The sequence below is a fragment of the Cryptomeria japonica genome, chromosome 1 (genome assembly GCF_030272615.1).
Source record: "Cryptomeria japonica chromosome 1, Sugi_1.0, whole genome shotgun sequence".
Classification (NCBI taxonomy): Eukaryota; Viridiplantae; Streptophyta; class Pinopsida; order Cupressales; family Cupressaceae; genus Cryptomeria; species Cryptomeria japonica.
The window spans coordinates 2,696,052-2,840,230 of NC_081405.1; the positions used below are offsets into that span (position 1 = coordinate 2,696,052).

Consider the following 144,179-nt stretch of genomic DNA (forward strand, 5'->3'; position numbering starts at 1 on the left):
TATATCCGTCTCCTCACCGATACCTATCTGGAATCCATCGGTCCCTTTTTATGTCGAAGAAACCCTGGGCTTCGGTGACTTCCTTTAGTTTTCCATCGAAATGCTTTTTCCTTCGATATCACTATGCTCCTTTGATGAATGGGTTTGTTGTCTCATCGAAGCCTCTTTTATCCTCTCTTTGTCGTCTTCCACCAATAAAGTTGTATCGATGAAACCATGTGTATCAGAGACATGCCTTTTAGTCTCCTTGAAACTCATATTCTCATCGAAATCTTTTTGTTGTCCGTCGGGTTTCATGTCGAAGAGACTTTGGACTTCGGTGACTTCTTTTGTCCTCCCATCGAAACTCATATCCTTATCGATATCATTCATCGATGTAGTTTTCTTCTGTTTTATCAATATCACTTTTTCGATGAGAATGCTTCTTTCGGTGAATCTTCTTTATCTTACATCAATGATATTGTTTCTTCGAAAGCCTTTTCTCATCGGTGGGGGCCACCTATGCTTTCTTCGATACATTTTGTTGGTGGGACCTGTTGTTCTCAAATTCTGATCCCCTTCTTATCCCCTTTGATGAGAAAGAATAACTATGTATGTGAATGGAGAAATCAAGGAACAAGAACCTTAGAGCAGCATATGACAAGGTTTTAATAACCTTCTACACTTCAAACTTATCCAAAGTTCAGGTGGGTATACCTTATGTGAATACTTTCACACTTTTAAACAAAATCCACAGTAACCATTGTCCAAAAACCAGTAGATCTTATCGCCTTAAACAAAAAACTCAAAAAAATATAGGAAAACTTAGGCTCATTTTCAGTGTTGATCCTCAAGAGATTTAGAAAAGAAAACACTAACAGATACCAGTGCCTTATCCAGGCTACATAGTCATCTATTTTAAACAAGAACTTCATAATTAAACATATCCATACATCTCAATCACTTTGGCTTCTACCAACTCCATACATGCCTTACATGTATAAGAATCCTCCCTTGTTATTCTAAACAGTGTTCATCAAATTCAAAGTTCCCAACAAATAACCTACCGATAAAGATATTTCTTGCGTATTTAATTCCCCTCCTGAAGATGAAAGCTAAGAAACATATCTATAAAGATTGCATTACAATCCCTATTCAATTGAAATAACCCTAAATTACCCAAATGAAACCAGTAAAATATTTGAAAGCATACCAGAAGACAACACAAATTTTAGGCTCAAAGTTAATGGTCTGTATATTTATATTCAATTTGGAAAATCTTACAAAACTTAGATAGTTTTCTATGAAACACTAGAAAAAACGCAGATAAATTTCTGCAGAGTTTCTTTACAAATTCTTGTGATCATTTTTCCTTTGTCATGGTATCCATTTATAACATTATGGATGCATACAATCTTTAGACATCCCTAAGGAAAATTAGTTACAACCATAGCTTCTTTCAAGAAGCAGTTACAAGTCTTTTTCTGTCTCAATGGCCTTTTCCATTGGTAACTCCTCTGCAACATCTTCTAACTGTCCCGAAGCATCTTCCAACTATTCTGGAGCATCTTCCTCTTGCACCGCATACATTTTGGTCCACTCTTGGAACACATCATCAGTAGGCCATGAGTAGCCAACAATATTTTTCTCTAACTTAAGTAACCTTTTCCAAGAGTTTCTTATTTTCCTCACCTCCGATTCCAAAAAAGCGTAATGTGATTTTATCTTTTCTATCTCCTCAATTGTTTTAACAAATAGAGAGGTGTCATCTTTGTTAACAATTTCATTTACCCTCAAAGACAAATTAGCTCCCAACTCATCAAGCCATACCTGTTTGTCCTTCAACTGATTTTGGCTGACAAACCCCCTAGGAAATAATTCAAATTTATGCTCAGTATATTCTTTCCTGTACAAGTTAGCTTTCCTCTCTACATTGGCTCTTCCTTCTACTAACTTGGTCAAACCTTTTGCCAACTCACATGTGGATTTGATAGTAACATTAGATCCTGCTTCATCATAGGATGCACACATAAGTTCTAAATCCACTTCTCTTGGCATCCACTTATTCAAAATAGGCTCTAAAATAGCCTTGTCCTCATTTAACTCACACAGAGTGTCTAAAATTCTTTTCATATTAGTGTGCACAGTGGGGGCCTCTACTGTATCAGCAAAACTCAAAATGGTGGCCTTTACCTTCTCTTCATACTTACTTGCAAACAAGGTGTAGGATTTTGCCAAGATCAAGGGCACAATGAAAAGCATAAAAAGAGAGACAATAGAATGATAAGAACAAACTGTATTCTCATCAATATGCAAATGATCAACTGGATTAACCAATACAATTAATATAGGCTTGCTTATATAGGCAAGGCCATATGGATGTATGAGAACACAATTATGACATGTGGCTCAATGAGAAACAAGGGTAGGTAAGAAATACTAGGGGTAGGTAGGAGAAATAATATAATATTCCACAAGAGGTGGATGACCCACCGAATGTGGAGTGTAACAGAAAAATAAGACCATAAAAGGTGGAATTTCTCCTACAAGCTCTATTCCTATGTGCACACTTCCCAAAGTGTCTCAAATCCAAACTATGAAGAGATGCATTATCCTAAGTTAACTTAAGTAAAGTGTAATAATATCCAAAATGAATATTTATTTACACCAACACCCCCCCTTAAGTGCAACTTAGGGGAATGAAGACTCAAGTCAATAATGCAAGATGGGTCCCAACTACTAGGCCATGATAGGTACCCATGTACAATATACAAATGCAAGAAAAACTATGCAATGCAATCTCTCACAAACGGAGAAAGGGAGAAAACCCAGTGGGAAAAAACTCCCCCCAAAAAGAGAGATGAAAGTACAAAAGACTCTCAAAGAAGAAGGACAAAACCTCAAAGAGGAAAAAGTCCCCCCCATAAGAGAGGAAGGAGAAGTCAGCTGACCGCCCCTAATGACACATCCCGCACCCCCAAGAGAGCTCACAACTGCTGGAACTTGCTCTCGGTGAAAGGTTTGGTGAATATGTCAGCAACCTGCTTTGCAGTAGGACAATATTGCAAATCAGTGACCTGCTCTTGAATGAGCTCTTAGATATAGTGCATATGAATCTCGATGTGTTTGGTCCGCTGGTGTTGGACTGGGTTCTTTGAGATTGCAATAGCACTCTGGTTTTCGCAATGTAGAACTGTCGGCCATGGAGTGGTGAATCCAAACTCTGTGAGAATGTGCTGGAGCCAAATGGTCTCAGTCGCTGCATTAACAATGCCTCGATACTCAACCTTAGTCGAAGAGAGAGCAATAGCATGTTGCTTCTTGCTCTGCCAACAAATGGGGCCTGAACCAAGGTGAAAACTGTAACTGGAAGTAGACTTACGATCATCAAGATCGCCAGCCCAATCGGAGTCTGTGTAACCAACCAAGCGAAGTCTTGTGCCTGCTACATAGTGAATCCCATAGTGATGTGTACCCTAGATGTAATGAAGGATGCGCTTGGCGGCTTTCCAATGAAGCTCATGTGGTTCCTAGATGAAGTGGGAAACCATGCCAACTGCAAATGAAATATCAGGGCGTGTATGAGTCAAGTAGATGAGACTACCCACAAGCTGAAGATACAAAGTGGCATCAACTGGTGGAGAAGAACACTGAGCCTCAAGCTTGACTCCTGAAAGAAAGGGAGTTGGTGTAGGCTTACAATCAACCATATGAAAGCGTGCAACTAGATCAAGAGCATACTTGGGCTGTGATAGTGTAATCCCAGAAGGTGACTGTGAAATCTCTATCCCGAGAAAGTAGTGCAAAAGACCCAAGTCAGTCATAGCAAATATGTCATGCAAAGCAGATTTGACCCTGCTAATGATGGATGTAGTACTGCCTGTAATGATCAAGTCATCAACATAGAGCACAATATCAAGTGAGAGTCATCCTGTCGCAAAATGTAGACATTCGGATCAAAATGACACCTGGTGAACCCTGCGGAGAGAAGAAAGGAATCCATCTTGGCATACCAAGCCCTAGGGGCCTGCTTAAGGCCATAGAGAGATTTCCTTAGTCTGCAAACCAAAGAAGTATCCTAGATGAAACCCTGTGGCTGCTCCATAGAAATCTCCTCATCAAGATCACCATGAAGAAAAGCACTCTTCACATCCATCTGATGTACAACCCAACCATGAGTTGCAGCAATAGCAAGTGTCAAGTGAATGGAGGTCATCTTGGCTACGGGTGCAAAGGTCTCAGTATAGTCAAAACCTACAACCTGAGAGAAACCTTTCGCAACAAGCTGAGCCTTATACTTATCCACACTACCATCCGCTGCAAACTTGGTCTGATAGATCCACTTACATCGAACCATCTTTCTCCCCTTAGGGAGATGGACTAAATCCCATGTGTTGTTCCTCATGAAGGAACTATACTCTTCCTCCATAGCTTGGTCCCACTCAGGAACCCCTGATGCTTCCCTAAATGTCTGTGGATCAGAAGCGGTAGCAATGAATGCATGTGGTAGATCCTGATGCTGTGATTGAGTTCTCCGTGTATCTGAAGGATCCCCAACAAGAGAACCCGTGGACTCAAGTGTCTGTTGAGCCCAATGAGGTCTAGGTGGAGGTGGAGAACGAGGCTCCTCAACTGCAAGTGGACCCTGCAAGTCGAAGTTGAAGGAGTCTCATCATCTGAATCACTAGCATCACTATCCACAATGGAGGAAGGTGGAGGAGGTAGAGAGGCTAAGCTAGGAGAGCTTTCCTCAAAGTGAACACTCCTCTCAATGAACACCTCATGTGTCTCAGGATCCATCAATCTATATGCCTTAACACCCTTAGGATATCCAACAAATATGCAAGGTCGACTCTACGGTTCCAATGCCTTGCGTTTCTATGGAGGTATGCGAGCCTATGCTGGACACCCAAAGACTCTGAAATGTCTCACAATAGGTTTCCTACCAGCCCAAGCCTCAAAAAGAGTAATACCTTGCAAAGCTTTGTGAGGAACCTGATTCTGGATGTGTGTGGCACAACTGATAGCCTCTACCCAAAAAGCGGGATCAAGAGAACGTGCATGTATCATACAGCTAGCCATTTCTTTGAGAGTTCGATTCTTGTGTTCTGCAACTCCGTTCTGCTGTGGAGTGTATGCGACAGAATGCTGAAGATCAATCCCCTCAAATGTACAAAAATCCTCAAGTCTTTTGTTCACATATTCCCTTCCATTATCTGTACAAAGAATCTTGACCACTTTCCCGGATTGCTTCTCCACACGAGTCTTGAAGTCTTGAAATATATCAAATACTTCACTCTTATGAATAAGAAAATAGACCCAAGTGAAGCGGGAGTAGTCATGAATGAAGGTGAGGACATAGCGGGCGTTGCTAAATGAAGGTGTTGGAAATGGACCTGCTACATCGTTGTGAACAAGTTGAAGAACTTCCAAAGCTCTCCAAGATTTCCCCTTATCAAACTTCTCCTCGGGATGCTTGCCCATGGAACAACTTGAACATACACCCTCTGAAAAACTGATTCGAGGTAGACCTGTGACCATGTCTTTAGTGTTGAGCTACTGAAGATAGCGGTAGTTGAGGTGACCAAACCGCTCATGCCATAGCTTACTTTCTAAATTTGAATGAGTAAGCAAGGCCCTAGAAGGTGAACTTGGCACAAAGTGGGAGAATGAATAAAGCCTTGAGTTGTCATTGACTTGTCCCACTGCTACCAAGGCATCATCATCAAGTTCCTTTACCACAACTGAATCTGGTGTAAACTCAATCTTTTTCCCATTTCCATAGTGAGTGATTTGGTAGATAGAGAGAAGGTTGGTAGACAAGTTAGGAACATAGAGAACATTCTCAAATGTTCCATCATCCATGTCAACTGAACCTTTCCCTTCAACCTCTACTTGTGTATCATCACCTATGTAAATGTGAGGTACTTTAGATGGCTCCAATGAAGAAAACTACTCCTTTGTAGAAACCATGTGATATGAAGCACCCGAGTCAAGTATCCATTGCTGTGAAGAGCCTGTTGTAGCCACAAATGCTTGCCCTTTTCCCTTTGAATGTGAGGAAGAGGAAGGAGATGAATCCTTCTTTGTGTAGGCGGATGGAAAGTTGATGTTGTTTTTCTTAAGAAGATTAGTTAACTCATCAACTTGCTTTGCGTGGCATCGATGCTCATCATGACCATACTTCTTGCAATATGCACAAGTTGGTTTATCCTTTTTAGGTGGTGTCCCCTTCTTGGAAGAGGATGAAAAATCGCCTTGTGATGGAGAGGATGATTGTCCTTTTTCCTGTTGTGGCTTAGACTTGGATTGCTTCTTCTTCTTGTTGGAATCTTTGCCTTGACTTCCTTGATTCCCTTGATTAGCCACCAAAGCCTTGGACTTTGAAGACTTGAGAAGTCCCATGTTCAATAACTTAGATTGTTCCAATATCAACATTTCTGTGAAAGCATCAAATGAAGGCATAACATAGGAACTCCCTACTATCAAACGATGAGTTTGGAAGCTAGACACAAATGCTGCATATTCTGGTGCAAGCTTGTCCAACAAGTTGAATATCAACTGAGCATCCTTTTTGTCAATTCCACAATCCTTAAGCTTTACTCTTAGCTCATTTTCTTTGGTGACATAATCTTGGATTGTAACAAAACCCTTGGGATCCAATTTGGTGAGCTCATTGTCAATCTTATAACCTCTGATTTCATCAACTTGACCATACAATTTCTGAAACATATCTCAAGCATCTTTGATTGTAGTACACTTTTCAATATGAAAGATGAGATCATCTGATACATACTTGCGCAAAGTTCCAAGAGCCATGCAATTCTTAGTGAGCCATTCTAATTGAGAATTAGGATCAGCCTTAGGATCAAGTGGTGCTACTATTGTTCCATCTATGTAATGCATGAGACCCTTTTCCATTAATGTACTCCATACTTTAATTTTCCATGATGCATAATTATGTGGAGTTAAAGGTGGAAATTTATGAGGACTCATTGCAACAAAAATGAAAGAGCACAAAGAGAGGCACAATCACACAAGACACCCCCTCAAATTCACTCAATCAAAGAACCCCCCCAAAAGTGATGATTTGACACTTTATACTTAGTGCATATACAATGGGCCACTTGCAAAAAATGGCAAAGTGGGCTTCTGATTTCAATTTTACAACTACCTTGATAAGGCCAAAAGAGACTCAAACTAATAATGCAAGAGATCTAAACTAAGATCCAAGTACTTTACAAGTACCTAATAGGCCAAAGAAGACAAATATCTTAAAGTAAACCTTCCACTTAAAATCTCTGAAATCTGATCATAGATTATGAAAGTAGACAAAAAAACATGCACTTTAAAAAAAAACGGCACTTGAAAAGGAGGTCGTATGAGCTCAAACGAGGCCATTGAAGTTGCAGAATTGAGGATTAGACAGGTACAGCTGAGAGAATCCACAAATTCCGAAAAACTTGTGCACCAAAATCAGAAAATAAGCACACCACTGTGAAGATCATGAAATTTTAGCCCATTTCAAAAAAAATTGCACCAAAAAAGGAGCAAAAATGAGCAAGATATGGCCTTTCAAAGTTGAATTGCAAAACTGAAAAGCTCAATGAAGAGGGGGTCAAAAAATTTCAAAAATCTGCTGATGTGGCGCTGATGTCAGCAAATGATGGGCTTAAATTTGACGCCCGTTTGGCCATCAAAAAAACTTCACCTCCCCCTGCATGGCATCCGTACTGTACAGATAGGCTAATGTGGCTCTATGTTGATTATGCATACGGATGTTGACCGCGGGCCTGTGGCCGCCTACCACGTGGCGGGCGCGGGTCCACCAGTTTAAATAGCGGTCGGGGCTGGTGGTGTTGCCGGCGGCGAGGTTGGGACGTTCCGGCAGCGCTGCAGAGCTAGGCGACGCGGGAGCTGGGCGGTGCGGGAGCTGGGCGGCGTGGGCGCTACAGACGGCACAGGCGGCAAGCGAAGTGGGGCGGTCGGCGGTGAGGAGAGGTGCCGACGGTGGGGAGTTGAGTGGCTGGTTGGAGGGAGGTCTACCGACGGCAGGGCTCGGTTGGCGAGCAGACCGTCGGCTGCACTGACGGGTTGGCGGCGGTGACAGTTTGTTGCGCGGTACGGCGGCAACGGGTCAACCTACAAAGCCTGCAACAACGCAGGGTACGGAGAGCAGAGGGCGGGGGTCTGCGGACCCCCCAAAAACAATATTTTCTTTTTTTTTTTCTTTTTTTTTTTTTGATCGCCTTTTTCGAATTTTTTGTTTTTCAGAATTTTTTTTTTTTTTTTCGAAAAATAATTTTTTTTTTATAATTTTTTTTTGAAATCCGTACAATAATAGCCAAAACAGGCAAAAAAATTTTCTCACCAAAATAGGTCGACTTTATAGACGAAATTCATGGAAACAGCCTCTCGGATTTAACGGTGATGTCCAAATCGTTGTACGACGCCCCCAAAAAATGAAGATCCCCAAATCCGAAAATTGAAGCCTCCAAAATGTCTCCAAAAAGCTAATCAATGAAGCCCTATAGGCTCTGATACCATGTAGGATTTTGCCAAGATCAAGGGCACAATGAAAAGCATAAAAAGAGAGACAATAGAATGATAAGAACAAACTGCATTCTCATCAATATGCAAATGATCAACTGCATTAACCAATACAATGAATATAGGCCTGCTTATATAGGCAAGGCCATATGGATGTATGAGCACACAATTATGACATGTGGCTCAATGAGAAACAAGGGTAGATAAGAAATACTTGGGGTAGGTAGGAGAAATAATATAATATTCCACAAGAAGTGGATGACCCACCGAATGTGGAGTGTAACAGCAAAATAAGACCATAAAAGGTGGAATTTCTCCTACAAGCTCTATTCCTATGTGCACACTTCCTTAAGTGTCTCAAATCCAAACTATGAAGAGATGCATTATCCTAAGTTAAATTAAGTAAAGTGTAATAATATCCAAAATGAATATTTATTTACACCAACACAAGGCTTGAGCTTGTTTCATTTTTTCCAACTCATGTTGAAAAGTCTCAACTGGTTGAAAACCAGAAGGCATAGGAGAAGGGGGGAATTCTATAATAGGACTTGTAGGTGGAGGTCTTGCTGGAGAAGAAGAGATCGCCAAGGTAGAGGACTCACCTCCTTGGTGTTGTCCTACCAACTGACTCTAAAGTCTAGCAATAATAGTATCCGTGTTGGCTACCTCCTTTTTGGCTTCATTATAAGCCTTTAAAATTGTCTCCAACTTGACTTGGAGATCAGCTTTTTCCTTTGCTTGTTTCTCTACTACTGCCACATTAAACTTTGTAGTTTCTAAGACTGTACTGGCAGCTTCTACCACCCCTGTATCCTGGACTCTTTTTACTATCATACCTCCTAGAAGATTAGATCCCTAGGTATCTTTCCTTCTTCTACTTTCATCCCTCTTGAGGGACCACATGACCAGAGAAGCATTATATTTGCTAAATGTCACTCCCTTCATTGGCTTGGTTTCTTTTCTAATTGCTTCAAGAACCAATGCATCTACTATATCCCATTCAGGGAGGATTGGAACACCAACCTTTGACACCGTCTCTCTTCCAGCTTCAGGAGTGATAGCTTTGAATTCAGCCATCATTTCTTGTTTAACCTCTTCTTCCACTGAATTTGTATCTTTGTGAGGCTTCTCACTCATTCTCTTTTCACATCTAGCCTTGAATTGTTCAATGTTTTGTTTCCATACAAATTGCATGAAAGCCCCTGTTGTGACAAAATTGTTGTCAGCTAGAAACTCTTCACTAGCTTGTTTGACAGTGAGGTCTAATTTCTTTCCCTTTAGCTCACCATTAGTTATATTCATTTTAGCACTAGGTGGCTCTTCCGACATTCCCTCTTGGGTCTCATCATAGGTGTATGCAATTTCACCGAGACTCCCTAACTGTAGCAATTGTTTGGCCACTGCTTGCTCATCTCCTATGTGAATAGGGGATTGAGATGGAGAGTATTGAGGCTCATCAGTTTCAACTTCCTTCCCTACTCTTTGCCTTTTACGGGAATCTTGAATATCAATGACATCTTCAATGGCCCTTTTTCCTCTTGAAGTGGAAGGCTCACTTGTCACTGGCATCATCACAGTATATTTAGATTTTTTATGCATCATATAATTACCAGGTGGGATAGCTTTAGCAAAGGCAGGCTTAGCTAAGAACAATTTAGCCCTATCAGGATCATTTTGCATTAGAGCCTCCCTGTTTTCTTTCAGGGTTTGCATTAGGTCTTCAAAATAAAGAATTAAGAATTTAACCTTCTCTTGAAAAGGGGTAAAACTAGAAAGAGGGTCATAGCTAGAATTCAATTGATGAATAAAATCAAGTCCTCTTTTGTATGCAACCCACTTCTCCTTTCTTAATTCCTACTCGTCTAAGCTGAATTCATTTCTAATTAAATCTTTAGGAAATTGAAATTGGTGAGGCCTAATTTTACATACTACCCTCTTTCTGAACATGCCATTGAAGAAATCCTCAGGGTCTGCACACCTTGAAACTGCAGTTGACAACATATATGGCTTAAAGAATTCTTCAAAGTATTTCCAGCCACCTTTGGTAATTACAAAATGATGGGCCATGGTAATAGTTGGGAAAATGGTCCCTTTACCCCTATTGGTCAGCTCGGCCTCTTGTACTCCTCCAATCTGTCTCAACACTTCTGCAATCCCTATCTTCAATGGGGCTTGATAGGGCAGTAGATAGGGGGTTCCTTAGAAGCCATATACTCTGAAAACATAGGTTACAAATACATGTCTCCCCGGTTGTGAACAATCTTGATATCTTCTACAAACTCTTTAGGCCTAAGGAATTCCAAAAGAGCCTTAGGAATCCTAGGGTTTTCTGCACATAAAAGAACTCTAATCTTAGATGCAAAGCATCTATCAAACTTCAGAAAACTAGCATCCTCTCTATCCCAAGATAGAACAGTGCTCCAAAGTTGCACAGGCATCTCCTCTGTATCTTTAACCTTGACCAAATCCATATCTTTTGTAAAATAATCAGCACCTTTGAACAAAAACATGTGCATTAAAAGGGAGTACCATCCAAATGGCCTATCCACCTTACAATTTTTAATCCCTATAAGGCCTGCATGAATAGCATCAGTGAGGTATGGGGCAAAATCAAATGTTATTGCCAGGGAAGGGTTTAGAATTTGGGCAATCATCAACATATAATGGGTTGGCATATGTTTCTCCGCATCTTCTCCAAAGATCTGACACAGTGTCCAATACATACCCTTAGCTCTTAAAGTAAACAAATTCAGGGAAAATGGTTCCATTGTGCTGGGGCCTACAACTCTTAACCCTCCTATTTTAACAAAGAATTATCTCAATGGGCCACTCCTAAGATGATCTCTTTGTGCATTGTAGACTTGAGCTAATGCTTCAAAATAAATAGGCTCAAGATAATTTGAAGCTTCACTAAGCTTGAAAACATTTCTAAACTCATCATCTTTGATTTCAACTAGAGCTGATCCCTTTATATTTCTGATACATCTGGCAGTAGGGTCATAATTCTGTGTGATCAGGGTCAACAAATCTACATCCATGAACACACCAGGGACCACAAGCTTCCCCACATCCCATTCCCAGATGCTATTCAAAGGGGCGGGGGCATGTCTTTGACCAAAACCAACTTTAAAAAGACTTAGACTTGATATCCCTATTTCGGGGTCCCTTAACCAATTTCCTTTGTCATATAGGCCATCCCCAATTTTTAAACGAGGGTTTTTTGGTACTAACTCTTTGGCCCTAGCCCCGACATTAGTTGACATGGTTAACTGCTCTAGAAAGTCATCACATATGTTTCTGTCCTGATAGTTCACCTTTCTTGTCAATTCCCGTCTGGGTGCCATTTTGAAAGTATGCAACTATGCCAATTATCAATCAAAGCAGTTCTTTAATAGAACAAAACCACAATTCAACAATTTTCAAGCAATGGGTAAGCAAAGAACAAGAAAACCTGATTTCGGCTTGAAGAATTCTGCTCTGCACCAACTTTCTCTGCAACAACTTCTTTGAAATGATACCTTCATTCAATTGATGCGAGAGTATATATGGCAATTGGGCTTCTTAACTACGATATTAACACCACATGCTTTGGTCGTCCCTTCAGAATTGAATTCATGAAAGAATTAAAAAATTTGGCTCCAATGGGTCAAAACTATCCTGAGTATTTTTTCTTTTCGCTCTTTTGCTATTTTGCAGAGCATAAAACCCTTGCATGTTCATCTAGCGAAGTCACGCCAACCGTTCGATCAGATAGAACTTGCACTGCTTTTACCTTTTGACTTTTCCTCATCTGGCAACGGGCTAAAATTCCCTTCGCTATTTTGCGAATGGTAACCATCGTGCAATTTAACCCAGCAAAACCGTGCTAGTCGTCCGATCAAATAGAACTTGATTGGTCTTTATCATGTCCCGACCTAACAGTTTACCTCACTAACCATGCACCAAGCGGTTAAGGCTAACAGTCTTCGCTGTTTCACGAATGGTAACTGCCCTACTCCTTCAAGCTGTGAAATAGCGCCCACCATTGGATCCTCCTCGAGATACCCGCTCTTTAACAACTTTAATCTGGTAGATGTGGGCCCTCTAATTCAGCGCTATCCACCCTAGCATTCGATCTCCTAAGAAACAGACGTGCAAATTCTTAATTGCCGAAAAACTTCTGTGGGATCCACTTCTAAACTGCCACCTATGCCTGACAGGTCACCTCTTTGTTGGCAATATGATTCAATTTGTCTGTTGGGCCCACCACATGGTCGCCATGTTTATTCTTTGATTTACTTAACCTCGAGGCCACGTGTGACTTTCTGATTTGCCACCTAAACCACTTGGACCGCTAACTGGACTACCATGTCATTTCGCTACTTCACGAAGGCTAAATCTCGAGCACCTTTTGGCCATGAATCAACGCGGGTCGTTGATCATTCTCTGAACCAACCACTCTTTACTCTTTGGAAAACCTGCCTGCTTCTGGGACCCGACACTTTTCGCTATTTCGCGGAGGGTAAAACTCAATCATCTTCATCCCACAAAACCACGCGATCTGTCTGATCAAAAGAGAAATGATCAGTCTTTAACTTTAGCTTTACTACCGCATGGACCCACTTTCCTTTTCGCCATTTCACGATAGGTAACTCGCGATCATCTTCATCCCATGAAATAATGTGGGCCGTTAGATCTTAGGGACTCGCACTGCTTTTATTCCTTCTATTGACCACCTCGCCCAGGCCTACCATCTATTCACTGCTTAGCAATAGGTAAACCACGAGCATCTCCCAGCTACGAATCAACGCGGGCCATTGGATCAACAAAGAGTTGCTTGACACTTACAGGGCCCGATAAACATTAGAAAAAAGGCAAAGTAATAGGCATATAAAATTTAAAATATTTAAGGGACCTCATCGAAACATATATGATATCCATTGGGTCTTATGTCGAAGAAACATTAGTAAGAGTTGTCTCCTCATCAAAACATATCTGATATCCATCGAGTCTTATGTCGAATAAACCTTGGGCTTCACTGTCCTCCTTTATTTTTCCATCGAAATACTTCTTTCATCGATATCACTATGCCCCATCGATGAATGAGTCTATTATCTCACCAAAGCTTTTCTTTATTTTCCCTTATCATTCTTCACCGATAAAGTTACATCGGCAAAACCACGCATATCGAGAACATGTCTTTTAACCTCCTCGAAACCTATATCCTCATCGATATCTTTCATCGATATAGATTCCTTTTGTCTGATCGATATTATTCTTTCGATGAAAACGCTCCTTTCGGTGGGTCCTTTTTATGTTGCACTGATAGTATTATTTCCTCGAGAACTTTTCCCGTCGATGAAGACCCTCTCTGCTTTCTTCGATATCTTTTTTCGATGAAGTTATTATCTTCGGTGAGTCCTTTTTGGAATTCATTGGCGTTTCCTTCCTTCGATGACTCTTTTATATCAATGAGACATCGTTGGGTCTCATCGATCCGAATTCTAAAGGTATCAATGAGACCCAGCGGTGTCTCATCGATATAAAAGAGCCATCGAAGGAAGGAAATGCCGACATCGATAATAATTTTTTTTTTTTGATAAAAATTATCATCATCGGAATTACGATGACTACCAAGCTTTCGACCGACGATGTAATCGGCGGACATACAACGTCAGCAGAGTCCATTGGATTTTCGTATTTCCGATGGGTATGGCATCGTCGACCAATCCGACGCTGAGTTTTCGACAGTTGATTTTGTCGGCACTCTGACGAAAATTCATCGCAAATCCGACAAACGGCCGTCGAAAATCAGCTCTGAATGTACTAGTGTATTCACTCTCGCGGTTGAACTCTTTTCTATCACATGACTTCTTCTCTACCGGATCTCAGTTCTCTCTGTCTGAATCCTATACGTCTTAGCTTCTGCCTTGCTGGATCTCTTCTGACACTCACTCTGCTCTCCTTCACTCTCTGATGTTATCTTACCGGTTCAATCTCTACCGGTTTAATAGATTGTTATGCTCTGTAACAGTTTACCGATTACCTTAAGCCTAGCCGGTTAAACCCCTCCTATCAATTCTTCATATAACACTCATTCACTTAAATATTTTTTCTATCAACACTCAGACTGATCAAATATCACCTGGAAGAATCATACTTTCTCATCACTCATCAATAATCCTTGATCTGCACATTTATACTCATTCTTTCCCGCCAAAACGAAAATTCAAACTTTATGCGCCTAGGGTTTTCTTCACCGACTCAACCCATATCATATCAAATCAGATTTGATTTCTTGGATTGAAAACCTACAACAAATCAAACATCAATGCCATTTTTTATCCTTCCAATACATATTTACTATATTTTGCAAACTGGACCCTGTTTATCGATCATGAATTTGTTGATCACAATAAATGATCTAGCCGTTTCCTTCTCCAAATCAACAAGACGATCATATATCCTGCTTCGATCATGATATCAAAAAATTAAATCTCTTCCTTTCGATTTTCTTTAAGCCACAATCCTCTGCAATCGATCTGTGATTTCCGCAATCTTCATTTAATACGGAGCTAGTCGACAACTACCTCGTTGATGCACCATTTACCTACCATTGCATGTTTGGCACCTGGAGTCCACGTGACATCTCTGTAAACATCCATCTCACTTGATTGTGTCGATTCAAACTCAGTCATCGACCAAACATGCTACTAGTATACACTAACCAGTTAACCTTCATATCATGTACTTCTCTGTCCTGACGGTTAGGACATGTAAACATACTATCGGTGACAGTCCTCAACCATTTTGCCAAAGTGGCTAACACTTCACATCCTTTGATCTTCTTATTTGGGTCCTTCAATTTGTCTTTTTGATTAATTACCAGTTGACATCAACATGCCAACAATCTCCAATACTCCTTCTTGCATACCGGTAACATCAACTTGTATACCAGTTGACATCCCATACCGGTTGACATCAATGACAACATAATGCCAACAGTACACACAAACCTATGTGGTTATGATAGGGAGGACCCTAGATTGCTTGAGTTAGCTTGACTCACACCAAGGCCTTTTTCCTAGCCTAACCTGGGAGTGCTCCTCTCTATTCCCCTAATCCACTCTAGGCCCTCACTATCGAGGTTTGTTACTCTACTCTTAGTGAATTCACTTTCATAAATCCACCGACTCACTATTCCACTGAATCTAACCAGACACCTTGCAGGGTTTTCTCTATCATTAGCTATACCCTCGATTTCTCCTAAGTCATTTTACTCTCAAGCTTGGATCTTTTCTCTTATTGATCCCATCTTCTCCTAGTCGGAAGCTAACAGCCTAGACTGCGGTCTACCCTGCAAGTGATTCCTCTTGTTCACTGATACCTCGGGCTATCATCAAGCTCGCCTAGGGTCAGTTTGTTGAAATGACCAATGCCATTCCCTGGTCTACTACAAGTAGAACTCTACTATACATGGCTGGCTCTTCTTGACAACCTCCAATGGTCGTGTGGATCACATGATGGAGAATCAAGACATAGCCATGTTTATACTACTTGTCACCAACAGAAAATAAGAACATAAAGACAACGTTATCTACAGAGCTGAGCTTGGTATGACTTCAAAACTGGAACTCACAAAACACAGAAAAGAAACATCTACTCTATCTACACTAGCATTTAAAGATTTAAACCATTATGTACAGTTTACAAAGTCAAATTGAACTTTGAGAAAAGAAACCAGAAAATAGTTTTCAAATTGCTATTCAAAAAATGTGCTTTGTTCCACCTATCCAACCTCCCTCTAACCCTTTTACAAAATTCCCATTGGGTCTTTTATAGCCTCCTAAACATGTCTTGAATCTTTTTTTAACAGATGAGATTCAACTCAACATCATTTGGTTTCTAACTGTAACTGATTTTGGATTTCATCGGGTCATCGGGATAGCGTCAAAACATTCACTCCGATGACCAATGACAGTTTACAAAGTGCGCACCTTCTTATCGAGTTATCGACATAGCGTCAAAACACTCCCACCGATATCTAATGGCACGCTCCCAATAGTATGCTTTCCCATCGGGTCATCAAGTTAGCATCAAACATGTCTTGCCGATACCTGATGGCTCCACTCCAAACTTGCTCCACTCGCTCCACTTCGATGGCAACCTCATCGGCTCATCGGGGTAGGTGGAAAACACTTCCACCGATAGCCGATGGTTCTACTTTGACTTGCTCCAACCGTTGGCGACTTCATCGGGCTATCGGGGTAGGTAGAAAATAGTCTCATCGATAGCCGATGGGTCCACTTTGGTCTTACGCATACTCATCGGGGCATCGGGATAGGGTAAAACCAGTTGTTCTAATGACCAATGGTTGCACTCCACATGCTGGTGGTGTCATTGGGGTAAGTATAGCCGATACATTAAATTTTCAAAAGAAGTCAAAATGCACTCCAAGCTCCAAACAGACAACCTAATGGACTAGAACCAGTCCTTATGCCAAAATTGCCAAAATTGAAAAGGGTCTTTGCTCACCCTTAGGTGCTCCTGCACCAGGTTAATCCACAACAAGGAGTTTATAAGTTGAGAGGTATTCCATGCTCTTACTTGATGATCATTATAGAATGACTTGGGTTGTATTTCTAAGAGATAAGTCAAAGGCATTAGAAAAGTTTAAGATATTCAAAGCTAGAGTTGAGAATGAAGTTGATAGAAGAATTAAATGTTTGAGATTTGACAAAGGAGGTGATTTTATTTATGATGAATTTGATACTTTCTATGAGAAATATGGAATTAGAAGACATTTATCTGCTCATAGGGCATCTCAGCAAAATGGTGTAGTGGAAAGGATGGACAAGCTTATTCAAGAGGTGGCAAGAACTATGATAAAAGAAGCAAATATATTGGAAGTTTACTGGAGAGAAGCAATACATATCACAGTTTATACCCTGAACAAAGTTATGTTTTGGAAGAAATATGGGAAGACATCATATGAGTTATGGCATGGAAGGATTCCATCAGTAAAGTACTTCAAAGTTTTTGGAAGTAGATGCTATATCCAGAGAGATGAAGGAAATATTAGAAAGTTTGATAGCAAAGTTAATGAAGGTATATTTCTTGGATATTCTACAAACAACAAAGCTTATAAATGTTACAATAAGAGATTGAATAAAATTGTTGAAAGTGCAAATGTGAAGGTTGATGAATACTTTTGAAAAGAAATTGGTATTTGAAGCAATCACTGGTGAGGAGGGACCTCAAAGAGATCAATCTGGACTGATCAACAATAGTAAACACAATGGAAATACACAAATATGATGGAGGCAATGCAAAACATATAGTTTTATTGCATGAAATTTGATTACACCCAGCCAGTTACAACCGGGTTACAACATACTTGCACACAGGCCTGGTAGAATAGGTCACAACTCGGACCTTGAATCGAAAGATTTATCTTCTAGGCACAACCTATCTATCTGATACTCTGATTGGTTCTAATTGATTACATTCTAAAGAATGATTATAAATAAACAAGACCTAACGTGCAAAATAAACAAGGTCGACCTCCGCCAAGAGATTCCTCCGGAAAATCCAAAGGATGAAACGTAAACCACGAGAAAAGGTCGACCACACACCAAGGAAAATTGAAATCAAAATCCAAGGATCCGCAAGCTTCAGAATGGGTTTCGGTAGATCACCAGAACAGGTCTCAGGTAGTCGATAACAAAGGAACAACTGGTAACAAGAAACTGTCATGGAAACTGGTAGTGATACCTTGCCGGAAAGTGATCCAAATGCAATGCGGTCTGAAAGCAAGAAAGATGATCAAGTCTTCAAGTAGAATCCAACTCCATAGGATTCGGTGAGCCAAAAATGGGACACACAGAAAGGAAAACTAAAACAAAAAATAGAAAACAGAATAGAAAGGAAAAATGTTTTTGGTTGATACAAGATTGTTGTGAACTAGGGATGCTCCTGCATCAGACATCCAAGTTAAATGAAAAAGTGAGCCTCTCACTTTCCTAGGGTCAGAGGGAAACCAAGGTGGTCTACCTTTGCCTGAGAAATCCAAGATGAATCTTCAACTAGTCTTCCCTTCCACTTCACAATATATTATTTGTACTAATTGTTTTGGGTACTACGCCCAATCCTACTATCCAAAATCTCTTCAATCTGATCCGGTTCCTTCCGAGGCAATTGTTTCTCAAGGTCTACAACACTGTCCTCACTGAATTCTGGTTCATGGTACTCATGAAGATCTACAATGTTGAATATAGGTGAAATACTTAGACTATCTGATAGCTCCACTTCATATGCATTTCCAGAACTGAACTTCCTCAAAATATTACAGGGTCCAAACTTCTTCATCTGCAACTTATTATAAGTTCCAACTAGGAATCTCTCTTTTCTCAGATATACCATTACTTCATCACCAACTTAAAATTCCTTATTTATCCTCTTCTCATCTGCCTTCTCCTTATATTTTTTGTTCATGTCTTTCAAATGTTGTTTAACCTAAATATGCAATGCTGCCATGTGATCTGCAAAATCTTCTGCTTCTGACCTCTTCTAGTCTTCACTGCTAACATCCCTCAATTATGATATTCCTTTAAGATGCACTCCAGTAGCAATCTCAAAAGGTATTTTTTCTGATACTTCTATTCACTGAATTGTTGTAGGCAAACTCTTCTTATGCAAGGATCAAATCCCAACTTCCTATTTTATCTCCCACTAAACATCTCAACAAATTTTCCAAACTCCGGTTAACAACTTTTGTATGTCCATCAGTCTGTGGATGAAAAGTATAACTGAACTTCAAATCTATCTTCATCTTCTTCCAAAGTGATCTCCAAAAATAGCCAACAAACTTAGTGTCTTTGTCTGAAACTATGCTCTTAGGTAATCCATGCAATCTCACCACTTCCTTGAATAATAGGATTGCTACATGTAATGCATCTGATTTCTTCTTACAAGGTATGAAATGAGCCATCTTTGAAAATCTATCCACTACCACAAATATAGAATCATTCCCTCTCAATGTCTTAGGCAATCCAAGTACAAAATTGATGCTTATATCCTCCCAAGGTCTTACCAGTACTGTCAATACAATCCCACATTCTGACTACTACCTTTTGCAACTTGACAAACTCTACAACTATGCACATATCTCTTAATATCCTTATGAATCTGGGGATAAAAGTAGTTCTCACTCACCAATGCAACTATTTTATCAATGCCAAAATGTCCATCTAGTCCTCCACTGTGTTTCTCTTTTATTAGGTTCCCTCTCATGGAACTCTTAGGTATGCACAACCAAACTCCCCTGAATAACATCCCATCCTAAATGAAGTAATCCAACTATTTTCTCCTATCAGCCATAATCGGTTCTCTACATGCTTTCCAAGGTTTTGTAAAATCCAGGTCTTCATCATACAAGGTCTTCAAATCTTCAAAACCTAATATTGTCACTCTCATCCGTGTCAGCAAATTCCTCCTCCTACTCAATGCATCAACAACTTTGTTAGATTTCCCCCTTCTATGCTTCAACACAAAGGTGTAACTTTGCAAGAATTCTACCCATCTCATATGTCTTTGATTCAACTTACTCTAGTTGTTCAAATACTGCAAATCTTGATGATTTGTATACAACACAAACTCTTTAGGCAACAAGTAGTGTCTCCATTTCTTCAAGGCTTGAATTATGGCATAAAATTCCTGATCATACAATGAATATCTCTTCTGGGCATCATTCAATTTCTCACTGAAATAGGCTACTGATCTCCCTTCTTGACTCAATACTGCTCCTATTGTTGTTCCACTTGCGTCACAATCCACTTGAAATACTTTATTGAAATCTGGTAAAGCTAACACAGGCTGTGCAATCACTTTCTGCTTCAACAATTCAAAACATTTTTTTGCTCTGGTGGTCCACTTGAATTCCTTCCGATCTCCTCTCATGGTCTCAGTCATAGGGTTACAAACTAAACTAAAATTTATGATAAACTTCCAGTAAAAACTAGCCAATCCATGAAATGATCTTACCTCCCCAATGCTTTTTGATGTAGGCCACTCAACAATGGCTTTCACTTTCTCAGGGTCCATCTTCAAACCATCCTCAGATATCACAAATCCTAAATAAACAAACTCATCCATCATGAAAGTACACTTCTTGATATTGATCAACAACTTTTCTTCTTTCAAACTCTACAAAACTTGTCTTAACTACAACAAATGCTCCTCTTTTGTTTTACTAAAAATCAGAATGTCATCCAAATACACAATAACAAACTTACTTAAGATTTTTTTCAATACCTCATTCATTAGCCTCATGAAAGTACTCGGTGCATTACTCAATCCAAAAGGCATCACCAACCATTCATATAGTCCTTCATTTGTCTTAAATATTGTCTTCCACTGATCACCTTCTCTGGTCCTGATCTGATGATATCCACTCTTCAAATCTATCTTTGTAAAGTATTTTGCTCCACTCAAATAGTTCATTATGTCATCCATCCTAGGCAAAGGAAACTGGTATTCAATGTGATGTTGTTTATATCTCTTGAATCGGTACACATCCTCCATTCTCCATTCTTTCTAGGTGTTAATACTATTGGTACTGCACAAGGGCTCAGACTCTTCTCGATCAAACCTTTCTTCAACAACTCCTGCACTTGTCTATTTAGTTCTTCATTCTTCGCCGGTGTCAACCGGTGTGTAGCTTTGTTAGGCAAACTAGCTCTGGGAACCAAGTCCATGGAATGACTAATACTTCTAACAGGTAGAAATCCATCAGGTAAATTATTTGAAATGATATCCTCATATTCTATTAGCAAATCTCTTATCTCTTCTGGGTACTCTTCTTCCAGTTCCAGTCTCTCAGTCTTCTTAGGAATTAAGGTAAAACATATATTCTCATGTCTTAGTCCATCCATGAATTTCCTTCCATCTACTAAATAGATTATGTCATTTGTACATACTTCATTCTTCAAAGTTTCCTCCAAAGGTAACAAGGTTTGCTTCATCCCATTGGCCACAATAGTGTATGTATTCTTCCTCCTATCATGTATTGCCTGTCTATCAAACTGCCAAGGTCTACCCAACAAAACATGATAAATATCCATAGACATAATATCACATAAAACTTCATCATGATAATTCCCAATTTTCAATTTCACCAAAAACTATTCACTTACTAACAACTTATGTTCTTCCCGAATCCATGCTATCTGATAAGGCTTAGGATGTTTCAATCTCTCCAATTTGAACTTATTCACCATCTCTTCTAAAACAAGATTATCTGAACTACCACTATCAATAACAACTTTACAACACTTACCAAATACCTTACATCTAGTTTTGAACAGATTCTTCCTCTGCAAGGGTTCTTCATCTCATCCGGTATGACACAAAGCTCTCCTCATCATCAACAGTTCTCCATCTTTCGGTTTATTGTCTGATTCGGTGGGGTTTTCTTCCACCACTGCTACTCTTTCGATAGCCTCTGTCTTCTTACACTCAAATGCACAATGTCCTTCTCCTCCACACTTAAAGCAAGTTCCTCTAAATGTCCTCTTATCTTGCCTTCCAAAGTTCTCATTCTGGTAACCATCCAGTTCTCTCCTCCGGTAGAAATTTCTATCATCCTTTCAGTATGAATTACCTTCTTTGTTCACTTCCTTGTCCTTGTTATGATCTGTACTGGTTCCTCTTCCTCTGGTATATCCTCTTCCTCCATGAAATCTTCCTCTAGTAAAACTTCCACCTCTATCTCTCTATCTGTGTTGATGTCTTTTATTCAATTTCTCTTTAGCCTTTAGTGCATACTAGTAAGCCTCTTCAACACTCTCCAATTTGATCATGCTGAGTTCATCTTGTATAGACATCCACAATCCATTCAAATATCTTGCAATTTGTTCATCTTCATCATCAACATGTCTGGATCTGATGTTCAACTTGTAAAATGTTTTGGTGTACTCCTTCACACTAGATTCCTTTTGTCTTAGATTTTGCAACTTTCAGAACAAATCCACTTGATAATTCGCCGACAAAAAATTTGATTTCAACTTAGCAATCATCTGATCCCATGTCTTAATCTTTTCTTTACCTCTTCTTTGTCTATCAACTTGCAAATGCTGCTACCAAAGAGATGCATGACCTTTCAACCGGGTACAGGCATATTTCACCTTCCTCTCTTCTACAGTGTTTTCAAAATCAAAATACTTCTCCATCTCCGAGATCCAATCCATCAATTCATCTGAATCTAACTTCCCATCATATTCCGATGGGGTAAAATGAGGTTTAGTGTTTGTCCTACTCAAAACCCTTAAAAACCTTTCTTCATCTGGATCAACTACCGATAGGTTTACTTCTTCTCCTTCATCTTCACTTACATTTTCAATACGTCGGCCTCTTCTTTGGGATGTCTCCACGACTTCTAACCAGGATGCTATTCCTCACAACATCTCTATCACAGCAAGGTCTACATTCACACGCGCTCCACCATTCCTAGTTCCTCTTCGCGCCATCGATTCACACTAGTCCTCTACAATTGCAAGTCTGATCTACAATCCGCCACCCTACAAGAAAAATTCAAGACACGCAACCCTCGGAATGAAACTTTGTTCTAATACCACTTGAAGCAATCACCGGTGAGGAGGGACCTCAAAGAGATCAATCTGGACCGGTCAACAATAGTAAACACAACAAAAACACACATATATGATGGAGGCAATGCAGGATAGATAGTTTTATTGCATGAAATTTGATTACACCCAACCGGTAACAACCGGGTTACAACATACCGGCACACAGGCCTGGTAGAATAGGTCACAATCGGGTCCTTGAATTGAAAGATCTATCTTCTAGGAATATTCTATCTATCTGATACTTTGATTGATTCTAATTTATTACATTCTAAAGAATGATTACAAATATATATATATGTATATATATATATATATTGATCCAACGGATCCAGTCGGCCCAAAAGGGATCAAAACCCGAAGAGAAAGATGTAACGTGCAAAATAACTCCACCAAGGGATTCCTCCAGAAAATCCAAAGGATGAAACACAGATCGCAGGAAAAGGTCGGCCACGCGCCAAGGAACATTGAAATCGACACCCAAGGCTCTGTAAGCTTCAGAATGGGTTCTGGTAGATCACCAGAATAGGTCTCAGGTAACTGGTAACAAAGGAACAACTGGCAACAAGAAACTGTCATGGAAATTGATAGCGATATCTTGCTGGAAAGTGATCTAAATGCAATGTAGTCTGAAAGGAAGAAAGATGATCAATTCTTCAAGTAGAATCCAACTCCATAGGATCTGGTGAGCCAAAACCGAGACATACAGAAAAAAAAAATAGAAAGGAAAAATGTTTTTGGTTGATGCAAGATTGCTTTGAACCGAGGATGCTCCTGCATCAATATTCAAGCAAGATATGAATCTGATGAAGAAGAGAAGAAGAATAGAGAAGAAGACAAGCAAAAAGAAACTCAGGTTGCTCTGGAAATTGTACCTAAAACCCCTAGGTATGGACAGAAAAATCATTCTGAAAATCAAATTATAGGACACAAGAACAAAGGTGTTATAACAAGAAGCAAAGCTGCTGAAGAATAAGTTCTTCTGTGTTTACTTTTTGAAACTAAACCTAATATAGTTGAAGAATATTTCAGAGATAAAAATTGGATGAAGGCTATGAAGGAAGAGTTGGATCAGATTGAGAAGAATCGGACTTGGGAACTAGTCCCCAGACTGATAGATAAGAATGTTATTGGAATAAAATGGGTGTTCCAAAATAACCTAGATGAAGATGGTGATGTTATAAGAAACAAATCAAGACTGGTATGCAAAGGATACACATAGGTTGAAAGAATTGATTTTGAAGAGACATATTCTCTTGTTGCTAGAATGGAAGCTATTAGGATGTTTTTAGCTTTTGCAACATATAAATATTTCAAAGTCTATCAAATAGATGTGAAGTGAACATTTTTAAATGAATAGCTAAAAGAAGAAGTCTACATTGAGAAACCAGAAGGATTCAAGTTGTTAGATGATCTAGATATTGTTTGTAGATTTAAGAAGGAACTGTATGGATTGAAGCAAGATGCTAGAGGTTGGTATGGAAGTTTAGACAAGTATTTACTGAATCAAGGTTTTCAAAAAGGGTTTGTTGATAGCAATCTTTACTTCAAAGTTGAATCAAATAAGCTCCTAATTGTTATTGTATATGTGGATGACATAATGTTTGGAGGAAATGATGACACGTGCAAGAAGTTTTCTAGTGATATGCAAACAAAATTTGAAATGTCTATGATTGGTGAGTTAATTTTCTTTCTTGGATTGCAAGTGAATTAAAACAATAAAGGTATTTTCATTTCCCAATCAAAGTATGTTAGAGAATTGTTGAAGAAGTTCAGATTAGAGAATTCTAAACCGGTATGTAATCCTATGACTACCAGGTGCAAGTTGACTAATGACGATAAATATCCTAAGACTAATGTAAGCAAGTACAAATCAATGATCAAAGGATTGTTATACATGATGTTGGTATGTTTGGCATAGCTGATGAAGATGAGATGATGGTGGATGACTGTATCGGTAGAGGAAGATGACATGATTAGTTGTTTATATTGTCATTGATGGCAACCAGGTTCAAGTTAGTTTTTGGTGATTGACTTGTTGGCTAAGTGACTTGGTCTACCAGAGTAAGAGTTTGACAGTTTGACAGAGTTTACCGACAAGACTGTGAATTAGGACCTTAACTGGTAAAGCAGATAAGTTTTGATGGAATTAGGTGATTGGCGATGTTTGGTGACTTGTGGTTTGATACATAAGCTTTTATGATGGATTTGAGTATGTAACCAGAACCACATCCTATGATGGTTATTGGAAGGCATGTTTTGAATTTCTGATGAAGTTTTGCTAGGGTTTAAGGACCGGTAAAGAATTCTCTTAACCGGTAATGATTTTTTGTTTGGCGGTAATCTACATCAAGTTCAAGTGTTGATGATAATGCGACACAAACCATGTGATGATTTTGAAAGATGTTTTGGCATGTTTGGAGAACGAATTTCTGGGGAATGTGCAAAATGCTTATCTAAATGTGCTAAGGGTTTGACTTTGTACTAGATCGACTTGTTGTGATGATTTATGATCATTCAACAACCAATATTGATTTGTAATTGATTGTAATGATCCCTATGATGATCTAAAATGAGTTATAAAAATTTGTGATGATCTATGTAGTAAGTCTTAGGGTTTTGATGCAGACCTAGTTGTAAAAGTTATTTATGTCGACGAGGTTGATGTTTTGGAGTGTTGGTGATTTTAAGAAGTGTGAGAAGTTGAACCAGTGTGTGCGATAAGATCTGCCTGAGAGATGCAAACTTAGAACTTAATTGGATCTGATCAAGCAAGCAGTAGAATGCTATACACATATCATTCACTATTGTTCTCTAACAATTACAATAGCTAAAATCCCTTAACCGGGTAGGTCCTAACATGACTCACATTGTAAAATCCCCTAACAGGGTGACTCAATATCTGAGTTCTAAATCCTCTTGTGAGGTTGATCCTAATAGATCAAAGCTTCTAATAGGACTAAGGTAAATCCCTTAACCGGGTGACTCCTAATAGGGTCTGCTCCTAACAGGGCATCATTGTAAGCTTCTAACTGGGCTTGGTTCCTAACAGGGTGCATTCTGGAAGATTGCAAAATATTTGTGGGTACCAATTCCCACTGTGGTTTTTCCCTATTTGGGTTTCCACGTGAAAAACATGGTGTTCACGTGTGGTATGCTTTTCTTGTGATGTTCATGTTTTATTTCTGATAACCGATAAAGACAGTTTATGTTTGTTTATTAGAGATCTTAAAGTGGTTACCGGTAATGATGATTATATAATTGATGAAGCATTATGATCAGTTAATAAGTTGGTAGCTGTGTTTGTTGATCTGATATTGAGTTGATGGCTGATCTGATTAATAAGTTTGCATAAGAGGAATGATTATCTAGATCTGATAAGGAAATCTAATATGAACATTTGGTTTAAGTGTTGAATGTTTTTAGATTTGAGATAAGTTTATTTTGGTGTTGAAAGTTTCAGTTTTTGTTAATACTAATTCACCCCCCTCTCAATATTAACCGGATCCTCTAGGTTTATCACATGATTGCTACCAAACTAGATATCATGTATGTTGTTTGTCTTGTAGCTAGATTTCAACAAGAAATGAAAGAGTCACATGTTGTTGCAGTAAAGAGGATTTTCAGATATTTGAAAGGAACATAAGAGTTTGGACTATGGTATCTCAGAGGATCAAATTTCACATTGAAAGTTTATATTGTTGTAGATTGGGGAGAAAGTGTTGATGATAGAAAGAGTAGTGGTGGAGGAGCATTCTTCCTTGGCCTCTAGTTAGTTGCATAGTTAAGTAAGAAGTAGGATTATGTATCTTTATCAACCACAAAATATTAGTACATTGCAACCACATCATGTTGCACTCAGGTACTTTGGATGAAACAGACATTGAAGGATATTGGTGTGATGATTGATGAACCAATCTCAATCATGTGTGATAATGCAAGTGCAATAAATATCTCTAAGAACCTGATAATGCATTCCAGTATAAAGCATATCTCTATTCGGTATCATTTTTTAAGGGAGAAGGTGCTTGACAATGAAGTGAAACATGCATATGTACCTACAAAAGAGGAGGTTGTAGATATCTTTATGAAGGTTTTGTGCACATATACTTTTAAGTGTCTCCGACATGAGTTAGGGGTAACACCCCTTCCTAGTTTGAACTAAGTGTATTTGGTAGTGCATTAGTCTAAGGAACTTTATGCATATCTTAGTTTGGGATAATGTTTTGGTGCTTCCTCTTAGGGGGAGTTGTGTGGTTCCTGAGTTGAGTTGATGCTCAATTTTTTCTTTGATGTCAAAGGGGGAGAAGTTAGAGAGATTGGAGAGTTTGTGTTTGTCATTGATGAATGTTGTCATCAATGACAAAGAGGGAGATTGTTACAAAAGTGAAGTTGTTGATGTGTTAGTATGGTTGTCATTGATATCAACATATTGATTCTATGATTGGGTGATCGTATAGATTTGTGTCACACTTTAGGCTAACAATGCCTATTCCGACCGATTTGACACCATTCGATAGCCACGTTGCGCTGTCGTGGCAAGGGGTTTCCGACCGAAAACCCCTTGCCCTATATAGGTGCCGAAATCCGCCCAAGCCACTCATTTTGTATTGAGCGGCTTGGAGTTAAGCAATAGGGTGCAAAAAGTCTCAGAGATTTGGTCGGAAGAGTTTCAGCGGTAAGTACCTTTTTTTAATTTTTTTTTAAATGTATTTATTTTAACATATTAATTTATATGTTTTTTTTTAAAATCGTTTTTAATAGAAAATAATTTTTTTTATGTTTTTTATTTTTTTTATTTTTTTTGTATATATTCTATCATATTAGTTTAGAATATTAGAAAATAAATACACACATACATATGTAAATACATACACAAACATACACATACATACGTACATACATACATACAAACCTACATACATACGTACACATACATACATACACCTACATACACCTACATACACATACATACAAACCTACATACAAACATACACAAACATACATACGTACCTACATACATGTACATACATAGATATAAAATAATTATATGTACACCTTAGGACATACACATACATACCTATGTCTACATGCATGCATACACACATACATGTACATACACATACATAAATACATACGTGCATACATACATAAATACACATAAAATAATTATATACGCCTTAGGACATACATACACCTCAAGACAATCCCTCGGGACCACACGCGACCCCTCATAGCATGTCCTGAGGTGTATGTATGTATGTATGAGTATGTATACATCTTAAGGAGTATATAATTATTTTATATGACCCCTTATGATCACTAAAGGCCCCTTGCTACACATGTGCACCCCTTAGGACCTATTATGACCACATAAGACCAAATGGTGTCGCAAGGGGCCATATGTGGTCCTAAGGGGTCACACATGTGTGACCCCTTAGGACCACTTAAGGCCCCTTGCGACACATGTGCACCCCTTAGGACCTATTAGGACCACATAGGACCAAATGGTGTCGCAAGGGGTCATATGTGATCCTAAGGGGTCACGCATGTGTTCTAGCACATGTGTAACCCCTTAGGACCACTTAAGGCCCCTTGTGACACATGTCCACCCCTTAGGACCTATTAGGACCACAAAAGACCAAATGTTGTCACAAGGGGTCATATGTGGTCCTAAGGGGTCACACATGTGTTAAAACACACGCATGACCCCTTAGGACCACTTAAGGCCCCTTGCGACACATGTGCACCCCTTAGGACCTATTAGGACCACATAGGACCAAATATTGTCGCAAGGGGTCATATGTGGTCCTAAGGGGTCACGCATGTGTTCTAACACATGCGTGACCCCTTAGGACCACTTAAGCCCCCTTGCGACACATGTCCACCCCTTAGGACCTATTAGGACCACAAAAGACCAAATGTTGTCGCAAGGGGTCATATGTGGTCCTAAGGGGTCACACATGTGTTCTAACACATGCGTGACCCCTTAGGACCACTTAAGGCCCCTTGTGACACATGTCCACCCCTGAGGACCTATTAGGACCACAAAAGACCAAATGTTGCCGCAAGGGGTCATATGTGGTCCTAAGGGGTCACACATGTGTTAGAACACATGTGTGACCCCTTAGGACCACTTAAGGCCCTTTGCAACACATGTGTACCCCTTAGGACCTATTAGGACCACAAAAGACCAAATGTTGTCGCAAGGGGTCATATGTGGTCCTAAGGGGTCACACATGTGTTCTAACACATGCGTGACCCCTTAGGACCACTTAAGGCCCCTTGCGACACATGTGCACCCCTTAGGACCTATTAGGACCACAAAAAACCAAATGTTGTTGCAAGGGGTCATATGTAGTCCTAAGGGGTCACACATGTGTTAGAACACATGTGACCCCTTAGGACCACTTAAGGCCCCTTGCGACACATGTGCGCCCCTTAGGACCTATTAGGACCACATAGGACCAAATGATGTCGCAAGGGGTCATATGTGGTCCTAAGGGGTCACACATGTGTTCTAACACATGTGTGACCCCTTAGGACCACTTAAGGCCCCTTGAGACACGTGTACCCCTTAGGACCTATTAGGACCACACAGGACCAAATATTGTCGCAAGGGGTCATATGTGGTTCTAAGGGGTCACACATGTGTTCTAACACATACGTGATCCCTTAGGACCACTTAAGGCCCCTTGCGACACATGTGCACCCCTTAGGACCTATTAGGACCACAAAAGACCATATGTTATCACAAGGGGTCATATGTGGTCCTAAGGGGTCACCCATGTGTTCTAACACATGCGTGACCCCTTAGGACCACTTAAGGCCCCTTGCGACACATGTGCACCCCTTAGGACCTATTAGGACCACATAGGACCAAATGATGTCCTAAGGGGTCACACATGTGTTAGAACAAGCTCATTAGCTTCCCATAAGAGAGCAATTGGAGAAAAGTAGAGGAAATTGTTAAAGGGTGATAAATACATAGAGAGTATGCAATACAAACAAATAATGTCTGGAGTGTGTGATGTGGTCTCTAATTTATGTCTGGAGGGACTAATTGGTTTTGGAGTTGGACGGGGAAACATATTGGGCCATGCTTGGAGGAAATCATTGTGTTCATGCAAGGGCCACCTTTTTTCTATTATGAGAATGATGATTTTGCACCGAAGGATATTTGGAAGACAATTTTTGGAAATTTCTATGGTGTGGAACCAGAGTTGGTGGACTCGAAGTACACTTTTCAGTGTCTTAACGACCAAGAGGCTATGTACACAATCTCCCAATAGAAGGGTGATTTTGAAAGCATAATTCTCTGGTCTTCTAGAAGTTGAAAAGTACTTTGACAAGTCCACCAACTCTGGTTCAACACCATATAAATTTTTAAATATTGTCTTCCAAATATCCTTTGGTGCAAAAGCATCATTCTCATAATAGAAAAAAGGTGGCCCTTGCATGAACACATTGATTTCTCCATGTGTGGCCCAATAGGTTTCCCCGTCCAACTCCAAAACTAGTTAGTCGGGCTCCGAACATAAATTAGAGACCACATCACACACTCGAGACATTGTTTGTTTGTATTGCATACTCTCTATACATGTATTTATCACCCTTTAACAATTTCCTCTGCTTTTCTCCAATTGCTCTCTTCTAGGCAGCTAATGAGCTTGTTTCCACATCATTCAAGATAATGCAGACCTGCTTGGTTTCTTTTACAAAATTTACTTGCACCCCAAGTATGACCTATTAGGACCACATAAGACCAAATTAGGACCTATTAATTAATTTGTACATATGTGCAAAATTGTGAATTAATTGTAAATTCATTTTACTGAATTGTAAATTAATTTGACTTAACTTGGGGTCATAATTTGATTTAATTTGACTAATTTTCAAATTAATTATTGTATATGCAAATATATGTAATTGTCAATTAGACATATATATTGAAACTTAAAATTAAATTTATAGTTGTTTAAATTTCTTTTGTGCATAGATCTCTAGTAATTTATCTTAAATACCCACTTAAATCCCCTTAAGACCACTTAGAACACCTTAGGACAACATAATTAGATGAATCCAAACAACATAATTAAATGAAACAATATATGTGTAAATATAAATGAAATGAATGTACATAGATGAATAAAACGAATCCATGCATGTGTAAAAATATAAAAGAATCAATCCCCTTAAGGCCATTTAAAACACCTTAGGACAACATAGTTAGATGAATCCAAACAACATAATTAAATGAAACAATATATGTGTAAATATAAATGAAATGAATGTACATAGATTAATAAAACGAATCCATGCATGTGTAAATATATAAAAGAATCAATGACGCAAATATCCCCTTAAATGCCCTTAAGACCACTTAAAACACCTTAGGTCAACATAATTAGATGAATCCAAACAACCTAATTAAATGAAAAAATATGTGTAAATATATATGAAATGAATACATAGATGAATAAAACATGTAAAATCAACGTATAAAACCTAAAATAAATGCATCAACAAAACTAAATTTCCACAAGTTATCCAAATTGCTACACATATCTAGAAATATCTAAATATATATATGAGTTTATCAAAATACTTGACCTATCTAATATATTTTACTTGTTCAAACATGACAAGTGAACTTAAAGCTCATGGTACATATAATCTGGATCCTCCCTATCTTTTATAATTTCTAAATTTTTTTCATGATCTTCAATAGGCAACCTCCACTTTTGGTTGCCACGTCCTCTTTTTGGCAATGTCTCCAACTGCAATCTTGTCACTATTACTAAGTGATTGTAGTGTAGAAATTTTTGGCCAGGCATATAATTAATGAATGTTACACCATTTGTATCTATCTTTATTTGTTGATAATAGGTGCCTTCAACAACAACTGAACCAGTGGGATATTGTTGCCCATCATCATCACTGACTGATTGCAATAACTTGCGTTTTGGTTGTGTACATCTCAGTAGATAATATTCTACACTTTCAGTATTGTCAGGATTAGCAATCACTGCAAAAATATCAACTGTGAAAATAGACCGTGCATGTATATATATTATAAGCAATATTAGTTCTTTACACATTTTTAAATTAATGAAGAATTTAAAAATTTGTACATGTACATATATGTAATTAACAAACTATGCATGCACGCACCTGTAACAACTAAATCAGAAACACGTTCATAATCAACTAAATATAGAGGATCATGAATATCAATAATGTCACTATCTTCGTAAGGAGGCATTGTGATAAAATATTTCATATCCCATTGAAAAACATATCCATTAGCAATATTTTGACAATGAGTATCCCTGTTGTTCGCAATGCAATCAACACAAAAGCATGATTTTCCTCTTGCAAGAATAACACTAGGCTTGCTAAATCTCGTAGTCATGACTTGATGAAAACTTCTAATACCATTAATTGATTGACAATTATAAGGATTTGATCGATCAACATCTGATAATACATACAAAAATTATTTGGTCAATTTTAGTTCATTTTACACACACACACACATATATATACACTTGAATTTTAAAAATAATTCAAGAGCACCAAGAATGTTATATATATATATATATATATATATATATATATATATATATATATATATATATATATATATACCTTTAACTTCCCAAAAATAATGCTTGTTGTAAGTTGTATCACGACCAGCAAAATGATTTTTGCACCATTCAATAATATCATTAGAATTACGTATGGTGTTACCTGTACAAAATCTCTTTCTTTAGAAAACTTAGACAACCCACATGTATGTTGTGTGTCTATATATATATATATATATATGAAGATAATTTACCTGCAAGTTCATGTTGGCAAAGTGCACGCTTCACACATGCTCATGCTCCATCATGCTCTCCTTTTCCATGTCCACTCTTAAAGAAGTTCCACAAAAACTTTATGCTGTGTCGAGCATGTTGTAGAGATAACCAGTTAAAAGCTTTTGCAGACTTAAATTGCCCTAACATGAATAACATATATATTAAAACTCTTGACCTATTATATACAATCAAATCATATATATATAACTTAATTAATCAATTTCAAATCTAATGTACTTACCGACACATCCACCTGACCAAATCCAATATTGTGTACATTCTATCCCATGATCTTTAATATCTTCAAAAAACATTCCAAAACAATGTGCTACATAGCTCCTATCATGACACACATCATCACTAATATAGAAATGGACCTCCTTGATGATAATGCGTTCATTTTCAGTACTCTCTATACCATCCACATGAAATTGTGCATGTCTATAGTAAACTTGTACATATATTGCAACTTGATCAGAATGATAATATTGACTTTGAATTTCTATGTGAGGACTAAATGTATAGTTCACAGAGAAATCTACAACTGAAAGAATACAACCCGGTGGAAAACAATTCTTTGAATCATGAAACTGTTTAGCCTGCCATCTTGCACCATGACAATGTTGGATATGTGGATATATCATATTACGAAATCTATCTATAAACTAAATGTAGGGCAATTCACTCTCTTTCAACATAATTTTTTTGGATTCAATTCCTGACTTACTTTGGTATGTCTCATATTCAAATCTCTTCCATATAACTAGTGCATGAATATCAATATTCTCAGTTTGCAACACAAACTTACTCAAAAATCCACAATCATTGCATTCACCTTTTATACATTGTATTTTGAACTCATTGAAATATTCTAATTTATCACATAAAATAGACTTCACAAATTGTGTTGTACTTGTAGGAATGACTAGATTTGGATTAATTGTTGCCATGAACTTCTTATATGATTGCAAGTGTAGATGAAAATCAACATGATTTGACAACAAAAAGTTTCACGTACCTTATTTATGCATACAAAGCAAGGACGAAATCTCTCAAACACCCTTTGGAAAATCTTTACATCTAAAAATTATTGCTTGAATGCTTCAAACAATTCACTTTGTGTTGTATCTAAGAAATGTTTTGGATGTGTAATCTTTTTACCATCTTCATATATCATCTGTATAGTATCCCTTCTATTGGAAGAAACATGAGATTGGTTGGTTCAATAATCAATGACCTGTCTTTTTACATCTTCATAAATTCTATCTTTTCTAGGAACCCTACATATATTTACCCAATTCTTTTAGATGTTTTCATCCAACATATTTCTCTTCCTAATGTATCTTTGAACAGTTCTTCTAGATACATTCATTAATTGAGAAATTGCATTAACTTATTTTTTATGAGTCAATTCCTTACTAGTAATCATAGTCATCAATGCTCTACGTGCAACACTTAAATCAACACCTCAACTTGTGTTCTCAATACAATTCAATGCTTCTTGTACATTTTTAATTATAGTTTCTTTTACTAATGTATCACTAGAACTTTTCTTATTACTAACACCCAACAAGTCCAAAATAGGTTTCATTTCCCTTTTCCTAAATAACTTAGTGAATAATTGTGCTCTTCCCACTATTGACTTATTTTTAAAATAATCATCCCACAAATTCTTACAATGCAATTTTAATGTGCTTTCAGGTATCATATCTTTAGATGGAATTTCATTGAAAAGACTATCTTCATCCATTTCCATCAAATTTTTCATACCAGAAAAAAAAAATTCATCTCGTACCTGAGTAGATGTTTCTTGAAAATCATCAGGTTCATCTTGAACAACAACAGATTGTTGTTGACTACGTTTTGTATGACCTTTCATCTTATCGTCCTTTTTACAATCATACAACCTTGATCTAGTCCTCTTATTCCCCATTGCAAAAAATATTTAGATCTTCAAAATTTTGTGCTTTGAACCTAAAAACAACACATGCAAATATGCATATCTTCAAAATTTAGTGCTTTGAACTAAAAAGGTTATATATCTAATAACTTTGCGTCGGTTCTTAACAAAAAAATGTAATTAGTGAAATGTATAAATAATTTTGCATTCTTAAACTTAACATGTGTAAATTTCATCCATTTAGATCATTTGACTTGAAGTCCAATTTTTATAATTTAGAAAATGAAAAAATAAGGCTCAAGAAATTTAGGAGCATTGATAAAAAGTAAGAAATTTTAAGTATACTTCAATTAAATACATTTGACTATATGCAATGTACATATGAACGTGTTTTAATAACATTAATTGCTTGAAATCACTTAGCTAATATATATAGATAATTTGAGTTAAGTATTAGGAAATAAAATATAATATAATTTTCAGTACTAAATAGTGTTGGATATATGGCCAAGAAATGGTTATCGTCGTATCATAGTGACTAAAGAATATGGTTAATCAAAAAAATATTTAATTTCCATAAAAACATCTAATACTGTAAATTAAGCATGATTGAAAAATTAATTTCAAATAACCTACTTGGAAAGGGTAGATGCCTTCCGAAAAAAAATCAAAATCTTTGCCCCTTTACAAAATTAGAAATATTCGCCCCTTTATAATCTTCCTACTCGCTCCAAAATGCCACTTTATTTGAACAAAAAAAGGATTGTTTGCAAAAATAACTCTTATTATTTTCGCACTTGATTGATTTGTTTTTTTTAATGCAAAAAATAATTCTTTTTTATATGTGGTTCAAGCATCCGGTCGCGTCGGCCCTCATAGTTTCGGTGAAAACTATTTTTGAATTGTTCCGGCTGGAATCCTTTCAATCGAAACGTTTCCGGCCGGAAAGGCTTATGTGGAATGCCAAGTGGCAGCCACATCAACAAAAATGATGATTTTCTCAAACTTGTCACTTCAGCAACAAAAAATCAATAGATAAATTAAACTTATTAAAAAAATTAAAAATACTACAACTAGGTATTCTTTTGTTCGATATGAGTCTGCTTTGAAAAACAAATATATCAAATCACTTCAAAAAAAATTGAAAAAAATATGGTTCACTAGAAGAGAGAGTCTTCTCCAAAAGAGTATTTTTAGTTTTTGGATTATCATAAATTGAATAGACAAATTGTGGTGGGAGACAAAAACTGTCAAACTCTGGTGTATTCGACTTCCAAATGCTATTACTAAGAAAATATACATCAATTTTTTATTTTTTTTTCATGCACTATATAAATATGTGATCTATAACTGATATCAAAATGAGAAAAAAAAAAGTTGATTTACAATTACTTTTGAGGTGGGAACCAAACCCCCCATTTTTTAGCATTTTTTAGCAATAAAAAAATGGACTTTAAAGCTAAAAAAAACATATAAATTATTGACCAAAAAATTTCAAAAAATAGTAGACTTAAAACTTCAACAAATGTTACACATTTCAATAGTTTACATCATCTTCAAATTCAAAATGCAAATGACACTTTTATGGCTACGAAATTGAACAGTTATTGTTGTGTTAGCCTTTTCCTTCGTAAAAGTGTGACACAGGTTTGTACTTTTACCCATATAGCCATGCGATAAGGCAGATAAATTTGGTAAGTAGTAGATTGTCCCCTACAAAGGAAAATAAGAGAGAAAGATCAAGAAAGGCTTGGCCCCCATGTGGGTGATCTTGGAAGAGAAAAAGATCGAGTGGTTTGGCGCCCACCTAGGCAAACATGAAAAACAACCAATAAAAGATACCGATGCAAAAGCTAAAAGGATAAATGTAGATAGATGGCCCCCCTTAGAATGACATGCACCAAAGGCATGACATTCTAAGGAGAAGAGTAGTTTTGGCATGTCAACATAGCAAGATGTTTCTGTGGAATGTCACCATTAGAGAGTGACACATAAATGTCCACAACATCAACAATGAAATGAAAGAGGATAGGGGGATCCGATAATCTGGCATCAGAACCCATAACAGTGACAAAAGACATGTAACACAACTATGAGATGGGTATATCGTAATAGCGCCAAATTTCTCAAATTTGAAGAAGAGCACATGAAGACAAAGGGAAAAAAAAAATTAAAAATGGGTCAACATGGAAGAAGACAAAGGATGCCCCCAACACTTTTTGCATCATTCCCGTGTTAGGTCCCAGAGACAATTGAGAGGGGGGGGGGGGGGTGAATCAGTTGTCAAATAAATTCAAACCAAAAACTAAGTAACCAACTTGATACTTAATACCAGTAAACCAGTTAAGTATGCCGATAGATAGTGTTAACAGTAAATTATTATACCGGTAAGGATTAATGCATGAAACATAAACGTAAAGTCATCCACAACACATAACACCAATATTTGTACGTGGAAACCCTGTAAGGGGAAAAACCATGGTGGGAAACCTTACCCACAATCAGATGATACTACTGTAGATAGTAAGTGTACATAAATGGAGTCTGTACATGCAGAAAGGCCAACAACCTAGAGCTCACTGCTCAATCACAAAATGGGAGTCACACTGACTACAGTTGGATGGATAAATCAAATAAGAATGTACTGCACAAAATAGCATCTTCATATGTTGGATTCAGTACCGGTGTAATGCTGATATGCTTATACAAAAACCTAGCTTCACCTTCAAATGATGTCTTCGTGTATACCTCTGCTTAATCTCGCATATACCTTCACTCAATTCTTTTTTGCATTCCACACTTGATCTTGCAAATAAGATCTTAAATTTATACCATACCCTAAGACCAATTTTAGTAGGTCGGCTCTACAAGATATTACAATAAAAATATTTTACATACAATATAATATTTGATGCAATAATTGATTAAATATGCCGGCTTAATGCATTTACATCAATAATAAATCATCTCCATACCGTGCCATGTTGATCTGGAAAAGATAAACCTGCCGGTGTAACCCTAGATAACCCTGGACCTATTTGCCGGTAAAAGAAAATATGCAAATATGAATATACCAATGATCAATTCTTCAAAACAAAGTCTCCACACGATGTCTTCGACATTATCAAGTGTCTTCCATATCATTCCAGGTACCGGTGAACATTATATCCTGCCGGTGAACCATATACCAGTAACTGTGCAATAGTTACTTGCTTGCCGGTGAATGTTGCTGGATCTCCAAAGTGCTTGTTTTCAGTAGGTGTTGACATCAATGACAAAACCATACCAAAATACCAACATCCTGAATGTTGAAAAGAAAGATACAACAGATAAAAGATGTAGATAGACAAATAGAGGAATGTGTACGACATAAAATCCCCTGTATCTGAGCACCTACGAGGTAACTCAGGTCCTTCACGAGAGCACAACAGATAAATACAATCAACCTCCTGTATCCAAGTACCTATGAAGTAACCTAGGTCCTTCAAGAGGGAACAAACAGATAAAGCAAGTACGAGGGAACACAATCACACACACATGTAAGCAGATGTAGAGAAAATTTAAAAATCTTAAAGATCATCCCTTAGGAGGGGATCGTCTCGCAAGAGATCATCGTCTTCCCAATCTAGATCATAAGGAGAAGGGGGACGAGCTCAGAGAGGTACTATCACAAGGGCTGCACCAAGTGCCTCACCAGCAGCGAGAGCAAGGGACGAAGCAACAACGACGTCTTCGTCTACAAGCTTGGAGGAGGCAAGGTTCAACGATTGCATGAAGATCGCAGACAAGGTTAGGATGTCCTCCAAGGAGTCGAACATGCAAGCCTCCGTGGAGGAAGTAGGTGACTCACTCGGAGAGGATGAAATGAAAACAAGACTATCGTCCTCTGGAAGAGGGGTAGTGACAAACTCAGGAGAAGGAGGGGCCTTCTTGGTCATGCATATAGATACTGGTATGGAGATAGGCAAAGGAAGGGATGAGGAGCATACCTGCAAGGATTTGTGTTGTCAAAACTCCGGGACGAGGCCCTGCTCAAACTTGCATTTACACGAGACATGAGTGTTGGGTCTCCTATCGACCATAATAGGTTGAAGGACCCCAAGAAAGATCGGATGCTGAAGTCGCGGCAAAACAGAGAGGGTAGACAAAGATGCACTAGGCACCACCTGCGTGTGCAACATATTAAGAGGATAAGACATGGGAGGCATGTCCAACAAAGAAGTGATAAGAGATGGCTCCAAGGAGGGAGCAAATAAAACCTTCACCTGCTTAAGGGGAGGTTCATCGATAAACCCTTAAGCAGCGAGAAGAAAAACCAAAGCAGATCCAGAAATAGGAACGTCGGACGAAACAAGAGCTGAGGTGACAAAACCAGGTGTTGAGAACGCCCCAGTGGATCGCAAAGAGACATCACACTCTCGAGCTCAGGCCCATCGAAAGCGTTTACGCTTGCGTGCATGTTTATTTCGATGGAGGTGAGGACCACCAATTGAAGCTTGAGAGGATTCATGAGCATCATGATCCATAGGAGAGGCCTTTGAGACAGTGTCAGGGATAGGAGAAGGCCCAATCAATGAAGCAAGAGGTGCATCCGAAATAGGCACAATATTCACAGCAACGGGCGCCTGACCCCGCTTCACTGGAGGAGTGATAAGGTGAACAAAGTGTGCTGACACAGGCTATGAAACAAGAGAAAGTGGAGACGAAGGAACATGGGAAGACTGCTTCTGTTTCTCATAATGAGAGGCTTGAGGGATATTGGCCATGATCGGGAGCTCGAAGGGAGGGTGGGCTGTGGATTTTGATAGCATGGGTGCCTTTCCCTTGGCTACGCTAGGTGCAATCGTAGGGACAACAGACACCGTTTGAGGCTATGCGGTTGTAGGTGGACGCAAAGGTCTGTTTGAGGGAGAAGGTTTAGCCTTGGTCCTCGATGATGAGGATATATGAGGCAGTACCCGCTCCAAGACCAAAATCAATGGAGGAGGGGTCGATGTAGGAGGCGACAACGAAACACTAGGCTGAACAAATTTAGAGGTTGACTCCCCTGTCTTATACTGATAGTAAGCGCGATACATCGAATCATCGTGGGGAAGCATGGGCCCCACTAGAGCAGGTCAAAAGTGGTCCAATGAAAATCCCCACAGGCAATCAAGGGTCGGTATCCAGTATCCTGGATGACATGCATCGTGCCCTCGTGGGGGAACCTAAGACATTTGTGAACAACCTAAAGGATTGCCTCTATAGAAATTAGCCAAGGAATGCTGAGCTTAACCTAGAAGAGGTCTGATTCGGGAATGATCATGAACACAGAGGACACTACCTTAGGCCCTATAAAGACCATCAAAGGGATACTACCCATCATGCATCCTCGAAGTTGCACGACACTCGTCATACGCTGGCCTATGCCAACCATTCACAAAGAGAGTTTCCTCTGTGATAACGTCAACTCTGCTCGATGGGTCAACCATCACACCTGTGATAGTTTGACCGTTTAGCTTGGCAGGGACATAAAGAGGAGCAGACTCTCTGCAATGCGAGGCATCCAGAGGGGTAAATGACAAGGATAGATTAGATACCTTCCCCGTCCGGGCCAGGGGTGAGCTAATGGGGGTGATGGTGACCATGTCATATATGGACCATCATCCAAAGAAGCATCGGATGTAGAGATAAAGTTTGTCGAGTGCGAAGGGAAAGGATTGATATAAATCTACAAGTTGTTGGTTTTATCAACAAACTTGTTTGATTTGTGCTTTCGTGTATCCACCTTGATTGCACCATTGTCGATGTGGTCTTGGACAATGTGCCAGAGACAATAACACCGCTCAGTGTCATGGCTAGGAACACAGTGATAATGAAATTTTTTTGATTCATCCTACCAACGAGGGTAGGGTCGACTATCATACAATGGTTTAATGTTTAGAAGGGCGGTAAGGTTGTCTTTCAACAACCACTGCATTATGCTTAAGTAAGAGTCATTCAACTTAGTGAAGACTCTATTTTGCTGCGGGGCTTGTGTAGTAGCCATCAAAGGAATAGCAACAACATTAGCGACGACTTTATTCTTCTGGGACCCTTCCGTTGATGTGCCTGCAAAGGACCCACCATGAGGGTTTGAAGTGGCATCTCTGAACTGTGACACAATGTGCTGGTAATCCGTAAGAGTAGAGCACGTGTTTGGAAAGTTCTGATATCAGTTAAGGGATAGTTTCTCCCTCAATGTCGGCTGCAAATTGCCAATGAACATTCTATGCAGGTCGCTATCTAGCAAGGGAAAGGGGATCCTAGTGGAGATTTCCTGGTACCTTGAGATGAAATTTGTGATCTTCACATTAGGCTTCTGTTTACAATGAACAAGGTCAACAATAGTGACCTTGCTACCAATGTTTGCCTAAAATCGCTTGAGAAACAGACCCATAAGATGATCGAAGGTACACATGGAATGATTAAGAAGAGAGCTATACCATTCTAACACTGTCCCCTTAAGGGAACACGTGAATAGCTTGAGCAAAACAAAGTCCAGACTATGGTAGTCACTACACATAGTCATGAAGGAATCTATATGCACATTCAGGTCCCTATCACAATTGAACCTATCAAATTTCAAAGACTCAACAATTGTAGGAAGGATAGTATTTAGAATGGTGACATCTAGGGGGCTCTTCCTGTAATATGCAGGAAGAGACGACTGACCAGAAGAAGACGCTAAGTTAATGAAATGCAACTGCAACTGACCCATGTTCTAAAAAATGGTGTTCAGGACAAGATTAGAAGGTGGAGGAGGCAGAGGTGGATCACCACCTCCACCAATACCTCCAACAGAAACCAAGATACCTACAGATGTAGTGCTAGTGCTGATCAATGATACCTAAGCAACAATAGAAGCAGAGGTTTAACTACTAGCCATACCCGTATAACCCAATGGAGTAGATGAGGCATTAACACTAGGTATGGTAGAATCAACCATAGGCACATTCAGCTCCGAAATACCAACACTAATTTGAGAAATAGAGGCATCATATTGACCAACCTAAGGGGGGGTATCTACCAAGGGCACATGGTTCTTAACAATCATGGATAATACCCTCAACATCTCTAGGCCTCTCCTATTTGAGATCAACATGTCTCTCAGAGTACTCACGATATTCCCGCCCTGGGGAAGGACATTCTCTCGATTTAGGAAACCCTCTAAGTCTCTCAGATTCTTCTCCAACATGTCAATTTTCTCAAAATCGATAGTGACAAGAGAATCATGATCGACGACAGGAGGGGAAGATGGTGAAAAATTCGCTGGAGAATTGTTTTGGGAACTAGTAGCTGAGGAACCACCCATGAAAGAGATCCTAAGAGTTTAGGAAGCGAGAAACTCGTTTGGGTCAGGAAGATGTTCTTTGTTCATCATGCCGGGAAGAAGAGGACTATAACGATCAGGGGGAAAACTCCTCCTGGAAGACCTCCTAACCACAACTCCTATTGTAGTTTGAGTCGTAAAGCTCATAGACAAGCTAAACGACGTTCAGGACCACACTACAGGGACACAAAAAAGTTGGAATGATAAAATTGGTTTAAGTTAAATGTAAATCCGAAAAGGAAGAGCATAAATTAAACTAAATGCAAATGCTTGTGTTTTTGTTTTATCTTTTATTTTTATTTTTTTTCTCTTTTTAGATTTTGGAAATTTAAATGCTCATGTAATAATTTGAACGAAAAGTAAAGATGCAAACAAAATTTATTTCACATCGGGTTCACCAAAATGTGATGGAGTAAATTTGCTACCCCAAGAATGATGGATCCTTGAGAACAAACTTTCTCTCCAATACCTCCTCGAACTGGCGCTAAGATGAGCCAGGGGATAACAAAATTAAAATGAGCGTTAGAAAGTCAAGAGGACTCTCTGGATGGCTCCGCTAAGCCTCTGTACCTGGGACGAGCGCGCAGAGCTAGGACACCAGCGCGGCACGCTGTCGTCCTGTACGAACAGAGTGTAGAATCCAAACAGAAAGCTCCGGACACACTGAAAGAACTAAATGTTTGGAAGAAAGTACCCAAATAACAGATAACGTGAGGATATGACTTAAAATGACAAAGTGGGAGAAAGAAAGGAAAACTCACAGAGAGTCCATACTATGAAGCCTCCCGCAAAATGAATTCTTCCTCGCAACAATGTACCTACACACATGCAAGAGAAAAAATGTTGGGGGTTGTGATTTGGAGCCTACCTAAGTTAGACCCTTGTTTCAATGTTTCCACCTCCACGGACAACCCAAGATAGCCACGAGAACGAAAGAGAGATCAAGAAGGAATGCAACAAGAGATTGGAATAACGATATTGGAAGATGAAAAAGAGAGGTTAGGAGAAGTCCCCTTCTACGATGCTTGTTGGAGTGTTTTAATCACTGTAACAATGGTGGTGTTTGCAGAATGTTGTCTAAATGGTCTCCAAGAGCTCAATCTGTAGAAAGATCACAAACTTGCCAAAAGAAATCCCTTCAAAATGCCTTCAAAGTGGAAGATAAAGGCCTGGGAAGGAATTCAAACATCGGTGGGTGCATGTAGAGGCATTACGATTTTTCTGGGCGCAGGCGTAATGCTCAAACAACCACCTACAGATTGTCAAATTCGTGGGATGCTAGTGCGCCTTTCAGACATCTCCGCGCCGCGCCTTGGTCCTCAAAGGTGACGGGTTGGCGGAGTTGGTAATGCTTTTGTTCAGAGCTGACAAGGATAATTCGAGTGGACAAAAGGATAAGGTGGCGAAGCCCGACCTCTGATGACATGGAGGAAGACGCTATTTGTCACATTAATCGCAAGGGGTCATATTTTTGATATTACAATTAGAAAAGACTACGTACAAACCTGCATCTATTAACTTGTTCATAGATAAAAAAATTCATGCTATTTGAGGGATATGCAAAACACCATTAATCCTTTTTATTCTACCATTAGGAAATCTTGATTCTAACTGTACCACATCCAATAATATTTAGATAAGAATAATCACCCAAGTTCCCCTTATATTCATCAAATTCTTCGTATTTATAAAATCAATATCTATTAGAGGTCATATGAAAAGATGCACCCGAGTTAATTAACCATGCATCAATACCTACAACTCCAATGGATGAATCACCATCTTCCTTCTTGAACTCAATTAAAATCAAATTTCTTCTTTCTTCTTATTTTCTTGTTTGCAAACTCTTTACAAAAGTGTCTAAGATTACTACAATTCTAGAAAATAATTGTCGACTTTTCAGGGCGTTTGGGTCTCCTCTTTAATTTGGATTTATCAAAATTTTTGTTCTTCTTGCCTTTTTCCTTAGGCCTTCCATGAACATTTAGGGCCTCCTTGGTACGAGGTATACCTTCCTCTTTATCTCTTAAAAAAAATTATCCTCCACATCTCCAGTCTTCAATATAATAGTAATATTGTTGATATCCATAACAAGAAAATCCCACAAATCATGCAATAAATAGAGCAAGATTTGACATTTCTCCTCCTCATCCATTTTGACACCCACTTATTTCAATTGAGTCACCAACATATTGAATGCTTCCATGTAGTCTATAATTTGTCCACTTTGTTGCATTCTCAAGAAATACTATTTTCTCCTTAAGAATATCTTGTTCACTAAGAAATTGGCTTGATACATCTCACCATTTTTTTTCCATAGCTTCTTTGTAGAGGACTCTTCATGGAAATTGATTAAAATAGAGTATGCCAAACACAATCTATTAGACCCTTGGCTTTATTATCCATGCCATCCTATTAAGCATCCAAAGTAGGATCCATGGGCTTGAAAACATTCTCATCAATAGCATCCCACAAATCTCAATCTATTAACAAATTCTCCATCTTCAACTTCAACATTTCAAAATTATTTCTAAAAGAATTCTCCAACTCTATTCTCCCTAATGAACTTTCCATCCAAAAAATTCCTACAACAAGATCACAAAGTATCTTCTAACAAACTCCCACTCATATATCTAGATTAGTTAAAATAACTCAACTATACACAACTGAAACCAAAGGTGATCAAACTCTGATACCACTTGAAAAAAAGAAGTTAAGGTAGTAGATCAAATTCCTACACTAACCTTGAGAGGAAGATAATACAATTTTGTTTAGATCTTTATAATAGTTACAAGACAAATAACATACATATCACAACACAATGATTTATGTGGGGAAAATCATTTTGAGAGAAAAAACCCACACTCCAAAAATGATCCAATATATTATTTAGAAATAAATAAAAAATTAAAATATACTTTTGGCATAAATTTATCACAAGATTACCACCAACAAAGATCTAGAGGGAGATCAACAACTATTAGAACATCACAATACACAACTGTAATACAATTCCCTCATAAATAGAGTTGCTTTCTAGGACAAGCAAAACATACATAATATCCACTATGAGATCTATAACCTAATGATAAATAGTCAAGATTTATAATGATACATTATACATAAAATGTGACTTTTGAGGGTCTTGCCCTCAAATCTCAATTAGGGCACGTGGCTCCTCGGAACCTCACAAGGGGGGTACCCTCCCTTGCAACCCTATGTGCTCATTTATCAATAGTAAACCTTTTATAATCACAAGTTTGAGACAACATTTTCCTAACAAGATCCAACATCTCCCTGGTAAAAATCTATTTAAAAAAGGAATTCAAACCTTCAAAGATATTTGGGATCCTAATAGTATTAGTTGGCAGACTCAAGGCAAAACCTTAAAGATGAGTACAACTTTTCCTCTTCTAATAAACGTATGATTTTATATTTATTGTAAATTGTCCCCCTAGCCTTTACTATCTTATTTCCGTCCATATTCGTGATCATTTTTGCAAAGACTAACATTGGTCAAGCTCCCACAACCTCTATGTTTCCTCACCATATTGACCTATAGGCAACTCATCCCATCTATTGCTACCTCCCCCCTTTTAAACTCTCTTGGGAGCTGCAAATTTAGTTAAGCTAATGGAATAGACTAAGCCAAAAAATTTGGAAGTCAAGGTTGATCCTCAATTCCAACACTTAACTTAGAAAATCCTCCACATTAAGCTCCTTGTTGACAATCACCTCACCTTTCTTCATCCCCCACCATCTTACTTGTTGTGCTTTAAGTATGAGTCCATTAAGCATGATTTTGGTCTTGCCATCGCTCTTAAAAATCTTTGGCTTACTCTCTTCTCCTTTTTCTTGCTCTCTTCCCTTTCAAGTGGTCTAGGAAATTGGCTCTTTTGGGTGCCTCCAATAAGATCAACCTTACTTCCAATAGTGGCTAACAAGTCATCTTCAAGTGCATTTGGAAATTCACGTGTCTTGCTATGTTCTCCAATACTATTTATCCTACCTCATTTGAGCTTCTAATGGTCTGATCTAGTTTGCGCCTTACTTGGTTAGCTATTTTTCTTGCCAGTTTTAAAATAGCTCCAATTCTAACTTGTCAGTTACTATAAATATAAGCTCTTAATTCAACTTTAGGCTATGGAGGGGTTTCATGCCAACACAATGCCTTCTTAGAAAACCCAGTTGTCACTCCTACCATTATGATTCATCCACATTGGTTGTTGGGGACACTTTCCATCTTTGCAATATTTAATTTGTTCCATATCTCTTCTTGTTGCAAAGTTATTGATGATGGACATCACAACTGCATTCTCTATGGCACAACTTGTTACTATTGGTTGAACTCTATCTTTTTAACTAACTTGTGGAGTTTTCAATTGATTGTTGATTGATTGTTGTTCTTGCTATGCAACACAATAATCAATGAATATATTTGATCTTTATTGTTGTTATGAAATTATATAATCTATGGTTTTTCTACCACACAACTATATAATTTATTTTTATTGCTAGTATACAATTATGTGATTTTTATTGCTGCTGTACAACTCTTAATGTAAACATTTTATAATTGAACTTCTTTTTTCCAATTAAAAAAACTCTTAATAAATGATTTAAGATCCAATAATCTTCCCACACCTAAAAAAAAACACAAAAAACTATTACATATATTTTAATTTTTCATTCATATTATATTCATAAAAAATAAAATCTTGATTCCAAATGTTTTAATGAGCCATATACATCATCTATTTTTTAATTATAAACCTTTTAAAAATACTTCTCCTCATCGGGAAACATTTGTGACGCCGATGCACACAATTTTTTTACGTGTATCGGGACCCGTGAGCACCAACTGGTCAAATTTCATCCAAATTATTCGACCTGATTCATTCGGGAAACAACAATTTACAATCATGTGTGCATTTTAAAAAGTAATTATTAATGATTCATGATTAATGTTGTAGCGGGCTCAAACGCACCTACGCACCTACGCACCTAACCCATCAATACCATCGGACATCACCATCACGTTACTGCTGCACTTCACTGGAATTATCACATTATTGAGGAGTCGGTATATTCCGTCCACTAATCCATTTCCATCTAACCTTCAGATGCAGTTTGGAGTGGGAAGGTGAACATAGCTACTTTTCTATTCTTCGCAACGGTTGATCAACTTATTATTCCACGAGTGGTACGGAGTCTATATTGGGATTGTGCTGCAACTGGTTTATGCCACTTCATTCCACAACTGGTACTGAGTCTGGATTCGGATTAATTATTACAAGAATAATCTTGTTTGAAGAAGAAAGGATAATAAAAAGCTGAAGATTCTTAGTCAAAATTTATTCATTCATTATTGATATTTAAGTTCTTTGTTGCTTTTCGGACTTGGGTTTGTGGACACTTACTTTGGTCAGAAATATATGAGATTTTATTAAATGTTGGAATTCGTTTTCTAAGCTATGAAGAATGTATATCTGTTAAAAGCATGGTAGTTTTGATTATAAGAAATACATTGGAATTCTATTTATGTTGAAATTCATCGTGTAAGCTTGGTAGGTGTTTTTGCAGGAGAGAGTTTTAACTCTTTGGTGACACACTTGTGCAATGGATGGTCAAGCAGTGAAGTGTGTGAGAGAGGTGGGACTAGATGACATAATCCATGCAGGCTTACCACCCCACAGGGCAGAGGTTTTTTACAGGCAACTTCAAGCAGCCATTGCAGACATTGGGGGGTCACCAACCTCGCTGTGGCAGAGAGTTTCAAAGGAGCTTTTGACACCTTATTACCCGCATACTCTGCACCAGCTCATGTATTATTCCATTTATAAAGATTGGGACACTACCAAGAATGGACCACCCCTTTATTGGTTCCCTACCCAGTAAGTTCCTCTTATTTTTAAATCAAAATGCTCAGAAATTTTATTGCAGGCAGGAATTTGGAGGTAATTAAATTCTTAATATACTGCAAGTAAAATTTTCGTTAATATATGATGCGTCTAGTTCTCGTTGACATGCCATTTCGTAGTTCTTTTTTTGGCCGTCTACTTTAGAGTGGGAAGAGCTTAATTTTAAGAAAGAGTAAATTCTGTTTGGATCGTCCGACTGGTGTCTTTTTAAGTCCATTTTCCATGTCTTTAGAGACATGTTTGAAAACCTTTTTCACCACTAGCTAGATTAGTCAAAACCAATCGAACTATACACTCAATTCATTGGGGATATTGGATCACGATGTATGATCTAATGATTCCAAAGTAGGCATGGCTTGGTCTCTGACCCATGTCTTCTCTGGCAGGGAACCTTTGTTAATAAATGTTAGTCAACTGCCTTAACTGCATGGCCAGATAAAAATTTCATCTCGGAAGTTGGTTGGTGAGCTTCCCTTTTAATAAAGCAATGTGCGCTTTTTCTTGGGAAAGCTATTCTGGAAGGTTTTTTCCAGCAATTGTCAGGTCGCTATGTAAATAATGCTTGGCTTTGCTTGGATTGTGATGGTTGTAATGTTTGATAGCACAAGTGTTTGGGGTTTCTCCAATTAGTTTGTCTGAGGTTCTTCGGTTGAGAAGCCATAAATGAAGTGGTCTGTTTCATCAAAATAGATTGTGTCCTATGCTTCTCTCTGGCCATAGTTCATGGCCACAATCCATCCCATCTCTTTTAGTACATTCTCAAAGAAAATAATAAACAGGGATTTATATCCGACATATTCATCAAATGTATATTAATTGTCAGTGGGTTTGCTTGAAAAATGTGTACAAACATAAATACATCCACTTTGTGATACAAACAAGACCGACATATAGGCTGAATAGACAGCCTCTTACACCTTTCTGTCTGTTTCAATTAGCTGGGGAGGAAACATCATAACTTCTACTATCCTACTTCTATACATCTCTCAATCCTCAATTGAGGAAGATATTACAACATTGCACTACTACACTTCCCTGTCCCTCTTCTGTACCTATTCTCTTCTCTCTTTCTTTTCCTTTTTCAAGTACTTGTTTTCTTCTCTGTTTATGGCCTTATGGTTTTCATTTCAAATAAAGCATCGCAAAGGCTTCCAATCTCCAAAAGATTGTTGCTCTTGGCCCCTACCTTTAAAGCCTCCCCTTCCTTTGAAGTTGCCCCTCACATTCTTGCCTTCTTATGACTCTTTACTCACAGTAGGTTCAAAAGAAACCTCTTTCCCTTTACTTTGATTTCCATCACCCCTTTTACTCACCATTTTGTTTTTCTGGTTTAGTTTCTCCTCTACCTTTAAGGAATAATTATAAGCCTCTTCTACAGCAAGTTTTTTCACCAACGCCAGTTCATCTTGAAGTTGAAACTTTAGTCCATTTACATATCAGGTTGCTGCCTGTCCTTCACCCTCCTGTCTATCCATCCAAATTTGAAGCCTTATAATCTGTTCCGTATAAGCCTGCACTGATTGGTGTCTTTGTTTTAAGTTCTAAACTTCTTTAAGCAATTTTTGCTGATAATCAGAGGGCAAGAATTGAGTTCTTAGATGTTTCAGCATCTTAGACAAGAGTCTAATTTTTTCTTTTCCTTGTCTTCATCTTGAATTCTACACATTCTCCCACCATCGAGCTGCATGTGACTTCAATTTGGCTACAGCAATTTTCACTCTTTTTGGACCATCCTCATCATAGTCCTCCATTTTGAAGTCCTCCTCCAACTCCTAGATACAGTCTAGAAATACATCAGGTGTAAGCTTTTCTTCAAAATTGGAAATTTCAACCTTTACCTTGGAAGTTTGGCTTGTCAAGACTTCAAAAAACCTCTCCAAAGGGTTGAAAACCCTAGCAGCCTCCTTTGAGGGCCTTCGCAGTTGATGCGGGACCATCACAGACTGCTTTGATATCAAAACTGATGCAAACAAGACCTACATGTGGGCTGAATAGACAGCCTCTCACACCTCTCTATCTGTTTTAATCAGTTAGAGATGAGCCATCATAACTTCTCATATCCTCCTTCTATACATCTTTCAATCCTCAACAGAGGAGGAAGATATTACAATGCTGCACTGCTGCATTCCCCTGCTCCTCTTATGTATCTGTTCTATCCTCTGTTTCTTTTCATGCATATTTGGTTGATTAAATACAAGATGCCAGCTCCCAGGCAGATACCATCGCTGTGGATATCATTACCCCCACTCTCCTTGAAAACACGTCAGCAGTGAAGTTCATATCTGCCAGCCAGGAATCAGTATTCCATGTCCTAGTAATCAGAGATGCCTATCAACATATAGGGCATTGCTGCTGAAATAGAGATTGAAAGGGACATCCATCCATTAATAATAGAAAATTCCAGAGTAGTTGCCAATCAAAAGACAGCCTCTAGGAATAGATAGGTTCAGTTATGGAAGCAACAGTTAACTGGCAGCCCATATATATAATAATAATAATAAAAAATCCAGGTTGAAGTAAAAATGCCCCAAAATTGCAGGAAGAAACATTCTCTCACCTCTCCGATTTAAAGGTGAATTGGTTTACATCACTTTTGGCATCATAGCTTTGATGCTTCACAACTGCTTTTATTCTGGGAAATGTAATTGCAACTGGAAGGCTTCAAACTAATTATGTGAAGATTGTCTCATAATTTACAACTAAATGAGATGCCAATTTGGCATGTGACACCACTTTTGGAGGCTCACATAGGGATTCTTTCCATTTACCTCGTATATTATTCAAATGTGCACCTCTTCATGTTTTGACCCTTTGATACTACTTGTGATAAGTAAAGCTTCACTTTTTCCTGTAAGCTCAAAGTAGGAAAATTAAGGTGTCAGAAGCGGGATAAGTTATATGTTGCCACCTTTTAGATTTTATTTTCTATATGGTTAGCCTCTTTCCACGTGGGTGAGCTTTGATGATATTGAAATCCCTCAATGGTCCTTTGTTCTTCCATTAAAGGATTCCTGATAAATGATGAAACACGAAGTGAAGTGACGGTTACTCTGATGCTTTTGGTAGTATCATTCATAAAAGACATTAGAGTAATAAGCATATTTTGTGATGCCGACTTAATCACACCTCTGCATTAGTTGATTAATGCCAAGTAATTTATCCATTGAAATTTGATATGCATCATGATATCTTTTTAGTATTTTTTATGTTTTGACCGTGACAGTGATTTATGTTCCCAAATCTGGAAACTAATGATAAAAATTGCAGCAAAAACTGAAAATTATTAAACAGAAAACTGAGATTTATTAATTTTTTCTTTTTTAAAACTGAATCTAAAATTTCTGAAAATATGAATTAAATATGAAAAGAAATCAGTAAGGAGTTTATTTGCTTATTATTTAAGTCATAAAAAAAGATAGGCAAAAATTTCCTCAGAAAGAATGGGTTCCAAATCAAGCCCAGTAAAAGTATAGTCTGAGTGTTGTATTTGGCCACAAACACTCAATTCACAAACCATTCACACACAATTATTCCAAGAGCTTCAAGAAATCGAAAACTCTAGGGCTAGAAGTCATTTATAACTTATTTCTTCCATGTTGGATTATAGATTCTTGTAACCTCCTCACAATTATGTAATTCTATGTAACTCACTATGCTATTTAAGGCTCTTTGTAACTACCTTGCCACTTTTGTCTCTTACCCACCCTTGTGGATTTTTTGACTTTTTCAGATCAATGAAAAAAGGGATGGCTACCCCTCCCTGTTATCCAAAGTAGACCGGACATGTTAGTGAAATCAGTTGACACCTCTGTTGGTGCTAAAAAATGCAGCTTCATTTCCTAGAACCAACTCCCACTCAGAAGGCCAGGGTTGTCATCATGTGGGTGAAAACAGTTCATCAACAGAACAATGAAAGGTTTAAGGCCAACTCTACAACAGTGGGTTATCTCTCCTACTCTTCGAGCTTACCTTAGATTCGGGAGGGTGTTCCTAGGGGTATGCCTTATAGGCATTAAGATCAAACAAAATGGACAACCAAAGAAACTACAACCAAACCTGAGTGTAATCTTAATCCCAAATATTGTCAACTAACTCCTATACAACTGATATGATCCTGCACACAACTTGCAAGAAATGGAATCAATTAACAACTCGCTAAAGATGGTTTCCCTGGTTATATCGCTAGGTTACAATTGCACAAAAACTTCTCCTACACCTATATTACTGTTTTATGTTTTGTTTTGAAAGCTTTGAGATTGGTCAGATGGATGAAAGAAAATAAAGAAGACTTGATTGGAGCTCACAAGCCATCAAATCACAAACATTACATAGAGGGCATATTTAGTAATTCAAATTGAACTGCATGAATCCATATTTAGTAAAGAAATGACTACTACAAAGCTTGATACATTAGAATGCTATCACATTATCAAATGTTCATTAGATTCATGTCAGAAAGTGTGACAAGAGAAAACCTTTACAACCATCAAAGATTTCCCAAGAAAAATACAAAAATAGCAATGGAGACATCCTCTGTACAATATCTGTAGCATTTTATCCTGCAACTGTTTCAGCACTTTACTGCCATCTTGCAATTGGACATGGCATGACTGAAACCCTAGACTAATGCCTGCACCAACATAGCATCCAGCTGCCATCAGAAGAACCAACCTTTTCAAAACGATACTCAAAACCAAATAAATACCATAGGATGCCAAACCCTAAAACTACAACCTTGTAGTGCCTCAATTTTGTAATGTCCCCTTAAGCACTATTAGTTTGGAGAGAGTAATATCCCCTTCCTAATCAGTTCAGTATGGTGGACCATTGGCCTATTCAATTGGTTCCCATAAGCTAATGAGTTAGGGTTAGGGAACTTTTGGAGACAATTTATCAAACAGGTTGGCAGTATCAAATGATTATTTGAACTCTGGAGTGATTTTGGTCGCGTTCTCCAATACTTACTAGTTTTAGTTAGTTAGTTTTGGGCACTAACTGAACCAGTTGTCAGGTTACTAATTTTAGTATAGTCGATGGGTTCAGTTTTGGGTGTTATTTCGATATTTGATATAGTTTAGTGGTTTTAAATAAAATAATGATAAGTTATTAATTTAAAAAGTTAAATTAAAGATTCAACTTTATTGTTATTTTAATTTATCAAATGAAAAGGACTATATGGCGGCCATTTATGAAGTGAATATGTTTTTATTTAATGAATGGGGCCTTTTGAGACTTGGATGCCACATTGGGGAAATAAGAGAAATTTTTAATTAAATCAAAAGGCAAAAGCTAAAGGGGGCATATCCTTTTGGAGTGCTATAAAAGCACATTCGAAGAGCTCATTTGATATTTTGATAAACTTCTTTTCTAGAAGAGTTTTTCTTCTTAAGGGTTTGTGAGGACGAAATATACAATCTCCCCTTTTATTAAATGCCCTAGTTTTGCCCTAAAATCAAATTTCCAAGGAAGTAAGAGATGGAATAGAATTACGTACCAACTTGGATCACCCGAATTGAGGTCTTGCAAACATGTTAGATAATCATTGAAAACATAATTAAACAAATCTTTGTTAGAAATAGTAAGCAAAACATAGATCTTGTTACTAGGGTTTAGGATCATTAACTTGATTATAAGATAGACATAACTTAATGATGCATCTCAAGTCTCAACCATAGGGAGGCTAAGATAAAAGCTATGTTAGGGTGCCTGAATGTTCCTCTACCCTAGGTCCAAGAGCAAATATTCAATCCCTCTTGGTCTCATGGGACCATTCGGTCACCACCATGAGGTGGTGTACCTAGTGAGGATTCTTGTAGCCGTTTCCCTCACCATCCTTCCTTTATCTTCCCCCCTATGATCTGAATTCCTTAATCTTAAGGCCAATCATGATAGGGAAGTCAGGACGATTACAGTAGGGTGTCCCGAGAATCAGCAGTCCAAGGGCAACACTCCTTGTGCCCCCTTGACCTCAGGGGAACATTTGGTCACCACCATGAGGCGGCATACTTAGGAGAGGACTTCATCACTGTTTCCGCTCCGTGTATCCCCTTATTCCTTAACCATGACTGATAGCATTAATCAGACACATAAAGATATGCAATACTGTCCTTATTTACCATATAAAAGAATGTATGATACAAATATATATGTATAGGAGAGTATATGAACATTTTCCTATATTGTCTCAAAGAAGGTAATTTTGACTAAACATTCATATCATTAGCCATTGTCATTCCCATGCCAAATTGCAGGTAATACTGTTCTTGTATCCTGAGTTGGACTGCTGATGTCTGAACCTGATATCTTTTTGCTTGATGATCTGGAATGATTAGTTGATCTGCTTAATATCTTATGACTGATCTGCTCTTTATGAGCAGTGGTGCTAATCGAATTGTTTTCCTTCCTTGATCATCAGTCTACTAATTACTGATTGCAGATCTGTAAATTTGCTCTGATTTCCTTATCAATGATCCCATTCTTGTGGCTGATTGCCCCTTTGGAGTGATTCATCTGCTGTTTAATATAACCCCTCATTCTGATGGATGATTGTGTCTTTTCCTATGGACATCACCCTTGCAAAGAGTGGCGACCCTAATAAGGCTGACATGATCGCACCTTATCAAAGATTAATAGGCACACACATTACTAAAAAAATCCTGAACTTCCTGATTTTATTCGCTGCCCAGTTAACCTGTACATGGATTGCTGTATACAGGTTTAGGAATCATTGCTGCTCTGCCATAACTTAATGTGTCTTTTTTTTTGTTTTCTTTCCTCTCTAAATCGTCCTAGGCTTTAGCCAATTTATGCCTTTGTTTGGGGTATGAGTCGGCCCTTAAATATTTTATCTCAAGGCTGGGTCTTCCCTAGTTTAAACTTCAATATTGTTTGTCTTATCCAAACCCTAGGTTGGCTTCTTGAAGAATTTAATCTAGGTCGGCCTCCTTTTGTCAGTTGATGGCCTAAAATCATTTCTTAGTTATTATTATCATATTTCTTTCTGGTCAGGGTTAGTGCTATTTTATGTATTTATAAAACCCAATCCTTAAAATATCCGCTCTTGGGCCTAGGGTAGAGGAGCATTTAGGCACTCTAACATAGCCTTTATCTTAGCCTTACTATGGTTGAGATCCATCATTAAGTTATGTCTATCATATAATCAAGTTAATGTTCCTAAACCCTAGTAACAAGATCTATGTTTTGCTTACTATTTCTAACAAAGATTTGTTTAATTATGTTTTCAATGATTATCTAACATGTTTGTAGGGCCTCAATTTGGGTGATCTAAGTTGGTAGGGAACCCTATTCCATCTCTTAATTCCTTGAAAATTTGATTTTAGGGCAAAACTAGGGCATTTAATAAAGAGGCACATTATAGACCACACCCCTTCATCCTAATTAGTTCAGCCTAAGGAATCAACTAGAGCTAATAAATGAAAATATTAAGGTTAAGCATGTACAAATGCTTAACCTTATTACACTTGGGAAGATGAATATTAAGGCCATAACAATCTGCTTTGTAATAAGAAGAATAATTAGATCTGCTACTTGCTTCTCATTTTGTTCAGCTGGGCATAACAAAATATTGTTTACATTTGCGAATCCAAAAACGTAGTGAGGAACAAAACTATCTCTGTGCAGTTACCTAGCTCCACAATATTTTTTAACCTTCTTGCACAAAAATACCAATGTTTACTTCAACACATAAGAAATATCAATCTGACACCATTTCTATTAATTGCACTTTCTTCAATTTTGAATAATGAAACATATACACTTTCATTTGGGCATCAAATTGAATAGAAGAATAAAATGCTCTACTCTAAAGATGAACAAGCAAAGTATGATGTCTTAGTGCAAATAATTTGGTTCCCGAATTGTAGTTTTTTGCCTTTCCACAAATGTCCAAAATTGACTATTTGACAATTACAGGATGTACCTCACTAAATCTAGGCAAATAGAATACATAATATCACAGACAGAAAAATTTAATGCTCTCCTTGGCATATTAAACACGTCATGAATACCTTAAACAGATGAACACTTAACAAAACCCACATAATTTTTTTGAAATCCATCATTCTTTTATGATGATATTCCCAAGTCATGAAGTCCCATTTTATATTGTAGCCTACCACACTTCTTGACATTTTGTTGGATGAAAACAAGTAACGAAAGGTTTCCCTTCATTGTTCTTGCTACTCACAATCTCAAATAGAGTTTTCCCCTCTTTTAAGCAGCTATTTTTGTATTCTAATGGGCTGAATTGATCAAAATGAATATCCTAAACCTTGGGACAAGTTCATGCTGTGAAGAACAAGTCACCTTTTAGACATTGAGTTGTTGTCACGGAAAAATCCAAATTCAAGTGCTTAGCATGGAAACATGTTTGGGTATCATGTATTCATCATGGTAAGGGCTTTAGGAACTCCGAAAGGTTTGCCATATTCAAAGGATCTATCAATTTTAGTGTGAAGGTTTATTTTTGAATCACGGAGGCCACTTATGTTCGAATTTCTATTGTAGTAGCCACTGCAACCAGCAGATGCTATTCCTGGTGTTATATTTCTAGGTAGTGGATGAGGGCCTATTACAGGCCTTTTATATTTTATTAGTTGTCTCAGAATTAGTTGGCTTTAGAGTTGTTTTCTTTCTGCTTTTTTTTTGCAGCTAAGGATAGGTTTGCTTCAAAGTGGTACATTTTGGGATATTTTATTATGATTTCTTAAATCTCTAAAAGCTGTTTATTTTAACTTATGAGTATTTTGTGCAGAAAAACTCTTAATGATAGTTGAAGCTAGGATTATGCTGTAGAGATTGTCAATATGCAGAAGTGATTGTATGTTTGTAATTTCATCAAGTAAATTGGAAGGAGATTGTTTTCAGTCAAGCTCAGTCTTGGCAAAAATTGTCTGTCTAAATTGTAGCTTTGTATGCACTTTAGTTGTTTATTTTCTAAAATTGTATGTTGTTCAATATGTTTTTCATTCAAATATATTTTTCCAATGGAACGTTGGTCTCTAGTTTAGCCAATGGGAAGTTGTCAGGCTTGTTTGTGCTTAATAGATTACTCTCCTTAATATCTAAAAGTCTTGCTGCAGGACTTGACTGTTAATAGTTTGGTGCATACATCTAGGGCAAAAACATAGGCAGTTAGTTATTCAGTGTGTTGTTCAATATGTTTTTCTTTCAAATATCTTTTTCCAATGGAATGTTGGTCTCTAGTTTAGCCAATGGGAAGTTGTCAGGCTTGTTTGTGCTCAATAGTTTAGTCTCCTTAATAGCTAAAAGTCTTCCTGCAGGACTTGACTGTTTATAGTTTGGTGCATGCATGTGGGGCAAAAACATAGGTAGTTAGTTATTCTCATTTACGTTAACCTCCATTGAAATCTTGTATGGTGTGCATACTTGTAAATTTTGTCTAAAGCTCCAGTCCATGAATAACTTTAGATTAGTTAGGTTGTAGGGAGCTTCCCTTACAATTTAAAAAATGGTTCTACTGTACATGCTGTTCTGTTTTGTGTTATCTTGCACGATACAAATTGAAATGCTAAAACATAGGCTTGTAGTTAAAGAAAATATCGCAATTGAAGCAGGTACAGTGCCTCATGTTTGCTATTGTGCTTTTCTTGTCAGTCTCTTGAACAACATTCCAGTTAGTAATCATGTTTGTAGTGTTTTGAACTTAGTTATGTGTATTCCTGCAAGATTTTAGTGCAGATTCTAATTAAAATTACTTGTTCTGTTCGAAACCACAGAGAATCGGCTAGACTCACAAATCTGGGACGTATGATGGAAGCCCATGGACCACAGCTTTTGGGATCATCTTATTATAATCCTATCACAAATTTTCAATCATTTCAGCGGTTCTCTGTAGATCATCCAGAGGTTTGTAACTAAACTTATACCTCATAGGATTTCTGCAGTAGTGATCTTATTTAATAAGAATGTAAAAGATCTGTAAAGTGTGACAAAACTACGATTATGAGATTTTACTGGGGATGAAGATGCTGAGTGTTATGGTCATTCTACCATTGTGCTTTTAGTCCCCTGATTGTCTCTGTCTTTTCCACATAATATTCTGGGGAAGGCCTAGATTTGATACTTCTGTTATGAGCATTTTGCAGGTTTATTGGTCACTTGTTCTTAAGGAATTATCAGTTGTCTTCCATAAAACACCTAGGTGCATTCTTGATACCAGTGACAAGTCCAGACCTGGTGGGATTTGGCTGCCTGGTTCAGTTCTAAATGTTGCTGAAAGCTGCCTCTCAACGAAAGAGAGTATAAATAAAACAGACAATACCATAGCTATTGTTTGGAGAGAGGAAGGTCGTGATGAATATCCTTTGAATAAGATGACATTGAGAGAAGTACGCACTAGAGTGATGTAAGATTCCATTATCTTAAAAAATACAGCATTTATTCATAATTAGTTATTCTATGTTATTTTTTATATTCTCTAAACAATCATTTTTAACAAGCAAGTTTGTCTTTATTGCTATATTATACTGACATGCAGCTTAGATGTCTGACCACTTTTTGGTACCCTAATCTCACAAATATATTAGCATTAATTGGGCCTTTTTTCATTTATTTATTAATAACTCTGTCAAAATAAGAATATACATTTGTTGAAAAACCAATAGCTTTGATATAAAATAATGGAGAAGCTCCCAGCATAAGGGAAATTTTCCAGCTTAAATTTAGGGGAAAACTAGCACTAAAATGTATCTTTGGTTTTGTGAATGGCTTGCAGGCGAATCGCAAATGCGCTTGATGCAGTATTTACAAAGGGTGATGCAGTTGCAATAGACATGCCCATGACTGTAAATGCAGTGCTTATATACTTGGCACTGGTTCTTGCAGGGTATGTGGTTGTATCAATAGCAGACAGTTTCGTTCCGAAGGAAATTGCAACTCGTATTCGAGTTACAAAAGCAAAGGGCATTTTTACCCAGGTGCACAGCCACACCCATTAAATCATCCAGCTTTATTTAGAAAGCACAGTGATTACTTTTTGACAAGATATAAAGATAAAATTGGATTAAGCCCATTGGAAACGTGTGTGCAGAATGTGTATTTTATTGATTCAAAGAGAAGTTTAATGGATGGAAAATGAGTTGTCTTTTTTTCTTTTTTGGAAAAAACAGTATTGCTTGAACGGTATTGGCAATGCTCTACTAGAGGGGCAGCCATCTTAGAGATTCGCAGATTTGTAATTAGTACATATATTCCATTACTAATTCACCAACACAAACTTGATCAATGAATTGGTTGTCTTCTCCATATTTACTCAGAAAATAGTCATATTAGAGTGCTAGAATTAAGTTGTTTAAGTGCTGAACTGAATAGAGATAATTGTAATGTTTAAGTAAACAAAATGAGAAGTGAAACATTGAATGAATACTATCACAACAGAAAAGATTATCTTGGAAAACCCTATATAAGAAGAAACTTGAGAAATTTAAGGCATTTTACCTTATTTGGCACCATTTCTATTGCAATTACTGATTACAAAACTGTAGTGTGCTACCCCAGGTGGACACTTACAAACTAAATTTCTGCTTTTTTTCAAATTGTTCATTTTGGGTTTAATGATATATTGCCAGGAAAAAAACATGAAATAACAATACATTTGCCCAAGGAAATATGGATGTCTATTGCATATTAAACCAATAATTGGACAATCTGCTCATATATAAATGTTCAGATCAGATCATATCAATTGTAACAAAGACATTACGGATTTAATATAAATTCAATCTTTGCATTTTAATTTTAATAATCTCATACCAGGACCGCAAATACATAGAATGCTGGCAGCAGCAGCAAACCCTTTATTTATGCATACATGTAATTCCCATGTGCCAAGGAGTGGTACTAACAACAATAAATGTAGCCTCCAATGATTGTTCTCAAAATGATATATAATCTGCTCTTCAAACCCTCATGAAAAACTGAAATAAATCACTTTAAATCTGCACTGGTACTGTTGCAATTACTGTAGCGCGGGTACTGTAGCGTTTCACTATTCACGGGTACTGTAGCAGAAGGTACCAAACTTCTGATCTATAATGATATACCTTCAAACCCTTGCAAGAAACTTCTCAAATATGCACAAATGAGACTCCCGAATGAAGCCTCCACAAGCAATGATTCAGCTGGTCTTTCACAGCCTCAAGATTGTGTAAACACTGAAGAGGTTTCGTTCCCCAATGCCAAGAGATAGGGTTTTTCCTCTCCTCTGCAAACCCAATCACAAAATCTCTACCAGGAAGCATTGTATGTTGATTTGGTGGTTAGCACCTCCTTCAAGATTCGTGACATGTGCTTAACCGCCTCCTGTGGATACTTGTCTCTGGCCGCTGTGGCGTTCGTTGACAGCTCGAGCTTTTGGCGTAACGGCAACGGTGATTCCAACAAGTGGTATCAGAGCGCTGGGTTATGGGTTTGAATCTTAGGAAGTCTCCTTCATTCTGTTGGTGCTGAGGGGGAGATTGTTGACTTGGTGGTCAGCACCTCCTTCGGGATTCGTGACATGTGCTTAATCGCATCCCGTGGATCCTTGTCTCTGGCCGCTATGGCGTTTGTTGACAGCTCGAGCTTTTGGCGTAACGGTAGCGGTGATTCCAACATTGTAGTTAGAATATCCACAATTACTCCCACACCACGCCTGATGGCGAGAGAACCTCAGATGAGAGTATCCTTGGTGGCTCCAAATGGACCCTCCTGAAACTGAGGACTCTCAAGAAGGTACTCAACAAATGAATATGTGCAGTAAAAACAATATAAGGCTGATTCATCCTCATCCTCTGGGACTTGCAGCTGATCACTTTGACTTTGAGACACAACAAGCTGACGTCCAAAATCAGTTGCATGGGATGAAGTAACAGATTTGCTTCCAGGAGAGGGAAACAAATCTATATGAGAGCCATACTCCCAACCAGATGACACTCTGCGAGTCCCATGTGAAGTGGATGGAGTAACGCCGTGTACTAACACACAACTCTTTGGAGAGTCTACCACTGCCACACAAGAGCTATCAACAATCTGACCTGCATCATCAGTCATAGTACTAACCTTGGGAGATCCTGATGCAACAAGTGGCTCTCTGCTGTACTCAATCGAAGTACTCATCCCAACTAAGTCATTTGTACTTGCATCAGTGACAGATGTAGCCACATCCTTAACACATCCATCACTACAACCCGTGGGTGTAAACTCATCACCAAGTGCCGCTATAGGAAACTCAACTGTATCCACAGATGGTGACGACTGTGCTAAACTCAACGCCACGATCATCTCCTCAATCTGTGACTGTGACTGTGACTCACGAAGGGCTGACTGAGCGCTCTCCAACAAGTCCATAGTCACCTCAAACTCATGGGTGAGCTCATCAACCTCCTCCTTCTTTCCCTTCAGTGCATCGTAGCAAGTGCAAGCCCACTCGAGAAGATAGTCCCTATCAGCAGGTAACAGCAAATAATTATATTTCATTAATCCAATAGCTTCTCGGAGTGCGTGGAACTTTGCTTGGGAAAGGCTACTATCACCGTGCTCATCTGTCTCGGGAGTACTCCAACTATAGGTCGCCAACATCTGTCGAGCGACATCAAAATGCTCCAAAGCTGTAGCAATCATATCATCACTAACCTTCAACTGCCTAGCCAGATAATGATACCCCTGTGACTCATTCTTTCCACCCAAATCTGCATTATGGTAAGAGGCTGTATCTACATCACTCACCTCATGATAAGTAGCGTTCTGCATGCAATCAACCGGGCACATATCAATATCTAGGGTACTGCTGCTATGTACCTCAAAGGATGGTTCGATTGGCAAAGTAGAAACTGCTGATCTGACAATATCTTCACACACTTCCTTGCTATTTGTTCAGACTTTTGTTGCTTCTACTTCTGTTAAAACTGACTTGGGTATATAGTCTCCAATGCAATGATGATATCTGGATCATTCCTGTCACATCCACATGACCACTTGCCAAGCGTCATGCTCACTATTTATCTTTTTGCAATGGATAATACCTCTCTTAGCCTATCAGCCAACACACAGCATGCTGCAAGCAATTTCATTTCCCAGCATAAATAATTCTATTAGAAGAAAGTGCTCTAATGCATTGCAAAGGACTCTACATCACTTGCAGCCAAAATAGATCACTTGCAACATGGCGATAATCAAACTTGCAGCCAAAGAAAGCACTTTCAGCACTTGTAGTAGGTCACACTTGCATCACTTACTACAGGTGACACTTGCAGCATGCTGTAGGTGAACATCCATGATTCCACCAATAGCTTGACTGTGGGACCTTTAGAATTTGAACAATTAAACCAAGTTTCAGATTGGCTAATGAATACCCTTGCAGTTTTCCTTTTCCAAAATTTCATTTCTACATTCTTTGTTGTGTTCCCAGCATTGGTCTAGCACATTTTGAACTTTGATAACCATGATTCTATATGGAATGAGACACACCGTTGGTATAACTCTTTGAGTTTTCAAAGTTTCAAGTTGCTGTCTCCACTATATGGTGCATGACATATGTAGTAATGCACATTTTTTGTCTAAAATATGTTCTCCGTAAGGAAGGGGCACATTCTCATGCCAGAGAAAACATTAGGTTTTTTCCTTCGTTGGGTTTTGTTTGTTCTTCTCCATGTAAAATGTATTTGAAAGCTTTGACCATTGACACAACAAAGATACAAATGAAAGAGAATGAAAAAGTAAAGACAAATAGGACAAATGCATGATAACTTGATTTGATGAAAAGGCTAGGGTTCAGATTGAAATCTGTCACAATACAAAAAATTTGTATGGGTACAATAAGTCCCACAGTAGATGAAAGCATTTGGATTTTCCCAAACATTAGTAAGGTAACTTATGGAAGCTAATATTTATTTTGCTTCTCTTTCACATTATATTTGTTAACTGATATTTTAGGTTGTTTTCATAGCCTTACATTCTACATAACCATGTAGCCGTGAAACCATCTTTCTTTGTTGTTTCCAAAGATGTTTTTGTAATAAAAAGACTATCTTATCACAAAATACAATATGAAATTGAAAAATTCAAGTTATAAATTATGTTCTAATGTATTTCTATAGAACAAATTGGATTTGAATGTTGAAAATTTTTCATGGATGGAGAGACTTAATAGGAAGCACATCCTTTGAAGGTGAAACTAATTATGTACTTTGATCATGACACTTGATTTCAGTATCTGCAAATATGCTTTAGTCCTGATATTAATCTCAGTGGCTGTGATGCAGGATTTCATATTGAGAGGTGGTAAGAGAATTCCTTTGTACAGGTACGCAACATGCTTTGCATTATTATAAAATAATTTTTAGAATTGGTTTTCACCATTGAAGATACTTTATTTCTTTCTATGTGAAAGAACAATTACATCTAAGATTGTTGAATTTTGATGCTACAATTTTATGAGCTAGTTTACATGCATTCCAATTTGTGTCTTCTTACTCACAGAGATTGTGTACGTGATGAAGTTGTGGCTAGGGTGCCTTATCAGGTAGCCCAACCACTCAGTCCAGCCATGACATACAAAACATTTTGTGATGTCCCCTATTAGAACGCTACCTGTTTCTCAATAGTTGCATACATCATTTAACATCATTATGTCTTAAATTAGGTTATTGAGATTAGAAGTATATATAATGCAATAAATAACTAATTAAATTTAGGGTTTGCCCTCACTACTTCCCTAACCCTAATGGAAGATGGTGGAATTACTATGCTAGGGCACTTGGAAATAGTCTACGAGTGGGCTCCCTCAAGATTTCTTAGGAACATATGTTTATGCCCATCTCAGGATTCTCCCTCAAGGCTTCAGAAATATATGTCTTTACCCATCTAGTGACCGAATCACTCCGCATTTCTCTACACAAACCAACCTATCCTCACAAAGGCATTAGTGAAAGATTAAGGACTAGGCTATGAGTATGCTAACTTCTCTTGTATTATGAATATATATGAAATTAAGTATGACTGTCATACATATTGCAGTTTATAATAATATTACTATTAAATTTTGCATAAGAATATTATCAGGCTTCATATGTGAAGCATTCATATTAAGCACATCCCCATGCATGCCACCAAGAACAAGGAGGTTACTGCCTATAACTTAATAACAGTTCTGATCTGATTTGATGTGATCTCATCGATGGTGATGTGACTGGATGCTTTTGATTCCTTTCATTTATATCTCTCAATATGAGGGAGAGGTCACACCTCTTCATCATGTTTGCCCTTTGCCAAGAGACACACCCTTTCACCATTAGCATTCTTTGAAAGAGTGCAAGTCTCCATTATTTCTGCCCTGGAAAGGGACACAACCTTTCACAATCAGATCTGCACTTCTGATTCCCCAAATTATCCCCCCTTCAAATGAGTTATCTTCTCCCTTTTATACCTCATATTTGGGGGAGTCGCAACTTATCATTTCATGCCTTTTGACCATTCATTAACTTTAATCAAATTTTAATTATATTTAATTATATTCTTTTATATTTTAATTTTATTTTTATTTTTATTCTTTTGTATTTTAATTTTGTTATCATTATTTATTATTAAATTATATTTCAAAGTAAGGACATTACACATTTTCACAACAAATTCAAAACATTGCTTTCATGGCCTTTTATCTCTATTAGTACCCTTGTCTTCGGTTCAACTTCATTTCCTCTGACATTCTTCCCTCTTTCTTAGTCACTTCCTTAGTAGTCCTTGACTCCTTTTGCACTGTCTTTCCTCAATCTGGGAATTTTCTCCTTGTATTCATTGTTACGATTACGACACTACATGTAAGTTATTTCTGAGCAATTGTCTGTTTCTTAAATAGTTTCATCAATTTTTCTATGTTATGTATTTGTTTTCTGCTTGCAAGCATGAAAAGCAAGTAATTCTTGGAGACGACTAAAAAAAATTGAGTATGAACTTACTTTGGTCTGATGAAGCTCAACCTAGCACCACATGATAAGAAGATCATGGTTTCCTGATTGTCCTTTTTTTTATTGGTTATCCTCATGTGAGTTAGATATTCTATGTTGTAAGGGAAAGAAATTAATTTATTTTCAGCCAATATTTTGTTCAGAAGATTTTACATCACAGTCCAAATTTCATTTTCAGTCAAAAAAATCTTTGTGGTTTCAATTGCAACCCTTTAACAATTTGGGTCTGGGTAAACTGGAAAGCTCATTTGTCAGTTGTTAAGCTGTTTTCTGGACCAAAATCATATTATATTCTAAATTTTATATTGACACAAGTCATAACTATGATTGAGTGATAAAAGTGATTTGATTACTTAATCAAAGTTTTGTATCATCAATAATGTTGAAAGTTCCTTCATAAGCTTTGATTTTTATTACTTTTTAGAAGAGCTAATACATGCTTCAATCTCATCTACATAACATAGTAGTAAACTATCATTCTAACTATAATTTACATCACACTCAAATATTTATGTTTATCTTTTGGCAACATGTGATGATAGCCGAGTTGTTGAGTCTGGTGCTCCCAAGGCAATTGTTATTCCTGCTCTGGAGCAATTGGGAACCCAACTAAGAGAAAATGACATAGCATGGAGCAAGTTCCTTTCATTTGCAGACTGTTGTCAAAGGTATTCTATATGCTCAACATAAAAGGATTATGTTGGTGATTTAAATTTAAATCCCTAGCTCAGTCCTATATAGTAATTTACTAAGTCCAGTTGCAGTCTCTTTGTAAGATAGTCCTCATGCTTCTATATTCATAAAAATAATTATTGCAGTGTCTCCGTTATGTCCCTAGCAATATGATGAAATCCATTTACAGATAATAGTGTTTGAAAATAACATGGCTGAAAATTAATTTACTTGCAGCCCAGAGTATTATTCACCTGTTTGTGAGACCATAGATGCAACAACAAATGTTCTGTTTTCCTCTGGCACATCAGGTAAAGATGGAATTATTCTGCAATGTCTGTTTATGTTGATTGGAAATTGTTTTCTCCAATATATCCACTTCTTGTACTATTTTTGTGTAATGTCCGCACTTTGAAATACAATTTAATGGTAAATGATAATAGTCAAATTAAAATTAAAATATAAAAGTATATAATTAAATTTTAATTAAGTTAATGAATGGTCAAAGACATGAAATGAAAAGTCGTGACTCCCTCGAACAGGTGATATAAAAGGGAGAAGAGAACCTCATTTGAGGGGGATAATTTGGGAATCGGAGGTGCAGATCTAATTTAAATAAAAGTGCAGATCCGATTGTGAAAGGTTGTGTCCCTTTCAAAAAGGCAGAAATAATTAAGAGTTGCACTCTTTCAAAGGGTGCTGATGGTGAAAGGGTGTACCTCTTGCCAAAGGGCATACATGGTGAAGAGGTGTGACCCCCCCCTCACATTGAGAGATATAAAGGAAAGGAATCAAAGCATCCAAGGAGATCACCATCGATCAGATCAAATCAGAACTGTTATTAAGTTATGGGCAGTAACATCTTTGTTCTTGGTTGGGGATGTGCTTAATATATGAAGCCTGATAACGTTCTTATGCAGAATTCAGTAGTAATTTTAATATAGACTGAAATATGTATGACATTCATACTTAATCCATAATACATGAATCAGTTGGAAAGAAATAAACTACACTCAGAATTACATCAACATCACAGGCGGATCAAACTTAAAGATACCTTCAGAAAGCCACACCGAAATTGACTGATTGCTTATAACAGCATCTGGGTATGATTACCAGTGAATTCCTTATGCAGATAGAAAACACATACAAATAGATTAATATGCAGATAGAAAACACATACAAATAGATTAATATGCAGATATATACAGAAGTTTGATCTACACTCTGATCTAAATGAAAAAAGAATCAAAAGGGAGAATATTTTAGCAGAACAGAAAACAATAAAGGGACCGGCAAACCGTTTTCCCTTTAAGAAGATAAAGGAACCGTCTCTCTAACCCTCCCTTATCAATTGAGAATAGTAATCTAAGGTAAGATTTAGGGAAATCCCAAAAGGGGACATTACATTTTGTTTCTTGTATTGACATCTTCTCCTATACATGCAAGGTGAACCAAAGGCCATTCCATGGACACATGTACCACCAATTAGGTGTGCGTCAGAGTGTTGGTCACACCTGGATGTTAAAGCTGGAGATGTATTTTGCTGGCCAACAAACTTAGGGTGGGTCATGGGACCGGTTTTAATCTATTCATGTTTTCTTAGCGGTGCTACAGCAGCTATCTATGAGGGATCTCCTCTTGGTCGGGGTTTTGGAAAATTTGTTCAGGTAAGAATTATACCTGTCTTTAATTTTATAGCTCTCTAATCGTGTGGTCTTAGTATAGAGATGTATAATGGTAAAACCTTGTGCAGGATGCAGGGATAACTGTGCTAGGTACAGTACCAAGTATGGTAAAGACATGGAAGAGCACTGGTTGTATGGAAGGGCTTGATTGGTCTCATATAAGGTCTCCATATGGCATTTGAATGTCAAAGTCCATAACAAAGTCCGTCTTTGTTAATGCCTATGCTGATCAAATAGCCTGATGATATACATTTTCCATTTGCTTGCAGGACTTTTTCCTCTACAGGGGAGGCCTCTAGTATTGATGATGACTTATGGCTGAGTTCCAAAAGTTGGTACAAGCCAGTGATAGAGATCTGTGGCGGTACAGAACTTTCAGCTTGCTTTGTCCATGGCTCATTATTGCAGCCACAGGCTTTAGCAACATTTAGCATACCCACAATGACAACAGGATTTGTGTTATTTGATGACCAACAAATCATTTATGTGAGAAAACAAATTCCTTTAGTAATCTTTTATTTAATCAATTCTTTTTAAGTACTTATGGAAAACCAAAAGGCAGTGCTAGCCATTTGATGGGAAGATATTTTTTCTAACTATTGCTGTTAATGAGCTTTCTGCTGTTCAACTTCAGCCAAATGATCAACCTTGCATTGGTGAGATAGGATTGTTTCCTACGTTCTTTGGATCATCATATACATTGCTCAATGCAGATCATGATGCTGTATACTTCAAAGGAATGCCAGTATACAAAGGAATGGTATGCCCTAACAAACTTCCCATGTCCTCTTCTCTATATCTTCTCAAGTGCAAGTTGCATCACTTTCCACTATCATCCTAAACATTACAATCTTTCCCCTCAGTCCTAGTTTCAAAGGAAATTTCAAATTTGGTGTCTTTGCATTTTCAAGCATTTTCATTTTGATTAAGCTGATTGTGCATCATTTCATCTACTTCTATTGGTTTTTTCGATGAAAATCATTTACATGATGAACAAATAATGCTGCTTTTGAAAATTTTATTTTGAATTTTCACCGGATGCAATTTATTCAATATTATGATCCATGACAACCTTTCAAATATTATGATCCATGACAACCTTTCAAATGCATTTGACTAAAGCTTCTTGCTCAGCTTTGGTTTTCTTTTATAGTAGGAAAAAAAATCGTAAGGTTTGTGAACTGATGAATGTAGAATTTTATGTTTTGGAAAATAACAATTATATAGGCTTTAAACTAGACTATTACTTAGACTGAAATTGTCTAGCTTCTATCGTTTCCAAAATCGAAATTTTAGAAGATCTCACAACCATGCAAATTGATGAATCAAGTGGAATTTTATTTACTGCTCAAGGAAGAATGAAAAATAGTGAAAAAAGTTTAGAGTAAGGATTTACAGCTAAGGTCAGCATCAGGGGTAAAGAACAATTTTCTGAAGATTTATCACAAAGATGAATACAGAGATGATTCTTGCCCAAAAAATGAGCATAGAGGAGATTCTAGTAGCACCTTTTGAGGAATATTTTATCATTGTAGAGGTAGAAGTAACAACTTTAGAGGTAGAAGATGAGGTAGAAATAGGGATAATAGTAAAGACAAAAGGCATGCTCATTGTTTCCATTAAAAGAAGTTTGGTCACACTGAGTTAGAATGCTAGCACAAACAATTCGCTCATAATATTGTAGAAGATAAATGTAACTTGTTAAAATGCCAATGAAACAATTTGTCGTATATTGATTCTAGGGGTTCTTCACACATGACATCTAATGAGAACTTATTTTTTGATTCAGATAAAAAACATAATAGTATAGTTGTATTGGGAGATAATCAATCACATGGGATTAGAGGAAAAGATACTATTATAGTCACCAAGGAACATGGTAAAGTAAAGCATATTTTGGACAACCAAATAATAATTAGGGGAAAATTAAAAAGATAGATCAATGCATGAGAAACAACATGCACATAATAGAACCACCAAATTTATGTGGTGGAATTTTTTTTCATGGGAAGCATCACCACAAAGCAATTGTTTGAGTGATTTTATTGTTCAAATGACCATGTAAAACAAGAATGTCACCTAACATAGGTGTAAGATTCAATGAGAGTTCCCCAACACTCCTTTGTATGTTGTATATAAATTAACTTACTTTTGCAGATGGGATGCTCCAGTTCTAATTTTCTAGCATCCTCACACTCAAACAAGCTTTGCCCATAAACCTTCACTTTGATGGTTGGCCATTTGAATAGAAGTGACACCTCTCGCGTTTCCATTTTAGTAGCTAAACAGTACACCTTTTCTAAATTTAGTTAGTTTATTTTGTTGATATTTTCTTTTATCTTTTATTGACTTTGAGAATCTTTGAGGATCATACACCTTGAATGTCAAGGCTTTGGTCCCACAAAGATTATAGCCTCTATCCATTCCTGATCATAAACTGGAGATTATATTGATGGATTTTACATAGGTCTCCCTAAAGTGTAGGGAATGGATTGTATTTATGTCGTGGTGGACAAATTGACCAAGTATGCTGATTTTTATGCCATATCTTCCGAGGATAAGGCACCGTAGGTTGCAGATTTGTTTTTCATAGAGGCATTTAGGCTCCATGGCTGCCTAAAACATTGTTAGTGATTAAAACATCAAGTTCCTCAGTGTGTTTTGGCAAGATTTATTTAGATTCGCAGGTACAAAGTTGACTCTAAGCGCTAGTTATCATGCATAGATGGATGAGCAGACAAAAATACCTAACAAGTGGGTTGAAGGATACCTAAGAAACAATGTAGTAGGACATTACAGATTTTGTGTCAAATGGTTGTATTTGGGAGAGAACCACCACAACAACACTCATTACATGAGTATAGGCATGACAACTTTCAGGGCATTGTATGGGTATGACGGCATCTTTTGTAAACCTTGTTATTGTTGATAGCAAAGCACCATAGGCTAGAGATTGGATGGAGGAAAACCAAAATATTATGAAAGCCTTGAAAGAAAATATCCAACAAGCTCAAAATCAACAAAATATGTACACAAATAGACATAGGATAGAGAGGGCATTTGAGGTTGGATACATAGTTTTCTTGCTGAAAGATCCCTAAATGGGTTCTTTGCTACCCTGGATAAGTTTTAATTAATAAACTATCTTTCAGAGTCTTTTGGTGTTCTTAGAGACTAGACAGAAGATGCAGAAAGTGTTGTTTATTTTTTGGTGATGGGGATTGCAACCATTAACCAATAATAACATAGAATTCAACTCAAAATAAGATATCAGCTTCTGATTTTATTTATGACAGCAGATTACATTCAACTAGGAGTGAAGATACATTCACCAAAACAATTAGAAACATACCACGGATCCAGTGCTGGGGTTTGTTGCTGATTTGCTATCCAGAAATGGATACAGGCATGAGTTGAAGGTACAAGGGCAGTCCAGATGTACCAATACACTTATACTACCTCCAAATGAATTACCAATAACAAATTGGGCCAAAAACCCAATTACCAGCTGGAAATCCAAATTCTGCCAAGCAAAATTATACAATTTTAGCCTTAAATCTTCACTGTTTTGTTCACCCTGATCTCAATTCAAGCCTGATGACTGTGATTTCTTCTACACAGTCCTTGCTGATCCTAACAATGAAGTTAAGAACAAGAAATGGAGTTAAAGCCCTCCATTTTATTTATTATCACTCCACAACCATCTGTAATGGTACGGCACTGCCTGGAATGGTATGGCTGCAATTATGAAACCCACACTTGCTGCAATTTCAAGACAAACTGCTCAGAACTGATATATCATACCTAATGGTGATTGCTGGGCTGATTTTGTTGCTAAATTGACCCCCATTGGGTCTAGACATGGCACATCCTTGTCCCACGTGGGCAAATTAATGGGTACACCTCCACTACCAATGCAGATCTGAGGGTTTACGTCCTCTAAACACCTGCAATTTCTGATGCTAATGCAGAGCTGAGAAATTCAGAAAATAAAATAATAACATAATGCCAATTCCCTCCTCCAAAAAGTCTAATAACCTTTTCCAAGGAGTGGCATAACCCTAAATGGAATATCCAACTAAAAAAGCATCTTCCTTGGCATCTTTTGGGTCTACGTAGCTGAAAGGCTTAAAGGCTTTTAAAGTAAGACAAGGGTCCCACCATGCCATGTCATTTAAGTGTTTTGAGGAAAGGGGTGGTGTTGACATTAAAGGGGACACTTTATTAAAACATAAGCCTTTATTAAAAAAAGAAACTTAGGCTTATAAAGTAACTTTATAAAAGTAACTTTTTCCCTTATTAACTTTTGACACTTAGAAATCTGTAAGTGTCTTTATTCAACAAATGCAATGTGGGAATTGCATCAAAAAGATGGGGACATGATAGTCTCCCCTTCCCGGATTTGCTTGCCCACAAGCAAAGATAGGGCTGGATGCTTAAGAATCTCTTCTCCTTCCCATGTAGCATCCTCAACGGGTAAATCTTTCCAACTAACCAAATATTCCTCGATCGCCCTGTTCCTCAAATACCTCTCTCGCTGTTCCAAAATCTCAGCAGGTATCATAACCAATTTGCCTTCATCATCCAATGGTGGCAGTACTGGAGATGCTACAATACCCTGACCAATTGCCTTTTTGAGGCATGATACATGAAAGATATTGTGAATCTTACTCTCAGGAGGAAGCTCTATCTCATATGCTACCTCACCCATTCTCCTCAGCACTCTATAAGGCCCATAAAACTTGGGCTTCAGCTTCTCAGCTCCCTTAACCTTAACCGAGCTTTGCCTATAAGGTTGAAGTCGTAAAAAGACCATATCCCCAATCTCAAAAGATCTCTCAACCCGATGCCTGTCAGCATACATCTTCTGCTGATTCTGAGCTTGCTGAATATTGTTCTTGAGAGATTTTAATATATCCTGATTCTCCTGTAACCAATCTCGAGCCAAAGGCACTCTATTATTAGCCAAAGCTAAGTCAGTGAACGTCATGGCATCATAACCATACAGTGCATGAAATGGAGTCATCTCGATGGACATGTGGTATGTAGTATTATAGCAGAACTCCCCCAAATACAAACAACGAACCCATGCATGCTGCTGTCCGGAAACATAGTTATGTAGATACCCCTCTATCCATTTGTTGACAATCTCTGTCTGGCCATCCGTCTGAGGGTGGTAACTAGTATTGGGAGTCAATTCCGTACCAACAAGTTTGAACAACTCTTGCCAAAAGGCACTCATGAACCTATTGTCACGGTCACTCACAATGGTCTTTGGAAGACCATGTAATCGGAAGATCTCTCTGAAAAACAAATCAACAACCTGTGATGCTGTGTAATCTGATGCTATGGGAAAGAAATGGGCATATTTAGTCAATCTGTCCACCACAACATAAATGCAATCTTTCCCTTGGACCTTGGGAAGTCTAGTAATGAAATCCATAGATATTCCAGTCCACTTTTGATCCGGGATGGGAAGTGGTTGCAGCAGACCAGCAGGGTATGTGTTTTCAATTTTATTTTGTTGGCAAGTAAGACACTCACGCACATGCTGTAGAATATCACTCTTAAGACCCTTCCATGAGAATCTCTCCTTGATTTGTCTGTAAGTTTTTCCATATCCCTAATGTCTTGCTGTTGGAGAATCATGAAATGCATGCATAATCTGATTTTTAAGTGTGGATTTAGGTACTAGATAAATCCTTCCTTTATAGTAAATGATATCATCAACAACCGAATATCTCTCATCCTGAATAATCCCATCCATGACCTCACATGCAAACTGGTTCTTGGAATACTCTACCAACAGCTGAGATTTCCAATCAGCTGAGACTTCACATAAAGAACATAGGACAACAGATGAAGGTCTCCTAGATAATGCATCAACAACAGCATTATTCTTCCCTTTGACATATTCTATGTCAAAATCATACGCTTGGATCTTAGAAACCCATTTTTGTTGCCTTTCACTGAGATCCTTTTGCTCCAAGAAATATTTCAGACTATTGTGATCAGTTCTCACCACAAATTTGCAGCCAACTAGATATTGTCTGAATTTAGTCAATGCATGCATAATTGCAAGCATTTCCTTGTCATAAGTAGAATAAAGTTTCTCATTGAGTTTCAATTTCCTACTCTCATAAACAATGGGGTGATGATTCTGCATCAATATAGCTCCCACACCTTCACCCGAAGCATCACATTCCACTACAAAGGGCTGAGTGAAATCAGGTAATGCTAAAACGGGACAAGAGCTCATCACTTGCTTAAGCCTGTCAAATACCACCTGTGCTTCTGGAGACCAACCAAAAGCCCCTTTCCTTGTAAGATTTGTCAGTGGTGCTGCAAGCTGTGAATAACCTTTGACAAATCTCCTGTAGTATGCACACAGGCCAAGGAAACCACGTAACTCAGATATATTCTTGGGTGGTGGCCAATCAACAATGGCCTGTATCTTCTCTTGATGCACCTTAACCCCATCTACACCAATCACATGACCCAGATATAAGATTTCAGATAACCCAAAATCACACTTTGACAATTTGGCATACAGTGACTGTGATTCCATGATACTCAAGACCTCCTCAAGATGTAACAAGTGTTCTTCCCAAGATTTGCTGTAAATCAAGATGTCATCAAAGAACACCAAAACAAACTTACGTAGTTGCCTGTTGAACAGATGGTTCATACAAGACTGAAAAGTGGCAGGAGCATTAGTGAGGCCAAATGGCATCACCAAGAACTCGTAATGACCATAGTGGCATCTGAAAGCAGTCTTCTGAATGTCTGACTCTCTCACCTTAATTTGATGGTACCCTGAACGAAGATCTATCTTCGAGAAGTACACGGCCCCATGTAACTCATCTAACAACTCTGTAATACGGGGAATGGGGTATCTGTTTTTAATGGTCTTCTTGTTCAATGCACGGTAGTCAATGCACATTCTTAGAGTGCCATCTTTCTTCTTCACAAGAATGACTGAAGAAGCAAATGGACTAGAACTGGGTCTAATAAACCCCATATCTAGAAGTTCCCTGATGGTCTTCTCAATCTCATCCTTATAAGCCTTGGGATGCCTATAAGGTGTGGTCATAACTGGTTTAGCATCCTCAAGCTCGATGACATGCCCAAAACCTCTATCAGGGGGTACACCAGATGGAATGTCTCCAAACACCACTCCATGCTCATCTAAGATAGTCTGAATATCAATGTGAAAAGTCCTCTCATCCTTCACTGGTGACTTCCTAGATGATATAAAGCATTGAGTAGCCCAAATAATATCCTGGTGTCTGAAAATAGTTTCCATTCTATGAGAAGAAACCACCTTAGGACCTCCATCTGAACATGCCCTCAGAATTGTCTTCTTACCACCCTTCATGAACTCAAGCTGCATCTTACGATGATCAATAATGTACCTGCCAATACCCTGCAACCACTGTGTACCCAGAACTACATCATAGTCCTCCAACTGTAAGACATGGAAGTCATCAATCAGGGTGTAGTCCTTCATCTGTATCCGCAACTGTGGCACTCTCTTAGTGCAACCTAAGATAGCTCCATCAGCTACCTTCACTCCAAAACCAGAAAACTCCTCTGGGGTAATACCATACCTATCAATCAACTCTTCACTGATGAAGTTGTGTGTAGCACTAGTATCAACTAGACACACAACATGCTGCCCCTGAATAGTACCCTTAAGTCTGAAAGCATCAAACTTAGGGTATCCTGAAAGCGTAGCCATAGCAACATCAGCCGTATCAGTACCCTCTTGAACATCTAACTCAATCTGAGGTGTCTTCTGATCATCATACTCATTATTTGGATCTGAATCAGCAACATGGTCCTTATCACCATCTGAATGGACCTCAATAAGATGGACCTTTCCCTTTCCATTGCATTGGTGACCAGGTTCCCAAGGCTCCTTGCAAGTAAAACATAGTTTCTTCCTTCTTAACTCATTTCTAGACTCCGGATCAAATTTTGGGACAGAAGTATTGCCTTGCTGAAATTGAGAAGTCTTTTGGAAAGGTTTAGAGTTCCTGGTGAAGTTTTTGTTTTGCTGGAAAGTGGATGGGGGGGGGAGTAGTGTCAAGATCTAAGGTAAGCTGAATGGCCTCTTGTAATGTCCCAGGCCTTAAAGCCTTAACTAGTCCCCTGAGTCTCTCATGTAGACCCTCAATAAACAACATAACCACTCTCCTATCAGGCATCTCAGGAACCATCACTGCTATCCGCTGAAACTCATTAATATAAGTTTCCACATGTCCTGACTGCCTCAGTAGAGCTAGGTCCCTGTAATACAATTCTATATCCTTCTTGTCAAACCTAGCAATCAATCTCTCGGTGAACTTAGTATAAGAGTGAATAAGGGTATGGTTTTGCGTAACCAAACCATGGTGCCACCAGTCATACGCAACTCCCTCCAGGTGTAAAACAGCAAACTGTATAGCCTCATCCTCAGTCATGGGCTTCAGGGATAAATAGATGTCCAATTTGTGGACCCAAGCTCGTGCACTGGTAGAACCAACACCATCAAATGTGGACATAGAGAGCTTACTAGTAGCTCTCTTCAGATCATTATTCCACTGTTGTCTGGGCCACCTATCATTCTGACCTCGGTTAGCATCCCTACGCTGCATACAGTACTGATGTAAGGGAAAGGCATCCCTAACATGTTGCGGTAAAAGTGCCCACTCATCACTGGCTGCCATGACAGTGTCCTGGAAGGTGATTCCATTATGAGGCTCAGCCTATGGTGGTACATCTCTAGGGGTGAATCGTGGGAGCATAGGCCTATCTGTTGTCCTAGTATGGGTTCTGTCCCTTCGTGGTGAGATGGATGCATTACTCAGGGAAGATGGAATTCTACTGCTGCCCCTACTTCCTGCAGTTGATACTGTCCTCCTACGGCTCTTGTGGCTTCCCCTATTATTTCCCAAATCCATTCTGTCAAGTGTGCCCTGTAACCTGTTGATTGCTTCAACAATTCTTGGCTGTGCTTCAGCCAAGCTCCTCATAATCTCATTAGGATTGAGTGGAATCTGTCTCTCTTGTCTGGGTGGGCTCGTCTGTCCTTCAGGTATATCACCCATATTAGTCTCAAAGGGTGGTTTTGTGACAAAATTTAAATCCACTCTAGGTCTCCTGCGTGTGTAATATCTGTAGGTGCCAAATCTGCCCCGCTGCATAGAATTATTCTGATGACCCCCAGGCTGGCAGGATCATTAGCTCTGATACCACTGAAAGATCCCTAAATGGGTTCTTTGCTGCCCTGGATAAGTTTTAATTAATAAACTATCTTTCAGAGTCTTTTGGTGTTCTTAGAGACTAGACAGAAGATGCAGAAAGTGTTGTTTATTTTTTGGTGATGGGGATTGCAACCATTAACCAATAATAACATAGAATTCAACTCAAAATAAGATATCAGCTTCTGATTTTATTTATGACAACAGATTACATTCAACTAGGAGTGAAGATACATTCACCAAAACAATTAGAAACATACCACGGATCCAGCGCTGGGGTTTGTTGCTGATTTGCTATCTAGAAATGGTTACAGGCATGAGTTGAAGGTACAAGGGCAGTCCAGATGTACCAATACACTTATACTACCTCTAAATGAATTACCAATAACAAATTGAGCCAAAAACCCAATTACCAGCTGGAAATCCAAATTCTGCCAGGCAAAATTATACAATTTTAGCCTTAAATCCTCACTGTTTTGCTCACCCTGATCTCAATTCAAGCCTGATGACTGTGATTTCTTCTACACAGTCCTTGCTGATCCTAACAATGAAGTTAAGAACAAGAAATGGAGTTAAAACCCTCCATTTTATTTATTATCACTCCATAGCCATCTGTAATGGTATGGCACTGCCTGGAATGGTACGCTGCAATTATGAAACCCACACTTGCTGCAATTTCAAGACAAACTGCTCAGAACTGATATATCATACCTAATGGTGATTGCTGGGCTGATTTTGTTGCTAAATTGACCCCCATTGGGTCTAGACAAGGCACATCCTTGTCCCACGTGGGCAAATTAGTGGGTACACCTCCACTACCAATGTAGATCTGAGGGTTTACGTCCTCCAAACACTTGCAATTTCTGTTGCTAATGCAGAGCTGAGAAAATCAGAAAATAAAATAATAACATAATGCCAATCCCCTCCTCCAAAAAGTCTAATAACCTTTTCCAAAGAGTGGCATAACCCTAATAGAATATCCAACTAAAAAAGCATCTTCCTTGGCATCTTTTGGGTCTACGTAGCTGAAAGGCTTAAAGGCTTTTAAAGTAAGACAAGGGTCCCACCTTGCCATGTCATTTAAGTGTTTTGAGGAAAGGGGTGGTGTTGACATTAAAGGGGACACTTTATTAAAACATAAGCCTTTATTAAAAAAAGAAACTTAGGCTTATAAAGTAACTTTATAAAAGTAACTTTTTCCCTTATTAACTTTTGACACTTAGAAATTTGTAAGTGTCTTTATTCAACAAATGCAATGTGGGAATTGCATCAAAAAGATGGGGACATGACATTTGTAGCCTTATAGGCAGTCTTCACTTAAGAGGAGTGGTGCAAAAAAGCTAAAACAAGGTTTTATGGATTGTACAATATCATATAGAGGATTAGGGAAGTTGCTTATAAGCTTGAGCTTCTAGAACATGTTAGGGTTCATAATGTTTATGTTTTGTGCCTTGAGAAAGCACTAAGACAGCACATTATACCTTCTCCAGAGTTCTGCCATTGGATGAAGAGGGTATGTTGATCTTGATCTCGAAGGTTATTGTTGTCACAAAAGTTTGCACCCTTGCTGAGCTATCAACTCAGCAACCTTGTGAAACATGGAAACAACCCCAAAGTGTGGGACATTGCCCAAGGGGGTTGAATCTCCAGAGAAGGCCGATTTCCTTCTGAATCCAAGTGCAGGTGTTGAACCAACTTAACACTCCAAATTCTACTTCTAAACCTACCCTAATAGCTTGTAGAGGAAAAGGGAAGAAGGAACTGCTAAAACAAAAGGAGGCGATGCACCAAGATAAGACGTGTTTCTCTCCTCACCCAATAATGACACAAAGAATTAATCGAAACACCCAGGAGATGCACAAACTTCAGTTGCATGAATGACCCCAAACGCATGTATGGAGATTAGAATTTGTTGAATGTCAAAGGGGAGAAGATTTCCCACAAGCCACACTTAGAAACAAGTTAACACATTAACACAACATATATGTGAGAGAAGAGCCACAAAACATACACCTATGATGAAGGTAAGGGAACATACATAGCATGCATAAGTTGAAGGCAAGAATGATAATTTCAATTCATTCAAAGGCCAATGGCCAAACTTACAGTTGCAGAAATGCAAGAAAATATACAAGTCTTCAAGAGAAGTGAAAGAGCAAAGAATAACTCAAGCCAACAGGGAGAGAACCCTTTACAATGAGGCATAACAACCTTTATATAGAAAAATGGTCGCAGAGGAGAGACCATTGGTCAAGGAAGGGAAGCCTTGACCCTTGTGTGTGCAAAGGAATGTTAGTCACGAAATGCAGGGAAGTGCATGGACTTGACATGGTGTACATGCAAGCAATCCGACCATATCTTGACAAGGCAATTCCAAGAAGAAAAGTACTTCTAGAAGGTGGATTGTCTGACATTCCAAAGTTAGAGTATGTAGGCCTGACATGAAGGCCATTAGTAACCATAAAGAAGCATGGCCTTGAACTCCACTTGATGGCAATCTTGCAAAAACATTAAATGCGCCCTTGTAGCTCCATGAATGAAAGAGTACAAGTTGCAAGAGTTGGTGGAGCGTTGAGAGCTTTGAGTGTTGATCACATCATCTGGAAGTGTCGCAAGTCAAAAACTTGGGATTTCAGGGTTGGAAGACTTGGGAAACTTGGGTTTCCAGAGTCGGAAGACTTGGGAAACTTGGGTTTCCAGAGTCGGAAGACTTGGGAAACTTGGGTTTCCGGATTTCCAGGTTTGCCTCCCAATAAAACAACACTTCACATTTCATGGTTCCATTGTTTTTTCCTTGATCAACTTGGGTGGCGCTGGTCCATAGAACATATCTCTGATCGATTCTCACTGATGGACCAAGGATGTCATAAAAATGACAACAACTATCATTGATGTAAGGGAGAAGAAACTTAGAAATAGGAGTATTCTAGGTACTTGGCCCTTTGGGAAAATTTGCCATTAGAAGATGCCACTTGGGAATGAAGGTAGATTCTCCAACATCCAAATCTGCACTTTCTTGAGGAGGGAGGACTGTAATGCCCCTTTCTTCAGCCTAGGTGGGCGGAGATGACCCTTTAGCCTATTTCGTTTGTGTCGCCCAGTTTGGGGATTTTGCAAGGGAATAATTTAATTACTTAAATTATGTTGCTTAAAGTAATCTTCTTTTGGACAACTTGTATTTAGTTGTGTTTGTTTCATTATTATAAAGTGACTTAAGTGGGACCAAAAGTAAAATAATAGAGTCACTTTATGAGGAGTTATAAGGCTTATAATTTAAAGTGAATTTTAAATCATGAACTTCTTGAAAGTTTGTAGGTGGGATATAAAAGGAGATGTGAAAGGAAAAAAAGAACATCTTTGTTCATTTCAAATTTTCTCATTGTGAAGTTTGGACTATATGTTCATCTTAAAACTCTATGGGATTATTGGCTTCGACGAATAGATTTCTCCATAGTTAGTTGTGGTGAATTCAAACAGGATTCACTCTGGCACTAAATGTTTGTGGATTTAGAGATTAGTTTCAAACAATTAATCTTCTGGCTTTGTAGAGATTCACTAGAAAAAAAATTATTAGAAGTCTTGCATGCAAGAAATAAATTTGTAAAGAAAAAAAGAAGTATTTTTATTTTGTGGCCGTTGAGTATAAAGAGGATGTCATGAATAGAAGTTGCTCCTAATTGGAGTCACGAGCCATATTCCTTAGCCATTGCATCTCAAGATCTTCACTTCCTTTTCCTAATTCTGCAAAGAATAAATAAGGAGTCCTAGCTGATTTTTGGGTATATTGTATGGATGTGGCATCAGTTTGAAGGGGCCTAGCCTAGGAGGAGCCATCTAGTTTGTGAGGGGGTCATGAAGGTCACTAGTATAGTCGCTGCCCTTGTGGTGTTATGCAAGGAACTATGTCAAGAAGGGGAGGTATAAAGATTAGTGAAATCTAGTGAATTCAGGGTTCAATTCAATCTGAAACTGCATTATCAAACCTCAGGTTTGCAAGCTGGAAAATGGTGGAAACAATGCTGTGCAGTAGCAACAATCTCTCCCAAATGTAGTTGCTCCTCAATGAAAGCGATAATGGTGTTAAATATTGCTATTCAGCACTAGAATATGTTGATAAATTCAAAAAATCAACAATTAAAATGATTTGCTTTGATATTCCAATTGCTCCAATACTGATTTTTGAACGAAAGATTGTCAAAATGAGCTCCATTGCCCAAGATGGAGATGAGGATTTTCATCATCAAATCTAATGAAAGAAATCTAAGAGGGTTTTCATTCTCCAAGACTTTCATAGGCCAAGGGTTTTCGTCCCTAGATGTGAAAGATAATACAATGCTCAAATTCCAAAAAAGTTGAATTCAAATGATGATAAGATGATTTTCCTTTGATCCATTCACCCTTGTTTTATATCTTTCCATTTTGGACCCATCAATTCAAATTTCCCTCCAAAAGTATTTAAAATACTTTTTAATATTAAGTGTTTAAAAAAATCTCTAAAAAAATTTATTATAACAATAGTATTAAGTTGCCCCCTTTAATAGAATTATTGGCCCATGTTAAAATAATATTATTACCATTTCCCTTGTCCTTAAGCCTACAAGAATAAAGGATAAGTTAGAGGTCTTCTACATTGATCTAATTTTGAAAATGACAAAAGAACTCAAATTATTTAAGCATGTGAGAAAGAACATACACATTGTGTTAGAATCAAGGATCATTGAGAGGGGGGGTGAATCAGTGATCTACCGGTAAATAAACTTTCTGCCTTAATTTTTAACCACTGGTAACATAAACATGAATTGAAATGAGAAAACACAAAGCAATCAACCACAACAGCATAACACCAATATTTTTACATGGAAACCCAAATGGGAAAAACCACGGTGGGGCTGGAACCCACAATATTTATATACTATGGCCAGGAGTACATAAATCTTACATAGATGGGGAATGCACTTGCATTCAGGCTCACTGCCTAGAGCTCACTGCTCAAATACAATGACCTGGAAGGTTACAACCCTTAGGGAAGTCTCACTGACTTACAATCTGATTACAATGAGAAAAAACAATAGAAGAACTCTGAGATAGCATCTAACAATGCAAGAATGAGTTCCGATTAAGCACAAGATCTCTGATTGCACACGCTCTGTTTCTGTCTTAGTCAGCTATCGGATCATCTAGGTATCAAGTGCGCACGTGAAACTGTGCTCAATCGCACCAAAACAGGTCACCACAGCTATATCACTTCGAAAACCAATCACCAATTCAATCTTATATATCCGGTCATAACAAAGATAATCTTCTTTGAGTCGGCTATAAAAAATGTAACGTGTAGTCACATGTTGGCTTCAATCACTAACACAACATAGCACCGAACCAAAAGAATATAATCACACGCTTCCTAGAGATCTCCCCATTGACCGAGATCACAACATCAATCACTGAAATCACTGGAAGGCATCCGGACCAAAACTCCACTGAAATAACCTTGAATTACCGGTTAACACTTGCTTCCAGATAAGAATAATTATTACTACCGGATTGAATCTCCAAGAAGAGTTGCCATCAATGACAACCCTAAACCAAAAATTAGCCACCAGAAAGCACCGGATAAGTTTCAATTGCCAACACATTGGATGCAACAAATTTACATGATGTGAATACTACCACAAATTATATTTTCTCAAACGGTTATATATTCTACAAAGTATATACCACAAAAATGTGACCCAGTATGGGTGTAGTTCTTTGATAAATTGTAAGTACTCATTGTATTTTGTACATAGATTCCCTTATTTATGTAGCTGAGATGCTCCAAATTCAAATCTTTTATCCCTTTCACACTACAACAAGCTTTCCTTTGTTCCTTCACATTGATGATTTAGTATTGGAGCTGAAAAAACATTTCTTACTCTTATAATTTAGCAGTTGAAGAGTACCAGTTTGGGTTTTATTGAGATTGCTTTGTTCTTTTTTTTATTCATTTTTTATTGAATATGAAGATCTTCCAAGAGCATCTATAGTTGTTAAGCTATTACTTCCTTAATCCAATTCACTACAGGTTTTGGTGGTAGTCAGCACCTAATTGATATAGAAAACACACACTCACATGGGCACAAGTCTATATAATGTATTTCTTCTTTGCATATTACTACTAGATTATCCAGTCACCTCAGCCTCATTTTTCCGGATTGTAATTGCTTTGGTTAGGCTTTAAAATCCTTTCCTAGTCTATATTGTGGGCCATGGAAGCAAGCATACGTCACTAGGTTTCTTCCCCAAGAGTTTCATTGACCATAGATAGTGCAAGAGTTTTAGGGGCAATATCTGTTTTCCTAGTATTTTCTAGTATGGCCTCCTTATCCATGGACATTCTGCCATGAATATTATTCTGCTTCAGAACATTTCAACATTCTCTCACTAGATTGTAATGTCTCTATGAGGACGGTTAGTTCAAATCCACCAAATTTTACAATCCACTCAAATCCTAGTTTTGTCAGATTAATGATGTAAAAATATCAAAACTTTAATCACCTTTAGGAAACAATATCAGCATCATTATATTTTACATTACTGAAATGGAATGATGCTAACCTTAGAATGTAATAGCATTGTTGAAACAACAAAAGATTGCTCATGATACTATTCAAACAACTGAAAATACTCAATTGAATGATCTATAAACCACTTCTGAACCTTTAAATGATAAATCAATATTGAAAATTCAACATGCAGTTGCGTTAAACGCTAATAGAAACCAATATGCCATTGTTGTGATGAAGGGCACTGTCCAAAATTGACATGCAATTGTTAATTCTAACATTCAACATCAATATGCAACTGTTGCAATGAATAACACCATCCCAAATTGATATGCAATTTTGAATTTTAACATGCAACACTAATATGCAATTGCTGTGATGGAAACTGTGCAAAATTGACATGCAATTGTTAATACTTTCATGCAACCAATTATTTAACAACTGAAACATTTGCCATATATATCAATTGGTTACTGAATGTTATTTTAAATTCAAACCTAGAGTGTGATCAGTTATAGCAGCAATAATGGTAGTACTTAAATCTGATTTAAAATGAAGAATTGCGTACCTAATGTAGAGAAGAATTCAACAGTGGTTAGCAGCCAACATTTCTAAAACTCTACATTGGCATGTTCAACAGTGCAATAAGTATGAAAAATTTTCAGATTTTTATCTAGCAATGAATCCTTCAAATATGGTGATTAGATTTGCTGAAACAAATGGAAACTACAAAAATCTAACACTATAAACCACTATCGAGACTGGGCATACCAAACATTTCGAAACATTAGACCTAAAAAGCCAACAAACGAAAGATTCCAAACATTCAATACTTAAGTAATTCCTCGATGGAATTAACCAAATGGTTAGGAGGTTTTCATCTCCGAAATCCTCTTGCCAAAGGTTTCCCTTCCTCGGGCAATAGAGGAGCTCACATTCATTCTTTGGAGAAGAATTTCATAAAATAAGCAATAAGTCTCTTCTTTTGTCCAAACCTCCTTTTATAACTTTTTGAGGTAAATAATATCATTTCATAAATACCTCTAAGTTATTAAATAAATATAAATAATGACTTTCGGGACCTTAGTGACACTTTTTGACTAGACTTATAACAATCTTTTTAAATAATTAAATATAAGTCATTTAAAAAAAATATAATGTAAAGTTACTTTTCAAAATTTAAACTTAACTATTTAATTATTTATCTTTTTATCACCCCATTAGCCTATGGAAAAAATTAAGGAATAGGCTAAAGGTGTTCAAAAATCTTATGCTTGAGTAGGAGACATGGCATAGATGTTTATATTCATGGCATGACCTTCAGTTGAACGAGATACTTTCATAATCAATTTGCTGAACACACCCAATTCTATCAGATCAGAGTGATACTTTTTGGCATGGGGTGGCTCAATTCAAGACTTATTTACATCTTTTCATAACGTTTTAGCCCCCATCAAAATGTCTCCTTAGAGGTACACACAAGCTGACCTAAGAAATTCGCCATTTTTTTGAAAATATATGGCATCTAAAGTTCATACAGTAGGCATGCAATAGCCCTAGAAGGGATCTCTTCCGTTGGCTTGAAACTTAGATGCCGATTTTTTATACCACCATTTCAAAACACCATGCACCTCCTATAGAGTTGTAATCTCAGTCCTCACCTGCAAAAAATGAATTATAGGAACACCTTGAACACATTCAGATCTCATAACATCCCTAAGTCTTAAATTTTTGCAATCCCATTCCAACAGATCATTCAAAGACAGATGTCCCAAAAACTTTGCAGATCGAACCTTTCTACTCTAGCATCGCAATGTTATCTCCCCAAATTTCATCGTTCAATACCAGGTCAGGCTTTCCTCCTTAGCTTCCATGCTTGTAATGTCCCTGAAAGAAATTAATCAATGTCTCCGTAGAATCCTAAAGGAAATAAAAAGATTAAATGTTTTGCCTAATAAGACAAACCGCTCAGGCACGCTAGCAGACAAAAGACACTAGAAAACAAATTATGCTAGAAGACAACGAAATAAAGGAGAAGTATTAAGTGTCATGCCCCATCAGTAAGTAATAGGCAGCGATGATATTCTTATGTGCTGCTCGATTTATATTTAAGCAATAAATAAAAGATTAAAGGCAACGATTTTCCAGACTAAGAAATAATTAAAATATAATTAGGTTTTAAGCTAGCCATTAAGAGGAAGAGTTGTGACTCTCCAAAGGGTAGGAATACTGAAGAGGCACGACTTTTCCCTCATATTGGAAGGTATAAAAGGAAGAAAAATTCAATTGAAGGGGAAGGAGGAGATTCTGAAATTCGAGGAGTTAGAACTAATAAATAGAAATCAGAATAAATATACATAAATCAGGAAATCATTCCAAGCAACATTGGTACTCATAAGAGAAGATATTGGAGAGCATTTATTCATCTGATCAAGCAATCATCATCGACCAAGAACTAATCACAGCAATCAGCAATTCCTAAAAAAACATATCAAATCAGTCCAGCAGATCGAACTATTTAAAGCAGGTGAAATCCATCATGCAGATCACACAGCAAAAGCATTTCCCTAAGACAGGGACCGGCAATCACAAAGGAAATGAGTCCAATTCATCATAGCAGGATTCTAGTAATTTCAGATTATTATTATCAAACATATATTTAGTGGTATACATGATATTTCTGCCAATCATTGTCTTATAAAATGTTGTTTATAATAAAGTATGTTTATGTTCTTATGATATAATATAAAATGTGCTTGATTGACTGAAACCCACCTTGTAGGAAGGGCCTGGGGTGGTAAGCAAAAGGGGTATATAAACTAGAGTTGACCATAATGGCTCCTAGACCAAAGAGCACTTATGTAAAGAGCCAAGTAACCCACTACAAGATGGCAAGTGTCTTTAGGGATTCATATTGCATGTCTTTCATGTTGTGATTGCCGGATCATATTATTAGGGAAGGATTTATTTGATAAGATGTAAACCTAACCTTAATTTGTTGCAATTGTGATTTTAGGGCAAATTCTAGGTCAATTTAAGAAGGGGACATTACAACCCTCCACTTTAGGCCTTCTGATTTACCCCTATCTCCTGTTTTTTGCCGCACCATTGGATACCTCCAAATAATTTCTTGGAGACAAATCTCTTCTTCTTGTGATAACTCAATCAAGGAACTAGACTTTCCTCTCACTCCTATCCTTACCCTTCGTTATCTACTTCTCTATTGGAAAAATGACCATACCCAAACTATAATAAGAAGCCTACCAAAAAGCACAAAGAGGGTCAGTAGCTTAGTGGTGAATCATCCCAGCATGCACATGGGAGGTTCTTGGGTTTGAGTTCTAGCTGGTCCATGGAAAATAACATTGTATCAGAGTTAAACTAGGAGCCCTAATAAGCGATGTGTGACTCGAGGCTACACCCAAACTAATAAAGAGCTTACTAAAAAACCCTAATCACAAAGAGAGCTGGTAGCTCAGTGGCAGAGTATCCAAGCGTGCACATGGGAGGTCCCAGGTTTGTGTTGAACCTAGCTGGCTCATGGAAAATAACAAACACTCTTGACATCTAAGTCACACCAACAAAACAAACCAAAACCCAAAGATGTGGCTAGGCCAGAAACACAGATATGCTATACGGAATACTCAAATGTCTCATATATGTTCTTTATTTGTGCTGAAACAATAACCACTTGATGAGTGTCAGACAAGAATTAATAACTCGGGAAATTTGTAATAAACCTGGGAGAACTACACATGATAAACAGTATCATGCCATTTGGAACGTGAGGGAGACATTTGGTTTTGCTGATTCTCTTGCTTGAGACAGCCCCAGCAATGATATATTGTATAGCCTTTGTTTTCTATTATGTTTAAATACTATTTCAAGGCCACAACTTGCTATTTGAATTGAAAATTTGCCTGTAAGGGTTATTTTCTTCACTTTCTATATGTTCTGTTTCTTGACTTGGTCTTTTTCTTTGGGCAGCGTCTAAGAAGGCATGGTGATATGATTGAGCGCATGGTAGGAGGATACTACAGAGCACATGGTCGCGCTGATGACACTATGAATCTTGGTGGCATCAAGGTTTATTTAATTGATTTTTGTAGACAGTTATACATTCATCGTTTGATCTTTCGCTTCTTTCTAGGCCTAGTGATGATTTAGATTTCCAATATTATATTTCATGATAAAGCTACTCTTTAGTGAGTTCTTGTTTACTTTCCATATCGCAAGAATTTATGCCTGGATTATGGCAAACCTTTTGATTTTTTATAGATGATTGGTGAATGACAGACCAGTGCCATTGAGATCGAACGGGTTTGCAATAGAGCTCATGAACAAGTATTAGAAACTGCTGCCATCAGCGTATCAACTCCAGGAGGTGGTCCAGAACTACTTGCTATAGTTGCAGTTTTGAAGAATGGACACACTGTTAGCATGGATACGTTGAAAATGTCCTTCTCAAAAGCCATTCAAAGTAACCTAAATCCTTTGTTTAAGGTGAAAATCAATTCTCTCATTTCGTTCGACTTCAAAAGTTTGGTTGGGTGTGTATCTTGATTGGAAATGAATGACATTTATACCTTCACATTTTTATTTTTGAGAAGCACTCCTATTAAAATTTGCCATTCAAATTAGGGGAAGAGCACCAGTAGTCGTCATAGCTAACTTCGCGCACCCACAGATCTTAAACGGTACATCGGATTTTGATTTTTTTTTTTAGTTGTTTTTGTATGCGACTTAACTGCTTATAGCTATTGATTTGGCTTCTGGGTAGTAACGATGCACACTGTGGAATCAGTTATGCGCACAAAGGTCAAAAAATACACATTTCAAAGTGTCGCCTGATACCTAACTAAAGATGTTCCAGTAACCGTCAACTCAAAATCGCTAGTACTTGTTGACAAATGTCCCAATAGTGGTGCACAAATGTTCCAATAGTGGTACACAAATGGGACAAATGTTCCAATAGTTGTGCACAAATGGGCCAATTAATTACAAAAAATGATCGGCTATTGATACAAAACAAATTTATTAATGGTATCTTCACTATGACGGCTATTGGGGGGTCAACATGACAATAAGATGACGGTTATTGGAACTATGTTATCTATTGGTACTCTTCCCTAATCTAAATCCTTTGTTCAAGGGGAAAATCATCATCTCTTTTCTTCCTACATAATTTTGATTGGGTGCATGTTGCATGTAGGCAGCGAGTTAGATTATACCAATAAATGAAATTTGTACCTTTGATTTTTGTTTTGAAGCATTACCATTAAAATTTGCCATTCAAACTAATCTAAATCCTTTGTTCAAGGGGAAAATCATTATCTCATCTGTTCCTACATAATTTTGGTTGGGTGCATGATGTATGCAGGCAGCGAATTAGATTTTACCAATAATGCATTGTATATTAAGCAGCGTTGACACTGAATTTTTTTGTTCCATAAATTGAAATCTAGTTTTGATAGTTAATATCGATCAATATAGAATCAATATAGAATTTGCATACCGACAAGTTTTCTTTGAGAATCAGCTGAAATAGATTTTGACCTATTCGTGTCTCTAATTCATGTGTAGGTGAGCTTTGTCAAAGTTATTTCCGACTTCCCTCGTACAGCATCTAATAAAATTTTGAGGAGAGTTCTGCGGGACCTGGTAAAGCAAGAATTATCTGTTCAAAAAAGCAGGTTATGATAAAGATTGCTATGCCTACACAACATAGCGACTTCCCTTAATAGATTAACTTTTTTAATATTATATAACATATTCACATGTTTTTGTGTCATATTACAGTTTCTTATGAACATGTCAAAGCTAAATCACAATAAGTTGTCAGATTGCGTTAATAAGTCTTTTCTTTAAGCACAAATATGTAGCATAAATATTTGCTCTTTCCTGTAGGAAAGTTTATTTAAAATCACGATTCTAAATAATTTGGAATTTTTAATTATAATATTTTATAAAAAATGTAGTACTGATTATCCATGATATTTTCCAAAATATTTATTTATGAATGTTAAAAATAAAATATTGAATTGAAATGCTATACTATAATAACTTTGAGAATATAACTGTTATTTTAAATATTAAAAATAAAATACAAAATATGAATTTAAAACATACTATCATGCTCGGATCTAATCTATAGCAGTTATAAACAACAAATTAAATAAACAATTGATATAAATTATAATAACTATTGTATTCAAATTTTATTATATTGATAAATACTATTACTACTAGGACATTCTCAATGTACTCTATAATAGTAAAATCAAAATTTTAAATATTATCAGCAATTACCAAAAGAATGAGACAAACCTAAAATAATATTCAATGAGATACCAAACGATATTCTAAATGCCAAAAGCCAACTCCCAATTTCGCGCCAAACATTCAATAAAGCTGGCATTGGGATTAGTTCTACTCTAATTTGTACGACAGACACAACTATGCATATAAAAAGTATGGTATGATGAAAACAATGATCTCTCGATATATACCGCAACTTCCAAAAAGATCTAATGGTTTCAAACAGCTGCGACTAGTATTTCATTTGGTATGACTGTCACCAAAGGAATTAAAACTTGATGGGGATGGGTATTGAGGATGAGGACAAGGAGGGAGAGTGGGAGATAGTCGCAGGAACGAGAGCATGGAGACATTGATATACATATAGTATTTGAAAAAAAAGTTCTGAAAAGATTTATAAAAATTAATTTCTTTTGAATTTACAAATGAAATTTTGGCAAATTAGTAAAATACTTAAATATTACTAAACTTTGGAGTGAACATTAACAATTTGTCATTGCATATTTGAAATTTATATTGTACTCAAGGTTTCATAATGATGGTTACAATGAGTATAATGATCATATGATGTCAAAATAACAAAATGCCAAAATAGTGCGAAGTGAGGCTTCCAATCATCTATAAAGTCAAACTCCTCATCACTAGAACTACTAGACTCTACGTGGTCAAGTTCCACCAAACTAATACGAACCAGCTCTACTTGTGTAACTCTAGCATCCTCACCAATATGTGTTGGCTCCTTTGACTCTACATCCCATTGTGTTGCTAGACTCTCTTTGTAGAAAAGTGTCTTGTAGTCAATGAGACATAAAACAACTATCTACATCCACAAGCTTCTTTGTTTTCCTAGAAGTAAGTTTGTTTGTCTTAAAAGAGTGGATGAAGCTACAAGTAGACCAGTTCCTCTCAGCAATTGAAGATAAAAAACTTAGGATAGTAGCCCACCATGAAATTAGGTCCTCATGTGTCATAGTTGTCATATCCATTTTGGTTGCTTTAGAATAACCCTTACGAGTGGCAAATTTTGTCCACTCAGTATGAATGATGTTGGTCTCTACAGGATCATACATCTTTTCGAGGGCCCTTAAGAACCATACCTTCACCTCACATCTTGTATGGTTGTAACTCTACTAGGCCTTTGTTTGTACCACTTGGGGTACAATGCATAAGCAACCATGTACAAGAGAGTAATAAGCTTTTCCCATATCTAATGAATGATTGGCTCAATGTGCTCATTGTAGAATGCTAATGTGGGGTCCTTAATTGCACAACAATCCCCATTTGGTTAAGCATAGTATCAATGCACTCATACACCTCTCCAAGGTTAGGTGCTTTGGCATCCCCATACCTATTGACTTGGAAAATTGGAGTAATGATGGAGAATGAAAAGCCATGTACTAACATATCAATTATTCCTATTACTAAAGGGTGCAGTGAAAGATTGTAAACAATGGGATGTATCTATTCAGAAGATTTTTATTTACTTACCCCCAAATCTCAGCCAATAAGAATATAGGGTAGGTAATATTTATAATATTTAATTACCCATATAGTAAAAAGAGAAATACAATAATATAAATAACCAATAATAAAATAAACTAAAGGCGCAATAAAATATTAAGGTGAGATCATGCCAATATTTTTTGCATCACCCAAAAAAACATCACTCTTCATTACATAATTCACCCTCTTCCCCTACTCTAACTTGGAATCAAATCACCAATTTCAATCTATCTTGGAATCGGGACACTAATTCCAATCTAATGCCTCTTGCATCTCAAGCATTCTCTCCATGAGAATGAAATAGGATGCATATCTAGCCTTAACATGTTTCGAGAACTCTTTCTTAGAGAAGCTCCCCAAGAATACATGTGAAGTGTGGTGGTTGTAGATAAACATTTGCACATCTCTATCATCATTGATTATTGTTTTGATCCAACACATTTTTCCCATTTTATTGAGTTTATTATTTATGATATGCACACAAGGAGTCCACCAAATATGTCTCTGAGCCACCTCAATTAATTTCCATGTGGCTTTGCACACATGGGCCACATTTGTCACTAGTTGGGCCATATTTTGTGGTCCAACCTCCTCAATAGAATCCTTGAGGATCTAAAATTGAAATTCAACATCTTTGTGATGCCTTGAACAATCAACTATCTTAAGAAAATATGAGTTATTTGTACATGCAACCATGATATTAATGTGTGGATAATGCCTAATGTTCGTCCACCCATCCATGACTGTAATGCATCTACTTGCCACCCAACATTCTTTCATTTTCTTCATTGACACATTTATCTTGGAATAGTTCTTATCCAAGATTGTGGTCTTCAATTTTGTCTTCCTTGGTGGCACATGTGATGGTCCTCCCATTTCTACCATCGTCATCATCTCCTTTTAATCAAGAGATTGAGCCACATGGAATGGAATGCCATTAGCAAAGAAAAATTTGTCAATGACATCATCTAATCATCCTTCAATTGCACATTGAATAATTCAACTATTGGATTACCAACATCACTTGTCAACTTGCATTTCCCCTAGCCTCTATTGCATGGGCCCTTGAAGAAGAACCCGACATATGTTCAACTTGCCTTTGCAAAGTAAAAGTAGACCTATGTGGCTAGACCTAATGACCCTATAACCTATGAGATAAATAAGAAGATATAGGTGCAACTGCATTGTCTTCACTGACACTCCATAGCTTATATATCTCAACTTTGTATTTCAAGTTTATCGATTTCCCCCAAAACTTACATTCTTTCAAACATTTTCCTTAAGTATGAGAGAGGTGGGCATTAACTTTGGTAATGATGCCGAAACATTCAAGGTCTCAAAAGTGGCACTTTCACAACCTTGTGACCCTAGATGTCCCAAGATTACTTGGTAATTTTGTTTCAAATTGTTTCAAAAGAGACTTATAATCATATAGATTCTTAGCATATTGTGTCAGCAATGTGGTGGGGCAATTAATACTTGCAATTGCACTCACCATGGAACTAGTGGTTTGCTTTTCATCCTCATAGTCACCCCTTTTAGTCTCAACCTCAGGTGCATAACCAAATTCAATACTTTCACTATCAACCTCAACCTCATCCTCACTCATGCCACAAGAACTTATTGTGACACTACAATTAACAATATAAAACTTATAAGTTCATAATTATAAAATTAAAATTCATTTACTATCTTGCAACATAATGCAAAGGATTAAGACAATTTTTTTTTCTTACTTGCTATTGTACAAAGTGCAAAAGCAAAGGCTACACAAATAAAAAATGTTAATCTTAATATTTTTCAACCAACAATTTCACTTTTGTTTCTCTTATTTCATATCGCACAAAGTGCAAAAGCAAAGGGTACACAAGTTTCAACCTATTCTAACAAACTTGAACCATGTCTATGAAATTATGAAACATTAAAATTCAACTTTGAATTTGATTTTTGTTTTCAGAAAATAGTCATAAAATCCTACCTTAATGCTTGAGAAATCCTTTCAACCATGATGTGTTTTCTTCCTCTTCTTCTTGCTCCTTCTCACCCCTCTTGTACTCACACTCTTTCATTCCTCTTCGACCTTGTTGTTGATAATAATTTGTGAGTAAAGATAAAGAATTTAGAGTATTAAATAGAGTTTGGGAGGCATTGGTGGGGCTTATTGGTCATTAGGGTTCGTCCTTGGACTTTGGTTTCGAGGAAAACTTAAAAAATATTATAATTTTTATATTTTTTACCTTGTCAGATGGTCAACAGATGCTTGGTCGTCCTTGGGATGTCCTGATGATGTCCCAATGGCATCTTGACAATCTTGGTGGTAGTGGCAGTGCATCAGGAGGACGTCTCCCTAGCATCCCCACATCTCGAGGACATCATTGTCCTTGAAACATCTAGATTTTGTGGGGAGGGGAATGTGTCCCCACGGTTAATTAATTAAAACATTGTGATTAATCCTTTCAAAAGGCTGCTCTCTATAGTCAAAGTTGTAATGCTGACTTAAAAGTATAGAAACCCCATAATATAAAAGTAACAATCAATAATATAAGAAAATATCCAATGCGGTGCCCTTGTGCTATATGGGTGTGAAGTTTGGGGTGGTAACACACCAACAATGAATGGAGATAAGTAGTGCGATTACAAAAGCTTCTAATCACAAGTAGCTACATTAGCAATGGGACGATTTTATTTTGAGTTTACTTGTGATTAGATGCTTTTGCAATCTCTCTATTTGTCTTCATATAATAATAATGATATTAATTTAGTAAATTAATATTAAATTTTTATACAAATAGTTGGTATAATTATATGTATTTAAAATTACTTAAAAAATCAACAAATTTAGACTCTCAATAATATTGTTGACATGAAATTTGTTTGCAATATTGAAGTGTTGTCTAGTTGAAGAATTGTTCAAACTGAAAATGAGGGGTTTCATCCTCAAATTTGAAGAGTTTTTTGTTAGAGCATTTTAACTCTAGTTATGCTTTTTTACTTAAGTTCACTTAGTTGCGCTTCTAGTTTGGCTAGATTTGAGCATTTTTTAGCTTCTCATGCTTTCACTTTAGTTCTCCTAATTTTACCTTAGGGAATCTTTGTGTTGTCTATAAAAACGCATCATTGTGCATTGTAAGTTAATCCTGTAATCTTTGTTTTTGAGGAATATGGCACTTTTTTTGTGCTACTCTCATTTGTGGAATATGTTCTAGTTTGTTGTTTGATCTTGTAGGCTTGTGTTGCAAAATTCAACATGGTATCAGAGTGTGGATTCAACAAATCCCTTCTCAAGTTTTCAGGGTTTCTTTTCTTAGAAGCATTATAGGGCCTCCAAGTTTGTCTACTTGTGTGGATTTGGAAGTGGACAATTATTATCAACTTTTGGAGCAAAATGAGCGTTTAATTTTTTTTGAAATATTTCCATTTTTGGTAAGTTTCTATTTTTAAAAAATTTCTATTTTTGGAAAGTTTCTATTTTTAGAAATTTAATATTTTTGAAAATTTTCTATTTCTAGAAACTCTTCAAGTCTTCCAAGTTCTCATTGACATGTAGTTGGTTTTTTTAGCCATAACTTGGTGATACAGAGTCAAAATTGCACAAACAAGATATAAGATATACTTTCAAAATCAAGAGGATATCACCACTACCATTGTAATCTACACTACCTATTAGATGATGTTTGAAGGTGAAAATTTTGAATTATGTGAGCTTCTAGGGCAAAAATTGTTGGATAACCTAGAGAAGACCAAGAATTCAAAGTACCCATTCAGGTATGGGTCCTTGATCATTTGTTTAACATTTATGTTTATGAATGAGCTTTTGTGGATTAGGAGTAAGGTATAGGATAAGTTCTGCCCTATTGGGCTTGAGATCAAGTAGAACATTAGGATTTTAACAATTACATAAAGGCATGAAATACCTTGCACTGGGGGTGTTTTAAGAATTTTCATTTCCAAGATAAGATGCATGAAAGGGAGAGGATTCCTATCAGTTTGCTCAATAAATATAGATTAGAAGAGTTAGTGAATAAATGTGTAGTTGAACATAGCCAGTTGCTACAAGCAATATGAGTGTTTGAGAAGAGTGTGGAGGATGTTGTAACGACATATCATTTTTGTCACTAGTGTCATGCAACCACCAAAGACATTAAGAGTCAAATAGACATTTTGAGAACATAGGTTGTATTGTTATCTACTTTTGTAGACTGGAAGAAGGATGTAGATGGCAATGGAAGACTTTAGATAGAGAATTTGTACACGTAGTTAAATCTATTGACTGATAAGGACAAGATTAAGACAGGGTTTGTTCATGTGATAGATTTTGTAGATTTGCAGCTAACCAACATAGTGAGACTTCTTGATGTCTCTTAGAAGTTGGATTAGGCAGTAAAGGTTTTAGGTAGTTGTAGTGAGGTAGAGGATGTTCTTATGAAGATGGAAAGTTAGCACAACATTTGGACCTCTATAGAGAATGATTGGAAGACCAGTTGGTCTCATCTCAACTTTGTTTATAAAGTTATTATGCCCCTTTCTATGCAGACTCCTTAATTTTTTTGTCAGTGAGACAATTTTGTTCCCATACATACATATGTAGATAAGTAGAAGCTTGGTGAAATATAGTTTTGATTTTTATTTTTTTTCATACCCTAAGAGGGAGTTGATGTTAGTAGGGGAGTAGTATATTGTCATTGAGTTTGTGTTGTGTTGTGGAGATGCCCTTTGTCCTTGATGTCAAAGGTGGAGATAATTCATTGTGGAAGAAGTGTTTCAGTGGAGTGATATGATAATAGTTTGGAGTTGGCACAAGTGTTGCCATCAATGACAAAGGGTGAGATTGTTGTAAATATGAGTTTATGTTATCATTGATGTCAAACTTGTTGTCATTAATGATAACTTTGGTCTAGAAGGTTGATCGATTGTGTTCTAGAGTAGTGCAATATCAGAGGATTGCATATGTGTTCATGTGGATATTTGTAGAATGATGGTGGTAGGTTTATATGGTATATTCAGTTGTCTTATGACTTTTTCAGAACTTTGGAGGTGTATTTTGTGGTCTGTAGTTGAAGTTAGCTAAATGTGACTATCTTGGTGAATAGTCTATCTGATTAGGTAGTTTTATGGTTCACATTGTGGTGCATTGCTTCAGCATTACTTGTGGTTATAGTATGATGTCCGTGGATGAAAATGCTTGATATATCCTAGTTTTTATGTTCTCATTTGATCTACAGTTGAAGTTGTGATGGTTTGAGTATCATCTTGTATAGTGATAGTGTGATAGTTTGCAGGAATGCATTGCATTCCTCTGCCTTTAGTTTTTTTTTGTGGTGTGACTTAATGACTTAGCTATGTTTATTTCAGTTGATGCTATGTTGTGCACCCACAAGATTTTTGATGGTCCTCATCATGTTTTGAGTAAGTTTGGTTGGTGTGCTTTAATAGTTATATCATTTGGAACTAACCTGTGCAATTTTGGTTTGTGTGGTAGCATGCAAAATAGTAGGTGTTGTTATAGGATGGATATGAAGGTGTGTCGATATGGTGTGATACTTCACACATTCTATTTTTCCTTCCGCATTGCTTTGAAGAGTTTTTTGGGGCCAAATGTGTATATCCTATACGCTACATCTAATAAGGCCAACCTAATTGATGATTCTTTGGTTGTGAATGGTATATAAAGATGGAATCTATTTGGAGGATCATAGATGTTGTATGATTGAGATGAAAAGTTGTGTATGGTGTATCTTGTAAGTACAAAGGTTTGCAAGTGCGGTTAAGTAGTGATGAAGTCAGTTTCAGATGTGTAAAAATAATGAACTTCAATCAACATTTCAAAGGATGTGTTTCTCCATAGTTCAACAATATAGATTCATTGTATTCAGATCTACTCTATCTTGCTCTAGAGAAGTGATATTCAGTGTTTGCAAGTCCATTGTATCTTTCCCTAAGGTTGTGCACCTTAGTATTGCAAGTCAAAATCATGAACAATGAGCTTCCTTGGTCTTGAGCCTAAAACTTTGTAACCAGTTTTCATATAGTGGGATAGTTCTCACCATTGTTTTTCCCTCATTGGGATTTCAACGTAAAATCTTGGTGTTCATGTGTGTTTTCTCAATTATTTTTTATTTCTTTACTTCTGCACACATGGTGACTAGAATGAATGAAAAATGAATGGTTAAATTAGTTAAGTTTTAATATATGTTGATTAATCCCCCCAACATCCAAAAGAGGTCAACAATTTGTATACGTGTTTAGTTTATGTTTCTTTCCTTGATAATTATATATTATTTTGTATCAATATTATGCTATGTGAACATATGTGATTATACCTAATATGGCACTGCCATGGAGCCTCTACCACAATCATATGCCAAGACTCTTGATCATTCTAGAGGAGTACCATATGCAGAACGCCTTTCAAAGAAAAGATGTAGAGTTGAGGTAATCAAGAATTCAATTTTAGAGAAATTATAGTTTAATATATATTGATTTTGATGCTAATTTGACAATTCTAAATTATATTATATAATTAATCTAATGTGTAGTTTGAATTTTTATTGTGCAGGCATCTTTAGTGCGACGGAATACTTCGAGGAGGCTTGATTTTGATGACCCCTAACAAATTTAGGATATGCTAGAGACATGTAGTAGTCACTTGTGGACATTTTGGGATTCATACATAGCTATTTGGTATGTATATTTTGTAGAGATCTTGAGATGGCATATGACACATTTTGTAAAACTTTGTTTGAGTTGGCGTTTATGCCATTTTTCTATATGGACATGCACAATTATTGTAAAATTTGATATATAAAAGTTGATATTCGATCTAATTTGTTCCTCATGTGCATATATTCCTACTCTAAAACTTTAATTTTGAATGTATAATTAGTTTAGAACAGTAAAGTTATGAAAATATAACATGTTGTAGTATTTTAATGATATTGTACTTCAGTGGAACTTATGAATGACAATCAGTATTCCATCTAAATTATAAATTTTAAATTTCGTTGTCTTGGGAAATTTAACCAATTTTTATGATCTTTTTTGTATTTTTATTAATCATAACATGGATGCTTAGTAATGATGGATGAAAAGTAATGGATGAAAAGTAATCAAATTGGATTCAATTTCATGTTCTACCTCCTTTTCTCTTTGGCATATTTGAGCCATAACTTTTTGTTATGTATGCAATGGAGTATTTGAAATCTCAAACATATAAACACATTGTCAATAGGATTTCCCAAGATCCAGTTTATGTAGATGTAATAAGTATGGTTAATTATACATGAAACTTTTAAATGTGAGTCAGATCTTATACCTACAAACACATTATTATGTTCTACCTCCTTTGCTCTTTGTAAACATTCATTACATAATCAAACACATTACTTAAAAAGGCTTTGATTAAACACATTACTAAGTCTTGATCACCCTCAAGTTTGCAAAAGCAACATGACACATAAGAGAGATGGGGCACAATTGTGATTACATCAAAGCTTAATATAGACTCGTTAGTCTTTGTCTTTCCTTTTTGTTAGTCTTTGTCTTTCCTTTCATCCTCATTTTCATTTGGATTCATTTACCATTTAGAGTTACATCTATTACATTTTGCATTAGTAGGAACATGAGGATGTGGCATAAAGAAATGGATGTAGGAACCTCATAAATATGTGAGCTCTCTTCAATACTAATCTCTCGCACATATTTCAAAGCTACATAGTGAATCCACTCACAAATCTTATCACTAATCATATAAAAGGGACAAAAGTTGCTAAACTATAAAAGTTCAATGAGACCGAAATGACACTAAAAAATACCATCAAGAATGTGGCTACATGTGAAGGAAGATGAGAAATCACATGATGAAAAATTAAGGTTGGGGTAAGAAGGTCCAAATAAATTCCCATCTTAAGGGGAGTACAGAACAACACACTACTTTCTTGAAAGAAACTTAGAATGAAGGTTAGCAAGCTACTCAGAAGCTCATTTAGGCTCAGTCGATTTATTTTAGGTGCCATAATTTTCCGTTCTATATGCTATGGGGTATTTGAGAGAGGTTGGAACAAGGAAAGGATTGAACAATATTTGTAATTATAGAAGGATTGATTGCATTACAAGACACGAAAAAGTTTAGTAGGTTCATCAAAAGTGTCAAAAAGTTGCGAAAAGTAAAAAAATTGTAAATGTTGCAAAAAACTGTAAAAAGTTGCAAAATGTTACAAACACCATTATGTGCATGAACTGTTAGTGCTAACACGTTCAAGTAAGCAGGTTTATGCTAGGAATGCTCTTTTTTTTCTTCCCAACTGGTCTTTACGTATAGGGCCATATCATAGTGACACTATCTCTTAAGTGTCTTAAGTTCAAAAAATTGTAAAAATTTGATAGGAAGTTTTTAAAAATTTGTTGCACATACAAATGATTTTTTTGAACCTCCAAGGTCATGTGGGGACCCTCTACAATAACCTCTCACATTTTCAAGACTCAGAGCCATTTTCTTAGGGAAACAATTTTTCTATTCATGTAAAAATTGTCATGCATACAATGCAAAGTTGCAAGGTAGCCTAATTTTTTTTCTATTCATCATGGGCACAAACCATCAACACCAACACGTTCGGGTAGGGGGGTTTATGATAGGAATTCTCCTATTTTTCTTCCCAACTCACCTGAACGTTCAGAGACAAATCATAGTGGTGCTATCTCTTAAGTGCCCTAAGTTCAAAAAACTATCAAACTTTCATGGGCCATTTATTAGAATCCAAGGTACATACGACTGACCCGTTTGAACCTATAGGGTCATGTGAGGCCCCTCTAAAATAAGCTATCTCATATTTTCAAAACTTGAAACCATTTTCTTAGGGCAATAATTTTTTTGTTGATGCAAGGTAGCCTATTTTTTGTTCTATATATCGTGGGCACAAACCATTAGTGCCAACATGTCTAGGTAGGTAGATTTATGTTAGGAATTCTCATGTTTTACTTCTCAACTCACCCAGACATTCAGGGTCATATCATAATGACGCTATCTCTTAAGTGCGCTAAGTTTAAAAAAAGATCAAACTTTGACAAATTGTCTCTTACAATGTGGGGGACATACAAATGATCTTTTTGAACCTGCAAGCTCATGTGGGGCCCTTCTACAATAATCTTGTTGAGGAGTCGAATTATAAGACTGGTCGCCTAGTTGCAAGACTGGAGTCAAAGGAGATATACTAGGTCCCAAAGAAGGGAAGGGGTATTCGATTCTATCTTTCAGGAGTTACAAAACCTAAATTTTCAACCCATTTTCTCACCTCAAAGAAGGGAAAGAAGTAGACCTCCTTCCCCATCGCCATCATCACCTGTGTCCTCAATTTGTCAAGCTCTGACCTTGCATGGTGTTGTTTTTCCAAATATAATCAATATGACTCCACTCAATATCATACTTCCAATGGCAGCAAACAATCCTTGGGGGGTGGCCATAGGCCCATTGAACTTAGGTTTAAATCTCAACCCCTTACCCAAAGGTGCAAGGGATCTGATAGGGAGTTTGCTAGAAAGTGCTTGACGAGGATGTTATGTCTAATGGTTCAATTTGTTTCCAAAAGACTTGTTTGTGATAGTTGTATATGTTTGCAAAATCATTCTTGAAGTTTTAATGCTAAGCAACTCATGCATCACTTCCCTAACAAACTCCCCTTTTGAGCGAGCTCATACCCTTACTCATCCACTATTCACTATATTCAACCACTACATTCTTTCTCACACATACCTCTGATCTTTGAGCATCTCACTGACTATACTCTGACATTTTAAATTCCTCTAAGAGGTTTAGGAAGCTAGGTAGAGGTTTGTTTAAGAACTTGCTTTTTATTGTCTTCTTGGCTACCTTGTTTCATTTGCTCAAACCCCACCTACTAGGTCTCAAACCCAAAATGGCTCCACAAATTTTTCACAGAGGTTTTTAAAGAGGTTTCTTCACCGTTTGAATTGCCTTCAAAGATTCTACAAGCCCCAACTTGCTCAACAAAATCGGGTTCATGTTTTGTGTGTAGAAGCCTAGAAAAGGCTACTAGGCCGAGTAGGCCTAATTTGGGGTATTTTGCTTGTGTTGATCACAATGGCCAATTCCACCTTGGGAGTTGATTTTGATGGTTATCACTATGCTAGAACTCAATGATTTTTCAAGTCTTAGGTTCTATGAGGTGGGTTTTGAGACTGTCCTCAATTTTAGGCTTAAATGTAGGGTTTGGTGAGGGTTTTAGTTCTTACACCATAGTATCTCACTCCTAAGATTAGTTCAATCCTCCACACTACTGATAATCCTCTGACATAATATACCAATGCCTTCCCTGCCACTAACAACCAAGCATTATGCCAAACACTTGGCAAACAAACTGAAAAAGAACAAAAACACTGTCAAAATCATTGTTTTTCTGAGTTTTCACTATCTGGGCTGCATTACATTGGGTTAGAACTTCAAAACTACCTGCACTATAGTGTCAAAAATCCTTCAAACAACACATTAACTCTGCATTTAATAATTTTGGCTAAGTTACCATGCATGGAAAGCTTCAAAACAACTTAGACACCAAAATCACTTAATTCACCAAAAATAGGGAACCCATTGTCTTAGCAAATTGCTCCAAATTTCAAAGGGTGGAAAGTCTCTCTTGGAGCTCCACCTTGCTTCAAAACCTTCATAGGAAAGGTGCAGACCATTCTTCAATGTTGGGAACTCAAATGGACTTTGAGAACAACATTTTGCTCATGATTTCCATCTACTAGACAAATTGTTCACTTAACTTGTCTAGTATGATTTTATACAAATTTTTTGTGCATAATCCTGGCCAAAGAAGAACATATTTACACTGTACAATCCCTCATCAACTTTACAAAGTCCCTCCATGGGAGCCCAATGAGGTTTTTCAGTCAAGTTGATCCATTATGGAGTACAAACCCTTGACAGGGCAGTGAGCACACAAAATGAAAGAATTTTTATTTAACCAACTTGCAAAAAGGAAAACTAGTGCAATGATCACTTGAATATCATTGGGAAACCAATATGAACACTTCCCAAAAGGTATAGTATGGAACAGATGGGCTACAGTACAGACTGCTACTCAAAACAAGTTCAAATTGCCATGAAAACCAAAAAAATGCACTTCTTTTATTGAAAAATGACTTTGATTCACATCTGCCAACCCTATACAAGGAAGAGGGTGGTCTATTTAAAGGTTTGGAGAGTTAGTTAATATTAATGTATGGACATATTGCTGTAGCATTGTTTTTCACATTTTTGACTTAAAAAATGACAACTTTTCAACAAGGTGAGCAACTTTTGTTGCACAAAATGACATCTTTGACAACCAAACCTTATCAACTCATCTAAACACATAAGACATGCTTAAAAACACTTATGAAACATGTTTCAATGCTTTGGAAAGCATTTTGAGACCTTTTAGGCAATTTTACACATTTTTGCCAAAATTGTCAACTCAAATCCTGAAAGGCAAAACTTGACCTCTTGAGCACAAAATGAGGTCAAAACCACTAGACAAGACACACAACAACCTAAAACAACATCATAAACCTAACACAAGACATTACAAACATGAAAGCATGAAATACTCAAAAAGGAGAGTTTTTACTCAACTAGGTGCTCCTGCACAATACTCCCCCAAAGACAAAGAAGCCATGTGACTCCTTGAGGCAACAAAGAAGAAGGGATTCCAAAATTTTGAAAGTTAGTTTTAGGTATCCATGTGGCCTCTGAGATAGGATCATCCTTCCATTTGACTAGATGCTCCATATAGGTGTGATTCCATGTCTTCTTAAGAACCCTGGAGTCTATAACGTGTCCTGCTTGAGGAAAATAGAGAGGAGAAAAAGAAAGATCAGAAAGGGACTGTGTAATATCTGAAACTCTTTGAATCTCCTCAGGTGGCTGCCCCTTGAAAACAATCAAATCTGCAACATTAAAAATGGGAGACAAAGAAATATCAGTAGGCAAATCAACTTTGTAAGCATTAGACCCATACTTAGCCAATATCTTGCAAGGGCCTATTCTCCTCATCTGAAGTTTGCTTGGAACTCCTTTTTCCAGCCTTTCCTTGTTCAAATGAACCATCACATAATCTTCTACAAAAAACTAAACATCTCTCTTTGTAGCATCCACTCTTGCCTTGACTTTTTGGGAGGTATCCCGAAGAGCCTTTCTCACTTGCTCATGAACCTCCTTCATGGATTGAGCCATGTCATCTGTTGTTCCACTCTTAGGCTGCAAGTTAGTTATATCTCTCAACTCCATTATACCTCTTGGATGCATACCATAAACAACTTCAAAAGGGCTTTTACTTGTAGACCGGTTGACACTATCATTGTTAGCATACTCTGCTTGATGAATGAACTGATCCCAACTTTGTCCATATTCTTTTGTCAAACACCTAACCAAGTTTCCAAGAGACCTATTCACAACCTCAGTTTGACCATCAGTTTGTGGATGATAAGCTGAACCAAAAGAGAGATTAGTACCTTGTCTCTTCCACAATGTTTTCCAGAAATGACCAAGAAATTTCACATCTCTATCTGAAACAATGCTAGTAGGAAAACCATGTATTCTAACAACTTCTTTGAAAAATAAGTAAGCAATATGACTTGCATCATGTGTTGTCTTACAAGGAATAAAATGAGCCATCTTGCTAAATCTGTTAACTACGACAAAGATGCTATCAAATCCTGCTTGAGTTCTAGGTAGTCCTACCATAAAATCCATACTAATGCAATCCCAAGGCCTATGTGGAATGGGAAGAGGCTGATATAAACCAGCATTGGAGGAATTACCTTTTGCTTTCTGACATACCAAACACTTCTCAACATACCTCCTGATGTCTCTCTGCATCTTAGGCCAATAATAGAACCTTTGAACCAACTCTAAGGTCTTGTTGAGACCAAAATGCCCACTTAAGCACCCATTGTGCTTCTCCTGAATGAGGTTCTCTCTCATAGAACCTTTTGGAACACATAACTGTCCACCCCTGAATAACAAACCATCCTGCAAAGTGAAATCAGCATATGCACCATGGAAATGATTTTCAAAATCTTGACAAACTTTATAAGCTTCAACAAAATCATCATCAGTAGGATACATATCTTTAAAACTATCAATACCAATGCTCTGTACTTGAATCTCATGAACAGTTAACAACCTTCTACTCAAAGCATCTGCTACTTTATTCAACTGACCCTTCTTATGCTTAAGAGTAAAAGTGTAAGCTTGCAAGTACTCTACCCATTTAACATGCCTATGATTCAGTTTATCCTGTGAGTTCAAGAAACTTAATGCCTGATTATCTGTGTATACAACAAATTCTTTAGAAAGAAGATAATGTCTCCATTTCGTAAGTGCCTATACTAATGCATAGAGTTCTAAATCATAGGAAGAGTACTTTTTCTTGGCATCATTCAACTTCTCACTAAAGAATGCAACTGGTCTATTGTCCTGACTTAAAACATCTCCTACAACAATATTGCTAGCATCACATTCAATAGTAAAAAGTTTGTCAAAACTAGGTAAAATGAGCACTGGTTGAGAAGATACTTTAGTTTTCAATAATTCAAACCCTTTATTGGCTGCATCTGTCCACTGAAACTTTACCTTTACACCTCCTTTGATTTTGTCTAACATAGGGCCACAAATCTCACTGAATCCTCTGATGAATTTCCTGTAAAATTGTGCTAAACCATGAAAGCTTCTGACATCACTGGCTATCTTAGGAGTTGGCCAACTAGTTATTGCTGCAATTTTAGATTGATCCACTTTCAGATTGCCTCCTAATACAACAAAACCAAGATAGACCAATTCTTTCTTCATAAAATCACATTTTTCTAGATTAATGGTTATCTGTTCATCAGATAACTTTCTCAAAATAATAGCTAAATGATTTAGATGCTCTTCCTTAGTTTTACTGAAAATAAGAATATCATCTAAATACACAAAGAAAACTTACCAATGAAATCATGTAAAACTTCATTAATGAGTCTCATGAATGTGTTGGGAGCATTAGAGAGTTCAAATGGCATGACAAGCCACTCATAGAGACCCTCATTCGTTTTGAAAGTTGTCTTCCATTCATAACCCTCTTTGATTCTTATTTGATGGTAACCACTCTTCAAGTCAATCTTACTGAAATACTGTGCACCCCCCAAGCAATCCATCAAATCCTCTATCCTGGGTATAGGAAATTTGTATCTGATGGTGATCGTGTTTATGGCTCTAGAATCTGTGCAAAGTCTCCATGTTCCACCCTTCTTAGGTGCTAACACTGTAGGTACATGATGACAGTTCCTGTCCTGAGATGGTGCGTTATGCACAATTGGTGAATTTTAAAGATACCTCAAGTGAGTGGGGAGAAGAAGAATCTTCAAAGCAACCTGGCGACTCTGAAATCCATTTTCTTGAGTACGAGTCAGATTCAGAAAGAGGAGGTGATATTTTGGTTACTTTAGAGGATCCTTCATGTGTTGTACTCACAAGAAACCAAAAAAATGTGAAACCTCAGGTGGCTTCTTCATCGTCTACGGTGGCTTTCAAAGGTAAAGGGATTGACCAAAAATTTCACAATAAGGATAAAAAATTGCAAGAACCCTTATTTTTAAAGCCTGTTGAAAAAGAAAGTTCATTTGATATTATAGAGTTCTGTAAGTCTTCTCAAATTCAAATCACACTTGCTGAGTACCTTAAGCTAAATCCTAAAGAACTAGACAGACTTGTACAATTTGTAAAAGGAAATAATGCACAACGGACTAATGGAACACAATAGTCAGTGAATGCCATATTGCCCTCACGTAGTAATGAGTTGGTTCATCCTTCGGTTTGTAAAAAGATACCTGAAATAATTGCTCTTCAAATAGATGTTTCTACACCCCTCCTTGAGTCAAAACCAGAGCCCTTTTATATATCATTATTCATAAATGGTTATAGGTTGAATAATTATATTATAGATTCAGGTGCATCCAACAATATAATGCCCTCTGCTGTAGCCAAAGCATTAGGGTTATCCTTGACCAAGACTTTTGGCAGATGCTACTCTATGGATTCAAAACAAATTCCTCTGCTAGGCCAAATTAAGGATGCTCAAGTAGTTCTTGCTTCCTACCTGGATAAAAGGATCAAGTTGACAATTCTGATAGCTGACATCCCAGCTAGTTATGACATGTTGTTAAGTCGTACTTTCTGTAGAGACTTAGGTGGTGAAATCAAAATGGATTGGTCTCAAGCCACAATTCCTACTGGCAAACAGCGAGTCATCCTGCAGCCTGAACCAAAGTCCAAATTCACTGTTTTCCCATCTGATGACCCTAGAGCCCAGATTTTGTATCATGATTGTCAATTTGGAAACTACATGATTTTGTCTGACAATGAGGTAGAGGAGGATTCATCTCAAATTGAGGGAAAAGAAAGCCTGTGGCTAATGGAGTTTGATATTAGTTGTGCAACGTTAGGTTCTGGTGTAGGGGTAGTGTTAATAGCACCTTCTGGCAATCCTATTCCTTTTTCTTTTGAGCTAGAATTCAAAAATACCAACAATATAGCTGAGTATGAGGCTTTGTTGTTAGGTTTAACTGAAGCTAAGAGATTGGGCGTGAAACTCTTGCGGGCTAAAGGAGATGCTGAACTAATTATAAAACAGGTCAGAGGGTTATTTATTGTTAAAAATGAGAGGCTGAAACACTATCGGAATAGAGTTTGGGACGAAATCGAGGATTTCAATGCATTTTCCATTGAAGCAATACCCAGAGAATTGAACTCAAAAGTAGATTCATTAGCAGTCTCAGCTTCATTGCTAGTCCCACATCCTGAATTTGTTGAGGATATTTATAGGGTAGAGTTGATATATTGACCCAATGTCCCAGACAACTCTGATTCATGGCAAGTATTTGAGAATGATAAACAAATAAATAACTTTATGCAAAGTGTAGACATGTTTTCTGCCATGTATTTTGAAGGTTTAGATGCAGAGTGCAAAGAATTTTCACTAGAACGAGCCAAGGAGTTGCCTGATGGAATCATGCAGTTGAAAGGAAACAAGATCCCTAAAGGGTTGGTTTCTTTGGAGCATCTATTTGATCATAATGATGCCTACAAGAATAATAAAGGTGACAAGTCCCGAGAAGCTTAGGATATTGGAGGTTACGAAAAGGTTAACATTGGTACCGAGAATGAGCCCAAATATATCAATCTGGGAAAATGTTGTACGCCGACAAAAAAGGAAAGGTTCATTAGCCTCCTAGTGGAGTTCAAGGACGTGTTTGCCTGGTGTTATGACGATCTTAAAATTTTAGAGAAGGAAAATTCCAGCACCAGATTCCCTTGAAGCCTGGAGAAAGCCCTTTCCAACAAAAGCTTAGAAGCTTCAATCCAAAAGTAGCACAGGCTATATTCCAGGAAGTAGATAAGATGTTAAAAGCCAAGATTATATATCCCATCCATCATTCTACATGGATAGCAAATATTATACCTGTCAGAAAGAAAAACGGGGAAATAAGGATTTGCATAGACTTTAGAAATATTAAGCAAGCCAACTTAAAAAACAATTATCCCTTGCTGGCCATGGACCACATTCTGCAAACAGTCTCAGGGTCGAAGATGATGTCCATGCTTAATGGATTCTCGGGATATAATTAGATCAACATTCAGGAAGATGATCAACATAAAATTGCCTTTATTACTCCCTGGGGTACACTTGCTTATAACTGGATGCCCTTCGGTTTGATCAATGTAGGAGTGAAATTTCGGCGAGCTATGGAATTGTCCTTTGGTCACTTAAAGGATAAGATCATTGTTGTATATCTGGATGACTTGACAGTGTTCTCAAAAAGAAGGAAACATCACCTGCGGGACCTGAGACAAGTGTTGCAGAGGTGCCGCAAGAATGGGGTATCCTTGAACTTGAAGAAGTTGGTATTTGGAGTCATAGAGGGTAAGTTGCTCGGTCATATTGTCTCTAAGGAGGGGATGAAAATAGATCCTGAAAGGGTAAGAGCAATTCAACAACTAACTCTACCATCAAGTAGGAATGTCGTTAGATCCTTCTTTGGACAGGTAAATTTTCTAAGGAGGTTCATCCTGGATTTTGCAGAAACTACCAGATACATTATGAATTTGATGAGTGAGAAACAAGTTTTCAAATGGAGTGAGGAAGGGAAGAAAGCGTTCACCTCAATAAAGAATGCTATCGGTCAGGCACCTGTCCTAGTTAATCCCGATTTCAGTATAGATTTTGTTATCTACTGCTATGCCTCAGAGCACACTATGTCAGGGATTTTGTTACGGAAAAATGAGGATAATGATGAGGTCCCTATATCATTCATGCACGTACCCCTGAAAAAGCATGAACTAAAATATTCAATAATGGAAAAACAAGCATATGCGGTCGTGAAGGTGGTAAAATAGTTTAGGTATTATATTCTCCATTCCCACACTGTTGTTTATGTGCCTCATTCAGCAGTCAAGAGCATATTGACATAGCAAGACATAGGGATGAATGAAAGAGCTTCTTGGGTGTCAAAAATTCAGGAGTTCAATTTAGAAATTAGACCCACAAAGTTGGTAAGGGGGCATGGTTTGTGCAAACTGATTGCTGAAAGCAAGGAGGAAGTGACAGAGGAATTGCCTTTAGTCCTATTTGTTGGTCTTCAAGATTCTTGGTTTGTAGATGTAGCCTATTATTTGACGTATGGAGATTGCCCAGAACATCTTTCTATGAAAGAGAAGAGGAACTTGAGGCTAAAAGCTGCTAAGTACGTCATTTTTAATGATGTTTTATATAAGAGGGGATTGGATGGAACCTTCTTGTGTTGCGTTGATAAATCGCTCCAAGAGTCCCTTTTGAAAACATTCCATGACGAAGCTTGTGGTGGTCATTTCTCTTCAACAGTAACTGCCTAAAAGATCTTGAGGAACTATTATTATTGGCTAGGAATGTTCAAGGACGCCTATGCATGGGTGGCCAGGTGTGAAAAATGTAAGTTGTTTACAGGTAAGCCGCAGCTCACAACATTACCTCTTCGACTTGTGATTGTAGAGGAACCCTTCAAGTAGTGGGGTCTGGATTTCATTGGTCCCTTGACACCTACCTCTAGTGTAGGACACACTCATATATTGACAGCCACAGACTATTTCACTAAATGGGTTGAGGCCATTCCGATATGAAAGACAACCTCAGAGATTATTTGTAATTTTCTGAAAGAGAACATCCTAGTTCGATTTGGAGTTCCGTTAAAAATTGTAGCTGATAATGCTACCAATTTCTCCTCTACTGAAATTTCTTTGTTTTGCTATGATCATGGAATCTCTCTTGCTCACTCATCTGATTATTATCCTAAGGGAAACGACAAGGCTGAATCCAGTAATAAAAATCTCATTAATATCATGAAAAAATTAGTGAGTGAGAATTTTAAGGATTGGCATAAGAAACTGTATGAAGCCCTTTGGGCCGACTGTACATCACCAAAGAGGGCAATTGGGATGTCTCCATTTGAATTGGTCTATGGTGTTGGTGCTCAGGTAGCACTTCCTTTGGAGCTGGCAGCTACCAAACTAAAAATGGTTATTAAAGATGTTTATTTCCAGAGTTCTCTAGAAAAGCGGATCATGCACCTGACAAAGATTGATGAAGAAAGGGATAAACTAGTGGACCGGATAATAGAACACCAGATGAGGGTGAAAAGGATATTTGACAAGCAAGCAAGGCCTCGAAAGTTCATCCAGGGTGATCAGGTACTGCTCTGGGATAGAAGAAGAGAGCCCAAGGGATCACATGCCAAGTTCGAGTCACTCTGGAAGGGACCATTCTTGATTCATGAGGTAAAGGGACCAAATTCTTTCAAACTTGCACATCTGGATGGTACTGTTCTTCATTTGACTTATAATGGTCAAGATTTGAAATTATATCAACTGTAAACGAGAGTCCTTCGTGGTTTTTGTATATAGTGTTTAGTTAATTTTGCGGTTGTTTGTCTTTTCAGTTTAGTTTTGTTTGTGTCTTTAAATAAAGTCTGCATGCGAAACCAGAGATTTTGTAGTTCATTTCTAGTTCCTTCACAGTTCTAGTCCCCAGTTAGAGCTGATGTTAGTCCACTCGTAATTTTTCCCTTTTAAAGTATTCTTGCTCGTGGGTTGCCTTTTGTGCCTTTACTTTCGTTGGGTCATTCATTTTCCTTCGTACTTGAACCGTTGAACTCTTTCAAAAGAAAAGTTCAATAGGTTCAAGGTTCAAAGCATGTTTTATAAAAGAGTCATTTGTGGTCTTTGTCGTCATGCAAACAAGTGCGCTTTTGTTTGTGGTCATTGAAGTTTTGAACCCGTTGAACAAAATTTTAAGCGGTTCAAGGTTCAAAGTTCAAAATGCCTTTTCGTGAGTCGCGACAATGTATCGTTATATGATGAGCATGAGTCCTTATGTTTTGAGTTGATATGCGATCTTGAACCTTGAACCAAATTTCAAAGTGGTTCAAAAGGTTCAAGGTTCACGTTTAATAGTCCTTTTTTTTTGTCGCTCGTTCCCGGTGTTGTTTTGTGTGTCGCCCACTCACTGCTATATTTCTTAAGTGAACATTGAACCGATGAACCTTTTTGTCAAATGGTTCAAGGTTCATGGGTTCATTTCAAAACTAACTCTAAGGCTTTTTGGTGGAAATAAAAGCGGCTCGACAAGAAGGAATATTCCCTTATTCGGCAATTTAAAATTCTAAACGTGGAAAGTAATCATGAGAACATCAAATTACTTGTGCAGAAGTGATGGATAATTAAGAAGGTGTCAGTTTGTGTCATTTCACCGTTACTTCACATGCTTGGGTAAATCATGCCGAAGCATGTGTAACTCTAAAGATATTTATCCATCCGATTGAAGGAAATGTGTATGAATTTGTTTCCATATTTAGGAAGGTCATACCCACCATTCTTCAATAAATTGGAGGCGCTAAAGGTAAGTTTAGTTGATTTCTCCTAAGTTGTGTATGAATTTGCAGTTTTCATGGTGTTAATGGGTAAGTTCAGTTGATTTCTCCTAAGTTGTGTTTCTTTGAGATTCTGAGGTTTTTATCAGTATAGAAAAGGGAAATCTCTAAATTGTTGGGGTAGGATAATCTTGTTGTTAAAATTTCTTGGTTAAGGGGGTAGATAGTTAACATGAGGCCTATGCTGCCAAAGCTTGGCTGGACCTCATGTCTAGTGAGTATTTTGCCAGAATTGGAAGACACCTCCTTAATTCATGTAGATTTAGGGGATTTCTTGGAAAGAACCAAGAACCCTCAGACTAGTTCATTAATGGAAAAGATAGTTAAGAGTGGTCTTGTGGAAGCTGCTACGTTCTAGCTCGTCGCACCGTGCCCAGATTTATTGTTGGCATGCATGAACAGATATGACTCTGAGAATAGATGTATCAGAACTTGCGATGGTGAGGAGCTAGTCAGAATTAATAGAGAAACGGTGATGGCGGCAATGGGTATTCCACATAAGGATGAGTATGAGGATTGGACTATTGGGAGTTCATATGCCTATTTCTCCGAAAAGAAGAGCAAGTACATGAGTGTAATTGCTAGAAATTGGCTCTTGAAGATTCAGAAAGGAGGATCACAGTTACCCAAGCCCCTGACTAGAGAACACTTCATCCCAGAGGTGCGGGACATTGTTATACTTTTGAACAGAGTGAAGGGGAATTCACATTCCTTCTACTAGGAGGATTGGATGTACTTTTTCATCCAAGTGGTTTTATCCGGTGACAGATTTCTGGATTGGTCTCAAGTAATTGCAAAGAGACTTCACGAAGGATTGAGAAATTTTGTGGGGATGACAGGGTTTTACATGTCTTCCTACCTTTTCTACATTTTATCTTGCACAAGGGATTGCCCTGGACTACCTAGTGAACCTTGGATTGATGGAATGAGGTTTTATAATTTTACCCTCTGTTGCAACAACATAGACATGTTGAACAAATTGACAGGTGGAATGGAGTTTTCGTGGGGAGACTTGCCTTTGAGCTTCAGGGTGATGCAAACAGAAGAATGTCAGTTGAAGCTATGGAATTTGTGAGTATATATGGAAGTTTCTTTATCCAATTTCCTCGGTTTACTTACATACGGGTAGGTGGCTTTGAAGGCCAACCATTCAAACTACCCAGGTATGCTTTTGATAGCTACGTGCTTATAGAAGTGAGTAGGCAACTAGCCTACATAGATAAAAGATTAGGAGCAAAGGGTGACTTTGGTGTGGTATTTCCCATTGAACTCGGATATTACAGTTGCCAGTCTGTATCAGATGCCTTGAACTTGGAACTGGATTTCAAAAGGATGAACCTGTAGCCATATGTGGCAAGGTGAAAATTTGACAGCAAGGGTTATGCAAGGGAGAACCTTAATGTAGACAGTCATTTTTGCCATGAACCTCAGATAGAGGATTATTGGGAGAACTGCAAGGATGAGTATGAAGTGAGAAAGAGACTATGGTCTAGATTCACTTTGCAGCAGATAACTACCATGAGGCTCCCAATTAATATATCCGGCATATCATAAGATACAAAGAGGAATGTTTTGGATCCTGAGTTTGATACTGAGATTGAAGGAAAACCGATTCTAGAAATTGACTGGGACAAAAAGGAAGATGACAGTATCCAAACAAGAACCTTCAATGTTGTCAAGAGAACGGAGAGATGGTTGAGGAATCGGAAGTTCAAGGACGGACCCCACATGTCCTCACATGAATCAAGAATTGATTCACACATATTGGTTCAATTTCCTGTTTCTTCCACTAATGGAGTTGCTGATGTTGTAGGTGTCTGAAAGCCTGTTGTAGAGAAAATTCAACCAAGAAGGCCAAAAAGGTTGCCACCTAGTCTCACAGTTGCCCGAGTAACTCGGTCTAGAAGCAAAAAGAGGAGTAAGGCACCTGTCCTGAAACAGGTCATTGTAGACTTGGACCCCAGTGAAGAGCTTGAACAAACAATGGATTCACAGGATCAAGGCGAACCCGGGATGCAAGGAATGGACACAAATAAAGAAGTGGAAATTCAATAGGATCCCATGAATACCTTAGTAATTGTTACTTCACCAGATGCACAGACCACTCCGCCACCTAAGGAACCTGCAATTGCACCAAGATGGCTAGAAGCCACCATTGGGAAAAAGAGGAGTGTAGTACTAGTCACAATTCCAATAGAGGACATGGTTAGCAAATGCTTGGGAAAGACATCAAAGCCCAAAAAGCTCAAAACACAGGCAATTCTTGATGTGGATGACACAACAGGTCACTGGACAATAGAAGTTGCCAAACCCATTCCTGGAAGAGATGCAGACAAGGCTACAGAGGAGGATTTCACCATGGAGAAGATAGATTTGGGGGTTGCTTCAAGGGTTGTAGATGTTAAACATCTGGAATTCTCCACAAAGAGGATAATTTCAAGGACTTGGAAAGATGAAAAGGATAAGAGAGAACTGAAGCAAGTTGTCACATAGATGGCTCAGTACATCAATGCTATCCACGACCCAAACCCCCAACCATTATCACAGATACTAGTGTCATTTGATTCTAAATCACCAGCAAATTAGGAGATGCTAGATCAAGTTCAAAGGAACAAGGTAGTGATGAAGATGTTTAATAAATGGTTGGGCTTGATAATACAACAAGGGTTAGATTATATTCGTAATCTGGTTAAAGTTTTTAAGGATGCTGAAACTGTGAGTAAAGAGCTTGAACTCGAAATAGTCGCCTGGTAAAAAGAAAGGATTAAGTGGGTAGCAGTCCTCGCACAGATGAACGATGTTCAGAAGTATGGAGTGATGAAATTCCTAGCTGAGAAACCGATGGAGAACTTGGATGACAATGTGTTGTACGTGTCAAAGAAAAATGTGGAATGGTGCAATTCTATCATCAAGCAGGGCCATGAAGAATCCACCAAGCTACTCAAAGGACTGACTGACTTAATTGACACGATATTCAACTCATGAAGGAGGGCACCAAGGTAATCGAAGAATCTGCAGACATGACTAAGGTCTTTCAAGAAAGGATCCAGTTCATTCAGACAACAAAATCCTTGACCACTGATGATTTTTCAAAAGCGGCAAGGATTGAATCAATGTTCTTTGTCTGTTCGGACCATTTAGAGGTTCACAAGGCAAAATTTACACAGGTAAATATGGATAAAGAAGTATGGAAGCAGAGGATCATGCACATCGGCCTATCCTATTTCCAAGTCATCTTAAACTTCTCGGCAACGCACCTTGAATGGCGTGGTTCTGTGGCAAAGCAGGACAAGCCCGTAACCTCCTCTCCCACGGTGGAAGTCTAGCTGATCTGAAAATGAAATGTCAGCCTTTTAGTGGCTATTAGTTTAGTTTTCTTTTATGTTTCTTTAAATGGTTTCTTTCACCTGGTGAAAGTAAATGTTATTTGATCATGTAAAAACTATGGCCTGGTGGCTATTTAAGCTGAAGAGCTTATCTTTGTATGGGTTCCGAAAACTGTGATTTTGGGAGTGGTAGATAAAATTTTGATATGAATTGTTCGGATGATACAATGACTGGTTATCAATGAAATGTTGTGTTATCTTTGAATCTATGCGTTCTGAGATTCATAATCTTTCTTAAGTTGTTATGGGCACAATATAATTTGATGATCATTTATCTTTGTATTCCTTTTTAGTTCATGTTTATTATTGGTTGTTGGATGACTCACATTGTATTGATTTGCTTGATCCCCCTTGCTATGTGAAGCATGAGAGAGTATCGATCAAGCCATTAGTTTTTGTTGAGTCCTTATTTTGCTTGGAATTTATACAACAAAAATGTTGTGAATCAGAGTCTGTGAACTCTCCTTTGAATATTCTTTGAGACATTTTCCTATGTTGTAGTTTTGAAGGCGTTTATTTGTGTTGATGGATAAATGATGGAGCCTTTTAATTCTTTATGGATAAAAGTGTTATCATATCAATTGTATAATAAATTCATTGTAAATCATACGAGGAGCTGCCCTCTAATGCAGAGGTTGAATTTTCATTAATTCTTCCAACTGTTGGTATATTTGTTTCTTTCTAAAGGGTAAAACGGAGTCATATTTTGCTTTAAGAAGATAATAGTTAAAATTTAAAGAAGGAGACAAATCTGTTAACCAACAAATCCATATCAAAATTTTAAGACTTGGAGCCATTTTATTAAAGAAACAATTTTTTCGTTGATGCAAAAATCGTCAAATGCATGTAATGTAAATTTGGAAGGCAGACTAATTTTTGTTTTGTTCTTCGTGGGCATGAATCATCAACACCAACACGTCTAGGTAGGTGGGCTTATGCTAGGAATTCTCCTATTTTTCTTCCCAACTCGCTCGAACTATTAGGGACATATCATAGTGACACTATCTCTTAGGACCATTTTCTTAGCGCAACAACTTTTTCGGTTGACGCAAAATTGGTAGGATGCAACTAATGTAAGATGTAATGAAATGATAATGAGGATGAAAAGGATTTAATATATACTAACAAGCCTATAGTAATCCCTAATAAAAATGATAATGCAAATGAATTAAAAGGCTAACTAAAATGAACTAACATGCAAATGCAAATACATTATAGACACATTATCACCATTACACATACATGTGACATCCATGAACATACATAAGTAGGTCATACACATAAGATTTAGTCTATTCATCTTTTCTTCCTAATAATCATAATTTGCATGCATTCTAGACACATAATCACCATTACAACCTCATGTCCTTATGATTTCCCATGTCCCCATGTACAAATACATCATATATCATCAATACAACTACATCAATGTCATCATGTACAAATACATCATATATCATCAATACAACTATATCAATGTGATCATGTACAAGTAAATAAATGCATCCTACTATCAAGCTATCCTAGAAACACAACTAATACATGTGCCTCTGATATCCTTGCTTCATAACATATAGCTCCAACCCTTGATACTCTTGAAGACACATACATTGTAATATTATAAAAAATGTTAGTATTAAAAAAATAATAATAACTAAAAGTAATTGAACAATGAAAGTATCATAAACTCCAAAGTTGGATGCATTGCCATTGTAACTTCACGTCCTACTCCAAGCTTGTGTATAATAGTTCCCACATATAAATCAAGACCTACATTTGTTAAATGTTTTCAAAAAACATAAGCAACGCGAACAAAGTTTTATGATAATTGTTTAAAATGAAAATAGGGCAATCGTAAAAAAGCAGCAGTCCTAATGAAACTAAGACAACGCTAATGAATGATAGGGGTGTTATTATTAATAATGTATTGTACCTTCCATTTGTTAGATTCTCCAACCAAAATAACAACTTCACTTCTTTAATTTGGTAGTTGAATTAGATTTTTCCATGATTTTCCTAGCCCCTACATTCCCAAGCCATGACAGAAACTAAGTTTCTTAACCAAAAAAAAAAATGGATTCCAATATTTTAATAGAATCTTGTTAAGCTTTATAATTCATACAAATGTAGATATCTACATAAGCATAATGAACCTTATGAACCTAGTACAACCCTAATCAAAATAGGACAACCCTGATTAACCATAGGGATGGTATTATTAATAATGCATTGTACCTTCCATTCCTTAGAGTATCCAACCAAAAGATCAACTTCACTTCTTTGATAAATCAAGAGGTAGGAGTATACTTTATTATGGATTGCATTGAATATACCCACAATGTTCAAGCAATATGTTGATGCAATAGTAGTGTCCACCAAAAAGACCTACATTTTTTAAGAAATGTTAAGAAGCATAAATAACGTGAACAACAAAATTTTATGATCTTTCTTTGATATGAAATGCATGATAATAAATCAAGATGTAAGAGTATACCATGAAGATACTTGCTTATGAACTACATCAAATGTACCCACAATGTTTAGGCATAATGTTGATGCAATAGTATTGTCCACCAAAAAGACCTATAATTGTTAAGACTTAACAAAAACATAAACTCCAACATATGTTTCACTCAAAAATGGGTAAAGTAAACATTAATAGAATAAGAAATATAAATTATCACACTTTCCCCATTTAATATGAGCTAGATATGCTAGTCAAGTATGTCTGAAGGGTCATCTCTTAGCTTAAGAGTATCTAATATTGCTTCATGATTGGCACTGCTAATTGTCCGTAATTCTTTTTTCCTTGGTTTGGCATGATGTTTCAATAACTTAACATTTTTTTTCTATAACAAGGTGCAAATAGATGATAATGGTTTCATGTTTCTTGTAGTATTTAAATGCAAGTATGTCATTCTTTCTAATCATATATGTTTGCAACCAAGTTCTAGCAACAACAACTAAACCTATAGGATACATGGACACATCATCATTAGTCATCAATTGTGTTAGATTTCGTTTACCCTATACACTTTGTGCTGATTAATAGTCTGATCTCTCTTCATTGCCCTATGGTGCAATAATTGTATAAACATGTCCTGGTTGTAGAACTAAAATACAGTCACAGTCAAGTGAACTTTCCATGTCATCATGTAAAGAGGATATTGTTTGACATACTTGAGATAAAGGAGTTATGTATTGTGGAATCCATGTATCTACCCATGCACTTGATTCACATTGATCTCGGTCACACTAAATACAATTCTAACAAAAGAAAGCCAACTCTGATGTCCAAATGGTCCATCTACTTGCATCTGAGCTCAAAATGAATGCATCTTTGAAGATTCTCTAATTGTCTAACAACCCAATTTGTTGTTACTACTTATCAAGTTGCCATTAGTTTTATGTCAAAGTTATACTATATACTCTAGTCGGTTATCTCTATTGAGATATTCAGTCAGTATGCACAATCCAGTCAGTTATTGAAGAAAGTAGTCTCAGAGCGTGTATACACCGAGTTGTCTACCGAGTATCATTTCATGTTTATCGAGCAGCAAAGATGACACACCGAGTGAAACGTGTTACCAGATTCATTGAACCTGGACATACATATGAAAACATGTTACAAGATCGAGGAACATCTAACTGTTATCACATTGGAAATTGCACTTAAAGATTGTGTATGATTTTGATGTCATCTAACCAATAAAATAATTTGCATGGTTATTCATTTGATAAAACATGTTTGTAAGATCGAAGCAATGAATGGATCACCGTCATAAGAGATCTATTTATACAACATGAGTTAAGAATTAAAAAGAGTGTGTGTGCATGAGTGTAAGAAGACTGTTATAGAGACACAGAGGTCACCAAGAAGGTTTTCAGAGAACAGTCGAAGAACAGAGTAAACAGAAGGGTTTACCGAGTTACTATATGGGTTGCCGAGGTATACTATAAGCAAGGTAATCTATTCTGAGCACATAGAATCTGCTATAACATTCCAGATGTAAAGTTGTAGATATTTGTAATGATTTTAATGTAATATTTTGAAGTTGTAAGAGAAACCTTTAACAGGGTAAAAGACTCTAATCAAGTCTATAAATTGTAAAGCCTCTAACCAGGGGTAGCATTTAGATTAAGTGTTGTAAAATCCTTTAGCAAGGTAGATCTAACAGATCTTGATACTCCTAACAGGGTAGGCTATCAAAAATAGCTAAACATGTAGCTCTAACCGAGCACTCTTTATTATTGCAGTAGTGAAGTTGTGGGTGCCATCCCCACCACAGTTTTTCTCTCTAACCAAGAGTTTTTGCATAACCAAAATATATGTGTTATGGAGTGAATCATGTATGATTGTTATCTATTTGTTTTAGCTTTATATTATGTTACTGCACTATTCAGTTTATGCATAACAGTAAAGTTATTATTGAAGAAAGGTATTGGAGTACTGATTCACCCCTCCCCTCTCAGTACATTAGCTTTCCATATTGGGCCTAACAATTGGTATTAGAGCTTCAATCTTGGAAAAGGGTTTAAATGCCTAAAGAGAAAGATCTTATCAATGGAAGGCTATAAACAATCTCGGAAGATTGTATATCTGCAAGAAGAACTGGATCATGCTAATCAAGTGATTGTAGACATGCAAAGGCAAATGCAAAAATCTTTGAAAGTGAGAAGAAGATTATTTGATGATTTGTAGGACTCTCAAGAGTTAGTGGAACAAATTGAGACATCATCTAAGAACAGTATATCTGAAGAGACTAAAGAAATGATTGGAGTATTGAAAGAAAAGAACAAAGCACTGGCTGATCAACTGAAAGCAATGAAAAGAGAACATGAACATTTCAACACACAGATGATTGAAAATCTTGATGCATTGAGGACAACTGAGGATAAAGTAAGAGATCTAGAAAGAGAGAAACAACAACTTGAAGTCTTAGTATCTGATAAGAATGATGAAATCACAAGGTTGACTGGAATTCAACAAAATCTATCAGATCAACTAGGTTATGTACATCATGAAGCAATTTTGAAAAATGATGAGAATCAAGCATTGAAACTTGAAGTATCAAGGTTGACCGATGAACTTGAATCAGAGAAGAAATCCAAAGAAACACTCAAGAAGAGTTATGAAGCATCAAAGATGTTGGATGAGCAACTGAATACAAGAAGACCCAACAAGGATGCAGGACTCGGTTACAAAGGAAAAGACTCTACCGAGAAGGGAATTCATACTACCGAGAGAGGAGAATCATCAAAGCAAGCTGGAAACAAGAATAACATCAAAAGAAAGAAGCCTATTTGCAACTACTGTGGAAATCAAGGTCACACTGCCAACATGTGTCAAATCAGAAAAGGTAAGAAACCGAATGTCACTAAGTCCAATGGTTATTGTTACAATTGCAATAAATATGGTCACACATCTAATCAATGTAGGACAAAGTCTGTGAACAATTATCAAAAGGCAAAATTCAAAGGGTTTTGTAAAAACTGCAATAGATATGGACATAGTACCGAGAAGTGTTGGTTTAAGCAAAAGAACTATATGTGGTATGCACACCAAGCAAATGCTAGAGGTTACCGAACTCACACAAATCCTTACCGATAGTATTCTGCAGTACCATGGGATTACAATACAAGGATATGGTGTGAATGTTGTGGAAGATATGGACATATAAGTGCCGACTGCTTTATAAGGTTTGGAATGAACAACCGAAGATCATGGAGAAATCCTGGTATGACATGTTTTCATTGTCACAAAGTTGAACATTTAGCTGGAGATTGTAGAGATGAACCTAGAAAAGACACCGAGGAAATAAAAGAAAAATTAAAGATGATTTGGAAAAAGAAGGAAATTGCGTCAAATTAAGTAAGCACCTTACCTACCGAGTTAGGTGCACCTATTCCAAATTAATCGGTAAAGGTATGAAGGGACTGCATTATCTCAAGGTTAAATCTTAACAGTTCCTATTTTATCATGTACTTAATTCAAATCTACATAATTAAGATGCAATAGTAAAGTTTGAAATTCTATCAAAGTCTTTTAAAGCACTATAAAGGAAACCTGTCTAGTCGGTGAATGAAGGAAGTTTGGTTACTTGGTTAAAGCGGAAAAAGGAAAGAAAATTAAGTGGAGCCGAGTGCATTTAATGTTTTTGACCTAACCTGCACGAAGCTCGATAAGGCATATTGTGTACTTAAAAGAATTTTCGCGGTCATTTTCAACTTACCAAGTTTTCGAGAGAGTAGAGCAAAGCGAATCTAAGGCGCTCAAACCTCCTACAAAGCAAATTCAAGGTATTTACATCAATCTAAACGCATTGTTAAGCTGGTTTACCAATCTTATCTAGTTGCCATTATCTGCTAAGTATAAAGCATCGGTTGTTTGAAAATCTTGAAACCCTAAGGATCCTTTGTTAGCTTTTATCTGAAATCTACAATGGCGCCCAAGATCCAAGATCCCATAGTTGTCAAGAATGTAGAGAAGCCCTCACTAAAATACTCTTTGACTCCCAAAGTTGCATCTGAACTGGATGATAAAACCGCTTTTTCACTCATCTCGGACAGAGTGTTGTTAGTCGAGGATGTGAGATTCTTCACCAAATGTCATGTTGAAGAACTCGGTCATGTTGAAATTAAAGACACCTACAATGAGCTGTGCATTGATGGTAAATTGAACAACAAGTATGAACACATCAAGATCAAGGGATTAACTGAAGCCCTAACCTATCCCCGTGTGTTCAAACCCCAATGGGTTAAGTTTGTCCTAAGTAGAGCACGATTATTTCATGTGGCTAGAAGAGCAACCATTTAAGATTACCAAGGAGATCATTCATCTGATTACCGGTTACCCCATTTATGATCATGCCTGAGCCCAAAAGATGATATCACAGAAGGAATTGATTAGTTTAACCAGAGTGGAATCAGATTGAAGAGGATTGAAACTGAATAATGTCACTGATGAAGAACTAAAATTTTCCATAAGAGTAATGGGTTAGTGTTTCTTCCAATCAGCAAGGGAAAACAGTGTACCCTGTGTAGCAGTAGACCTGGCCTACAAAATTGTGAAAAAGGGAATGAAAATTGATCTATGTGAGGTGTTGCTAAAGAACCTGTTTGAGAATCTGAACACCATTTGGAAGCCGAAGAAAAATAACTCGGCTAATACATTAAAGTTTGGATCATTACTTGTATGCATGTTTTTCCATTTTGAAAAATTCTTTCCATCAGTCGGTAAAGTTGTTTGGGAACTACACTGACCAATCTCCCATCAGATAAATGACTTCATCAAGAAGTTAGGTGATAATTTCAATGATATTATGGACGACTAATTCAGAAAATTTCAAGAGAAAATGCATAATAGATATAGGATTCCACCCCAACTAGTAGAGAAATACAAAAATGATATATGTTTTGAAGTTGACACCGATTACTGTTATGTGAATGCTATGGAACCAAGAACTCAATCTTTGTCACCTATGGGTTACGAGATTGATTTTGACATCACACAACATCAAATTGATGCATTTCTCACATTACCAAGGCATGCTACTGAGCTAAGGTATGGAACCTATGAGGAAGTAAAGGAAAAGGTAAAGATGAGCATTGTAGTACCCAAAGCTACAAGAAAGGCAACAAAAATGATAAAGGCATTGTCAGAGAAATTCAGAGAAGACTCTTCCTCTACACCTGTCAAAGGCACCATTGCCATTACCGAAGAGGAATCTGAAGCCCAAGAGGCAGCAATACCACTAAGCGCTGAATTGCCTAAGGGAAAAGTGTTGAAGAGAAAGAAACAGGACACATCAAAGGCCTCACCGACTCCACCTCCAAAGCGACCTAACACAAGAGCATCTGCAACCTCACCAAGTAAGAAAACAAAAATTGTTACTGCTCCCAAGGTAACAAAGACCTACAAGAAATCTACTCGAAAACTCATTTTGGCAAAAGAGTCTAGTGATACCGAATCAGAGGATGCAAGCAAATTTTAGATTGTCAAAAGCAAGAAGGTAAATGTACATAGTGTTGAAAACTTATGTGCTAATCTAAAAGAATATGGAGGATTTGGTTAATTCAGATATGTAAAGTATGAAACCAAAAATATGATGAGAAGAGACAAATTGAAGAAGCTGTCATTTGCACACTTCTAAAATTCTGGTTAGCTCCATTAGAACTAGCAAAGTCACTTCCAAGTGAACTTTACTTGCATATTGATAATAGATGGAAGTATGCAATGGACTCAGAAGAAACAGATCAGAGAGAGAAGTCTGGTTCATCTATTTCCTGACATGTCAGTAGCTGAAATAAAAGAACATCTAACAACCTACAACTCAAAGTTTCTTGTCAAACAGAGAGCCTTAAAACTGATGAATGGGCTGTACATTGAAGTTGAAAATGAGACAAAAGCAAAGTGGCAGGAAATCTTTAAAATCAAGGATGTTGGTGAGCAAGCTGAAATTGAAATTGTTGATGTCACTGAGCAAGATCCCGATGTTACTGAGAAAGACCCTGCTGACACCATTCAAATAGATGAAGATGTCATGGATACAGAGGCACCAGAATAGGAAATGATAGAAGGTAGTGCATATGCAAAACTTGTATCTAGTGAATCAGTCTTGGAACAAGTTCAGCCTTATCCACCGGTCAAGCAACCTGTCTCAACCGAAACCCCTCATGACACGGAGCAAGGCACCGAAGGTCACAAGTCTACAACAGGAGAAGGAACTACTCAAGAACAGACATCTCAAGCACCTTCTAACACTAAAAATGTTGCAACTGAGACACCAAATACTTAGGCACCAAAGGACTCTACAGAGGCTAAAGAAACCGATCAAAGTGCTGCCTCTACCAAGCAACCTACCGAGGGTCATCAAGCTTCACAAGCCATTGTCTTAGTTCCATTGGTGAAAGGTAAAGAAAAGAAGATGAAAAAGCATAGTTTTAAAGTTGATTTGTCAAAACCAATAGTGTTGCCCAATGTAGACATATCAAAATTGAAGGGGCAAACACTCATTGATTTTGGTGAACTATGCAAAGCAAAGGCTGAACAAGAGAAGTAAATGGCCATTCAAAAGAAAAATAAGGCACTTCAGAAGGTGAAAGCACTCTTAATAGATATGCTATCTAAAGCTACAGTATCCACTGATGCAGCCATCCACATTCAACTGGATGAACTCCTAACAAAAATAGAGACATCTGGAGTAGATGCATCGGAGTATTTGAGCAAACTAAAAGGCAAAGAGCTCACTGTAAAAATGATAGAAGAGGTACAGAAAGCTATAGCTATTGGCAAAGTTAAACTTGTCAAATTTATTGCCGAGTTGACTCCTCAACTCAAGCACATTCTTTATTTATTTCAGAAACTTTGCACATTTTCTTTATTCATTAAACACATTAAAAAAAAAAACAGAGGCAATTGAGAAAGAGATCATCGATCTCTCAAATAAGTTGACCACAGAGCCAAATTCAGTTCATAATTTTTATACAAAGCTCCAACAGCTCATGGCTCAACAATTGGACTTAAGAAATGAAGAACACAAGATCAGGATGGATATAATGACACTACAGACATTATTCCTTCCTCATCTTTCATCCGTCCAAGAATAGATCAACGCGACCTCCTTATCTACTACACAAGAGGGAAGCACTCTAGATGGCTTAATATCATTATTGGCTGATATTCAAGCACATAATTCTTTAATGGATAGTGTAAAGAATGCACTCTCTGTCGCTCTCACCGAAGCACGGACCGAGTACAAATCCATTTTTGATCAGTTACCACCCCCAAATGGTAATTAAGTTTTGATGTTTGTCAAAAAGGGGGAGTAATACAGTATTGGGGGAGTGATATAGTATTCAAAGTATCAAACAACAGGAGTATAGTATACAGGGGGAGTATACCGAGAAGAGTAAGCAGAGTATCCAAGAGTAGTGAACAGGACAATAAGCAAAGATCAAGAGCAACACATGAGAACAAATCATCAAGCATGCAAAATCAGAGTTTTGTATAGTATATTGATAAGGGGAGTATATCTGGATATATTATTTTATTGACTATTGTACATACTGTCAGTATAGTCAAATTTTGCAAGTATATAGATTATTGAGTTATAACTTTGAAAGTAGTTTTTTTGTCAAACATCTCAACTAATGTCAAAAGGGGAGATTGTTACTACTTATCAAGTTGCCATTAGTTTTATGTCAAAGTTATACTATATATTCTAGTCGGTTATCTCTACCAAGATATTTAGTTGGTATGCACAATCCAGTTGGTTATCGAAGAAAGTAGTCTCAGAGCGTAGTATGCACTGAGTTGTCTACCGAGTATCATTTCATGTCTACCGAGCAGAAAAGATGACACACCAAGTTGATATACATCGAGTGAAACATGTTACCAGATTTATTGAACTTGGACATACATATGAAAACATGTTACAAGATCAAGGAACATCTAACCGTTATCACATTGGAAATTTCACTTAAAGATTGTGTATGATTTTGATGTCATCTAACCAATGAAATAATTTGCATGGTTATTCATTTGATAAAACATGTTTGTAAGATCGAAGCAATGAATGGATCACCATCATAAGAGATCTATTTATACAACATGAGTTAAGAATTAAAAAGAGTGTGTGTATGAGTGTAAGAAGACTGTTATAGAGACACAGAGGTCACCGAGAAGGTTTTCAGAGAACAATCAAAGAACAGAGTAGACAGAAGGGTTTACCGAGTTACTATATGGGTTATCGAGGTATGCTATAAGCAAGGTAGTCTATTCTGAGCACATAGAATGTGCTATAACATTCTAGATGTAAAGTTATAGATATTTGTAATGATTTTAATGTAATATTTTGAAGTTGTAAGAGAAACCTTTAACAGGGTAAAAGACTCTAATCAAGTCTATAAATTGTAAAGCCTCTAACCAAGTGCAACATTTAGATTAAGTGTTGTAAAATCCTTTAGCAAGGTAGATCTAATAGATCTTGATACTCCTAATAGGGTAAGCTATCAGAAATAGCTAAACATGTAGCTCTAACCGAGCACTCTTTATTATTGCAGTAGTGAAGTTGTGGGTGCCATCCCCACCATAGTTTTTCTCTCTAACCAAGAGTTTCTGCGTAACCAAAATATATGTGTTATGGAGTGAATCATATATGATTGTTATCTATTTGTTTTAGCTTTATATTATGTTACTGCACTATTTGGTTTATGCATAACAATAAATTTATTATTGAAGAAAGTTATTGGAGTACTGATTCACCCCTCCCCTCTCAGTACATTAGCTTTCCATATTGGGCCTAACATTTGTCTCTGACCTTGTCCTCATCAACCTACCAAAATAACAAGTGCACTTTTGAATCAACTATGCCTCCTTGTGACATTGTTGAACTACATCAATCAATAATAGAATGTGCATCATTGAATGTATCACTTGATATCCTCAATTTATCCTTATCTAGAGCTCTCTTCACACATGCACTTGCTCCAACATGCTCCCCTTTCTAATGCCCAACTTCATAAAAACTCCAAATATGAGGTAGACCCCTCTCTCCATGCATTCTACTCAACCAATAAAACATATAGGCATTCTTGAATTGACTCGTGTAGTTATTTGACCAAATGAGATCTTGACCCAATGTAATATCTTTATCGTACAAGATCTCAAAAAACAATCTCAAAACAAGGCTACACATAGTCTAATGAGTGAGATAAATCATCACTCATATAAAATGACACTCCATTATTATCCTCCTATCCTCTTTTGTACTATCAGAGGCATGTCTATATATGATGTGGACAAAAATAGCAATCTGAATGGAACTGTAAAATTGATATTTTAAAATATTTTGTCGTTGCAATGTGTAGTTTTCTACAAAATCAAATACTAATATAATAGTGCCAATCGGGAAGGATTCCTTACACATCCTAAATTGTTGATCCATCCACTGAGACCTATGGCTATGCCTTACATACTTTTAGAAATTTTTTTCCTTAAAATATGAAATAAAATAAGCAACATTGACTTCTCTTGTAGCCAACTCACATCTAAAACCTTCACCTCCACTTTTTAAACTACATTTCACCATCTCATGTCTCTTTTTCTCAACATTTTTCTTTCCAAATTCATTTTTGCTTCCCTCGTGAAAACATGAAACAAACTTTGAAAAAGACACCACATTGTGAACACTTATCATTTAAACAACCATTTCTATAGAAAAATCAGCCATCATCTCTAACACATAAAAATAGATCTAACGAGTACCTAGATGACTCGGAAAGTTGTATTTCACTACGCTCCAACATTTTGTTAGTATGTAAAATATAATGAATATAGAATAATAGTTTATGATATATTGAAAACTCCACATGGTATTTACAGCAAGTATTACAAATTTTAAGAGGTAAACAATAAAAAAAATTATAAGATTCAAAAGCGCTTGTGAGATTTGCAAAGTTGGATGTGTTTCACAATTTTTTTTGTATAACATTGTTTGGCTTGTTTCCAAGTGTAGCGTCATAAATTGTACAACTTTAATTAGGGTGTCCAATTTCACACTCTCCTAGCACCCATTTAGTATTTCTCGTTCCTTTATGCATTATAGGGTTTTTATTGATTTAAATAAATATATAATTCAATATTATGAGTCTTATTCCAATTTAATACATCATGACACTCTTATTTGGGCCCTTATTTCTAAGTGTGCCCTTTATCTTTTATTATCCTGATTTATTATAAATCCTACCCTATTTCAAATCTCAAGACATGTATCCCCCATATAAACATTATATATTTTTATACAAATCTATTTTTGGCATTAAGATCATATTATCTCGTATCCCTAGAAATTCAGGCTAAAATTGTCAAGCTAGGGTCACCCCAAGATACCTTATCTAACCCTTTTACCCTAAATTCCAGGAGGATATGTAGGTCCTATCCTATTAAAATCTATCTCTTTGTGAAAATATAATTATTCTAAGTTGGCCTAAAGGTGATTTTATTATGAAATCCTTATATAAGGCATCTCTCTTAATTCATTGCATCATCTATTATTATCATCTCATTATTGTGTCTCGCCATTATGCTTTCACTCCAATTCAAGAGCAATTATTCTTCTTCAAGAGTAGATCTGATTCAAGGAGCAACAAGTTATATCAAGACATTTTCATATTATGTTTTAGCTATGATTTCATGATGAATTTATGCAATTTATCATACTATTGCATCAACACATGGAGGAATTATCCTAAGTACATTGCTTCATCTATTGAAGATATAATCAATTCAGTCACTCATTTCAATTCAATTCAAGGGTTAATTCCAAGCCAGGGGTTTCAATTAGGCAAACTCTTATCAACAACACTATTTCCCCTCTTTCTGTGTATAAACTATAGATCTAGCAGCTACGATCAAAGATTTCGATAGAAGATACAAAGACGATCATACCTTACTTTTGTGGGAGTGAAAAGCGGAGGACAGAGTTGTCTAGGGCACCTTTGACAATTTTTTAACAAGCTTTTGGGAGAAAAATTTCTTGTTTGTCTGCATTTGACAGTTGGAGGATAGGGTTTCCCCAAGCCACCTTGTGTTGTACTTTTAGGACATATTTTTAGACACAAATTCCTCTCTATGCCCTTACCTTAGATCCAACTCTATGTCTACATATTGCATTTTTAGCTCACTATTTATGTTATTTTACACTGATTTTGCATCATTTATCCTTGATCTAACATTCAACTTCAATCCATTTAATACAAATTCAACTCAATTTCATGAAGGAAGTGAATTTGATCCGCATTCAATTCATTTCATACTTAAAGTGAGTTTGGATCAATTAAATTCACTCTCCCTTTAATATTTAATGTTTGGAAAGTAGGTTTAATTCCTTGCTTGAATACATAAACTTGTAAATCCTATTTTCCACCATTACATTTTGGTGAACCCAACTTACTTGCATTGTATTCTCTGATTTGCATGTTCATTTACCTTTTCAAATAATAGAAATTACAAAAAAATATTTTTATGCATTGCATGCTTACATTAGGTTGTTTCATTTCACTTCCCTTGTTAGCATTTCTTTTCATTACAATAGTCACTATGTTGGATTTGTTTTTGTGACATTTTGCCAAGATCTAGAGGCAACAGAAAGCACAAATAAGAGAGAACAAAATAGATGACAGGAATAAATTGTATTCTATCAAGATGCAAAATGTGATCAACTGGATCATCAATTGTTGTTTAATAGTTGTTCATTGTCCATAGTTCAATGAATGCCCGTACAAACAATGTAGATGAGCCTGCTTATATAGGCAAGGCTATATGGATATGTGAGCACACAAACATGACATGTGGCTCAATAAGAAACAAGGTTAGGTAGGAAATAGGTGTGGTAGGTAGGAGAAACAATAAAATATTCCACATGAGGTGGATCACCCATCGAAGGTGGAATTATCACTCCACAATAAGTGGATATGATAGAGTAGTAACAAGATCAACACCATAAAAGGTGGAAATTCTCCTACACACACTATCTCAATGTGACACAAACACCCAAGTGTCTCATACCCAAACTACTATTAAATGCATGTACCTAAGTAAACTTAGGTATAGTGTAATAATATCCATGATGAATAATTATTTACACCAACACCCCCCCTTAAGTGCAACTTAGGGGAATGCACTAAAGTCTACAATGCAACCAAGCAATGCAAGATGGGTCCTGACGATGAGGCCATGTTAGGTACCCATGTACAAATGCAAATGCAATCTCCCATAAACGGAGAAAGAGAGAAAAACCCAATAGAAAAAAAATCCCCCCCAAAAGAGAGATGATGAAAGCACACAATGCTCTCAATGATGAATGAGAAGAACAAAACCTCATGTGAGGAAAAAGTCCCCCCCATAAGAGAGAAGAAGAGACCATGAAGCCCTCCCTCATTGTCGAATCTCCTGCAAAGATGGTCCAATGATGATGACCAAAATGCCTCCCCATAAGGAAGAAAGAGAGCCAATATTGCACCAAAAATGTCAAAGTGTGACAAAACTAGGTACCAAGTCAATGACGACGAATCACTTGTTGCAACAAAATGAAGATCAGGCATGGAGACAACCTACTTTGAGAATCATTTGGATACTCGTAAATGGCAAAAATACTGGTACAATCCAAGTCTCATGGGAGCCATGCACAAATCTGTACAATCTAAGTCTCAATTGGAGCAATGCACCAAGTCTCACAAGGATATTCCTAATCTACGTGTATTAGAGGATTACATCAAATAGTCAACAATGATAAGATACGAAGAGGTGTGACACTTTATGATAGTGCGAGTACAACATTGCTCATGCAAGAGCATACAATATGATAGTGCAAATTTGGAAACATGAAAATGATGCCACCAAGAGGCCTTGTAGAATACTGCAGAAAAAGATGCCTCCGATTGGGATGTGGCCAAGAGATATAAAGGAGCAAATCGACCCCCCCCCCCTTGACTATCGGTTGGAAGCACTGCAAGACAGGTATAAAGCGACAAGAAAAAAAGTGTTCCCAATTTGACTTAGTCCATGATATTTGTGTTTTTTAAAAATCTAAGAAAAACAATTTATTATATGCCCATAAAAAAACTTTATTAAAAAAAAAGAAAAAAAATTAAAAAAGGCGAGTCATTTTTTAAAAAAAAATTGAAAAAAAACTTTAATAAAAATTTATTAAAGAAGAAAAAAAACTATATTTTTTTATTATTAAAAAAACTTATTTTAAAAAATAAGAAAAAGTAATTTATTATTATTATTATTAAAACTTATTTAAAAAAGTTTTATTTGAAAAAAAAAACTAAAAAAAACAAAAAAAATAAAATGTTAACCCCCCCCACACGGGGAGGGGCCCGCAGAGGACTGCGAGACCACCGCAGGTACACTGCGGGGCCGCAGTGCTTGTGGACCACCGCAGGTACACTGCGGAGCTGCAGTGCCTGTGGACACCCGCAGGTACACTACAGGGCTGCAATGATTGCGGTTACCCGTAGGTACACCTTGTTAATAAAACCCAAAAAGAACAAATTCGCCCCCCTTGTTAATAAAATTAATTTTTTATTTTTCCGAAAATAACAAAAAACGAAAAAAATTAAACAAAAATTCAGATCTGTACCTGCAAGTTCGTACGACGGGCCAGGAGGGGAGATTTTTTCAACTCGGGGTAACGGAGGCCAATTTCGACAAATTGACAGTCGATTTTGGGGGTTTTGGGCCTTCTGAGCACAATGGCGATGACAGATTTGCCCAAAAATGCTCCAAAATTGCAGATCGGTGTCGGGACAAGTCACCACCCTCCACCTTCAAATGACTCTAGATTTGGCCTTAGATGTCGGATTTGGACGAAACAAAAGGCGATTCTTAATTGCTCAAACCTCCTCAATCCAATGGTGACCTCAGATCTAACCCAACAAGCTCCAATAATAACCTGCAATAGAAAGCTCCAAAATGCAAAACCCCAAATTTCTCTCAATTGGTGAACCAATGACACTCTAATGGCTCTGATACCATGTGATATTTTACCAAGATCTAGAGGCAATGGAAAGCACAAATAAAAGAGAACAAAATAGATGATAGGAATAAACTATATTCTATCAAGATGCAAAATGTGATCAACTAGATCATCAATTATTGTTTAATAGTTGTTCGTTGTCCATAGTTCAATGAATGCCCGTACAAACAATGTAGATGAGCCTGCTTATGTAGGCAAGGCTATATGGATATGTGAGCACACAAACATGACATGTGGCTCAATAAGAAACAATGTTAGGTAGGAAATAGGTGTGGTAGGTAGGAGAAACAATAAAATATTCCACATGAGGTGGATCACCCATCGAAGGTGGAATTATCACTCCACAATAAGTGGATATGATAGAGTAGTAACAAGATCAACACCATAAAAGGTGGAAATTCTCCTACACACACTATCCCAATGTGACACAAACACCCAAGTGTCTCATACCCAAACTACTATTAAATGCATGTACCTAAGTAAACTTAAGTATAGTGTAATAATATCCATGATGAATAATTATTTACACCAACAGTTTTTACAAGATTTTCATGCCTTTGATGAGCTATATAGTAGTGATGATCTTGATATGTTGGATAATTCTCTTGAGACTTCATCTCTACCAAGCCTTCCTCTATGACTTCTAAACCATCCTTTTACCAAAAAATGATCAACATGATACATGTGCCATTTTGTAGTGATGAATTTGATATGTTGGATGAAGTTGTTGATGACTTCATCTCTACCAAATCATCCTCTAAATCTCCCAAAAATTATCCCACTCATAAGGATGTTGTGATGCATGACAATCCCCTTTGTGAATCTTCACCTTCTATTCACTCCAAAGTCAATCCTATTCATAAAGAAGATTTTGTGATACAATAAGTTAATGCGGTTGATAATCCTTTTTATGAATCTTTACCTTCTATTCAATCCAAATTCATCTTTTCTAGAGATGAGTCCCTAATGAACTGTGATTGTCCCTCTCTTAAAATTTCTCTTAATCACGGGAATAATTTTGTACACGAAGAAGATAACATTATTACTTCCTTCAATATTCTCTCTTTTGAAGATGAAATATTGAAGAATGATGATTCTTCTCTCAAACGTAACCTCCCCCATGAGAATAATTTGGTGCAAGAGGAACATGTCTTAAATCTCGGCACTTTGATGGACACAGATGCACATCCTAGAGACTACTTTGTTGATCAAGACATTTAAATGTGATATAATGATACTTATTTCCTTGAAGACATGTCTCCCAAGATTCAAGAGGACTCCTTTATCTCCCAAATGGACATGAATATTGTTAATAAATATGTGTATCCCCCATTAAGGATCAATCCTTATTCTTCCATTCATCCTTTTGGTGCTTCACAATATTTTTACACTACCAATTTCAATAAGGTTTATGATGAAAGTCCTTGCCATTAAAATTTCATAAGCATTGTGTTAGTTCCCCCCCAGTTTCCATTAAAATTTCAAATACAGAGGTCACCTTTTGGTCTTTCTTTTCCCTTTCGGTCATATATTTTCTGTCTTTGAACCCGATTCCTTGAACCTTTGTAAAAGTTCAAGATTCAAAGTTCAAAACGCGCTCAAAGGGCTTCTCTTCACGACTTTTTTCTATGATAAGGTGGGCGCTTTGTTGTAATTTGTATTGAACTTGAACCGTTGAACACTTTTTGGTTCAAGGTTCAAGGTTCAAAGTTGGTCATGCGTTGGTTTCGTCTTCGCTCATTAATTATTGTATATGGTGAAAATGGATAACAATAATAACAATATTGAAAGACTAAATGAATTCAACCACAAAACCCTAGCCTAACAACAACAAAGATCCACCATAACATATGAAGATTACCTAAGACAATGCAAATCAAACAAAATCACAAAGATTATACCATCACATGTCCAATAGGGTTTGGATCTCCATTGATCTTGCTTGATATAATTGCTCTCAGATTTTATGTGCACAAGAGCTCAAGAAAGAACGAAATGTGGTTGCAAGTAGGATCGTAGTGTAGTCAAGTGCATAAAAGATGATTAGAATGCATAGAACAATTAGGGTTTGATAATGAAGGAAGCATCTCCTTATATAGAAGACGCTATATGAAATGGAGGGATAAGATTGAGAGGTGTAAAAGGAGGTTGGCTATGATTAGAGGGTAGGTAAAAGAAATAATAAAATAATGAAAGGGGTAGGTAGTGTAGGAATTAAGAGATGAATGACACATGTCATGGGTAGAAAAGGTTAATGACTTAATTAAATAAATAAAGATTTATTTAATTAATAGAAGAAGTGGGATCAATTAAATAAATAAGATATTTATTTAATTTAGGAAAAGGATAATTTAAATAAATAAATGTATTTATTTAAATGAGAAATAAGGCTAGAAGAGGATAAATGAATTAATTAAATAAATAAAGATTTATTTAATTAATAGAAGAATTAGGATAAAGTAATTAAATAAATTAAAATGTTTATTTAATTAGATTGGACAATTTTAGGTGTCTACAATTATTATTTGTCTTGTCGCGAAGTTGGTGTTCTATGTTGTTCTGTGTCATTTCTCATGTTTGAACTTGAACCTTTGAACCTTTTGGTTCTTGGTTCAAGGTTCAAGGTCTGAATTCTTAAAGACCAAAAAGTTCTATGCAAAATTGATACATTCATCACAAAATAAGGTGGCGGTGGGAAAAGAGAATATTATGGGGACTTCAAAAATGTTAGTTTCTAAAATAATGACAAGCAATTATGATAGTTTGTGAGTCATGCGATGAAGCGATCCAAACATTAAATGCATGTTGGCTATATGTCAAATCAGGCGATAGCTCGCACGAACTTCCTTAATTTGTACAACTTGCTAAGTTTTAAGTGTGATTTTGTCTATCATTGTTGAGGCAGCCAACTGTGAAAATTTCTGAGTGAGACTCTGTAAGAAACTCATTATACCTTTTAACCCTTCAGGTTAGTTTCAGTCATTCTCTCTTCTTCTGCATTTTCTTATTCTAGAAATTAGCTGTCGTTCATTCTCCTTTGCTGTGTATAAAGTTCATTGCATCCCTGTAATTGCTTGTTTAAATGAGAGGCACCATAATGAGGCCCACCCTGCCCAAATTAGGCCGCAATTCTTGCCTGGTTAGTTCATTCCTTGAAATGGGAGATACTTCATTAGCTTTAGCGGACCTTTCTGATTTTCTTGAAAGAGCAAAAAATCCAGTTCAAAATTCAATGATGCAAAGAATAGTGAAGAGTGGCTTGGTTGAGGCCACCACATTCCCCATTGTTGCACCATGCCCAGAGTTGGTACTAGAATGTATGAATAGGTATGATTCAGAGCACAGATGTATCAGGAATGTCAATGCCGAAGTGTTGTTAAAAGTTGACAGAAAAACTGTAATGGCAGCCATGGGTATACCTCATAAAGAGCCATATGAGGATTGGACTATTGGCACATCATATTCATTCTTCTTTGAGAAGAAGAGCACTTATAAAAATGTGATTGCAAGAAATTGGCTACTGAAGATTCAAAAAGGGGTGTCTAGATTGCCAAGGCTGCTTACCAGAGAAGACTTCATAGCAGAGGTGCGGGACATTGTCATTCTTTTGAATAGGTTAAAAGGGAATAACCATGCCTTCTATTCGGAAGACTGGATGTACTTCTATATCCAAGTCATGTTGAATGGGAGCACCTACCTAGATTGGGGGCAAGTAATTGCAGAAAGATTGCATGAAAGTCTGAATAGGTTTGCAGGATTGAGTGGCTTCTTTATGTCGTCTTATTTGTTTTATATGCTTGCATGTACCCGAGATTGGAATGGGCTACATCATGAACCCTGGATTGATGGGATAAACGTGTATGAATATTATCATCATCTGCATGAATAAAAATATGCAGAGAATTTTATGAGGTGGAATGACATTTTCGCAGGGAGATTGGTTCACGAGTTGTAGGGAAAGATAAATAAAAGTTTGACAACGGAGGCCATGGAATTCATCGGTATTTATGGTAGTTATTTTATCCAATTTCCCCAGTTCACTTATATTCAAGTTGGCGGTTTTCAGGGTACCCTGATTTGTGTTAGATAGTTATGTTTTTGTTGGCATTATACACTCAGATGAGAAGGGTGGATGTTGTCATTGATGACAACAAGGTTCCATAGGTTCAACCAGCCATAGACTTCACCTATCAGCACCGGTAGTTACAACAAGGCTTATTCGCATGGACATCCAGTTTACACCGACAGAAGATTATATCGGCATTCCAGGCCGACTTGACAATAAGTATTGTTTATGCGAAATAAATTGTAATGTAAATTATAATTGTATGGCCGACATGTTGTATTGTAAAAACTCATATATTTATGAGTTCTTGTAGGTCATTTAAGAAAGCGGTAATATGAGATAAGATAGGATATGATAGTGAATAGTTGTGTATGCATTTTGATGTGTTTATTTTGGAGCGTATAAGAAGCAGAGCAGAGTGAAGACTATTATGTATAAGCAAAATCATTTGATAGCATACTGGCTAGGGTTTTTGGCAGAGGTAGAACCGGTATTTGACATAGCATAACAATGAACTCATCCAACATTTTGATGCAAGTTGTAAGATTTCATTTTTATGTTTACATCAGTGTGATGTTTTAGTCAGTGTGGCTCCATTTTTTTTGTTGAGCATTGAGCTCTAGGCAGTTGGCCTTCCTGCATGTGTAGGCCCCTTTTGTACTAAGTAATATTTATTCATATGGCTAGTGAGTAAATATTGTGGGTCACAAATCCCATCGAGGTTTTTCCCTTACCGGGTTTCCTTGCCAAAATATTTATGTTATGGTGTGCATTGATGCTGATTCCTTTATTTCTCTTTGCTGCATTATTGTTTGCTTACAGACATATTAATCTCAGTTACAAAATTGAAAATAAGTTTAAATCTTTCATTTATCGATCTAACACTGATTCACCCCCCCCCCCCTCCCCTCTCAGTGTCTTTGGGATTAATCAATTATCTAAAAATTGGTATCAGAGCTTGGTCCTCTATTTGCAGAAGCCTAACAACTTGAGGAAAATTCTGAAACCAGTACCCATGGAAAATTTGAGAGAACAGTTGGAAGTGGCTCTTGAAGATTTTGATGCAGAAAAATTAAAGAATACCAAACTGGAAGAAGAACTCAGATTTGCGCAAGGATTCATCAAAGCACTTCAAGAAAACCTGGTCATGGCACAAAGTAAGAGAAAATAATTGTGTGAGAAACTACAAAAACAAGATGATGAAGAAAAAGAAACTCTTAGAAATATTGCAGAGAAACTGAGACAAGAGAACAATAACATGAAGAATGAGATGCAAGATTTAACCATGAGACTATGTAAGGATATTGAAGATAGAAAGAAGAATCGGGAAGATTTGGCCATACGACTTAATGAAAGATCAGATGAATCTATAAGGCTTAGTCATGAAAATGATATGCTTAAAATAGAGTTGATTCAAATGCAACATGACAAAGAGGAACTTATGAGACAAGTTAGCACTCTGGAAAGTGAGTTGGTCACTGTAAATGAATACAAAGACAAATTCAAAAAGAGCTCAGCCAAGCTTGATGGTATGCTGATAAATCAAAGACCTGATGGAGATACAGTTGGACTTGGATTTGAACATGGAGAAAGTTTTGGAACTGCAAATAATCATGATCACAACAAACCGTTAAGGCAACCCAATGCTTATAAATTCAATGGCAAATGTTTTAATTGCAACAAATTTGGTCATAGAGAAAATCAATGCAGATATAGGAATAATCAAAATACAAACTCATTTACCAGTCAATGTTCCAAATGCAATAAATATGGTCATCAATCAAATGATTGCAGAATGAATGTAAAATGCTATGCTTGTGGTAGATTTGGACATCTATCTAATCAATGCAGAACTCAAATTGGGCAAGGTTATGGAAAAGTTATTCAAAGAAACAATGTAACTTGTTATGCATGCAACAAGATTGGGCATATTGCAAGATTTTTCATAAGAAAGAATGTACCAGAAAAAAATAGAGGATCTAATGTCAAAGGCAAGGAAAAGGTGAATGAAATCAAGCAATAATTCTCTAAACAATGGGTCAAGAATATAGATCAGAGAAATGATGAATCTGGCTCTGCACCGACAGAACAAAGCAATCCTGCATCGACAGGAAATTCTTCATCTAACTAAGGAATAATCCTTAGGGGTAAGGCAACTAATTGAAGATCATGCATTTTCCCCTTAGATGATGGTAATAAGTCATAACCCTTCTTTACTGGCACATATGTTGAGTTACAATGGAAATTCACTAATCGACGAAGAATTTAATGTGGTTGTTAGTTAACTTTTTGGCTATAAAGCATTGAAATTTCTCATTTCGACTCACTAAGCATTCAAGTATTCGAAGAGCATAGAAGTAGAGCACTGACATTTAAGAAGTGAAGTAGCAAAGATTTTCTAGGGCATCCAAGGTTTTCACTTGCATTCGATAGAAAAAGGTATTTATTTTGCGTCATGGCTTCTTCATCTTCTGTTCCTGAATTCATAGTAAACCCTACTGTTGTGGAGAATATCAAACGTCCTAGGCTAGTTTTTAAGATAATTCCCAAGATAGCTAAGATGGACGACTCTATTGGAGCATTTTCAAAAATTCCGAAGGGAGTCACATTCGTAGAAGACCCTAGGGCATACATTCACTGTAATATTGAATATTTAGGGTCTGAGGATATAAAGAACATGTTTATGAAAGTCATCACAAACAACCAAGGTGTAATCAAACCTAAACATAAGATTGTGGAAGATTTAGGGTTAGTAGACATCTTTTATATGCATGAATTTGAAGATGAAATTGTCCGATATGTTCTAAGTAGAGTTCATGGTGAATTCTTATGGCTTGACTCCATCTTCAAAATCACCAGGGAAGCTATTAAAGTTGTTACAGGTTTACTCTCTATCGACACAAGGCCTGAGAAGAAGAAGAAAATTCCAAACAAAGGTGTTATTGATCTAACCGATGCTACATCTGAAAACAAATCACTCAAGTTAAGTGACATAACTGATGAAAATGTTAAATATGCTAGCATGGTTATTGGTTACAAGGTTGCACATACAAATAGGTTGAATTTTGTTTCCATTTTGTGCATTCACAGTTCTTATGAAATGGTAAAGAAAAATGCAAAAATTGATCTTTGTGAATGGTTAAAAGATGAATTGCTAGATAACTTGGACAAAATCAAGGGTGATAAAAAGGGAACATTCAAATTTGGAAATTTAATTGTGTGTTTGATGCTATACTTCTCAAAGAAGATTCCTAGCATAGGCCATAGAGACTTTGCCTATGACATTTCTGTTGGAAAACAGATTAAGGAGGCAATTTTTGGCATGGGTTCAGAAGGAAACAAGCAGGTAAAGGAATACTTCAAAAACTTTCAAGTAAGAATGAAGCAAAGGGAAAGAATCCCTCAGAGTATTGTTGATAAGTATGACAAATTGATATGCTTTGTTATAAAGAGAGATGAAATATGGATGGAGGCTGTCACACCTAGAACTATTTGGGTAACATAAATGGGATATGAAGTGGACACCAACATTCTAGAAAATTATGCCAAGAGACTTCTAGATGCCCCACCGGAACCTACAGAGAAGATTTTTGGCACTACTAAAACTATAGAGAAATATGTTGCTATTCAGAAGCAAAGAAAGAAAAGGGATAAAACATTGAAAGATGCTGCAAAATTTGTCGAAGATGTTACCAAGGGATTATTGAAACTTGATCAGTTGAGTGGTGTTGTTGCAAGCATAAAAGAAAGAAAGTCTGACCAGCAACCGGTAACACATGTTTCCCCTATTGTTACCTCATCCAAGACTGATAGTGACAAAGCTATGGAATTTAAAAGGGTGGATAGGAAGAAGATAAAATCTCCACCGGCACCTGCTCCGTCACCTAAGAAGGCAAGGACACTTAGGAAGAAAGAACAAGTTGTGAGAGAGCCTAGCAGTCCAAAGAAGAAGATTACACAAAAGCAATCGACACCAAAGAAATCTGATACACTTTCCTCGGAAGAGGCCATTCATGAAATAACTCAGGATGGTAATCTCAACAATGTCAATAAGTTTTATCATTCTTTTGATGATTCGGATAAGAACACTACTGAAGAAAGCATAATCTTGTATTTAGATACATATAAGAAAGTTCTTATTGAAGTCATTGATGTTCTCCCCAATGACTTATATTTAAGACTTGAGGCAAAAAGAATGTCCATCATGGAATTGGACAAGAAATTGAAGGTTGAAGCACTGTTGGTTGTTCATCCAGCTAAGTCTAGAAAAGAAATAGATGAATTGATAGCAGAAGCTAACATAACTATTTTTTTAAGTGGTCACCGGGAAGTAAGCCTCATGGCCAACAGGACAAAGGAAATCACAAATGAGACAATAGACAAATGGGTATTTTCTTTGTGGAGAAAGAGAAAAGAGAAGAAAAAGAAAGACAAATAGCTGGCAAATATTTTACTAAGGTATATAAAAAAGGAGATAAAGGGAAGAATAAAGTTGGCAGTGTTCCTGACTTAACAATACAAGATAACTTATCACCATTGGCTCAGAACACCCCACCGACAACAATAGAGGCACAGGCAGAAGCACAAAATCAACCCGTAGAAAAGACATCAGAGGAAGAAAAAGCAACAGATGTCGTTGATCCCGAGTCAAACGTTCTATTAACAATGAAGGTTGACACTCATGACATTTACATTACAATGGATGATACTGGGTGAACTCACAATACTGGTTCCCACTTTTTGACCAACCTTGACACTTAAATGAACATTTTGAAAAAACCTTCACTTTCCGACACTATAACTTTTAAACTGCTATGAATTTGAAGATGATGTAAACTAGTGATTTGTAACATATTGTTTGTAGATTCTAAATATTTTTTTCTGAAATTTTTTTGAATTAAATTTTATTGATTTTTCCATCTACCTCAAAAAGTAGTTTTTTACAGCAAACAACATCTTTTAAGAATGATGTGCATCCCGGAACACATCTCTTTTTTCCTATAAATGATAAAAATTTAATTCTTTTAAATTTTGGTTTGTAACATCAATACCTAAGTAAGTTTTGAACTCTGACTAATTATAATTTAGATATAGGTGTACGTTTGAAGACATAACTTGTTCTATATATATCAAAATTCAGTTTTATTTATTTTGTTAGAAATAAGACATCAATACCTAGTGCATAGATATTTTTCAGAATTTTTTGCATTAGTTTACTATTTTTCCCAATGCATTGAACAAAGAAGTTCATGTTCAATGAAAAATCTACATTCATAAGAAATAAAATAAAAATATATTGATAAAATTAAATATATTAAAAATTATAATAAGGACTAAATACTTTAAAAAAAACTTCTAAATGAATTCATTTGACCCCCCAAAAGCTAATGTAAAATTGATTTTTTATCAGCATTTGATAGATGCGAATGAGACTCTATTGCAAGTATGATTTAGAAGTAGAGAGGTTCTATCCAAGAAATTTTGATCTAAGAGCCTTTGATCCAACTCTCTTCAATTAATTACTTCAAATGGGACCTCTTAAAGCATAAATTATTATATTTTCTAAAAAATGTATGATTTCAACAAAAATCGGGATGTACCAAAAATTGGGAATCAACATTGTGAGTTCACCCTACCTCTATTTCAATAATTGATAAAGAAAGTTTTGAGGAGAAGAAATCAGAATCTGTAAATATTGAGATCTTTGACTCACCGGTCAAGGCAGTTGACACTCAGCAGGATATAAATAATGATGACATACATATAGATACTACTAAGGTCATCAATGTTGAGATACCGATAGATAAAACACAAGAACAAACAACATCTAAACCGACAAAGGATAAGAATGAGAATAAGGAAGAGGAAGAGATTAATGTATCTGAACAGAAAATAGAGGAAGGGTCAAAGAAATCAGGATAAGAGAAGAATGATAATGCAAAACCTAGCACCTCTCCCAGTACTTTAATTTTGGATTTAAGACCAACATTTGTCACAGAAGTACTTTTGGATCCTATAAAGAAAATAACGGAGTGTAATGCCTTAGCATTTAAGACTATCGATGATTCTCTATCGATTTTGCAAATGATTGCACCAAAGTGCAAGGTAGATCATATTGTTGGCTCGATAGGTATATTGGACACATTGTCCAAATTCATTTCTGCTAACATTCAGTCATTAGACCAAATAAATGAGGAGACTATTCAAGAAAAAGTTGATAAAGAAAATGAAGCATTCTTTGGAAAAACAATAAAGGAATGCACTCAGTAGATTGATACACTACTACCGGCATTGAATTCTACCATTTTGGAGTATAAGGAATTATATCGGGAAGATTGTAAACCACATCAACTAATAGAAGATATTGATGATCAGATAAGAAAAACTCAAAAGGAAATTGATGATATTGCGGATAACATAATAGGTTCTTCGGAAATAACATCAGTCATAGAACAGGAGATGGCTATACATGAGGAGAAGATTGAAAATCTTGAAAAAGAAAAGCCAAGACTGAAAATGAAAACCGAGGAGCTGAAGAATAAGCTTGGTCCAAGATTGGACAATCTAATCACTCACCGAAATGCACTATCAAAGGCTACAATTCAAGGAGATAGAACACCGGAACAACAAATGCACTATCTTACCGGAATGATTAGGCAAACAAAAACAATAATTACCGACAATAAGAAGTTCATGCAGGGTTTGAACTTAGTTCTTGCGGATATTTTTCAAGTTGTACACAACAAACTTCGGGGTTCTAAGTAAAATTTTTGAATTTTTTGAATTTTTTTTTGACATCCTTTGTCATTGATGTCAAAGGGGGAGTGTGGTGCAGGAGCACCTAGGACTTAGGCTTATAGATTTTTCTCAATTTTGGCTTGTACTGACCCTAGCCAAGTCAGGTATTGAATAAGGGCTCTAGGAGGGTCCAAGAGTGAGCATTTTGAGTAAAATGTAGGCCTAGATTGAGTTAGTTCTTCTTAGGTTTGCATTTTATGCATAAGTAGTGGTTTGAGTAGGTAATTGACCTTCTTGATGGTCAAAAGTGTTAAAACTTGGTATAAGCATTAGGGAGGGTTAAAATAGTCTTAGGAATGCTTTAAAATTCATGAGTAATGACTTAGAATAGGTTTCATAGATTAGAAAAGCAAAAAGTGGAAAAAGTGCAAAGTTGCAAAACTTTGTCATGACAACTTTTGAAAGTTGTCATGACAATTTTTGTCCTAAAATGCTTAGCGATGGAGTTAGGGATAGCCCAATTCCCTAGAATGCCTCCACACATGGGGAAGACTATAAAAACATTCTCTTGCATGGTTACCAAGGTTGGATTTTTGTTTTTGTAAGATGAACAATCTGAAACTACTCATTTTCGGACTGTTTGACATTATTTTGGCTTATTTTGCTCATATTGTGAATACAAATGGATTGAATCCGTTGATCCAGTAATGGATTGAGTTTCTTTGGTGTGTTTCAGAGTTGTTAGTTTCATTTCAATCTTTGTAGTTAGGATGTATTAGTGTTTTCATTGCTTTGTTTGCAAATGACCAATTTTGGCTTGTAAATAGCACTTTTGTGTAAAATGGTTGCCCCATGAATTCCCTTTGTGCTACCATCATAGCCTATTGGGAAATGGAAGGCAACCACTTGTACAATGTACATATACAGGGAAATTTTTTGAAGATGAAGTTCTATAAGACTATCACCTTGTTCTAGGCAAGTCCAGGAGCAACCCGACTAGAGGAGACGGTGAATTTGGAGTGCAAAGTGTAGGGGTGGAAGAAAGAGCACAAAATAACCTTTTGGAGGGTTCCATAAAGTTCATACAGAGTTTCCTATGCAAGGGGAAGCCTTGACAAGACCATTTGATGCTCATTTTCCAAACTTGACCAGTCACTGCCAGTTAGAAGGCCTAGAAACCCTTCAAAACCCTCATTTTTGGGTTAGGGCATTGTATGGTGGGTTGAGAAACCAAAGCCACTGAAATAACTTGGGATTAGGTAAGTCTTTGAAGAAAAACCAAACTGGTTGCAAGGTTTTTTGGACCATTTTCCTCCAAGCCCTAGAAAACCGGATTTTGGAGGCCTAATTGGGGCTCATTCCTTGTAGCCCTTTTGTAGGCAAAATGGTGAAATCGGTAAGAAAGGAAATGAAAGAAAACCTCAATTGGACCCAAAAGGAATTCAAAACATGTTAGAAGCCACCTCCACACCTCTGCATCAACTCGCAACAACATGAGGTCAAATTGACAAATTGAAGCCAAGACAACCATAATGAGCACATGGGAAACATTGTGAATTGGTAGGGTTCCTAGTAGCAAACACCTTGAAATTGACAAGAAATAAGGCCTAGAAGAGATTGAGAAGGACTTGGAGGTCTTAGAGAATAGCTAGACCTAGAGAGTTGGTGGAATTCAGAAACACCAGCTAGGTGAAGTGTGAGCAAGCTAGAAGAACCCCATGAAATTGGTATCAAAGCCTATAAGATTTGGGCTAGGTGAGTATATGTCCTCAGTGGAATCTGTAGGAGACAATAAAATGGTGACCAATGCAGAGTTGGGAAAGAAAGTGGATGATCAGGAGGAAGAAAATAGACTCCTAAAGGAGAAGTTGCTAGAATTGGAAAGTAAGCTTGGTGAAGTTGAAACCAAGGCAGATGAAGTATTGGTAAAGGTTGAAGGAGCAGAAGGGAAGGGTAAAGAAGTGTCAGAGATAGAAAAAGTACCTAAACCTGATCCTGTCTTAGAACAAGAACCTTTCCTAAAGGCATTGAAGGCCTTAAGTGGTAAATCACTAGAAGGATTTCCATTGTTCATTAGTAAGATGGATGCAGAAGTGGTCCTAGAATGGATAGAAGGCATGGAGAACCATTTTGAATGTGAAGGCATAACTGAAGCCCAAAGAGTCAAAGTAGCCAAGTCAAGGATGAGAGGAGCTACTCTCACATGGTGGGAATTTGTGCAAGATGAGAGGAAGAAAATGGGCAAAGCACCCATCTCTTCTTGGAAAGGGATGTTAGTCAAAATCAAAGAAGTCTATCTCCCCGATGACTATGAT

The 144,179-nt window shown here is 37.0% G+C and overlaps 3 protein-coding genes and 1 long non-coding RNA gene across 9 annotated transcripts; all 4 read left to right on the forward strand.

The window, feature by feature from the left end:
- Positions 1-47,263: 47,263 nt before the first annotated feature.
- LOC131036601 (probable CoA ligase CCL12) lies at positions 47,264-89,158 on the forward strand. Of its 6 annotated transcripts, none has more exons than XM_057968513.2 (15): positions 47,266-47,530; positions 47,851-48,161; positions 57,947-58,076; positions 58,316-58,575; positions 58,945-59,146; positions 63,470-63,510; positions 65,713-65,838; positions 66,080-66,153; positions 67,292-67,512; positions 67,599-67,693; positions 67,800-68,016; positions 68,165-68,290; positions 87,305-87,403; positions 87,614-87,820; positions 87,959-88,003. In XM_057968513.2, the coding sequence occupies exons 2-15, from the start codon at positions 47,887-47,889 to the stop codon at positions 87,986-87,988; spliced, it is 2,103 nt and encodes a 700-aa protein (XP_057824496.2). In that variant the 5' UTR covers positions 47,266-47,530; positions 47,851-47,886; the 3' UTR covers positions 87,989-88,003. The 6 variants fall into 6 exon arrangements, with proteins under 6 accessions (XP_057824497.2, XP_057824496.2, XP_057824493.2 ...); XM_057968510.2 differs by lacking the exon at positions 87,959-88,003 and adding an exon at positions 88,901-89,158 and having other exon boundaries at positions 47,269-47,530; positions 47,839-48,161; XM_057968509.2 differs by lacking the exon at positions 87,959-88,003 and adding an exon at positions 88,901-89,158 and having other exon boundaries at positions 47,269-47,530.
- Positions 89,159-89,975: 817 nt separating this feature from the next.
- On the forward strand, positions 89,976-97,962 carry LOC131036600 (uncharacterized). Its single transcript, XR_009104122.2, has 2 exons — positions 89,976-97,570; positions 97,695-97,962. It is a non-coding gene; the product is annotated as an uncharacterized LOC131036600 (long non-coding RNA).
- Positions 97,963-106,374: 8,412 nt separating this feature from the next.
- LOC131036635 (uncharacterized) lies at positions 106,375-107,013 on the forward strand. The gene has a single exon (XM_057968561.2). The coding sequence runs from the start codon at positions 106,375-106,377 to the stop codon at positions 107,011-107,013; it is 639 nt and encodes a 212-aa protein (XP_057824544.2).
- Positions 107,014-107,094: 81 nt separating this feature from the next.
- Positions 107,095-110,075, forward strand: LOC131876445 (uncharacterized). Its single transcript, XM_059221861.1, has 6 exons — positions 107,095-107,269; positions 107,896-108,093; positions 108,253-108,554; positions 108,690-108,913; positions 109,051-109,126; positions 109,329-110,075. Exons 1-6 carry the CDS (start codon positions 107,095-107,097, stop codon positions 110,073-110,075), a joined length of 1,722 nt encoding a protein of 573 aa, XP_059077844.1.
- The last annotated feature ends 34,104 nt before the right edge of the window (positions 110,076-144,179 follow it).

What these genes read in the sequence shown, in the direction of transcription:
- LOC131036601 (XM_057968510.2), top strand. Translation starts at nt 47,887, where the DNA reads ATGGATGGTCAAGCAGTGAAGTGTGTGAGAGAGGTGGGACTAGATGAC. An exon ending in GAAGTACGCACTAGAGTGAT is followed by an intron (nt 58,576 to 58,944) that starts GTAAGATTCCAT and finishes AATGGCTTGCAG; the next exon opens with GCGAATCGCAAATGCGCTTG. An exon ending in ATGACCAACAAATCATTTAT is followed by an intron (nt 68,017 to 68,164) that starts GTGAGAAAACAA and finishes GTTCAACTTCAG; the next exon opens with CCAAATGATCAACCTTGCAT.
- LOC131036635 (XM_057968561.2), top strand. Translation starts at nt 106,375, where the DNA reads ATGGATTGGTCTCAAGCCACAATTCCTACTGGCAAACAGCGAGTCATC.
- LOC131876445 (XM_059221861.1), top strand. Translation starts at nt 107,095, where the DNA reads ATGTTTTCTGCCATGTATTTTGAAGGTTTAGATGCAGAGTGCAAAGAA. An exon ending in TGCCTACAAGAATAATAAAG is followed by an intron (nt 107,270 to 107,895) that starts GTGACAAGTCCC and finishes TGATCAATGTAG; the next exon opens with GAGTGAAATTTCGGCGAGCT. An exon ending in TTGAGGCTAAAAGCTGCTAA is followed by an intron (nt 108,914 to 109,050) that starts GTACGTCATTTT and finishes TCTCTTCAACAG; the next exon opens with TAACTGCCTAAAAGATCTTG.